Source organism: Rhinolophus sinicus, chromosome 14, assembly GCF_057876585.1.
Source record: "Rhinolophus sinicus isolate RSI-liver-muscle chromosome 14, RSI-T2T, whole genome shotgun sequence".
NCBI lineage: Eukaryota > Metazoa > Chordata > Mammalia > Chiroptera > Rhinolophidae > Rhinolophus > Rhinolophus sinicus.
This window is the reverse complement of record NC_142514.1, coordinates 124,055,173-124,198,964: the sequence shown is the minus strand read 5'-3', so window position 1 is coordinate 124,198,964 and position 143,792 is coordinate 124,055,173. Positions and strand designations below refer to the sequence as shown.

At 38.3% G+C, this 143,792-nt stretch overlaps 4 protein-coding genes, 10 non-coding genes and 1 pseudogene across 30 annotated transcripts; 6 read left to right on the top strand and 9 right to left on the bottom strand.

Moving 5' to 3' along the window:
• Positions 1–35,967: 35,967 nt before the first annotated feature.
• On the top strand, positions 35,968–85,823 carry CEP295 (centrosomal protein 295). Its single transcript, XM_019737512.3, has 29 exons — positions 35,968–36,101; positions 41,637–41,769; positions 45,472–45,672; positions 47,423–47,547; positions 48,260–48,353; positions 50,585–50,680; positions 54,137–54,277; positions 56,565–56,748; positions 56,974–57,129; positions 59,833–60,051; positions 63,588–63,686; positions 63,834–63,937; positions 65,718–65,855; positions 66,503–66,600; positions 66,864–69,882; positions 70,904–71,075; positions 71,212–71,355; positions 74,157–74,321; positions 78,046–78,146; positions 78,652–78,751; positions 80,190–80,329; positions 81,295–81,475; positions 82,299–82,957; positions 83,675–83,812; positions 84,851–84,947; positions 85,108–85,275; positions 85,350–85,443; positions 85,522–85,621; positions 85,706–85,823. Exons 2-29 carry the CDS (start codon positions 41,662–41,664, stop codon positions 85,742–85,744), a joined length of 7,080 nt encoding a protein of 2,359 aa, XP_019593071.3. The 5' UTR covers positions 35,968–36,101; positions 41,637–41,661; the 3' UTR covers positions 85,745–85,823.
• Positions 78,267–78,346, top strand: LOC141572582 (small nucleolar RNA U2-19). Its single transcript, XR_012497905.1, has one exon. It is a non-coding gene; the product is annotated as a small nucleolar RNA U2-19 (small nucleolar RNA).
• LOC141572579 (small nucleolar RNA U2-30) lies at positions 78,495–78,564 on the top strand. Its single transcript, XR_012497903.1, has one exon. It is a non-coding gene; the product is annotated as a small nucleolar RNA U2-30 (small nucleolar RNA).
• Positions 85,479–95,606, bottom strand: TAF1D (TATA-box binding protein associated factor, RNA polymerase I subunit D). 13 transcript variants are annotated; one of them, XM_088791511.1, is made up of 14 exons: positions 95,409–95,606; positions 93,795–93,917; positions 92,683–93,058; positions 91,680–91,855; positions 91,332–91,392; positions 90,789–90,953; positions 89,897–89,937; positions 88,834–88,878; positions 88,610–88,644; positions 87,665–87,715; positions 87,215–87,261; positions 86,592–86,656; positions 86,114–86,161; positions 85,479–85,880 (listed from the first exon to the last, which is right to left on the bottom strand). In XM_088791511.1, exons 2-6 carry the CDS (start codon positions 93,851–93,853, stop codon positions 90,825–90,827), a joined length of 801 nt encoding a protein of 266 aa, XP_088647637.1. In that variant the 5' UTR covers positions 93,854–93,917; positions 95,409–95,606; the 3' UTR covers positions 85,479–85,880; positions 86,114–86,161; positions 86,592–86,656; positions 87,215–87,261; positions 87,665–87,715; positions 88,610–88,644; positions 88,834–88,878; positions 89,897–89,937; positions 90,789–90,824. The 13 variants fall into 13 exon arrangements, with proteins under 13 accessions (XP_088647637.1, XP_088647633.1, XP_088647636.1 ...); XM_088791507.1 differs by having other exon boundaries at positions 90,860–90,953; XM_088791510.1 differs by having other exon boundaries at positions 88,834–89,937.
• Positions 85,955–86,081, bottom strand: LOC141572564 (small nucleolar RNA SNORA25). Its single transcript, XR_012497888.2, has one exon. It is a non-coding gene; the product is annotated as a small nucleolar RNA SNORA25 (small nucleolar RNA).
• LOC141572572 (small nucleolar RNA SNORA32) lies at positions 86,414–86,535 on the bottom strand. The gene has a single exon (XR_012497896.1). It is a non-coding gene; the product is annotated as a small nucleolar RNA SNORA32 (small nucleolar RNA).
• Positions 86,955–87,027, bottom strand: LOC141572560 (small nucleolar RNA Z40). The gene has a single exon (XR_012497884.1). It is a non-coding gene; the product is annotated as a small nucleolar RNA Z40 (small nucleolar RNA).
• On the bottom strand, positions 87,409–87,540 carry LOC141572567 (small nucleolar RNA SNORA1). Its single transcript, XR_012497891.2, has one exon. It is a non-coding gene; the product is annotated as a small nucleolar RNA SNORA1 (small nucleolar RNA).
• LOC141572561 (small nucleolar RNA SNORA8) lies at positions 87,786–87,924 on the bottom strand. The gene has a single exon (XR_012497885.1). It is a non-coding gene; the product is annotated as a small nucleolar RNA SNORA8 (small nucleolar RNA).
• Positions 88,718–88,789, bottom strand: LOC141572596 (small nucleolar RNA SNORD5). Its single transcript, XR_012497917.1, has one exon. It is a non-coding gene; the product is annotated as a small nucleolar RNA SNORD5 (small nucleolar RNA).
• Positions 88,926–89,056, bottom strand: LOC141572574 (small nucleolar RNA SNORA18). The gene has a single exon (XR_012497898.2). It is a non-coding gene; the product is annotated as a small nucleolar RNA SNORA18 (small nucleolar RNA).
• On the bottom strand, positions 90,115–90,241 carry LOC141572585 (small nucleolar RNA SNORA40). Its single transcript, XR_012497908.1, has one exon. It is a non-coding gene; the product is annotated as a small nucleolar RNA SNORA40 (small nucleolar RNA).
• Positions 95,607–95,653: 47 nt separating the features above from the next.
• BKGD (beta-keto-L-gulonate decarboxylase) lies at positions 95,654–113,577 on the top strand. Of its 5 annotated transcripts, none has more exons than XM_019737514.3 (9): positions 95,654–95,786; positions 100,769–100,920; positions 102,879–102,977; positions 105,590–105,663; positions 105,850–105,951; positions 106,920–107,096; positions 109,270–109,419; positions 111,334–111,450; positions 112,380–113,577. In XM_019737514.3, the coding sequence occupies exons 2-9, from the start codon at positions 100,866–100,868 to the stop codon at positions 112,551–112,553; spliced, it is 948 nt and encodes a 315-aa protein (XP_019593073.3). In that variant the 5' UTR covers positions 95,654–95,786; positions 100,769–100,865; the 3' UTR covers positions 112,554–113,577. The 5 variants fall into 5 exon arrangements, with proteins under 5 accessions (XP_019593073.3, XP_019593075.3, XP_019593074.3 ...); XM_019737516.3 differs by having other exon boundaries at positions 95,765–95,786; positions 100,774–100,920; XM_019737515.3 differs by lacking the exon at positions 95,654–95,786 and adding an exon at positions 99,455–100,141 and having other exon boundaries at positions 100,774–100,920.
• A 6,291-nt stretch (positions 113,578–119,868) lies between these two features.
• On the top strand, positions 119,869–138,116 carry MED17 (mediator complex subunit 17). The gene is made up of 12 exons (XM_019737553.3): positions 119,869–120,320; positions 123,068–123,234; positions 124,313–124,532; positions 126,239–126,375; positions 126,465–126,549; positions 126,899–127,051; positions 127,962–128,089; positions 128,954–129,138; positions 131,369–131,506; positions 134,236–134,353; positions 136,109–136,268; positions 137,289–138,116. Exons 1-12 carry the CDS (start codon positions 120,071–120,073, stop codon positions 137,498–137,500), a joined length of 1,953 nt encoding a protein of 650 aa, XP_019593112.3. The 5' UTR covers positions 119,869–120,070; the 3' UTR covers positions 137,501–138,116.
• A 4,268-nt stretch (positions 138,117–142,384) lies between these two features.
• Positions 142,385–143,292, top strand: LOC148755817 (U1 small nuclear ribonucleoprotein C pseudogene; annotated as a pseudogene).
• The last annotated feature ends 500 nt before the right edge of the window (positions 143,293–143,792 follow it).

The following is a 143,792-nucleotide window of genomic DNA, read 5'->3' as shown; positions in this document are numbered from 1 at the left end:
GTGACTCCTGGTTTTGTAACTTTGCTCTGGGCATAGAATATTGAAGTTGAGCTTGAGTCAGTCTCACACTTCAAGGTTCCTGACCAGTGCTGACCAAAAGAATTTTCTGTGATGATGGAAGTATCCTATGTGTGCCCTGACCAATACAGTAGACACTAGCATGTGTGGCTACTGAGCACTTGCAATGTGGCCAGCATGACCGAGAAACTAAATTTTATCTAATATATATTGCTTTAAATTTAAACTTAAATAACCACACATGGCTAGTGGCTGTCATATTTGATAGCACAAGATTCTACACTATGAAATCAGGCAAACTTGAATTCAAATCCCAAATCTGCACGACCTAATTTCTCTGAATACCAGTACTGTAAAATGGGCATAATGAGATCTACTTAACAGAGATAATGGATGTAAAGTGTCCATCCAGGAGAAGGCCTGGCATCTAGTAGGTGGGTTTTTTTGTTTGTTTGCTTGTTTTTTGGTCATAGTTGTAATCTCTTAATCAATGTCTGTAATACCTGCCAGATGATAAACTCCATGAGTGCAAGAACTCTACCTTATTCACATATGAGTCCTTAGCAATTAGCACAGTATACATAGCAGGTACTTAATAAATATTTCTTGAGAGGCATTGAATAAAGGATTGGAAGCTTTCCTTTCCTTTCCTAAGGATTGGAAGGATTGAAGCAAGGCCAACAAAGGGTGATTGGTGCCCACTGTCCCCTTTGCCCCAAAACGCATTTTTTTTTTTCCTGAATTGCACTTGGAGGTAACAGCATCTGCCAACATTGGAAGATATTACAAGAAACAGTAGTACAAATTTGTGTTAGGGGAGATTCAAGATGTTGGAGGATATAAACACCGTGCCTGCTTCCTTCCATGAACAAATTAAAATTACAAATAAATTATAGAACAATCAACCTGGAGAACCATCTGAAGTCCGGCTGAACAGAAGTTTTATAAGTAAGGACGTAAAGAAGCCACGTCGAGACTGGTAGAGGGTGGAGATGCAGAACTGGCTAACCCCAAAACTTCATGTGGTGGTTGAAAATCAGGAGGGATATCTCAGTGCAAAGGTTCCTCACAGAGAAGCAAAGGACCTCAGACTTATATTGGTCTCCCCAGCCCAGCGTACTGGTGCTGGGAAGAGGAGCCCCCACAACATCTGGCTGTGAAAAACAGTGGGGATTCCAACCATCTGGGTGGGACAGAAGGTGGCAGGAAACGCAGGCATCCTCTTAAACGGCCTGCATACAGACTCTTTCACTCCCAGGCACTCACTTTGGGTTCCAGCAGAGGAACAGTAACTTAGGGGGTGTCGGAGACATATAGGGGGCAGACTGAGTTGTGTTGCTTCTGGTTGAGGTCGGGAAGACAGTCAGCATTTTCCCTGGGAGGGGTCCTCTTCCTGTTCAGCCCACCCCCTACACTTATGGCCAAATCTAAATCTGATTCGTCTGGTGAGCTCTGCAGCTCCATCCTGCTGACTCACTGGGACTCCACGCCACCCAATGCAGATCCCAGGCAGGCAGCAACTGGCTTCTATGTGCTTTGAGACTTTTGCTGAGTAGCTCCAGGCTCAGCACTGGCACCAAACCAGAATTTACATTAACCTGGTGACCACAACTTTTCCACTCTGGTGACTCTCTGAGACTCTGCCTCGCCCAATTTGCATTCTACACGAGGCTTTATCAGTAGCTGAACCTTAAGGGAGCTGGCAGCTAGCAGCAAGCCTCAGAGTGCCCTGGCATTTTGCAGAGCTACCCCATGCCTGGTACTGATGGCAGACATCCTCAGTTCACAGCGTGGCCTCTCACATGGGCCTCCAGTGTTAGCACAGGCAACGAACAACTACAGATTGCTTTGTAGTTATGACCAGGTAATCTCTGGCTTATCACAGGCAGTGGCTGATGTGGGCCTATACCAGAGCCCCTCACAAGATGCCCCAGAAACAACATACTTGAAGTTTGGCTTGAGACCACAATAGAACACTGCACAATTAGCCCCACAAGTGGCACACATACAGGGTGGTCTTAACTGGCACCAGAGCCTGCCGGGGCAAATCCCATTCAGTGGGGTAAGCACCCTGTACAGCAACCTGGAAACTGGCAAAACCCCACAGCCCATCAGCCTCAGGGTCAATCTTATACACTGACATGTCAGTATCAACCAAGACTCAACTATTGCAGGAGGGTGCACACAACTCACACAAGGGACACTCCTGGAACAACCAGTGCAGGTGACCAGAGAGACTAGGCCACTGGGCCCCAAAGGGCACCTACTACATAAGGCCACTGGGCCAAGACTGGGGGACGTAGCAGATCTACCTAGTACATAGAAACAAACAGAGAGGCAACCAAAATGAGGAAACAAAGAAATACATCCCAAATGAAAGAACAGGAAAAAACTACAGAAAAAGAACAAAATGGAGGCAAGCAACTTACCAGGTACAGAGTTCAAAACAATGGATATAAGGACACTCAAGGAACTTAGTGAGAATTTCAACAAAGAGATAGCAAACATAAAAAAGGACATAGAAACCATAAAAAAGAACCAGTCAGAAGTGAAGAATACAATAACTGAAATGAAGAATACACTAGAAGGAATCACCAGCAAACTAGATGAGGCAGAGGATCAAATCAGTGATTTGGAAGACAAAGTAGCAGAAAACACCCAATCAGAACAGCAAACAGGAAAAAGAATCCAAAGAAATGAGGATAGTTTAAGAGATTTCTGGGACAACATCAAGTATAACAACATTCTCATCAGAGGGGTACCAGAAAAAGAGAGAAAGCGAGGGATTGAGCACCTATTTGAAGAAATAATGACTGAAAATTTTCCTAACCTGGTGAAGGAAATAGACATACAGTTCCAGGAAACACAGAGTCCCAAACAAGATGAACCCAAACAGGCCCACACCAAGACATATTATAATTAGAATGGCAAAGGTTAAAAAGAGAATTCTAAAAGCACCAAGAGAATGGCAACTAATAACTTATAAAGGAGTTCCCATAAGATTGTCAGCTGATTTCTCAATAGAAATTTTACAGGCCAGAAGGGATTGACACAAAATATTCAATGTAATGAAAAACAACGATCTACAACCAAGATTACTTTACCCAGCAAAGAATTGAAGGACACATAAAGAGCTTCCCAGGCAAGAAAAAGCTAAAGGAGTTCACCATCACCAAACAAATATTACAAGGAATGTTAGAGGAACTTTTTTAAGATGGAAAAAAAAAGATTAAAATTATGAATAATAAAATGGCAATAGCTACAGATCTGTCAACAATTACTTTCAATGTAAATGGATTAAATGTTCCACTCAAAAGACACAGGATGGCTGAATAGATAAGAAAACAAGACCTTTACATATGCTGCCTACAAGAGACTCACTTCAGATCAAAAGAGACACAGAGACTGAAAGTAAAAGGATGGAAAAAAGGTATTTCATGAAAATGGATACAAAAAAATAAAAAGCTGGGGTAGTAATACTTACACCAGACAAAATAGACTTTAAAACAAAGGCTACAAGAGACAAGGAAAGACCCAGTAATCCCCACTTCAGGGTATTTATCTGAAGAAACCCAAATGCTATTTCAAGGGAACATGTGTATCCATATGTTTATTACAGCATTGTTTATAATGGCCAAGGTGTGGAGGCAGCCTGGGTGTCCATCAGTGGATGAGTGGATAAAGAGTACGTAGTACCTATATACAATGGAATGTTGCTCAACCAGGGAAGGGAATGGGCTCTTGCCATCTGCTACAACATGGGTGGACCTGGAGGGTATTGTGCTGAGTGGAGTATGTCAGACAAAGAAATACAGATGCAATGAGATTTTGCTTATATGTGGAATCTAAAGAACAAAATAAAAAAATAAAACAGAAACAAACTCATGGATACAGAGAACATTTTGATGGTTGTCAGATGAGAAGGGAGTTGGGAGGGTAGGTAAAAAAAGGGGAAGGGATTAAGAAGTACAAATTGGTTGTTACACGGTAGTCATGGGGATGTAGGGTATAGCATAAGTAATATAGTCAATAATATTGTAATAACTATGTATGGTGTCGGATGGGTACTGGATTTATTGGGGTGATATATGGGAGGGGCTTGGGGACAGGGTGTAGAAAACGACGGGAATGAGAAGTACAAATTGGTAGTTACAAAATAGTCATGGGGATGTAAAGTAAAGCATAGGGAATATAGTCAATAGTATGGTAACAGCTATGTATAGTGCCAGGGGAGTACTGTACTAGACTAGTCAGGGGGATCAAATCTCTAACCCCTATGCTGAACACCTGAAATTAACACAAAATAGTATTGAACGTCAACTGTAATTGAAAAATTTTAAAACGGGGAAAAAGGTGAAGGGGAAGAAGAGGTCCAAATTTCCAGGTATAAAACAAGTAAGTCATGGGGATTTAATATACAGCATAGAGAACACAGTCAATACTATTGTGACAGCATGGTATGGTGTCAGATGGTTGCTGGACTTATCATGGTGATCACTTCTTTAGGTATATAAATGTTGAATAACTATGGTGTATACCTGAAACTAATGTAAGGTTGTATGTTAGCTGTATTTTAATAAAAATCTTTTTTTAAAAATTTGTGTTAGTGGTGTAAAAATGTAGTTGAAGATGTTGCTCACTAAACAGTGAGATTTTATGAGGGTATTCTGAATACATTTCTGTCTTAGAGTAGAATATAACTACTTGAGTGGTTATGTTGTTTTATCTCATAACACTCTCAACTGTAATAACAATTAATTTTTCATGATCACATTGGCTACCACAGGATGTCTCAAAAGTCTGGAAACGTAGGATAAACTTCTTTTTAAACAGTATGTGAGTTACCTTTTCAGACAATATGCTGACTAATATGGATCTGTGTCCAAAATAAATACACCACAGAATATCAGATTGTTAATATGAAAAAAAGTAAACCCACTATTTTCTCTGTTTCAAAACTGTCTTTCTTGCCACCCTGTTGTATATTGCACTTTTTTCTTAGATTAACGATTGGACCCATTACTTACATTTGAACATGTAACTAACCTAATGTATAAAAATAAGCTTATTCTGCATTTCCAAACTTTGAAGACTTAGAGCCAAATCTGTAGCCCAGCTTTGGTCAGGGATTGTTTTATTGTAAAGAACAGAACCCACTCAAGCTAACTAAATCAAGAAGGGGGGTTTCTGGAAGGATATATCACACTGACACTGAGAACTGTCATTCTCCCAGGAGAGAGAATCTAATTAGCTCTGTCGGCCAATACTGAGCAGAAAATACAGCCGCTCCCCAGCTCCTGGTCCAACCAGCAGTGGCCGCAGGACTGGGCCTACCGCAGATGACCACACAGCAGCAAGAAGAAAGGGAAAAAGTAGCTGGGACTGGCTCAACCTCAAGTAATATCTCCTACATTCTTTATATTTTAGGGGTCCTTGTAAACTATATCAAATACTTTTAGAAAAAACAGGAGAGAGAAGTGGCACAAGGGATAAGAATGTTGGGGAACAAAGAGGCAATTCTCATTTACCTAGCAAACATTTACTGAGTGCCTACAATACAAAACTGTCTGAGAAACTGTTCTGGTAAATCCAGTGAAAATGTAGTCTCGAAGCCGACTTTGGCTCAGTCAAAGGTTGCCAACACCGGCTCCTCAGCTTTCATATTTTCAGGTCAATATGACAAAAGCCAGGGTTCAGAGCAATGACCCAGGCACCCCAAGAGTGTCCATTACCACAGAAAGATGAACTTCTATATTCTTGGAACTGTCTGAGGGCAGGAAAATGGACTTGTTTGTTTGGAACTATTTTCAATAGATCTGGACAAAAAATGCTTCAGAGCTAATTTTAAGTTAACCTTTTAATAAACAGAACACTCCATTCCCCAAATAAGGCTTTACTGTAAAAGATTCATATCAATGAGAGTATATGAGTGAAAAAGAACTTAAAAACACTATGGAAGAATATCATTTGGTGGTAGATGGTAGACACAAACTGATTAATTGCTGCTTCCATGATCTGTGGGTACCTGATATGTCAAAACAGATAAACACAAAACTAAGCCAACTGTTTTTATGCATCTGACTGGAGAACTTTGGGAAAATCTTATAGGATACCACTGCATAGTAATTATAACGATAGCTAACACACCAGGTACCACTGGGCACTTAGTATACAATACCTTAGTTAAATAAGATACATGTACATATGCACATGTACATATAAATAAATATACATACATACATACATATTTGTCTTAGATATAACTCTGAGAAGTAGGGGTTATTATCACCCCCATTTTACAGATGAAGAAACTGAATCTCAAAGAGTGACTAAAACCTTTCGATTAACCAACCCAACCAGTTTTTAATAACTTTTCATGGCCTAGTAATTCAACACCTGAAGAGCAGAATATAAAGTTGGAAGTAAGTTAGGTAATTACTCAGTAGTTGTCCAGAGATCCAGCCCAGATAATTCTGGCCCTGAACTGGATTTTGGAGGGCCTAAATTAGTCATCCATCTCAGTGGGTTTTAATTCTACAATTTAAATCAGCAACAACCTCCACCCCAAATCAGGCAGACAGGTGACCACCACTTATGAAAATCCATAAGGAGTCTAACTCTTGAGCTCAGATGTGGAACTCAGCCAACAGTCTTTTTAACTCAAGTTCACATGTTGGTGGGGTAACATAATGGCATTGAGTCAAGGTCAAATGTGACAACAGGGAGGTCATCTATTAAAGGAAATCATTCAAAGATCACTGTGGAATTGGCTTGTGAAGAGAGATCAAAAACTAACTGTGCTGCAAATATTGATGTTTATTAAAACTTGTATTATTCTCATTTTAAATGGATGGCTGCGCAGACTAGTGAATTGTCTGTTCTGAGGCCCCCCAACTTGTCTCTAATGAGTTGACCTTATAAAATTAGTGAAATCCGACTATGCTGTAAAAGCTGGGTCTGAGCCGCCCTGCGAGGGCTTCTCAGCAAAACTAATAATCAACAAATGCTGTATGATTATTCAACAGGGACAGGGTCATGTGGCACAGCAGAAGGAATGAAGTCATCTTTGGCAAGAATATAAGATTAGGTAGTTTGGGAGCAACAGGAAAGGAAAAAGCACTTACATTTTCAGTTTTGCCGTCATCCATGAGGGGGATACTCTATCCCTGTGTTCTCTCTTACTTTCTAGTTGAACTTTTCCTTCTGGCCCTATAGGCCTGTTCTCCAGGCTCTTAAACAGAAGGATACATCCCTTTTGTCCCTCTGCAACTAATGCCTAAGCATGTTTACTCTTCTCCTAATCAAACGGCATTAGCCTAGTTTAGCATTAACTTTCTTCACTATGGCCTGGACCACAGGGAGGGAGGGGATCCTAGAGCAGAAAGCAAATGAATGGTGCCGGTGGGAGAGCAGGTGGGCAGAGCCATTCTGGTGCGTGAGCGGGGCACTCTGCTGCCCAGCCCCATCTGCACATCTTGTACCGTCCTATCTACTCCCTGGTCTCATGTTGGATGCTCCCCATAGTGCGCTGTACTTGTGAGCAGTTTGTGGGGTGGTAATCGGACCAGCTGTGAGAGCTGTGAAGTTCTCAAAAAAAAAAAGTGTAAAAGGGACTATGTAAAGTTAGTTTTTACTGCAGGCTTAAAGAAGAGTGGGATATTCTGAAAAGGGGTTTCATGGACAAGAACATTTAGAATCTATGTAAATATGTAAGAAACTGTTGTTGTAGTGTTTGCCTCTAGAGCAGGGGTGTCAAAACTGCGGCCCGCGGGCCAACTGCGGTCCGCAATCCATTGTTAATTGGCCCGCAGCAAATTCCAAAACTATATTTAGTTTACTTAAATAAACCAGGTGAGGCAATAATACTTCACCTCGAGTGAGTGGCTGGGCTGTTTGTGTGTTTTACCACATAAGGCCCTTGGTAAAAAACGTTGAAAAAAGTTTGGACACCCCTGATCTAGAGAGAGGAAGTGGAATCTGGGCTGGGATGGGAGGAGGACTTACTTTTCGTACTTAAATCCTCTTATGTATTTTGGATTTGGGATCATGTTTTTTGTTTTTAAATTAGGGTTTAAATGATCTTAGTTCATCTGGTTGAACCTGAGATGGGAAGGCAGAATTAAAACAACAAAGAACAAATAACCATCAGGAATATCCAAGCGGGGCCTGCTGCTCATCCTCTATCACCACATCCATCCCCCCAGCACCCCCCCCACACACACACCCCACTCATAAGAACAAACACACATACTACAGCCCTGACAACTGTGGATTCTACTGTAGAGAATTTTGTTTCTTTTCTTCCTAGGATCTTATGTTTTGGTTTTTTATTTCGTCTTTCCTTAGGAGTATCACTAAAAGACTCACTGAAAAGGAAACTAGAAAGACCTACCTGGTGAGTGTCTGCTGCATGGACAGAAAAAAAAATGCTCCTGTGCAAAGTACAATCCAGAATAGAACAGGCATGGAACTGGGAAACAAAGGCTAACCAGCAAGAGGTTGAAACACGAAAGAGGAGGAGAGCAGGGATCTGGGATTTCAGGAGGACAGAGGAGGAAGGGGACATTTTTATTCTTTGTGCAAAATTCATAAAGCAATCATAGAAATAAGAAAGTTAATCATCTCCCTTCCCTTGCCCCCTGGCTAACCAATGGCTTGAAAATAAATAACTGAATTACTCTCCCCTCAGTCACACCACTAAGTCAGTCCAGTGAAAAAACAATCTACAAGCAGAGCCTGTGTTCTGAGGGGTAAAACAGAATTCATCTTTTGTTTTCAAACTCAGAATTGGTTGTCACAGCCCTACTAAGGGGCGTGCGCACGCGCGTACGTGCACGCGCGCGCTCACACACACACACACACACACACACACACATACACCTTAAATAGGAAAAGTATCTAGATAGGTATATTTGCATCTTTTAAGTTTCCTGCAGCTTGCATCCCAGGCAGAAAAGATATTTCAAGTTTCCACAGGGGACTGGCTTGAAAGAGAAACTGAAGGATTTAAACAGCTTTCTGAATAAGGCCAAAACTCAAACTGTCAAGAAGATTCATATTATTATTCTTTCTTATTTCTCTTCACCCTTCATCTATTTTTCCTTCTGTTTTTCTCCCTTGGTGCACACCTGACCTTTTCCTTTTTTCTACTCTCCCTCTCTTTGTACCTTCTTCACAAACACTGTAAGGCAGAGAAGCCAATAACATCGCTTTAACTGTATCACAGCATTTGGGGAGTTAGGAAGAATAAATGCCACACCTCATTAGAAGACTGTCAGCCCAGAAAAAGAAATCCAAATAAAAGACCTGGGAGCAGAATACCAGGAGCTACCAGGGAACAGCTCATAACCAGGAGATGAGCAGAGCTGCTTCTTTGGGGCTGACTTTACTTAACCATCTGGGTTGATGGCAACTTTCACGGAGGTTGGCACCGTCAGCATAGGGCCGAGCCTGCAGCCATTCTCAATAAACATTATTTCTCCTGGATATTTTGGCAGCGCATGTAAGCTAGGTCTCTAACATAATGCCACTGCTTTGCAATCAAGTGTAACGCTTGTGTCAGAGACAATGGTGGCAAAAATAACCTGGATAATTTTTAGAGATGTCATTTTTTATGGGTTTCAGGAGCCACGTGGAGACCTCAGGGGAACAGTAAAGAACCCTGCATCCACAGTCGGGTAAAGCAAATAACACCTACCGTGCCAAACCTATGTGAGCAAGCTTGCAGTCCCTGCCCTGCAAGCTTCAAAGTCAGCTGGGGAGGTAACATGTGAAAATATATATATAAAGATAAATGCAGCAATAAAGGTAAGAATTTATAGGGAAGAATTTACTCTGCTTTAATGAGTAGAAACAGCTTCCTAACAACTCTACATTCTTCTGCCCTAGTCAGCTGCATTCCCTTCTCACCTCTCCGCTCCCATCTACAGGCATACACCTACCCACATACAGACATTACTGCGAAGACAGCTGCAAAGATTCCTTACCTCTGGGAACTCCTGGTCTCTTCCCACTTCCTAGTTACAAAATGAACTAATCCCACAGAGGAAGTTGGCAAGTATTGTCACTACCTTGAAGAGCTCCAAAGAGTGCTGTAGCCACACCATCTTAATGTTCAAGACATAGGAACAGGATGGATGTATTAACCTCAGCAGCCACCATGTTTCCCCGAAAATAAGACTTAACTGGAAAATAAGCCCTAGCATGATTTTTCAGGCTGACATCCCCTGAACATAAGCCCTAATGCGTCTTTTGGAGCAAAAATTAACATAAGACCCGGTCTTATTTTCGGGGAAACACGGTAGTAGCACCTTGGTCCTTTGTGGTTCCCCAGGCTTCTCACGTCTGGCCTATTTCTGACCAGAACTACCCTTTCACTCCTTGGCCAGTGCGTAGACTTTTGAGACACCTGAGTTCTGTCTGTTCCTATCCACTGATATCCAACTCTCCTGGGCGTTTGGCTCACCTAGTGATCTGGTTAACCCCACCTAGTGATCTGGTTAACCCCACCTAGTGATCTGGTTAACCCCACCTAGTGATCTGGTTAATGCCAAAACCCCAGACATCTCCTACTTTACCCTCCCCTTGGCCTGATGGAGTCCTACCCTATGTCTTTTTGGATAGAAAGTCAAGATCCAGCATTCTTGCTTCAGTTAAGTGAGTTACATTATAATAAAGGAAAAATGGAGAACTGGTAGATTTCCTCTTACTATGATGCATTATCCTTATCCAAACGAAATTACCCAACAGGTCCCTATAAGGTTTGGGCTCCAGAAAGAGGTCTCTGTGATTTTAAGAGATCAAAAAAGGGATTACCATAGGGGAGTGAGCCTCTTCCCCCTCCCTCGTTATAAAATGAACTCACCCCACACAGCAAGTTGGCAAGTATAGTTACCACCTTGAACAGCTCCAAAAAGTGCTGTAGCCAAACTATCTCAATGTGCAGGATGTACCAATGTGCTGGGCTGACAAAGGTCTGGTGCCTTGTGTGGCTCAGGTCAGCATAAGGAAGGAGCGATGCAGAGCTAACAAAGACAGCCCATGCCAGCTGCCTTCCTTCCTTTTCTTCTGAGCTGTGCACCAGATGTGAAAATACTGCTCCTACTTTGCAGGACGGTGCTGAGGAAATACCGTGGGCCTCTCCCACAGTATTAGAAGCTTCAACAATAAAGGCAGCAGCTGAGGCCAATCCCTGGCACACGGTAACAGCTTGATTAATGTTTGATGAACAAATGATTAGGACCCCTTTTTACTCCACTTTGAATCTTCGACTTAAGTATTCCTTCCTTTAATACTTCTTGAATTGAATTCAAATGTCATTAACAGAGGTTAGGGTACCTTTCTGAAATATTGGCTGAGGAGACCCAAAATGTTTAACTAAAGCAATGAATGGTTCTCCACTTAGCCAGCATATGAACTTTGGCCAAAAACAAATTAATTTGGACCCAATACAATTTGGAGCTTAAGGTTTCCTTTCTTAAGGTTGGTGTCACTGAGCTGTGACCCTCAGATAATAGTCTGGTATTTAGAAGTTGGAATCTCAGTTTCAACTAAGGTTGAGAGCAGCCAGTTGAAAGCAATTGACTAGAAATTTTTCATTTGGACAAATTTCAACCATTGATATTAAAATTATATTGTGCTTTCTTCTAACATGGTAGAATACTAATGGACAGATCGCACTCTCTCTCTTATAATTCTGAAGCATTTAATTAGAATCTTGAATAACAATGGTGAGTTAGATCTGGTTTTTGGAACAATGGCAGTGCTTAAAAATCACTTTACCTGAGACTGAAATGCATCGTCCTCATCCATGAACCCCAGACGCTGATATACGTGCACACGGGACCTACTGAAGATTATCGCAGCCAGGACCCAATGCAAGGGGGGGGGGAAATCTGCTATATTTTCCTCAACATATGAATTCATTCTCCCAGAGATATTGCTGGGATCAAAGGTTTTAACAAGATGTTTTCTAAACCTCATAATGATCTTCCGGTCACAAGGCAGTTTCCTTTACAGCTCAGCTTTCTACACCCTCCCCTAATCCCTCTGTGCCACCTCCCTGCCCGGCCACCCTTGAGATGCCCCAGCCCTCAGGCACAAGTTCTCGGGAAAGGCTTGACATGTGGATTTAAATGACTGGATTTCCTATTTGACAAAGTGTTCCCTCCGGAAAGAAGGTCTTTATCCCTCCTAATTTTGGGTGGAAAGATGGGGGAGATGTGGATAGATTGATGTGTGTGTGCATATGTGTTATGTCTACATGCCTAAGGAAGCCCTTCCTCAACACCTTTCAAGTTCAACAAACATGTTCTAAGCACGTTGGAAAGGCAGAACGGTGTGCGGCAGTGACTCAGCCTTGACTACACATTAGGATCACCTGGGAGGCTTTTGAAACATACCAACATCTGGTCCTTACTCCAGTCCAGGTGATCAGACCCACAGCCAGGGGTTAGTACCAGCATCATGACAGAACACACTTGGGCTTTGAGACGAGCAGATGTCGGTTCAAATCCCAGCCCTGATACTTACAAGTGGCACGATTTTGAATGAATTACGAACTAGTTAGTAATTACTAAGTTAGTTACATATACTAACTTTGGCATATGTTAGTGTCTTCACCTATAAAATGAGGTAATGATACCAATCCCACTGAGGTGTAGGCCAGTTAAATGACCAACCGGGCACCTGACCCACAGTAGGGCCTCTATAATTTTGGTTCCTTTGCCCCACTGTGCCGGGCGTTAAGCTAGGTGTGAGAAATCACACATACAAAGAGCCATGGCAATAAACATCTAGCCTTCAATAAGCAGATACTTCCTTTTTGACTGAAAAAAAAATAAAAATAAAAAAATTCCTCTAACAGTTCCCAATACTTCTTCCAGAGCAGTGATTTCTCACTTCTGGGTACACATGAGAAGCACTCTTGAAATTTGTTTTTAATGCAGATGGATATTATTGGCTCCACCCCAAAGATTCTGATTTAATTGATGTGAGATAGGACCTGAGCATCACTATTTTTTAAAAGCTTTTATTGTGAGTCCAGGATTAAAAGATACCGTTCTGTTAGAACAAGGATAGATATATTATTGTGGAAAGAGCAATAAATAAATGGTCAAAAGATGGTTTTGCCTTCCAGCTCTGACACTTTCAGTATGAACTTGGACATATCACATAAATTCCCCAAAATTGATAATGGAAATAATATTTGTTGGCTTAAAGGACAGTCATAGGATCAAATAAGATAATGTAAGTAAAAGTGTTTTTTAAACCATAAAGCACTCTGCAATTTTGCCTCATCATTCTAAAGATGACAAAGCCTTGGGGTGCAAGCAGTGTGGTTGGCCTACAACCCTTCGCTACATTGTCCAGTTCCTGGGGGTGGGATGGAGAATTTGGACATGGAATCCAGAGGGACATGATGTTGACAATAACAAGATTTTGCCCACTGTCCTCAAATGGAAAAAGAGAAAATGTTTCTCTGGGTCAAAAATCCACCAAACTTCAAGGCAAACTGAAATAGCAAATTTCTCACCATCCCAAACAATTTATCTCATATGAAGACAGTTGGTATGACTTCTTATTTTTATAATAAAGGTTCTGCTCTCTGAATTTGGCTTCCTCTTGCCCCCACACTATTCCCCCACTGACAGGTCTTCGAGGTAGATTGGAATAGTTCATTATTCTCATCACACAGGTCCTGGGTATTGAGTTTAATTTAGCTGCCTGTGTGGTAGGCTGCTGGGATATTTTCAAACCTTTAGCCCCTGGAACTGTAAATCAGTTTGAATGTCAGCCAGGGAAAGTGTGGAGATGTGAGTTAGCCTTGTGTCCACAGATAGCACTCATTACTTCTGTAATGTGAACATAACAATAAATGTCGCATTTAAACACTACTTTCTAGCAGGTCTGAAATATCAAGAAAGATGAATTGGGGAAGTTTATAAATGCTGCTCTGATTTCCCATCACTTCAGTATTCGGCACATGATTGCGTCTATAACCACACGCTGTTCCATCATTTTTTTAGACAGTGGTTCTCAACCTTGGTTCCATATTTTGGGAGTTTGATAGAAATCAGAATCTCAGGCCCCATCTCAGACTTAGTGATTCAGAATCTGCGTTTTAACCTGCATTTCCCACAGGTGGTTTCCATGCACATTAAAGTCTGAGAAGCCCTGTCTGACAGAAGCATCTCATCAAGTCCTCACAAACAAATGTGTCCATTGTTATTTCCCCATTTCACAGATGAAGCAATTGAGACTCGGAAAGGAGCAGTTACATGACTAAATCAGGATCATACAAATAGTTATTGACAAACCCAGGTCCATCCCAGATCCACGGATTCCAAGAGCAGAGCACTCTCCCACCTCCTGACATTGACCTTGTAGGATTTGGTTACTTTTAATTGTCATGGAGCACATTGTGTCTATAATTTATTTTGCATCCTCTTCTGCACAAGGCAGTTTCTCAGGGGTTATTCTTAACAGACTATTTGCAAGCAGAAGTGAAAAAAAAGAAAAGCTGTAAGCGATATACCACCCAGAAAATAAAGATGCTGAAAAGTAAGATTTCCACTGATAAGGACCTTTATAAGAAAGCCAGAGAAAAGCTTTAATCTATGGATTTCTGGTAACCCTGGAAACCTGCACCTCTATAGAACAGAGATAAAAATCCTCAAAGGGCTGGGATGAAGATTAGTAATACAATTAGATAAAAGGCAGATGGAACCTTTTGAGAAAGAAATCAATACCCACACAGATGCAGAACACCAATATAGAAAATATCCCCCTACTCCTTACCCCTGCAGCAAAACGCTAGGCATGTCTTAGGTGGGGCCAAATGTCCTTTGACTGATGACCTCACTCCCACCATCCTGCACTTTTGCCCTGCCTGACCCAAACTCTAAGTACCCGCAGTCCAGGCAGAGCCAGAGGCTGAAGGATCAGCACTCCACCAAGAAAAAGCACTAGAACAGGTATGGGAAGATGAACTAACTGTGTGACCTTGGATAAGTCACTTGATGTTTCTGAATCTCAGTTCCCATATCCATAAAATGGGGGATAACAGACCTGCCCTGCCTCCATCGTAGGCTTTTTGAGTATTAACTATGTTAATCCATGTGAAAGTGCTTGGGAGTTCATGATTTTTTTTTATCATGAAGCCTGGTGATAAGTATGGTGTTATAAGTCTAGTGTTTTCTTGGTCATACCGGCACAGACACTTAAAATTCACACTATTGTACTGAAAATGGCCCAGTGCAGAAGTCATCGGTTTCTGGGCTGCCTGAATTGTATGTCAAGCTTGGTGCTAACAAACTGTGGAAGGTGTAATAATACAGGTTGTTTAAAAGGGACAAGGAAAAATCCAGAAAAGACTCGCTAACAAAGGAGTTCCCCCAGCGGCAAGCCGCATTGCCCTATATTCCACTATTACAGCAGTATTTGCTGAGTTGAAGCATTGACCTTGGGAAGCTCTGAAATGCAAATACTCCTAGGAAAGGTTAACTTATTGACTGGTTACCAGTCTCTTACACTTTTTTTTTCTGAATTAGTCTATCCACAGATTCCTTTAATGCTGCTTTTAAACAAACTCCCCAACCAAGGGAATTGAAAGGTAATTTTGATAGTGGAGCAAGGAGAGAATTTTGGAGACTGAGCCGCTGCCTTGAGAGGCAAACTTGGGTAGAGAGCTGCAGTGGGACACAGGAGGGCAGTCGGTGCCCCCAGGGAGGTAAAAATCCAAACTATTGCAACGAACACTAAGCCAAGGAATGGGAAAGAGTACTGAATCAAATAGTTTAGTGGTTGCCAGAGGGTAACGGGGGCGGGGGGTGGGGGGGTGGGAGATGAGGGTAAGGGGGATCGAATATATGGTGATGGAAGGAGAACTGACTCTGGGTGATGAACACACAATGGGATATATAGATGATGTAATACAGAATTGTATACCTGAAATCTATGTAATTTTACTAACAATTGTCACCCCAATAAATTTAATAAAAAAAAAAAAAATTCACTTTATACTTTTTTGCGAGATCTAAAGAGGGAAGAAGAATTGGATCCTGTGTTCTTTTGCCTGGTCTGACTCCCTCTCTGGGCCAATAATTTGCCTTTACCTCTTGGTAGCAGAGTTTTAGCTTGATACTGCTCCAGGTAATGGAAAAACAAACAAAGCTAATTTAACAATCTTGACTATTGCTCATTGTAAATCATTATTTATTCCAGACAAGTAATTATCTGCAAGGCTCTCTTAAGTGTACCATCTTTTAATCAAAAGTCCTTTAAAGTGGGCTGGAAGGCTTTTGTCCAATATAAGTTACCTATTTTAAGAAAAACACATTCAGGGTTCTAAAAAAATATCCTCTAAGGCTGGAGACATGGAAGTGCTCTAGAACCATTCATTGGCGTAACATGCTGTCTCAGTTTCCCCAGGGTGATCAGTATCTGGAGAGCTAAAGATAAAACAATGAAAGCACAGCAAACACAAAATCCAAGCAAACACAAAATGGGTAGCTCACACTTCCCTGATGGACACTGAGTTTTGTTCCCCAAGTCTGCACATTTGTGAACCTTTAAACCAGTCAGTTCATTCATGTTCCAGCCAGTCACCAATCAGTGTACACAAACCACCCAGAGCAATCACCCTTGACCCCCCCCCCCCTTAGTTCCAAATCCCTGTGCTCCTCAAATTCTAGTAGCCTCACTGGTCTTCCCTTTCAATTCTGGTTTTACTGTCATCCATTGCGCTTGACCCCTAAATTTAGATCCAAAATTTGACCCTCAGGACTCTTCACTTATTGTAGTAGATTGGATTTACTCGTCACCAAATATTCTGATTCTTCTCCCTACGAGAGGAGTATGAAAACCTGCCCTGTTGAACTCTGGAGCAGCTGTGGGCTCACTTGGCCAATGAAAAGTGGGCAGAAGTGACCCTAAAAACATGGCTCGACATCATTCTTTTCCCTCTGTCTCATCAATGACAGGAAAGGTTCTAGGGAGAGGCTACTCCATCAGTCTGGTCCCAGCATGGAAATGTGGAATGGAGAGGCAGCTGCCCCATGTTGGACATAGGAGTGATAAAATAAACCTTTGTTACCACAAACATTGAGATTTGGGAGTCTTATTTGTTACTGTAGCATAACTGATTCACATATCCTTGGATTCCTACCCTTCACAGAAACTTTAGACACACACACACAAACTGCCAGATTTGACCCCATCCCCAGCACAACATGGTGATCAGAGAGAAAACACAGACCCGTCGGCCAGGGAAAAGCAACATGCTCATGGATTCTAGGATGATTCAGCACCTGGGAAGTGGTTTGTAATATTCTGAGCCCCTGATTTCACCTGTCTTTCTAGGGTTAAGGTCCCTTCACAAAATCTCATCCCAGAATCTAGCATGCTACACGATACCAGGGTCCCTTTGGGTAAACTAAGCATTATCATCTTAGAAGGCCCTCATGAAATCTCATGACATGGCTTTCCTTCAAGCCTTATAAGAGGAAATGCCCCATCTGGCCTTGTCCAGGCCATCTACTTGTCTAGAAAATTAGCAAACTCTCTCCATTATCACAGAATTGAATTTCTAAAAACCCAGCAATAATCATTAGAGGTGTTACTTTTTATGTCAAATCTTCTTCACATATGGACTTTCCTTTCTTCTCCCTATGCACCTTCTCAACCATGAAAATAAAGTGGCAAATTTAGAAGACCACTGCTCTAAGGCTCTCACAAACATAGGTCCTGATTATACCATGTTTCCCCGGTGTGAGCCTGGGGGTGTTTGTACACTCCTAGGGCTGCCCCTCCTTGCCTGTGTGTCTGGGATAACTACTCAGAACCTGCCGCTTGCTGTGAGGTTGTCTGACACAGAGCACGGAGACTTTCCCTAACCCTGGAGCTGCTCACTGTTGTCACAATTTCCAAGCCCTGGATTTCCTCCTTATTGATAACAGAAAAATTCCAGGGAGATATATTTTGGGGAGGCATTTGCTCCATTCAGTTAATGTGTGAAAATTGTGTATTTCTTTGTTTTTCCTCCTACTGCCTCCCACATCTCCAGGACACAATATTATTTTCAGGGTGGAGGTCGTGATAGACTCAAGTAGCTACCAAATTTCTCAGAGTGTAATAAATGTTCAACACAGGCTGTTCAATGAAATAATGTATGAACGAACTCAAAATGGTGAGTCTTACAAAATAATCTACTACGACTTATTTTTGCCACTTCTTTCCCTTTACCTCTCTCAAAGAAGGAAATGTGAGTGTGAGTGTATCATCACACCCTGAGCTCTTTAGAAGAGTGTGTTGTGTCAAAAAAATATACGTTCAAAAATGTATTCAGTCGAAATAAAATCGGAGAGGAGCGCTTCTGCACCTTTGTGGCTAGTTATTATTCATCGTTCTTTAACTCTGCCATGCCCCAAGGGGCTCAGCAATGAGCAGAATGATTCTGCTGTGCTGGCTAATTTTTACTGTGTTCGGGGTATACACAATTTATTAGAAGGAGTTACAGCCATCCAGTGATTTAAATTATATATGAAATCGTAATAAAAATTTAAAAAGGTAGCCAACATCCTGGCCTATGTTCAATTTTGTGGATTGTGAAAAATAACAAGCTTTGAGTTTTGTTCTTAAATAGATCCTGATCTTTCCCACACCTGTCCTCAGTGCCTGTCTGGTACTCAGCCAAACCCCTGCTTTGGTACATCTGTTCAGCTGTAGTGGGACTGTTCCAGGCTCTCTCCCAAAGCTTAAGATGGGTTCAACAGGCTTCCAGGGTGTCTGGAGCCATCTAGGTGGGAAAAATCAGTCATGCCCTCGTTTTGAAGTGCTCTGGAAATACAGGGTAGTTCTCTTCCCAAAAGCATATGCAGAAAGTATAGTAAAATGCCGTACTTTGCAAATTGTGTTCCGTGACCACCTGCCTCAAAATTCCTGGGATGGCTGGGTTAAAATTCTGATGTCTAAGCCCTGCCCAGGATGGGTTGGAGCAGAATTTCAGGGAAGGAAGCACAGGAATCAATATTTTTAATAAGCTCCCTAGGAAAATCTCCGGCACACAAAATTGAGAGAATCACCCATATATCTGTTAAGAGCATGGGGTCTAGAGGCAGATGAGACCTAGTTTGAATTCCTACGGGCTATGTGACCTTAGGCAAGTTACCTAACTTCCCTAGACCTCAATGTCCACACTCTGAAAAACCAACGACTATGGAAAGATAAAATGAAATGAGATTATGCATATAAAACAGGGCTTCTCAAACTCCACATACATAGGAATCACCTGGGGACCTTGTTAAAATGCAGATTCTGATTCACTGGGGTGGGTTGGAACTTGAGATTCGGACTTTTCCTGCCAAGCTCCTTGGTAAAGCCAATGCTGCTGGTCCCCTGTCCACACTTTGAGTAACTGCCAGATACATAGTAAATTCTGAATAAATGTTAGCTATTCCATTATAGGAATTGAATGGGCAAGGTCAGAAAAATAGAGCGAGCAGTAATGTTTTAAAATCCTCATCATTCATTATAATCACTTGTGGTGCTTTGAAGAAATGCAGATGCCTGGGCCCCTATCTCCAAAGATTCTGATTCAGTGTCTATGGTGGAGGCCAGGAATCTGTTTTTAAAATGTAGCAAGGGAGCCAGGATTGAGAATCACTGGATTTAAAGTAATAAGTATCTTGAACAAAACTTATTTTGCAGTCACTAAAAGATGTCAAAATGTTCCCCTAGTACAGAATGTTTATTCACATTGCTATAGACTCGCTATCTGTGTCTTCCCCAAAATTCACATGTTGAAATCCTAACCCCCAACGTGATGGTATTTGGAAGTGAAGCCGTGGGAAGTGATCGGGTCATAAAGTTGGAACCCTCATGAATGGGATTAATGTTCTTATAAAAGAGACCCCAGAGAGCTCTTTTGCTCCTGCCACCATGTGAGGACACAGCAAGAGGATGCCACTTATGCACCAAGAAGAGGAGCCTCGCCACACACCGAATCTGGACTTCCCAGCCTCCAGAACTGTGACAAATAAGTTTCTGTTGTTTATAAACCACCCAGCTTATGGTATTTTGTTATGGCAGCCCAGACAGACTAAGACGCTACAATGCCAGTCTAAAATGTAATGCCTGAGTCATGACCATCAATAAAGGAAAGAGAAAACTTTGATCTTAGCTCCTAAACTGCTCTAGCAATTCATTATAGAGCCAATCTCGGTTGATTTTCTGTCCCTTACTGTACAAAGGAAGAAAGGATTATTAGAGGCAAACACCATAAGGGGGTCCAACTCCATCACTGAATAGCTGTAGGGTCTTGGACATGGTACAGTAACTCCCTGCTCCTCAAATGCCTCATCTATAAAATGGGGATGACATCTAGCCCACCTACCTCATAAGCTTGTTGTGAAAGTCAAATGAATACTCTATAACCTTGCTACTCAAAGTGTGGTCCACAGACCAGCAGGACCAGCATGGCCTGAGAGCTTGTTTAAAATGCAGACTCAGAGCTACTGAGTAAGAATCTGCATTTTAACAAGACTCTCCCCTCTACCCACCCAGTGATTCCTACACAAACCACTGCTTTATGGTACTAAAAAGTTACAGGGGAAGTGTTATAAGATGAAATAGGCCTTGTCCTTTAGGGTGCTATGGTCTCATTGGAAAGAAGGAAGTCTTATATATTATACATGAACAATTCGAGATGGGTACAAAGCCAACAAAATCAAGGGCTAAGGAGTGTCCATACTTTCCCAGAAACCAGAGCTGTTAAAAAAAACAACAGCAGCAACAACAACATCATTTGACATTCTTTCTAGCTCTGATTATAAGAATCAGAGCTCTCCAGACATTTTCACGATCAAGGAACAAATAACGCTAATATTTACACATCACAGTGGGATTAAAAGATGGGGTTGTTCAAGACCGGAGTCAGTTGTCGTGGGCACAGCTTCTGAAACTTAAATGGACATCTTGTGAAAATGCAGGTTCTGAGATGAGACCTGAAAGTCTGCACTCTAACAAGCTTCCAGAAGATGCCCATGCTCCTAGTCCATGGATAGCGCTTTGAGGAGTAAGGATGGGCCATTCAGGCCATCCAGGCCCAGTACCAGCAGCCCTGAGGGCCAGAGAGGAATCGACATCTCAGTACACCTTACACATCTGTGACACAATGAACTGGAAGCGCTATCCTCACTATGTGAATTTGAGCTAACTCATAATTTATATTGGGACCATAAAGTGTGGTTCCTATACCTGAGGACATCTTTAGGGCCTGATGCACATGGGGTGAGGGTGGATGGGAAGTTAGTTACCTCAGTCCATAAGTGTGGCACCACTTTGTGGTGAGATGTGTGTCGGCCAATAACTGCTGACGGGAAGGGACATAGCAGGTGATGATACGGGTCTGAAAGCTGGGAAACCTGTCAAGGTAAACATTTGTGGTTCTCCAGAACTGTGTAGTTATGTTCATTTGCATGTCTCGCCTTGGAGCAGAACAGTGTGAGTGCACAGCTTCCAGGAGTTACCCGATGTTCTCTCTCTCCGGCACCTGCTTTATGCATAGATGTTTAACAGCTGTGTCAGCTCACCCTTCTGTGAACTCCCCAAGGAATTGGTTTCACGGCATTTGGGTGGGGTATAGCATTTCTACCTTCCAAAATTCCTGGAACTGTATGTTTGGTCAGCCAGGTAGTACTATTACCATCTCCTTCTACCTCACTCATCATATAATACTTTAGCAGGAAATTTATTCACAAGAAAAGAATATACGTAGTAAACATTAGCAAGAAAGCCTGAGCAAGCTAATCAAACATTCATTCACATATCTATATTCTTATTGGAGAAATAAAAGATCACAAGGGAAAAAATGAATAAATTTGACTGCATAATATATTGTTAACTTCTTTTTGGCAAAAATGCCAAAAACAAGGTTGAAAGACAAGTGGAAAACTGGAAAAAATATTGTCAACTTAAACAGAGATTTAATGCACACAGAACAAATCAATAAGGGAAATGATCGTAATAGAAAAGCAGACAAAGAACATAATCTAGGAATTCACACAAATAATGCCTGTACAAATGGTCAATAAATCTATGCATAAACATGAAAATAATCCCAAAATGCAAATGAAAAGAAAATGTTTTGCCTATGAGATTACTAAAAATGAAAAGTATTGACAAAATCCCTTTTGCTGACCATTGAGGCAATGGAAGTATCATGTACTCTGTTGATGGGAATATAAATTGGTCAAATGTGTCAAATATGCCTTCAAAATTCAGAACCTTATAGTCAGAAATCCCACTCCTAGAAATCTACCCTAAGGAGATATTTGCACTAGAAGAAAATGAATATTCATTTACTCAACAGATCTTTTTTGAGCCCTTCTACGAGGTCTGTCAATTAAGTTCACAAATTCAGCCTAGAAAAAGTGCTGTCTACCTCATTGCTGAATATCACTATGCTCACCTTCGAAGTACTCCCCTTGGGAAGCTATGCACTGATGCCAGTGCCTAGTCCACCATTCTGGAATGGCCATCACAGCTGTCATCTGATTATCCTTGATGTCCTGAATGTCATCAAAATGTCTTCCTCTCAATATTTCCTTTATCTTCAGGTAAAGAAAGAAGTCACTGAGGGCCAGATCAGGTGAGTAGGGAGGGTATTCCAATACAGTTATTTGTTTACTGGCTAAAAACTCCCTCACAGACAGTGCCGTGTGAGCTGGTGCATTGTCATGATGCAAGAGCCATGAATTGTTGGCGAAAAGTCCAGGTCATCTAACTTTTTCACGCAGTGTTTTCAGCACTTCGAAACAGTAAATTTGGTTAACTGTTTGTCTACTTGGTACAAATTCCTAAAGAATAATTCCTCTGATATCAAAAAGGTTAGCAATATTGTTGCAACAAGTTAGCAAACTTAATTTTCTGACCTTTGTATGTGCCAGGCATTGGATTAGGAGCTAGTAGTACAGCTGAGAATAAAACAAGCAAAATGCTGCCTTCAAGGAGTATGTATTATAGTCAGGGGAGATAATGACCAAGAGATAAATTGTGCATATGCGCATGCGTGTGTGTGTTATTGTTGGTGATGGTGGTGATATTGTTGAGAAAACTAAAGCAGGGTATGGGCGATAAAAAATGGAATGTGATGCTCCTAACAGGGTGATTAGGAGAGGCCTCTCTGATAAAGAGACATTGAGCAGACACTTGAAGGAAGTAGGGAGGCAGGGCATAGGGATGCCTATGGAAAGATGATTCCAGCAGAGGGAAGAGCAGGTACAAAGGTGGGACCAGTGAGACTGGAGCAGAGTGAGGGAAGTGCAAAGTGGTAGAAGCAGAGGGGGTGGTGCTCTGAGACCACACAGGGCCCTGTCAGCCACGGTCAGGCCATTGGGTTTTACCATTCATGAAACAGGCAGAATTGGAGGGCTTAGAGCAGAGCAATGATGGTCTATGACACAAGCTGGTAAAGACTCTCTGGCTCCTGTGTGGAGAAGAGGCTAGAAGTGGGCAAAGGTGTAAGCAGGAAAGCCACTTAGGATATGATTACAATAATCCAGGTGAGATACGATGGCAGGGGGTGACAGTGAAGACGGTTGAAAGTGGTTGAATTCTAGATACTATGTTTTGAAGGTGGAGCCTTGAGGATCTCCTGACAGAGCAGATGTGAGTTGTGAGAGAAATAAAGGAGTTAAGGACGACTCTGAGAATTTTGGCTGAGAAGTAGATTTATTGAGATGGGGAAGCCTATAGAAAGAGAAGTTGGGTAAGATGAGGTCAGAGAAATTAAGGACTTTCAACTTATCAAGCTTGAGTTGTCAATTAGACATCGAAGTAAAGATGTCAGGTGGGCACTAGGATTAGGAATCTGGAGTTCAGAGAGAGGTCTGAGCCTATGGATAGTATTTAGTCCTGAGACCAGTGAGATCTCCTAAGGAATGAATGGAGATGGAGAAGAGAAGAGGTCTGAGATCTGAACACTGGGATGCCCCAAAACGGGAGGTGAGGAGGACAAGGAGAAATAAGCAAAGGGGACTGCAGGCAGTGAAAAGCAGTGATTAATCAGAGAAAACCCAAGAAAACGCTTTCATGAAAGGCAAAGGAAGAATTCCAAGAAAGAGAGGAATAGTCAATGTGTCAAATGCTGCAAGAAGGATAAAGACAGAGGACCAACCATTGGGTTTGACAACATGGTGGTCACTGATGAACTTCATGAGAACTGTTTGTGGAGGGCTGTGGATGAAAACCTGATGGGAGTGTGTTCAAGAGACAGCAGGAGGATAGAAAGTATAAACGCCTTTTTCAAGCATTTTAGATGTCTAGGGAAACAAAACATATGCTGTAGCTGGAGGTGGAGTGATATCAAGAAAGACTTTTTTTTTTTTAAGGTGGGAGCTATTATTTGATATCTGTTTGCTAAAGACACAGTGTGGCAGAAAGGAAAAGATGACAAAGGAACTAAGGGAGATGAGATGGGACCCAAGTAACAAAAGAAGGGATGCTTGGATAGAAGCAGACACAAAGAATTTCTTACACAATTGTTTATAATTATAAAAAAACTGGACATTAATGAAAAGTTTATCAATAGGAACTGGACAAGTGATTTAAGGGATCTAAGTACAATAGGATAAAACACAATCATTAAAATTGATACTGAAGACTCTTTACCTAAGTGGTAATGTATGCACAATAAAAAACAATTTTTTTTTACAATGACTATATATAATTTGTTTAAAGACGTTTTCTCAAGTCATAGCTGCTGACATAAGACAGACAATGACCCACCTGAAGCCCTCTTAGAGGCTTTGAATGGTGACTTACTTACCCTCTCAAGACTCATCTTCCCCCTCCTTCACACACATCAGTTCAAATTTCCTCTGCTACTAATTAGATTCTTGCTTTTGAGCAATATACTGGGAGTGCCAAAAACATGTATACAAGTGGACACTCTGGTTAATGTTGCTCAAACAGTAGTTTGCTGTAATCAGAAATGTCTGGATGCTGATGGTAACCACTCTGAGCACCTCTTGTAATTGCAGAAGTCAAACGTGACTTGTATGTATGTTTTGTTGTCGGTATATATTGAGTATTACATTTTTAATAGCTTTTCTCTTCTTAACATGTGTATACATTTTTTTGGCACTCTCTGTATTTAATGTTAATAAGCCTGTTTCTTCACCTGTAAAATAGTGATTTAAAAAATTTGCCTCAGAAGGCTGTTGTGGGATCAAAGAAGATAATGTAGGTAAAATGCCTAGCATGTAATTGAGAAAAAGCGCCTAGCATGGTGCCTGTTGGTACTAAGTACTAGGCTGTTACTGCCTGGATGTGTTATCTGTTTACTTCCCTAGGGTATGCTATACACACTTAGAGAAAAAGATAAGTAGGAGAACCTGCTCTTATCCAATAGCAATGGCATTCACTTTGCTTTTTCCTATTTCTGGTGACTCTGGTGTCTTCTCTTGCCCAAGGCACGGGGATTTTTGAAAACAAGAAAAAAAATTCCCACGGTTTAATAGCCAGCAAACATTCCAAAATTTGACGAATCTGCCCTCTAGTGGTAGACAGAATAATTGCCACCACTTTTCCTCCAATTAGAGTTGAAATAGAAAATGCCCATCAAGGGTAGCATCTGAGGTGTTTGCCACACCTCCCGCTACCGGTCCTGCCACTACCATGTAAAGGTGGGAAAGTGCCTAAAACTGGCCCACGGCTCACTCATTACCTTGTGTTGAGGCTTTGAAAGGCTTTCTTAAAATGCAAACCTGTGCCTGTGCCTGTGCCTAGGAGAAGTCGTCTGCCTGTGAATCCTTAAGCTTGAATTCAGACAGCCTGGGACTCAGCAGGAGGAGGATCAGGAAAAGTCCATGGAATGTTAGCCATAAAAACAAGCTTAAGGGGCCCCTGGCTATTCCAAGGGTGACGAGCAGAAGGCAAGAGTTCCCCAAAATGCTTCCTCTTCTCCCTCAAAAATTGCAATTATCTATCTGGGAGTAATACCACAGAACAGTAGTTGATGTAATACAACTGGAAATTAGGTCTTGAAGGAAAAGAATGCAAAACTTCCTAGCCTAAAAGGTGACTCTCTTTAATATATGCATTAGTATGCATTTGTGCTGGCATAAAGAACCTTATATTTTGGGTCAAAAGACCAGGGATTGAGTGCCGATGAACTGGAAATAAGAGACTTAACTCACAGAAATATGACAAGGCTTTTTCTCAATTAAAGCCCAGAGGTATTTTCAAAGCTAGGTCATATTATAATAATCAGAACACAGACCTGAAAGCCGTCTAATGTCTAGTAATTGTGGGTCCATACATTCTTTCGCTTGTTCATCAGATATTTATTGAGGACTATGAGGTTCAAATGCTGTCCTCTACCCAGACCTATAGGAGTGCAAGATAAATTAGACAGGGCAGTTTCCTTCACGGTGTGTACAGTCTACTGGAGGATGTGGCATAGTTATAAAATAATTACAAAACTAAGTAGAAGGTGCCACGGATGCTGAACAGAGATAGTTCATGATACAGTCTGATCACAACTGGCTTGAAGAGAAACACAGAAAGCACAGAGCATTATTCCCACAAGCACTCAGTAAATCTTTATTGAGTGATTGGAGTGGAATAGAAAACAGAGAGTGAACAGAGAGGAATGGGAAGAGTATGGATTTTAGTGTAAGAAACACCTGGGTAAAAACTAAGCTCTGTCACTTGAGCCATGTAACACCAGGCAACGTAAGGGCTCAATAAAATGGGAGATATTATGAATGTTGAAGATTACCTTGGCCTTGAAAAATGAGTATGTTGTATAATAGATGTGCAAAAATAAAGAGAAGGGCATTTGTATCCTACTACTTATCAAGCTTGACACTCTAAGAAATCATCCTTCCAAACCAGAAGCTCCCGTTATAAGCAAGCAACACAGCAGCATGCTAGGAAGTGGAAAGCCACCCTGGGAGACACACAACATTAGGCCCACACTAGTAAGGAGCGAGGAATCTCACACACTTTCCACATCGATGATATTGTGATTTTATGCTGTGAAGTCCTGAGTTGTAAGCATGGGAACAACAGAGTCATTTCGTGTACTTCACAGTCCTTGCACTAACTTCAAGAGGAAGTGTTATGGGTTAAATTGTGCTCCCCACCCCCTTAAGAATCCATGTGTTGCATACCATAGACTGGCTGGCTTATAAACAACAATCATCTATTTCTCACAGTTCTGGAGGCTGGGAAGTCCAAGATCAAGTCAAAAGCAGATTCAGTGTCTTGTGAGCACCTGCTTCCTGGTTCAAAGATGGCTGTCCTTCCGCTGTGTCCTCCCCTGGTAGAAGAGGTGGGGAGCTCTGTGCAGCTTCCTTTATAGGAGCACTAAAACCGTTCATGAGGGCTCTACCCTCATGACCCAAAAGCTCCACCTTCAAACACTATCAGATTGGCAGTTAGGATTTCACGTATGAATTTGGGGTGAGGGACATAAACATTCAATCTATAGACCCTCCCATTGTAATTGTCTGCTTGGTCATCTGGCCATAGATGGGGGAGTGAACATCCTTCCCACCAGCCATGAGCACCTCGAGAGAAGACTCCAATAAACAAATAATAACCTGTGTGACACACACAGGCTCTATGTGTAACATCACCTAGGTAGGAGAAAACGGAAGGAGAAGACTTCAGAGGAAATAGGACATGAACTAGAACTGAAAGACATGTTAGGGTACCAGGAGCACTAGCCACAATGGCACCAGAAGTGACAGCCGCGGCAAACACATATCACACTTACTGCACGCCAGGCCCCATTCTAAGTGCGTCACACCAGTAACTCATTTAATCTTCAGGACAGCCCTATAAGCAAGTACCAGCTATCATCCAGACCACACGCAGTCTGGCCTCAGGGCCTAGGGTCTTCCGCCATCTTGCTGGGGAATGACACCAACTCAGAGATGGCAATGATCACAGCATGATGTAGCCCAGCTGAAGGGCAGCAGAAGGGGTGTCATGAAAGAAGGTGGGATGGCTCAGAGCGCCAGAATAATAATAGTAATATTTGCATAGCACTTGGTAGTTTACAAAGTGCTTTCAGATGCATCATGTTGTTTGACTGCCACACAGTCCTGTGAGTTTGGCATGGTGGATATTATTATTTGTATGTTATAAAGAAAGAAAGTAAGGCTCAAAGCTATGAGTGATAAACTCACACCCTGAGCTCTGCTCTTTTTAGAGCTGTATTATAGAGCATTTGGAAAGATATTAAGAGACATTTGGAGTTGATGTGTTATGCAAAAGAGAACGACTGTAGGTTTTAAGCAGGGCAAGAATGCTTATAGAGGAATGTCTGGCTGCAAGATTTGTCCCATGTCACCACTTTTTGGAATGCTGAATCAAAAAACAAGCCCAAACATACAGACATTGACAGCATAAATTTATTCTGTCAGCCATGCTTGGCAGTGTTCTAGAAGAGCAGAATTCCTTTCAATATGCCTGTTTCACTAAACTACAGTCATTTAAATAAATATTTTAATATTTTACACCATCAACACACAATAATACCATATGCATAAGACATTGCTCCCTTTGAACTTGCTAGACGATCTTAGATCCTCACCTGTCTTCTTCCTGGTGCCAAAGAATTATAGCAGGAATTTCTCCTTTCTGGAAACCATAGAGTATTTACCATATGTGCTGGATCTCTGGTGTAGCAGACCCATCCATTGTGCCCTCAATAGTCATTGTCCCCTTCTTTCTGCTAATCCTAGCCCTCAGTTCATCAGTTATGTGGGAACCCTGTTTTAGGCTTGAACAAGGCCCTGGCTCGGTATACAGGTGTGTAAGGAATGAACAGACTGTTATTGCACTTAGCACTGTCTTGAAAGAGCCCGTTCACAATTCTGCACTGACTTTTTGAGGGCAGGATCATGTCTATCGTGTGCATATTTGTAGTCTCAATATCTGGTCAACCACTGTATTCTCAACCAAAGTACCTGGTACTTAGTAGATGCTCAATGAATATTCAATGAATTAATATAATGCAGCCAAAATGCCTATAAATGGATAATTACCATCTTATTAAGATGCCCAGTACATAGACACATCCCAGGTTTCTGGGTGAGAGCTCCCGTGAAGGGAAATACATGACAAAGATCACACCCATTATATTATTACCCTCCTGGACACACTCCACCAAAGGAGTAGAAAGGAACGATGGGTTCTCAGCTCTGTGCTCAATGCTTCACGTAAATTACATTTTATTTTCCCCATTTTACAGGTGAGAAAATTGAGTATCAGAGTGACTGATTTTCTAAGTGGCAGAGTTAGGATGAGAACTGCAAATCCAGTCTACTCTTTCTATCACACCTCATACCTACAACACCAGTGGCCAAGTTTTACATTAGTAAAAGGAAGCACTATCTCATTTTTGAGGGGGGCGTGGTCTACCTGTTAGTTATTTATATTATGACCCACACACTTACCATTTCCTATTCTATTACCTTGTCCTAAATGTACCTCACGTGGGGTTTTGTGTAGAGCAGCGCTTCTTCTCAAACTTTAATGTGTGTACGAACTGCCTGCAGATCTAGTTCAAATGTACATTCTGGTTCAGCAGACCTGGAGTGGGGCCTGCGAATCTGCATTTCTAATAAGCTCCCAGATGCTTCTTGACCACACTTTGGGTAGCAAGGGTGTCAATTCCTGTTATGTTCACAGTAAATGGAAACAATTTTGGATGAAGAGAACTCTGACAAAATAGGGCTAATTCATGTTGTATAAAGCTGGGTCCGTGAAAGCAGGTCAAAGGGCAGTAACAAAAAAACTGCAGTACAGAAATTACCTTCCCTGCATCTGCACTGGTGGCCAAATTGTGGTATGATCTTTTCTAGTTATTCATGTACTTTTATGTAGGCTATTTACAACTTTTCTGTTCGGTCTTTACAACTACTCTATAAGACAGGACGGGTATTCACATTCCTGGCACATAGAATGCCCAATAAATTTGCGGTATTTTTATCCCCATTTTGTAGATAGGGACTGAGCCTCAGAGAGATTAACTGTCGATAAAGCAGATGTTCAAACCCACATTTTCTGACTGTAGCCCCAAAAAGGCTTCCCCACTCCACCCAATCCTCTTCAACTGCTATGTACTTTTCTGGGTTGTAAATAATCTCCCTGTTCTCCCCTTTTCAGTCAGGTGTCCCTGTCTTTTTAAGTATATAACTCACAGTCACTTATGGCTTAATTAATATTAACAGTATTAATAAGTATCATATTAGCAATGCGTTGAAACGATTTAAAAGATGAAATAAAATCAGTTAATTTCCCCATTCTTTCCTCTCATTTCTCTCTCCTTAAATAAATGGCCCAGTTCCTCCCCACCTGCATACCTACCCACACACCTTTAAAAAAAATATTGACAGCTTTTAAAAGCCTTTCCCAGCCCATCTTTTCTCTCCTGCTGGGCACTCTTAATCTCTCTCCTGGTAGCAGCTGTCAATGATCCTATTGAGATACTATCACTTTTCAAGCTTTTGTGATGTTTATTCCAGAGAGAAAGAGGGCAGTTTGCAGGTGGTCAGATGGAAGTTTGATTACTTCTGTTCTTGCAGAGATTCATTTCTTCTGGATTTTATACAGAATTATCAAGCCTCCCTCCCCTCACTTTAATGTCAGTCTCTCACAGTGGATATGGATAAAGATTAAAGTAAACTCAGAACAGTGAAACTGTTACCATCAAAGAAACATCTTAAACTAATCCAATCCTTAAATAGCCTCAGTTGCATTTTGAGATGAGGCAGCATTTCATGGTAACCAGTCACACAAATGCCATTACCTCCTAGAGGCAATGCTTCCTCTTCCTCAATGTTATTAACACTCCTTCCTACTGGGATAACAACAGGAAAAGCTTAGCATGCATATTTCTTCCTAGGTCTGTAAAGTACAAAAGGACCTGATGAAAAATTAAACCGAAAACACCAATGAACACATTTAAAAGGGATTTTTTTTTTGCCTCCTATAGTCTAAAATTAGTGTATTAAAACCAAAGCCAAAAAAGATAACATTTATTGCACACTTTGTGCCAGGCACTGTCTTAAGAGCTTTAAACCTCACTTTTACTACATCCCTTTTAAAGATGAGAAAACCGACTTTGGAGGAGGGCCGGGAACTAGTCACAGAGTTGCTAAGCCAGAAATTTAAATCCAAGCAGTTGGACTCTAGGTCCAAGATCTTAACTTTTATTCTGTACTATTTCCCAAGACGCCCAGATGTTGTTTGTCTATGAGAATTTAAATACAAATCTACAGCCTTTTTTAATGTGCAAAAAAAAAGAGAAACTCCCATTTGAAGCAGCTTAAGTAAAAGGAGGGTGGGGGGATTTAATGACTTCCTATCAGTAGGTTACACAATGGGCTGACATCAGGGACGTCTGGATCCAGGAACTTGAACACCATCAGGATTCCCTCTGTGTGTTCCTTGCTGAATGTCAGACTCTTTCTTCCATACCAGCTTGTGGGGGTCCACATGGTGGGGAATCTCACTGCAGAAGTTCCAGCTTTATATCCTGACATGAGCCCAGAGAGGAAAACATTTGTCCCTGCTGTCTCAGGTAAGAAAAATTCATGTGAAAGACTCTGACCCAGTTCAGATTACATACCCATCCCTGGGTCAATCCCAGTGACAAGAGAGATAGAGAACTATGATTTTCCCGTCTGAGTCACAAGCCTACCCCTGAGGCCGGGAGGCCTGCGTCTGTACCAGGAGAGGGCAGAAAGGTGCTGGACAGAAAAAATAAAATAGCCGTTAAACTCCCTAACATGTATATCTCTTTAGAGTTTACAGTGCTCTCATAGGATTCATGCCTTTTGAGTCTCACAACCACTCTGTGAAGAGGGCAGGTCAAGTACCGTGTTTCCCCGAAAATAAGACCTAACCGGAAAATAAACCCTAGCATGATTTTTCAGGAAGGAAGCTCCTGAACATAAGCCCTAATGCAACTTTTGGAGAAAAAATTAATATAAGACCCGGTCTTATTTTCGGGGAAACACGGTATTACCAAGGAAACAGTGGTGGATTAAAGATGGCCACAAATTCTGTGTCACTCTCTCCATAGAGAGATGGTGTTCATTTCTCCTTCAGCTGAATCTGGACTGGCCCTAGGATACTTAATCAATAAAATGTGGCAGAACTTACTGTAACTACTTTTCTGCCTGGCCTTTAAAAAGACTTGCAGCTTCCACTTTCTTTCTCTGGGAATGCTGACTCTTAGGACACTCCCTCTTGAAACTCAGCTGTTGAGCAGTCCAAATCACATGGAGAGGCCACAGGAAGGCACTCCATTCAACAGTCCAGCTGAGCTTTCAGCTGACAGCCAGCATCAACGGCCAGCTGTAGTGAGTGAGCCATTTTGGACATTCCCGGGTGGTTTGGTTGGCAACAATAAAGAACCGAAACAGAAACTAAAGCTTTGGCTTAGTTTCCTACAGCTAGAAAGTCTCAAGAGTTGTGATGCTAAACCAGACACTCTGACCCTACTGGGCCTTCTTTGATTCCTCACTGCCTTCTGTTAAAAATAGAGCAAGCTGGGGTGGCCAGATGGCCCAGTTGGTTAGAGCACAAGCTCTCAACAACAATTGCCGGTTCAATTCTCACATGAAATGGTGGGCAACTAAAGATTGCAACTAAAGATTGAAAACAGGACTGGATTTGGAGCTGAGCTGCGCACTCCACAACTGAGATCGAAGGACAACGACTTGGAGATGGCGGACCCTGGAGAAACACACTGTTCCCCAATATTCCCCAATAAAATAAAATAAAATAAAATAGAACAAGCCTCCAGTTGTAGAATTTCTTCCCAGGATGTAGGTTGGGTGTCATGCAGGGTCTCTGGTCCCGCTCCCCACACCAGAACACAGGATATGGTGAGGCCAAAAAGGAACACCAACAGAGCCATAGATAGGGGAGTCATACCACTATAGTCTCACTGGCGGCTGGGTTGGAGACATAGGAAGGAGGAGCCACACAATCCGCAATCTGCCGTCTGCTTCTTTGCCAATCAACCAACCCCTTGCCAGCGTAGCCACATTTATAACAGCAGTAGCCAGTTATATTAGTGGCTAATGGCTAACCGGTAACAGCGGATGGCAAATCAGCCACAGTGGATGGCCATCTGATTACAGCTGATGGCCATCTAATAACCAAGCTAGCACCTTTTCACGTGAGGCCGAGAGCCTGGGAACTGTTCTGCTGGCTCTGTCCCCATGTTGGGGAAGTGGAACATATAATTACTTCTTTCAACAAACATTTGAGAAGCTCTATGTGATGGGCAACTGAATAAAAAGCACTCCCGGTTCTTAAGGAATTCAGGGTCTAATCAATAGAAAACCAGCCCCATAAATAACTCATTTCAATAAGGACAGATAAGTGTCATGATGAGGAATACACCGGGAGCTTTTGGACCACTAGATGTAGCCCAAGGCATGAAATAATGGGCATATTTTTTGTTGGGTGTGGGAGGGTATTTCTGAGTCCGTGTTGAGGATGTTGAAGTACATATTTAGAATGAACAGTTACCCATCCAAAGAATGTTACAGGAAGTGAGGAGGGAGGCAGGGATAAAGAATGCTAGTGTTTGGGATAGGGACATGAATTCTAGCCCTGGTTCCTCCCTTCACTTGGCCAAGTCACTGAACCTCTCTGTAACTCAGCTTCCTTTGTAAAACTGAAGTAGGGGGTCACACTATTTCTCCATGTACTTGACAGTTCCTTTCTCCAACTCCTTTCAGTTTTGGTGTTCCTCAGAGTTGGTCCTAAGCTCATCACTCTTCTCATTCTGCAAATTCTCCCTAAGTGATCCCATCTACTTCTTTTTTTCTTTTTTTTAAATTAAAGTTTATTGGGGTGACAATTGTTAGTAAAGTTACATAGATTTCAGGTGCACAATTCTGTAATACATTAACTATATCTCACATTGTGTGTTCACCATCCAGAGTCACTTCTCTTCCATCACCATAAGTTAGGCGATCTCATCTACTTCTATAGCTTTGGTTACAATTGATATGGAAACGAACCCGAAGTCTATATGCTAGCCCAGTTCTGTGGGCTACTATTGTATTCATCTGCCTACAGCACATCACTGGATGTGAAGTTCAACACAGGCATGTGAAGTTCAACATGTCCAGAACTGAGCTCATCACCTTGCCCACTTCACTGACTCCCACTTCTGATTTCTTTCTTGGTTGGTGGCACCATCACCAACATTGCTCCCCAAGCTAGTAGCCTGTGAGGTTAATTCAACTCTCCCTTTTCTCTCAACTTCACATGCAATTGTTTGTTAGCAGTGCTATCTTGTTTCCTAAATACTTCTGCAATTCATTCCTTCGTCTCGGAATCCCACAAACAGCACAAAGTCAATTATTCAAAGCTTAACTCATGACCCCTTCAAACCTGCTCTTCCTGTGTTCCCTGAGTAGGATGTTGTCCCCGATCCACTCAGTTGCCAAATATGGAACTCTGGCATCACAGTTGATTTCTCCCTCTCCTTTGCCTTATATAACTAGGTAACTACCAATTCCTGATGTTTGGCCTCCTATTTGCCTCTTAACCCTACTGTCATGCAGGGTGTCATGCGGGGTCTCTTGTCCCGTTCCCCACATAAGAACTCAGGATACGGTGAAGCCAAAAAGGAATACCAACAGAGCCATAGATAGGGAAGTCATACCACTATTCTCGCTGGTGGCTGGGTTGGAGACACAGGAAGCAAGAGCCACATTATCCGCAACCTGCCGTCCACTTCTCTCTGCCAACCAACCTCACTTGCTAGCTGCAATCTGCCATGCTAACTGCAATCCGCTCTTGCTAGCTCAGCCACCATCTTCTTGCTAGCCCCCATTTTCTGATAGCGTAGCCACAGCAGTTATATTAGTGGCCAATGGCTCACTGGTTACAGCTGACGATCAACTAACTAGCCACAGCTAATGGCCATCCAATCACACTTCATGGCAATTTACTACCTGAGTGAGCACCTTTCCACTGTGTGGGCGAGAGCCTGGAAACTGCACTCCTGGCTCTGTCCCCACACCTACCCACTTCTCTCCATTCTCAGTGTGATCATCTTTCACTTCCTGCAGTTGTATCCTAATTGGTTTCCCTGCCTTCAGTCTTCAGTCTTAATTCCCTGTGACCTCTGCTTTAAAACCAAGACAGAAATGATCATGTCAGTAACGTCCCTCTCCAACCCCCCCACCCCATTTTCTAATCCTGATTCCTGGTATATTTAACTAGACTACAAAAGCTAGGATAAGGGCCACAATCCATTTACCCTTGTCACCCCTGCACCTAGCCGACTGTACTTCGCACGTAATAGATGCTCAATAAATATGAACCTGTACTCATGCCCTCTCTGATTAGAGGTTATTTACAGCAGATAAATCCTTGACATGTTCTAGGTGTGTCAGACCTCTGGAGGCACAGCGTATCGTGACATGGTTTACTGTTGTACGAGTTGGAAGCCTTTAATGAAAGCAAGCAGAAACTAACTGTAGCATAATCGTACCAAACGAATTGTGTACTCAATACACAAAAAGATGCAAATCCCAAGGCATCTTCATGATTTGTACCTTAAGACTATAGCCACCCTCCTGGCTCTAGACAAATATCTTTCCCTATTTGGAGATCTGTCTCCTGACCTGTGAAATGAACATATTGAGAGAGATGAAGTAAAACTTCAAAGCCGCGGTATGAGAAATAACGGGGCTCTACGTACTTAGAGGCTGGCGCGTGCCCGTGCCCGTGCGCGTGCGCGTGCGCGTGCCCGTGCCCGTGCCCGTGCGCGTGCGCGTGCGCGTGCGCGTGCGCGAGCCGCGGGCTTTTCTGGCGCGATTGTCCCGCTGGCCTCGGGGGAGGCGGGACCTGGCGGATTCCCGCGGTGTGGCCCCGCCATTGGCGGGCGGTTTGAATGACGGAAGTGACGGCGGCTGGGCGATGGCTGCCCCGCAGGCGCACGAACGGCTGTTCGGAAGCCGATCGGCGGCGCCCGCCGGGGCCTTCGCTGTCTGAGCTGCGGTTCCTGGCTCCCGGCTCCCGGTTCTCAGGTGAGTGACGGTTCCCACGACCTCCTGACGCTCGGGAGCTGGGAGTGTGCAGGGAAGGAAGCGGACGTCGGAAAGTTGCGGCGCCGCGAATCCAGCACGGCCCGCGGCTCTCAGGCCTCGGCGGGCGACGGGCCCTGGCTCGGCTTTAAAGAGCTCCGGGGCGTGAGGCACGGCCGGACCCGGACCCGGACCCGCCCGCTGCGTGTGAGAGTCTCCCCGGGGCCTTGACGCGTGTGGCTTTGCGCGCTCTTCCGGGGTCGGGTCGCGCGGGGTCCCGGAGCTTCCAAGGCCGGGGTACCCGGGGCGGCCTCTGCTGTTCCTGTGCTGCTGAAAACTCGAATCGGTGCGTCCTGCCCATCTCCCCCCCCACCCCCCCAAGGTCAGGCGCGGACGTGGCCTGAAACCTGGTAGCCGTTTAAAAGCACCGCGTGGAATCGTTTCATGCGGAGACATTGCTCTTTTTTGGTGTCTGTCACCTTTAATGTTTTGGGCATTAAGTCCTGCCCCAAACTGAGCTTTTAAAACAATGGGGAACGTTTGAGTCTTTATCTAGAAAGCATTTGGCAGTTTCAATTTCAGTAAGGGACATAATCATCAGATCGCGTGGGGTAAGGTATGATTACTCCCAGTGTGTAGTTTAAGAAAAGGCCCAAATGACTTGACCAGTGTCTTCTGCTATAAGTGGCAGTGTTGGGTCTTGAACCCAGTCTTCTAAATCTAGTATTTTTGATTACAATATGCCAGGTGTCATTTAATCAGAACAAAATTTTGCAAGATACATAGTCTTTCTTTTATTGGATAGTAATAATACATAGAATTTAAAAATCTATATTGATATAAATAAGTGAGGGAGCAGGGGAATTCCTTCCTTGCAGTAGAATTCCAATGGATAAATGTAGAAGGAATAGGGAAATAGAAAATGCTTTTTGATAATTGCCACAGTAATTGTTTCAGACAACAATCATCAGTGGATGCTAAACAGTGGGCAAAAGTTTGATGAGCATCGGATTTCTATAGCCTCAAGTATCTCTTCATCAGATATTACAAAGGAAAAGTAATAACTACAGTGGAGAAACCTAGTAGATACTGCCTTAATTAACCACCTGATCAAAATTCCCCACACTAGTAGTAAGACAGGTTACCCACATTTACCTTCTATGTGATGCCCTGAGAAGGGTGCATTATCACTTCTGTGGTGTTTGTGGGGACAGAGCCCCAGAAAGTAGTTTACAGGCTCTCGGCCTCACGAGGAAGGGTGCTGGCTCGGGTAGTGGATGGCCGTTGGCTGAGGCTGGTTGGCCGTCGGCTGTGGCCAGTTGGCCAATTGGCTGCTGATATAACTGCTACGGCTACGGAGGAGAGCCAAGGATTGCCGAGGAGAGCAGAAGAGAGTAGAGGAGCCGAGTAGAGAGTGGAGGAGAGTCGTCGGTCAGTTGGCAGAAAAACGGACAGCAGGTCGCATGTCCAGTGAACCCAGCCTCCAGTGAGACCATAGCGGTATGACTCCCCTAGCTATGGCTCCATGGGTGTTCCTTTTTGGCCTCACCACATCCTGCGTTCTTGTGTGGGGAGCAGGAGCAGAGACCCCGCAGGCCTCTGCGCATGACAAATGGCACAGCGAGCAGGGTCTCCTGCACGACAGTGTTCTTGCCACAAATCCATAACCTCATTTTAACCACAAGAAAAGATTGAACAAATCCAAAATCGAGGGACATTTTACAAAATAACTGGCCAGTATTTTTGAAAAATGTCATGATCTTGAAAAGAAAGACAGGCTGAGGAACTCGCCCAGATTAGAGGAGTTGAAGGAGACATGACAACCGACAACCTCTGCAGCCATGAGAATGTAATTCACAGACTTTCAGCGCCTCATTCTGAAGTTCATATGCATGGATGCTTCCCCTGGGCTGCTCCTAGCCAGTGACAGAGCCTAGCCAATAACTGAGCATAGTAGGCCTGTTCCTGAGAAACAAGGGACTTTAGCTTGAGGACTTCCCAGAGGTCTTGCAGAACCTTCCTTAGACTGCATGGCAGTCTTAAGAGGCATCTACCCAACTTTTCTCCCTCCTTCACTCTGTCAGATTTGCATGAAAGTGCATTGTTTCCAGCTTTTACTAGCTTCCCATTTTTTCTCACACAAGCATTTCCCCGAATAAAATCTTTGTGGATTTAATCTCATCTTGGTACCTGCATAGTACCACGACAATCAAATGCAATATATTGCCCTTGGATTGGGTCCTAGTGCAGAAAATGGACATTAGTGGGATAATTGATGAAATTTGAACTTTTAACTTTCTCTGTAGACGAGTTAAAAGTATTGTGCCAGTGTTAATTTCCTGGTATGATTATTGTACTGTGGTTATGTAAGATGTTAGTTAACATTTAGAGATGCTGGCTGTCATGTGGGGTGTTATGTGGGGTCTCAGCTCCCGCTCCCCACATAAGAACGCAGGATATGGTGAGGCCAAAAAGGAACACCCACAGAGCCATAGATAGGGGAGTCATACCACTATAGTCTTGCTGGCAGCTGGGCTAGAGAAACAGGAAGCAGGAGCCACACAATCCGCAACCCAACGGCCACTTTTCTGCCACCCAACCTCACTTGCCGACTGCAATCCTCCGTTGCTAGCTCAGCCACAGCAGTTGTATCAGTGTCCAATGGCTAACTGGTTACAGCTGATGGCCAACTAGTCATAGCTGATGGCCATCTACTACCCGTGTCTCACCCATGTGAGGTCGAGAGCCTGGAACCTGCTGTCTGGGACTCTGTCCCCACACTGGGAAAAGAGCATATGGGAATTCTAATTCTGAAATTATTTCCAAATAATTTTTTTGATTATGTAAAAGAGAAAACAGTTACTCTATCCCATCCTAGGAGGTGAAAATAACAAATGTGTGTATATTTTCCTATAATCCTCTAGCAAATGAGATGATGAATCCTCAAAACAATCTGAAAAATTCATTTTTTTTTCCTTTTTTATTTAGGTATAATTTAGACAAATCTAATATACCATTTGAGGAATTTGTACATAGTTATACACCTGTATAACTACACAGATCAAAACAGAGAACATTTCCCCCACTCCAGCAAGCCCTTTGTGTCCCCTCCTAGTCGGTAACCTCCAGAAAGATGACCCCCTATTTTTAACCTCTCATCATGGATTAGTCTTGCGTGTTTTTGAACTTCACATAATGGAATTTTATAGAATGTTCTCTCTCTCCCCTCCCTTGATGCTATATCTGAGATTTATCAGGAATTAGTTTTAATAGTCTCAATGTGAGTGAATTTTTGAAGACCTTCAGACAAATTAATAAAGACCCATTGTTAAGACTGAATTTAATCTTGCTGATTTTTTCTTTATTCAGTTCTTTCCTATTCTTCAAGCCCTGCTTGCAAAAAAATACCAGCCTAAACAAAATTTCTCACTTTACATGTTTTAGCATGTCAGAAAGTCAGGAGCCATGTTGAATAAGGAAACCAGATTCTTCCCTTGCCTTTGCCGGTAAATATTGTCACTTAGGTCAAGTGCTTTAACCCAAGAGGCCTTTATTTCTTCATGTATAAAATGGGAAAAACAAGTGGCACTTTACCTGCTATTACCAAAGCCTTGTGAATATCAGCTGAGTGCGATGTATTGGAAAACATTTTCAAACACAAGCAATTATTCCTTTTGGCATCAGAGTCCTGTTGAAAATAGTAACAATGAAGTATACCACTGTAGCACTTTCTGATTATTAACTCGCTGAATGAATCATTTTCTTTAGTCCACACAGTTACCAAAGTACCTAGTATTTATGTTCAAGGCTCTGTTTCTAGTCTGTGGACATAAAACCAGGAAGAAGACGGTTCCTTCCCTCACTGAGCTTGTGTTTTGATGGAGAATTCACTGGGAAAGTATTAGTCCCCATTAGGTAATTCTGAATTCTCCTAGCCACTGTTCTGTTTACACTTTAGTAAAGACAGTATCCATCCACGTAAGTGAAATACTGCCTGATAGTTGTTACATATTAAATTAATATTAAAAGAAAACTATAGGCTCTGTTCTTCAATTGTTGGGAATCTAACTAGAAAGGGCAAACTGTAATTGATGAAAAACTAGAGGAAAGTAATACCAAGACAACATAAGATTAGTCACCATATGAATGTATGATCGGTGAGCAAGTCAGGAATGAGTGGATGGGTGGGTGGAGCAAGAATTACTAGAGAACAGCCTCTTGGAGAAGTGAGGCTTAATTAAGCGAAGCTTCAGAAAGATGTTAGTATCCAATCACCCAGATTGCCTGCCTGGTCATTGTGAGGGGACCTGAGAAATACTGACTTACCTCAGATAAAACCATGGTCATAAACTGATTGTGTCTAATTTTTGGAAATGGCAGTAATGGGAATGAGAAGATACCAGAATCACCTGAGGAGTGTTTTCAAATTATAGAACCTGGAGCCGGCCTGGTGGCTCAGGCAGTTGGAGCTCCATGCTCCTAACGCCTAAGGCTGCCAGTTCGATTCCCACATGGGCCAGTGGGCTCTCAACCACAGGGTTGCTGGCTGGACTCCCGCAAGGGATGGTGGGCTGCACCCCCTGCAACTGACAAGGGCAACTGGACCTGGAGCTGAGCTGCGCCCTCCACAGCTAAGACTGAAAAGTTCAACAACTTGACTTGCAAAAAGTCCTGGAAATACACACTGTTCCCCAATAAAGTTTGTTCCCCTTCCCCAACAAAATCTTAAAAAAAAAAAAAAAAAAAAAAAAATTATAGAACCTTATAGATTCTTACATTCTTTCCATTTCTCCCTAGCAGACTCCCAGATAGGGGCACATTAATCTGGTGAGGAGAGTGTGAATGTATTAAACAGTACAAGTGTAAACAGTACCCCTAGATAAACAGACTGGGGATCTAAATACCTGACTCATCCAAACAACACAATTGTTCCAAGAGGAAGTTTTTAAAATGATTATTCACTTAAAAAATCACACCATTGTAATTAATGAAGAACTGTTTACTGTTCAGGGGTTGATGTGATTCCATATGATATGGTAACACTTGGTGATCAAGTTATATACAATGGGGAGTTGAATCTAGGGACCAGGAGCCCTTGTAATTACAGCAGTCTTGCTGGTTATGAACGGTTATCGAATGTCTAAAGTGTTAAATTGTAATTGTGAAAACATTTATTCTGTGCTAACACATCTTTTTAAGTCTTTGTGCTTTTTTACACGTAAGCCAGGTAAACCCTGGAAATCCCAGTCAGGAATGTCATGTCCCAGATACTCTGTGTAGACAGTGATCTGCTGTAGATGGGGAAAAATTTTTTCAAGTAATTCTGATTCATCCTCCACTTACCCCCTTCCCATCCATCTGAGAACCACTGATTTAAGTGCTGAATTAATAACTGGTATCTGTAATAAGTTGGACTGTGTTTACCCAAATTACTCTATTTGTGTGTATACAGCCCTTATCAAATAAATATATATTTTAAAAATTATTCTCATCTTTGCTGCCCTATTTTAATAGACATTTTTCTCTCTTCAAATTCAGAACCTTTATACATACAGACACAGAAATGAAAAGAAAGGTAATAAATGCTGGCAAACTGAGATTGAGTCCTAATGAGGAAGCCTTCGTTTTAAAAGAGGATTATGAAAGACGACGAAAACTAAGATTACTACAGGTAAAAGTTTATTTGGAACAAAGTTTCAAATTCTTTGTCTTCTCCAAATTATTAGTAATTTTTACATTAGAATGTTCTAAATAAAATGTTTCCTGTAAAAACCTTTTCTGGCTGTACAGGAGCTCTGGTTCTTGCATATTAACTAGTTTTTGGAGCATTTGAAAAAATAGGCTGAAATGGTAAATAGATTGAAGAAGAATTTGAAGATAGGGATTATTTGACTCAATAATTATTGGAAAACAGTTCTTTAACTATTTTTAATTAATTAATTTTTTTATTAGTTTCAGGTGTACAAAGCAATGTATTAATAATAGACATTTAAACCCCTCATAAAGTGATAACCCCCCCCCCCAAGCTACTACCCCTCTGACATCTTATACAGCTGTTACAATACCATTGACTATCTTCCCTATGTTGTACTCCACATCCTGTGACTGTCTATACCTATATATTTAGTTATAGTTGATATTCAATATCATTCTACTTCAGCTCGTCAGGTGTATATCGCATTGGTCAGGCATCTACACCGTCTGTGACATGATCCCCTGATAAGTCCAGTGCCCATCTGGCATCTTACATGATCTTTACAACATCGTTTATTATATTCTCTATACTGTATTAACTACCAATTTGTATTTCTTAATGCCTTCATTTTTTTTTTACCTTGGCCCCAACCCCATTCCCATCTGTCACCCTGATAGATCTAGTACCTATCTGGCAGCATACCTAGTTATTACAGTATTATTGACTATATTCCTTATCCCATGCCCTACATCCCCATGGCTACTGTATAACGCCAATTTGTACTTCTTAATCCCTTCCCCTTTCACCCGTCCTTAACCCCCCCTCCTATCTTAAAGAAGTCCCGCTAAGAGTCCTTGTAATACTGGTTTGGCAGTGATGAAATCCTTCAGCTTTTTCTTGTCTGGGAAGCTCCTTATCTGTCCTTCAGTTCTAAAGGACATCCTTGCTAGGTAGAGCAATCTTGGTTGTATGTGATTGCTTTTCATCACTTGGAATATTTCCTGCCACTCCTTCCTTGCCTGGAAAGTTTCTGTTGAGAAATCAGCTGACAGTCTTATGGGATCTCCCTTGTAGGTAACTAACTACTTTTTTCTTGCTATTTTTAAGATTCTCTCTTTGTATTTAAACTTTGGCATTTTAATTATGATATGTCTTGGTATTGGCCTCTTTGGGTTTATTTTGTTTGGGACTCTCTGCGCTTCCTGGGCTTGTATGTCTCTTTCCTTCACCAGGTTAGGGAAGTTTTCTGTTATTATTTCTTCAAGTAGGTTTTCAATGCCTTGCTCTCTCGCTTCTCCTTCTGGTATCCCTATAATGTGAATGTTGGTATGCTTGATATTGTCCAAGAGCCCCCTTAAACTCTCCTCAATTTTTTGGATTCTTTTTCCTTTTTGCTGTTCTGGTCAGGTGTTTTCTGCTACCTTCTACATCATTGGTTGGATCTTCTGCTTTGTCTACTCTACTGTTGATTCCCTGTAATATGTTCTTCATTTCTGTTATTGTATCCTTTATTTCTGACTGTTTCTTGTTTATGGTTTTCATCTCTCTGTTGAAGTTCACCCTGAGATTATTGAGCATTCTTATAACCAGTGTTTGAAACTCTGCATCTGATAGATTGCTTATCTTCATTTCTCTTAGTTCTTTTTCTGGAGCTTTGTTCTGTTCTTTTATTTGGGAAATGTTTCTTTGTCTCCCCATTTTGCCTGCCTCCGTGTGTTTTTTTCTATGTATTAGGTAGGTCTCCTATGTCTTCTGGTCTTAGTAGAGTGGCCTTATGTAGTAGGTGTGCTGTGGGGTTCAGTGGCACAGTCTTTCTGGTCACCTGAGCCACACACTCCAGGTGTGTCCCTTGTGTGGGTTGTGTCTGCCCTCCTCTTGTAGTTGAGCCTTGGTTGATAATTGCACATCAGTGTGAGGGACTGACCCTTGGGCTCACTGGTTGTGAGGACTGGCATTGACTACAGTGGAAGAGTTGCTGTGCAGGGGCTGATTCTACAGAGCAGGATCTGCCTCAGCAGGACTCTGGTGTCTACCCAGTCTGCCGCTTGGGTGTATTGTACTTGGAGGTGGCTGGGTGATGCTCCAGCTCATTTTGAAGCTGGCCAGTGGGGGTGCCAGCCCCAGGACTCCCTTGGAGAAGATCCGCTGTGGGTCTACTTCAGCCACAGCCTGTGCCCCAGGGCCACCTAGTGGGAGCCAGAAAGAAATCCGCAGATGGCTGCCACCCTTGCCGTGCTTTGGAGCTCCTTCAGAGGCCAAGCTGCTAACCAAGGCTGGCTGCTGCTAGTCCCAGCTTAGGGATACTCAGCCCGAGGTATAGGACATGCTTAAGCCAGATGCTGCTTGTCTGGCTTCTGTGAACTTTTGAGAGACTATAGGAAAGTCTGCAGCTTGAGCCAAAGCAGGTGGTGTGCATGAAAAAGCCACTGAAAGCAGCCTGGGTGTGCCCAAAAGTTGGGCCGGGCCAGGTCTCAAATCCGGCAGAGACTCAGGTATGGCGGCTGCCTATGTTCTCACGCTGAGAGGGGGAGGGCTCAACAAAGAAATAATGGCTTCTACCAGCTCCCCCATCCAGGAGAAAGCCACCTCTCTAGCCCCCATCCCAAGCCAGACAACTCAGTTCCCCACAGTTTGTCCCTGCCGCCTTTCCAGCTGCTGCCCCAGCGCTGAAGCTCAGAGAGAGTGATTCCACTGGTGGTAAGTCTGTGCACAGTCCCTTTAAGAGGAGCACCTGGGAATACAGCTGCACTCAGTCTCACTCAGTCACAATCTCTGCTGGTTTTCACAACCAAAAATTATGGGGACTTCTCTCCCCAGCACTGGAACCCTGGGCTGGGGTGGGGCTGGGATCTCTCGCTCCTTTAAGGGATGAGGGGACCCCCACAGCCGAAACAGCCCTCCCAATCTTTAACGGTCACACGAGGGTGTGGGACTAGCCTGTTTCGCGTCTCTGACCTCCCTACCAGTCTGGAGGTGGTTTCTTCTGCACGTCCTTAGTTGAAGGGCTTCAGTTCAGTATGATTTTAGACGATTGTCAGTAATGGTTGTTTTGTAGCTTAGTTGTAATTTTGATGTAGTTGTGAGAGAAGGTAAACACAACGTTTACCTACTGCACCATCTTGGTTGTCCCCTCTTTAAATATTTTTAAAACTATGTGTAACTGATTTTAGGAAGATTATAGCAGGAAGATTAGAATGACTTTGAAGACAACTTACTGGAAAGATTATTAGCTACAAGACAAATTTATTAAGAAATTGTTTTTTTAGAATAAATTAGTTAAGTCTTCATGCAGCATGTTTTAGGTGCCATTCTGCCTAGAATTGGGGATGATGTACCACAGGTATAGAGTTCTAATCCAGCCTTATCTGTGCTCATCTGGGCTATAAATTTTATTGAATCATGCTTAACCATTTTAGCCTCTTAAGTTATTAGAATGATAATGGCAGTACTGTTAGGATTCAGGGGGCAATAACCAATCAGGAAACTTTAGAAGTTGTCTTGAGATTTTACTTTCTTTTCTATATCACTTGGATTTTTTGCTTGTCTAATATAATATGAATATTTGGGAGAATTGATAGACCTAAAGAGAATTCCTTTGGGTTCCTATTTCTAAATAGCTTTTCAAAAAACTTTAAGTAATCCTCTTGTCATATAATCTGTTAAATATTCATTCTTTAGGTTCGAGAACAAGAAAGGGGCATCGCTTTACAGATAAGAGAGGATATAAAACAGAGGAGAAATCAGCAATTTATTCGTTTGGCAGAGGCACTAAGGACAGAATGGGAAGAATCACAAACTCAGAAAATAAAGAACTTGGAAAAACTCTATTTGGCAAGTTTAAGAAATATGGGAGAGGGACATCAACAAGCCAAAGAAAATGTAAGTGAACACTTATTTGACTACTTCTCTGTGGTAGTAATATTGGTTAGAAGTAAATTGTACTTGTTAAATGCTTTTGTGTGATAAAAATGTTTTCACATAGAATTTCTTTTGAGCAGCCTGAACTTTGTAAATTTAATATAATTCAAGAATGCTGCTAGGTTCATTTCCTAGTAAGAATCATGTTAAGTAAAATCTATTTTCCTGTGTTGTTTAAATTATCATTATTCTTTTCCGTTCCTTAACTAATGTGGGCAAATAAAATAGTAACCTTCTGAATCAGAAGTTGTGGTTTCAAGCATTTTGGAAAGATCCAGTGGGGTGAATTCAAATTTCCCACTTTGTTATTCCTCATACCTGTATAGGTGATGTGTACTTTTCACATCAATAAAATGTGTACTTTTGTAAAACATGTATAGATGAATGTGCACACACTTAGATTTCATTCACACATAGTAAAAATTCTTTGATGACGGGGCTGGCCCGGTGGCTCAGGCGGTTGGAGCTCCATGCTCCTAACTCCAAAGGCTGCTGGTTCGATTCCCACATGGGCCAGTGGGCTCTCAACCACAAGGTTGCCAGTTCAATTCCTCGAGTCCCGCAAGGGATGGTGGGCTTCGCCCCCTGCAACTAAGATTGAACAGGGCACCTTGAGCTGAGCTGCCGCTGGGCTCCCGGATGGCTCAGTTGGTTGGAGCGCATCCTCTCAACCACAAGGTTGCCGGCTCCACTCCTGCAAGGGATGGTGGGCTGCGCCCCCTGCAACTAGCAACAGCAACTGGACCTGGAGCTGAGCTGCATCCTCCACAACTAAGATCGAAAGGACAACAACTTGACTTGGAAAAAAGTCCTGGAAGTACACACTGTTCCCCAATAAAGTCCTGTTCCCCTTCCCCAATAAAATCTTTAAATAAAAAAAAAAGAAAAGAGAAATGAAGTTTTAAAAAAAAATTCTTTGATGACTTTCAGAAAGTCAAAGTACGTAGAACTTAACTCAGTACTTAAGACTGCTTCCCGGCCTTACTATGTTTATTGTGATTTATGGTTGGAAAATACAGGCATGCCTCAGTGATATTGAAGGTTTTGTTCTAGACCACTGCAATAAGGTGAGTCACCTGAATTGTTTGATTTCCCGATGAATACAAATGTGTTTATTCTGTAGTCTATTAAGTGTGCAATCACATTGTATCTAAAAAACAGTGTACATACCTTTATTAAAAAAATGCTTTAATGCTAAAGAATGCTAACCATCATCTAAGCCTGTTGGAAAATGGCTCCAATAGACTTGCTCAATGCAGCGTTACCACAAACCTTCATTTTGTAAAAAACGCACTATTAAGTACAATAAAGCAAAGCACAGTGAAACGAAGTGTGCCTGTACTAGATTGCAGTCCCAGAGGTAGTCACACAAAATAAACAAGCTGGTTCCAAAGAAGGGAGGTATTTGATATCAAAATACTAGCAAGGAAAAGAAATATCTGTAAAGAATGTGGCAATCAAATATGTTCCTTGGATTCCTTGTTTTAGTTTGTGTTTTTAGTAAAAACCTTAAGTTCTGACATTAGATATTTGTAGCTTTATTTATGCCACTGTGAACTTTGTGTGTTAGTTCAATATTTACTAAACTTCAGTCATTAGAATACCACCTTCATGATTTTTGCCCTGATCTGGGGAACCAGCCAGGGGTTGTACTGTGTATTACCTTTTAATCTTATTTAACATAACATTTTAAGTAATATATATATTTTAGGAACCTGACTTGAATGCTCTGGCACAGCGGGCAGCAGAAAGAAAAAGAAAAGCAGAAATGAGGCATAAAGAAGCTCTGAAAGTACAGAAAAATAAAAAAGAAATGTTAATGAAACAGAAAACCTGGTAAAGTAATAATTTTTACCCTATTTTCCACGGAAACTGATATAGCTGGAAGTAGAGGCTGCATTGGATATTGTTTAAGCAGATATTAAATAAAAGTCATCATATATCCATTGTGTTTGTTAACTTGGTTTAAAAATAATGCAGTGAGGGAGTGGTTTGCTGAGGTGAACATAGTCACAAGTGAGCTTTCCTTCTAGTCTGACTGTAGCAACAATTACTAAGTTTCTATAGAAATGTATGGCTAGTTCAGAATGCATGTCAACCAAAATCTCTGCTGCTGGTGTCAAAAAAGAAAAAAAATCAGTGCAATTAAGAACATTAAAAGAGGTTGTAGACTCTTTGGAAGTTATTAGTGAGTATTTTTGCATATTCTAAAAATGAAAGAGGCTGTTACTGATCAGCAGTGGTCATTGTATATACAGTGGCCCATCCTTATCAACATTTCAAGTGTTTTCCTCTAAACTATCCTAAACTAAGGAACATTGGATGTGAGTTGGGTCAGTTCCACTTCACATGTTTAGATACATCTCTTTCACTTGGTAAACATTTTCTTACATGCCCACTGTGTATAGACTCTTTATTAAACAGCATACTGAGCCTGTGGAATCAGACTGGAGGGTTTCTTCAGATCCGATGGTTTTTATATTTTTAACTCCAACAGTTGCTGTAATATTACCTGAGAGATTAATTTATGACATCTCTTGTTTTTAAGGCATATAAAAGCTCGAAAGGAAGCACTGCTTGTGGAAAAAGAGAGATCTGCCAAAATTACAAGTCTGCCACCTCCTCCTCCAACTCTTTTTGAGGTGAATTATTTTGACTGTTAAAAACTAGGTTATACTAATTGTTTACTATTAGAATTCACTGTAGATCAAAATACCATTTGTTAACTTAATTTTAAATTGTATGAGTAACACAAGTATATCTGTAGTATTTAAAAATAATGCTGCAGGGGGTGGCCGGTTAGCTCAATTGATTAGAGCGTGGTGTTCATAACATCATGATTGCCGGTTTGATCCCTGCATGGGCCACTGTGAGCTGCACCCTCCTAAATAAATAAATAAATAAATAAATAAATAAATAAATAAATAAAATAGTGCTATGTATCATTTTACCTGTAAATACTTTCGTATGTATCTCTGATATATAAGGACTTTTTTTTAAGCACAATACTAATGTTATCCCTATTTCATCTAATATCCAGTCTGTGGTTCAGTTTTCCCCAGTTGTCTCAAAAAATCTTTTTGTTGTTTGAAAAAACCTGCAGTGTTTTTGATTTTTTTAAAAACTGAAAGTTTGGCCCTTTAAAAAAAGTCCTTTATATATATATTTTTTAAAAATAAGCCTTGGATTATTTGCCCTATAGACTTTCCCACACTCAGGATTTGGTCATTGTACATAGATATCATTTTATAAATAAAGAAATTAGGTTCAGATAAGTTAATAAATTTACATAAGATTACATAAAATAATGAGAGAGTTCTCTTTATGGGAGTAAAATGTGTACTTTTGTGACTTGGGGCTGATTTTGGAAAAAAGAAATTATTAAGTAAAGTGGAAATTATTTTTCAAAGGTATTGGTTTCCTTGTTCACATTAGCTCATTGTGGTTATTGAGATGGCTATTTGGATGATTATCAGAATTAAACAGTTATTTTTATCTAATAAGTTAAATAGAAAAGAAAATTAAGACCTAAACAAACACAGGAATGTCTAATTTAGTTGTATATACAAGTATATATGTGTGATCAACGTAAGTACTAGATATTTGCCTCTTAAGCCTTTCCTTTTGTCAGCCTTCCTGCTTTTATGTTGAGCCATCTGCCATGTAACATTTGATCCAACAAAATTCAAATGGAGGAGTCAGATTTCAGTCACTCCCTCAATTCCGTGTTAAAAGGCAGGCAGTGTCTTATCCATGATGCCTTTTGATTGCCTTTGTCATAATTCCTAATGTCCCTAACAAGCCAAGGTCAAAAAACTTGACAAAAAGCAAACAAAACAGTGTGTGTAAGTGATTTGGCAAATACGAATTACATGTAAATGTGAGGTTATAGCTTTTTCCCAAAACTTTTTATTACGAAAAGTTTCAAAATTTTCAAAATACAGAGAAGTTAAAAGAAGAGTGCAATGAATAGCTGTTTGCATTGTGTATAGGTTTCAAATAGGTGTTTGTATGTATGTATGTATTTGAAGGTAAATTGTAGAGATCACCTTTTACTCTAAATACTTCACAATGCTTCTTGTAAGAATACTGATATTCTCTTATGCAACTATAGTATCACACTAAGAAAATTATTGTTAACTCCTTAAAACCATTTAATATACAATCTGTAATAAAAATTATCCAATTGTCCCTAAATTGTCTTATTTTACAGCATATTTTCTTTTTTTAATACCAGGATCCAAGTCAAGGTTCACCTGTTGCTTCTGATTATTTTGTCTCTTTGGTCTCTTATAGAACATTTTCTCTCCCAACCTTAGCCAACTTCATTATTTCAGATTTTTTGAAGAGACTAGACTAGTTTCTCATACTATGTATTTGTCTCGTTTAGTTATGGTGGTGATTGCATGATATAGCCATCATAAAGGTATATTTTTCTATTTTTAATTACCAAGTAATGTGGGAGATGATATTTGGTATCAAACAGGTATCTATTATTCTTCTACATGTATTCATTGACCTACTTCTATTTGAAAAAAGAAAAAGAGAACTTGCTCTTATTAGTGGGCATGAACCACCGTAATCAAATGATCAAACTTAGAATCAGTAATAGGGGAGCATCTTACCTTTATGTGCCTATTGATGTGATACATTAAATTATACAGCATCACCTATGTAATATTCGTGACTAAATATAATCTAGCTTTTAAACCTAAATTCAAGTTTAATGGAAATACAGTGCTCATGATCCCATGTGAAAAAAACAAATAAGGATAACTGATGAAAATACAAAATTTTTTTTTTGCATTGGGTCCAGCTTTAAATGAAAATTAATGCGTTTAACCTAATCTATTTTCTGTATTCCGTTTTTCAGAACATCGAAGTAAAGAGGATTTCTAATGTGAAAACAAGTAATTCTACCTACCATCATCTTCATACTTTCGTGAATAGAGAGGTAGACACAAAGCAGGTGATTGACTTACTTTTTGTTCATGACCCTCACTTTGTTATTTCTCATTGAATTGAGTTATAGCTTGGTTCTGTGTGTGTTGTTTCCATATATCAAAATTTGAACAATTCTACCAATGCTATAGAGTAATCATGAAAACATCTTTTAAATATGCTTTTAATTATCATGTCATGTTTAATATGAATGATGGTTTAATATGAATGAAAGGAGTTGGCTATTTAAATGATTATATTTTAAAGTAGCTGATTTAAAAACTTTTATTGTAAAAATAATACATGCTCTTTGTGAAAAATTTGGAATTACCCTGTTTCCCTGAAAATAAAACCTAGCCGGACAATCAGCTCTAATGCGTGTTTTGGAGCAAAAATTAAGACCTGGTCTTATATTATATTATCTTATATTATATTAAGACCGGGTCTTATATTATAGTAAAGTAGGTGCTTAATATTTTTGTAGGTACTTAATATTTCATCAGAGAATTTATTTAACCATTTTTCTGTTATCCCATTTTTTTCTTCTGTAAATAATGCAAACATAATGATCTTACACATTTTTGTCTACAACTCTGTATTCCTAGAAGAGAACTTACTGGTTCCAAACTGTAACATTTAGCAGATACTTGATATGGATCATTAAATTGCCTTTGAAAAGCATTAGCAATATATGAGAATGGCCATATTATCAGACCCTTGTCTGTGTGGAATATTATGGCTTAAAAACTATTTCCAGTTTTAATAATGACAAATGATATCTCCTTGTTGTTATAATTGCTATTTTTTTGTAACAGTGGGTTTTAATTTTTTTTTTCATGTTGGATATATTTGGCTACTAGGAAAATCAACATTTTAAGTATAGCATTCATTTGGAGTTTAGAGTGCCACAAACACATTTCGGTTGACTACTTAATAGCAAGTATTAAAATCAGTATTCAATCAAGACCTAAGATAAATATCATCGTCATAGAATTAACTTGTAAGAATAAATATTGAGATTTGTTTAAAATTATCACAAGTTTAATATTATAATACAGGAATAATAACTTTAGTCTATTGCTAACTTGCTTTTTGTGGTTACTAATACTGCATTTTTGTAGTATTAGATAGATGTTCCCTTTCAACTAAGATTAATAAAGAAAGACTTTTTTTGCCTAGCCCTAATATAGGGTACCATTATTGGTGTTACAGTAAGTTATTAAACCTTCCTCTTTAACAGTAACTAAAAGACCTACCTCCTTCAATTTCTGGACTTGAAGATTGGATCAGTAGCTATAATGCAGTTATATAAAAGCAGTCCCACAAACTAAAGCATTCTAATATTTTCTTTTTACTTCTTCACACCATCACTTAGGAAAAAATCTGTCCTTAAACCTTGGGTTTAAAATATGGCAGTGGAACAATGTGCTTGGTTTGCAAAATAACAAATTTATCTCTGAATTTTAATCTGCATCTAAGCTTATATCACATGCACAATAATTTAGCATCTTTCCTGGAGTGGCATGATAGGCTCTTTAGCAGGTTTCTGTAAAAAAATACTTAAACTTTTGGCATATATCTTTGGTTATTTCTTCAGTAGCTTCCTGCAAATAAAGTATTTTCATTTAGTCAGTCAGCCTTTTTAACATCTGAGAGCTGCTATTATATTTTGTTTGAATATCCTGGTAAAGTACTTCTAAAATCTCTTGTATGCCACAAAATTTGTTGTTAGCTGAAGAATGATGAAAGTGGCCTGCTATATTCCTAGAACCATTCGTTCTCTAAATTATGTTTTGCTGCATTTACTTTCTATACATGCAACTAAACAAAACATCATATGCTTAAAATTCCTAAATTACGGCCTTCATCATGTCTGTTCTTTGACAGTGACAGTTGCATAGCACTTTTTAAAAATGGATTTTTCATTCTAGAAATATTCCTGGGTCTCCAGGAATATCTGCAGACAAGTAAAGCAGACACAGTTAAATTCATCAATTTAAAAAATGTCTGATGTACAAGATATAGAAGTAGCATTATTTAATATCATTTACATTCTGTGCACTGCAGATTATAATCCATGAAAATATTTTCAGAAACATGTTTTCTAAAAAGAATTTTTGCTTGGGATTCACAGTTTTTGCAAATTTCACATACCTTTTGAAATCAACTACTGAAAATGGAATCTAATAATTATTTTAGTCAGATTTTGTTTAAATTTTTAATTGCATTGGCACATAGCCATAAAGGATTGTCTTCCTAAAGCATTCTTGTAAAATCTTGTTTCGAGGTTTGGACAATAACAATAAAATTTGTTTGGGGTACTTAATTTTTCTCTAACTCTTTATTTTCTTCCTACCCTTTATATTCCTCATTGTGTCTGGACTTAAAATGTTAATCATGAATGTTGCATGTTTTAAAGTTTTTCTTCCCTTAAAATTTTGGTTTACCAAAATTCACATTCTGTTTTTAATTTACCCTTAAATGGTGTGAAGAATCCCCTAAATGGAATGAAATATTGTTCCTGAAGGTCATTTGTTTAATGTTACACATGTTAATGCACTAAATAATTTTATGGAGATTATAATTTTGATTTAATTTAACTTTTGTTGTTCTGCCCGGCATATTTCGATTGCATAGTTATAGGCTCAAAAAGTATATAATATTTTTCATAAAGTTGTTTGGCCACTGCATTCTTTCTTAATATATTAACTGTCAGTCTCTTTACCTATTTATCTCCCTATTTGAGAGTTTTAAATAAATTAACATACATACTTAATAGCTTCCATGGTCATCCTTAATGTTTCACCTGACCAATAGATTTCAAAATATAAAATACATAAGATTTTTACTTAAAGTTACATTTTCAGTGTTTACCTATATTTGAAAGTGAATGTTTAGATATAATAGTAAATTCAGGTTATGTGCCTCTCCCCCCTTTTCGTATTACTATTGTTATGTTAACGAGATATGATGATTGACAACAATCTCATAATCATTGGTTATGCACAAGTTCTAGGAAGCCAGAAATTATATTAAAGTAGGTGTATTGGTGATTTGGCCTTCCTAAGGCCGAAGCCAAGCAGCAGATGTTGGCTTAAAAGCAAAGACAAATCTCTGTGCTTCTCTAAATGACTTAAATAACCTTTGATGTTTGTGGTTTCTGAACTACTAGCTTTGTGGGTGTTTGTTTACCTTTCAACATAGTCAATTTTAATAGACTTTCTCTATTAACAAAAAATGATGGAGGAATGCATTTGGATGAGTATAGTGTAATTTGGTTTGAAATGAACTTGTAAAACTAAACCTGCAATTTGATCTTTTTCATAGATACATGCTGATAATAATGGTGGGCACTTAAAAACAGAACTCTCTTTATAGTTTAATTTTAGACAAGTAGAAAAACATTTTAAAGTTGCTTTGTTTTTTAGTTATCGCTTTGTTTCACACTTTTAAATTGTCTAAAATATTACTGATTGACTGCTAGCCAGATCCTCATTTGGCTGCTGAGGAAGAAGCTAAAAGATTGGAAGAAATACAAAAACAAGCAGCGAAAGAGAGAATGGAGCAGAATGAAAAGGCACATGTACGGGGTTTCCAAGCAATGAAAAAAATCCATTTGGCTCAAGTAAGAATTAAATTCTGGCTGTGACCACTACTGATAGATTTACGGATAGCATTGCAGAGCTGATCAGTGAATGTGCTCACATTAGTATGAAGTATGAAGAATGTGAAAATATGGTCTGAGTCATGATTTCAAATTTCCAGACTTTCTTTTACCTCCTGTTTCAAATTCAGCTTGGGCGAATCTGTCTGCTCTCACTTATAGTATATTGCTATTCTAAAACTTTTACTAATGATGAATTTATTAAAAGTTTAATATTTTAATCAGTTCAAAAATAGCATGAGAAGAAATCACTTTTCTAATTACTTGAATTGCATTTGTGATCTGCAAATTTTAGGATTCAATTAATTAAATATTTCTTGAGCAAAAGTGCTTGATGGCTTTGCAGAGAATTGATTCAAAGGTAGCGACATGGTCCTTGCTCAACGAGCTTTGAAAAAGCAACTGTTGCAGAGTTGCAAAATACGTATAATGAACACTGGCTTTATCACATTTGCTTCACTTCTGTCATGCCTACTAGTGAGTGTTTATTCTTGAAACAGCATAAAAATGATTCGTCTTTTTAGGAGTCTGATTTTATATTCTGAATTTGACTAATGCATTTGGGTGTTTTAAATACTCATCCGAGGAATGAGTTTTTAAATACTTTTGAATAGGAATTAAATCCCTGTTTTATTAAACTATCTTGTATAGTTTGAACTGAATTATGACATTCTCCCTTAAATGTTTAGCTTTTATAAACTGTGAGTAAACTATGACTAAAATAACTGAATGGCTGAATTATTACCAGGAATTCTCATCTAAGTTTTAAGCCTATAGGAAAGAAATGTGAAAGCATCATAAACTGATCACGTTCTTGCACAAATCAATAGTATCTAATGGTTAAGAAAGTAGACTCCGCAGTCTGCTTGAATTTTTCTCCCTTCTTCACTGCTTTGCTGTTTGATCTCAAGCAGGTTACCTAACCTCTCTGAACTCTGTTTCATCATCTGTTTTGTGAGGATGAAATGAGCTTAGTAAAGCCCCTAGAATTGTGCCTGGAATTTTATAAGCTCAGTGGTAAAGGTAGTTGTTATTATAAGTAATTCAAGTAGAAAAATATGTAATGATTTTAGAGAATTTAATGAGATGATTTGAATCTTAATGTAAATGAAATTCATTCATAATTTGATTTTCAGGCCATGGCTAAAAAACTTATCTTCAAATGACAAAATATTTAAAACTTAAGAATAAGTAGTGTGTGTATGTTATCACTTGACAAACACCTTGTTATCATACAGGAGGCTGTCCACCTTTTTGTAGACTTGGTGTCTCTTATACAAAATTGGCGTCAAAACTGTGCAATCCCATTACTGTTAGAGCATTTTTCTTCCCCTCTCTGAACCTTTTTGCTGTAGACCCCATTGTGCTTTGGGATCTTATTTCCTGCTAAGGTCTATTGTAACTATTTGGCCTCTACCTGCCTCTTTCACTTTATCTTTTTTGCTTTGCTACCTTTGCCCTCTATGCCCTCTCCCTAATGAACAGCATACTTTGTCTGAACACCCCATGCCTTCATCTCCATACCTTTCTGTTTCAGTTGTTACTTCTCACTCGTACTCCTCCTTCACCCACTTTTGTCTTGCTAAATCCTCATCCCAAGGGATGAGAGCTTTCATGCCCCTGCCCTGTCCTCCATCACCAAAACTCGGTTGGGTAACCTCACTAAAACATTTGTTTAAACTTCCATATTAGCTAGACTCTTTATGCTAAAAGAGATACAGATCCCCTTTAGTCATGTCATGGTGATTCCTAAAAGTGTCAAGTAATAAAAAGTATCCTCTGTTAAGCACAGTCACTGGTTCTTGGTGCCTGCATGAGACTGGTATGTGCTGCTGGCTCTGAGGAGACCTGGCACAAAGTACATTGCAGAAGCCATGGCAACTTACATAGAACGTAACTTCATGACTATCCTGAGAAAGACTGTAAGTGGCAGGTACTTTTGAAGCTTTGTGGCCTAATCAGTACCACCATTTTACAGTACTTGCTAGCAGAATACTAATTACCTGTTTGTTGGTCTGTAGGCTGTAGGTGAGATTATGTCTCTAGCATCTATCATAGTATCTGGCATTCAGTAAATATTTTTTTGAATGAATAAATAAACATATACTTTGTGGGCAGAACAAATGGTAGAGGGAAGGGAACCCCAGGCCTTGTTCCTCAGGATTTCTCCACTTTTCCCTCACTATTAATGTTACTATCCAAAATTTGTGACTCAGCTGTTGTTAATTAATTTTCTTTATTCTTGAAGAATCAAGAAAAACTAATGCAAGAACTCAAACAGCTACAACAAGAGGACCTGGCACGTAGGAGACAGACTGTAGCAAGAATGCCACCACAACTACTTGAACTTCCATACAAACGTAGTGAAATGAAAGAAGATTGGCAGAGAGAGCTAGAATTTGCCTTCGAAGACATGTACAATGCAGACAATAGTAAGATATTTTCAGTTAACTTTCAACAATTATTTTAAATGTTTTGGTGGGAAAATATATTTGTATTGATGAAGCAAGTTTTATTTTGAAATGAATTTTCCATTTGAAGGGGAGGACCTCACATTTTAGACTTAAAAATTATGTATGATGTCCTTTAAATTTTTATGCTCAAGTTCTTTTTAGTCGTTTTGGAATGGAAACATGTCTCTCTATTTCTTTATTGAGAGGTGAAAGGAAACCTGATTTTGAACCTTGAACCAGAGCCTTTGCCCACTGTGACTGATCAGATCCAAGATGAAGAACTGGACCTTTCCATGGAGCAAGAAAATTTAGGCGAAACTGAAAACCTTCCAGTGACAATATGTTCTAGTGAAGCAAATGGTAAAAAACTGAGCTGAATATTACAATATTTCATAGAAAAAATGGTAATCATTTGCCAACAGTTAGGAAAGTTGGGTCTACTTTTAAGTGCAAGCAATGACTAGTACTCATAGGAGTGACAGAAGGAAGAAACAATGTTTTCAGATTTCCATCATTAAAGATCCTTTTCATTACATAGGAGGAAAGTTCTTTTATTCATATGTGTATATATATAGTCTGAAGATTTTTAGGTTATTTCGTTGAGATAGTTAATTCTGAATTCATTTGTAAGGTCAGCAATTTTTTTAGACTTCCATCAAATCACCAGAGATCCTATTGTGTTCGTTACTGCTGGGCCATTCATGTGTAATGATGAATAGCACAAACTTAGATCTCTCTTCTAAACTCTCTCGCTCTTCACATTCTGAAATTTTTCATTGGGCTGTCGCACAGGTACTTAAAATTTATTGTCTAACATAAATTTATCCTCTCTTGCCTACTGACACCTTCCTGTTAGGGTTTCCGGGTGGCCATTCCCGCCCGTTCTTGGGAATTTTTTTCGCTTTCCCGTTCCCAAATCCCAAGAAAAGTTGGTCAGGAAATCAGGAAAATCGGCTCCTTGAACCCAGTAATACCCACAATGGGAAATAAACGTACTACTCACAGTGTTTCTCTTAGACATTTTTCCTATTTATCGCTAGGGTTTCCGGGCGGGAATTTTTCTGGGCAGGAATTCCTTCCCATTCTCGGGAATTTTTTTCACTTTTCCATTTCCGGATCCCAAGAAAAGTTGGTCGGGAAATCGGGAAAATCGGCTCCTTGAAGCCAGGTAGTTGGTAGTATTGGCCGACACTTTGTGGAAACAATTCATCGTGGAGAACAGAAAACAGTTTGTATCTTGGGAGTCGGGAATGGGAAAGCAAAAAAATTCCTGAGAATGGGGGGGAATTCCCGCCCGCCTGGAAACCCTACTTCCTGTCTTCCTTGTCTTAGTGAAGGATACCACAGTCTGCAGTTATCCAAGCCAGACCAGTGAAAGTTACTTCTAACACCACACTCTTTTACTCTACATCTCCTTAAAGACCAAGTCCTTTTCATTTTGACCTCTTTTTACCCCCACAGTACTGGTATTGCCTTTGTTCAGAACCACTCAGGCTTTCTTAATCATTTTCACCCTACACTGTGGATGGGTAGCTTTTTGAGGTTCCAGCTTTATGTGGGTCTCCTATCAGACTGCCTGGGTGAGGGCTCTAGGCTTTATCCCTGCCCCTGTGCCCACAGTCTGTCCAAAGTGTCAGGTTATTGAGGTTTGGCATAAACTTCAGAATATAGTTTCAGGGCTCACTTGCCTTCCAGAATCCCCACTTACACTTCATTTCTGCCCTCTACAGAATCTCTCATTTTCTTGCCAGATCAGCAGTGCGTTTAAGAAGATATTTTACTGTTTCACCCAACCTTTTTAGTTTTTTCATTGGGGATATCATTCAGATCTCTAGTTTGTCAGAATTAGAAGTCCTGCCTTATCTAACGGGACAGTTACTCTTCTGCTCCTGCCTCTTCCATTTGGGATTGCTGGCTTGGTGTTGGTAACTGTCTTGATTGCTCAAAAGAACCTAGGAATCCCATTGTTTTTAAATCCTTATTTTTAAATACTGGCAATTAATTTTATTTCTTAAAAATGAGTGAGTCACAGACTAATGGTGAGTGAAAGAAGCCAGGCAGAAAAGACTACTTAAGTGTAATTCCCTATTTATATGAAGTTAAAGGAAAAAAACATGCAAAACTAATCTGGTCTAGAATAGAGGTTAGAATAGTGGTTATCTTTAGGGGTGCATTGACTGGCAAGGGACACGAAGGAGTTTAGTAGGTGCCGTAAATATCACACATTATGATTTGGATGGTGTTACATGGATATATATGTAAAGTTCATTGAGCTGTGCACTTAGATTTTGTGCAACTTATTCTTTGTAAATTATAACTCAATTAGAAAGTTTAAAGAAAAATGTGGATCAGACAAAACCATAGTCTACCAGTTTTCAACCTCTGTAGATTTTTAAAATAGTATTCCTTGATTAAGGCAGAGAACTATGTGTTCACAACCTAGTTTTGTCCCCTTCAAGAATTGTTAGTATTGTACTGAGTTTTGGCATTGTACTATTTGGAAAAATATTTTGAGGAAACAACTGAAGAATTTTTTTTTAACTGTAGAAGTCTCTTTATCATGATAAGTGGGAATAATTTAGAAGCACTTGATTTGCTTTTAGTTTATAACTAGTATTGTTTTCCTCTAGCATAGTGCCATATTTGGCACAGAGCCATATTTAGGACGCTTCTCTAGCACAGAGTATAGAACCTTATAGCACGTATTTTGAAGGCTAATGTTGCCCACAAATTAATTAAGATGTATGCATTCTGACATCATTCAGCAAACAAAATAAACATGTTCCTGATAAGTTTTTAAGCTGGAAATTTGTGTTGTACGCATATTGTTGGGAAATAGTTGAATTTTGGTGCCTTTATTTAAATTTAAGTTGAAAAATTATTTCTGGTTATAAAATTGTGATTGGGGTTGAATAGCATAGTATATAGTGTTAAATAAAGAGGAAAATAAAGTTGTGCTTTTGTTTTAACTGGTAGTTGTAGTGGTAACTAAGTATAAAGATAGAAAAATTAGCCTGATATATAATAGGTGCTGAACACTTTTTTTTTTCTTTTCCTTTTTAGTTCCCTTGGCAATGAAGACCCACCAGCTCCCTTCAAAAATTCTTTTTAAAAAATTATTAAATAAGATCCGAAGCCAAAAATCTCTCTGGACAATTAAATCCATGTCTGAGGATGACAGTGAAATGATTACGACTGTTAGTGAAACTGAGAGTAAAGCACCAACAGTTGAATCAGAAACAACGACTATCGAAGAGAGAACATTATCTGAGCAGGAGCAAGGTGCTTCTCTCCAATAGTCTCATTTTGTAGTGCATCAACCCTCTCTAAGTTATTCAAAACTATGCTCATTCCTGAAAAGTCTTATAGAGGTCAAAAGCAAGAAAACATTTTAAAGCCCAGAATGCTGCTATTTAAAGACAACATACGTTAGAAATTTTAGTGAATCTCCTTCCAGACCACTATCAGTATAGTAGTGTTATTCATATATATTAATCCCAATGTACTTGATGAAACAAAATTAACCAGTTTCCGGTTGTTAATGAATTTAGGCTGGGTCTAAGTTTTCTTGTTATTTTTTATGCTGCAGTGAGCATTCTTTTAGCAAAGTCTTTGCCCGCATCTTTAATTATATCCTTAAGAACAACTCTTGAAAGAATTACTGAAGGAGATGAACATGTTAACAGCTTTAGAGTGTACTGTGTACTGTGTATTTATTCTTAGAGTTTTATCTTCTGGATTTTTTAAAAAAATGTGACTGGATTTGTATGGAAATGTTTTGCTACCAGGATTCTAAAAGAAATGACTTGTAGTTTGGATTTTAGATTTTATTTTAAGTACAACAGGAAGCCTTCTGGAAACAGTTTCTTCAGTTGACCTCTTGACCCCTCTGGGGGGGGGCGGGGAGGGAGAGTCCTACCACTGGCTCCTCCTTCAGGGTTTCCTCAGCTGCTTATCTTCATCTCTACAACCACTAGTCATTTCCCCCAGAGCTTGTTTCTCAAATCTCTTCTCTTTGTAGCAACATTCCTTAGTTTTGATCTCTAATGTCATGACTTATGATCTGTACACTCATGATTTCCAAGGGTGTCCTTCTGGGCTTGGACTCTCCTTTGAACTCCACTCATTTAAATGTCTATTTGACATCTTCCCTTGTATATCTAATCGCATCTTAGAGTTTTTCAGAACTGAATTTTTGATATCCCCTTCCACCCTACACCTGCTTTTCCAATAACCATGTTTCCCTGAAAATAAGACCTAGCCGGACAATCTAAGATAATATAATATAACTGGGTCTTATATTAATTTTTGTTCCAAAAGACGCATTAGAGCTGATTGTCCGGCTAGGTCTTATTTTGGGGGAAATAGGGAATCTCCCACATTTCAATAAGTGGTAGTAAAATTCTCTTGCTCAAGCCAAAAACCTTGGTATTCTGGTTCCCCTCTTTTATTTTTATTTATTTATTTTAAAGATTTGATTGGGGAAGGGGAACAGGACTTTATTGGGGAACAGTGTGTACTTTCAGGATTTTTTTCCAAGTCAAGTTGCTGTCCTTTCCATCTTAGTTGTGGAGGGTGTAGTCCAGCTCCAGGTCCAGTTGCCGTTGTTAGTTGCAGGGGCAGAGCCCACCATCCCTTGCGGGAGTTAAACCAGCAACCTTGTGGTTGAGAGCCCACTGGCCCATGTGGGAATCGAACCAGCAGCCTTCGGCGTTAGGAGCATAGAGCTCCAACCGCCTGAGCCACCTGGCTGGCCCCTGATTCCCCTCTTTTATATCCTACATCCAAACCATCAGCAAATCCTATTGGTCCTACCCTCAAAATATCCAAAGTCCAACGATTTCTCAGCGCCTGCTCACTTAGTTTAAGCCATGTTCAATCTTTAGTGTAGATTCTTGCATTAGCCTCCTAAATGGTCTTCTGTTTTCAGTTTTTCACCTTCCTGCTGTGGTCTATTCCCAGAGTTATCCTGTTAAAATATACATCAGCTCATGTTGTTCCTCTGGGGGAAGTCCTCCATCAACCACCCATTTCACTCAGTAAAAGCCAAAATGCTTACGGGGGCGTCAGAGACTTACGTGATCTCCACACAACACACACCTCTCCCCCACCGCTTGTCTCATTCTCATTCTCTCTCTGACTTCATTTTCTACCACACCTCGCTTCTCAGCAACTGTACCTTAGGCACTGGCTTCCTTGCTATTCCTCAAACACAGCAGACGTGACTCACATGGTCTTTGCAACTGCTGGACTTTTTGCCTACAGTGCACTTGGCTATTTCTATGGCTCACTCTTTCTTCCTTCAGATATTGGCTCAGATATCGCTTTCTCAATAAGGCCTTCTCGTACCACTATATAAAATGGTAAGCTTCTATCCCTCCCGATACTTGTTCCTCCCTATTCCTTTTACCCTGTTTTTTTCTCCATAGCTCTTACCAACATTTGATGGACCATAAATTTATTTTCTTATTTGCTTCTTCACACCTATCCCTCTCCACCCTGAGTACCCTCCAGTCACAGAATATACACCCCCGAGGGTGGGAACTTGTTTTGTTCATTGCTGTGTCCCCAGAGCCTAAACTAGTGCCTTGTGCATCAAAGGTGCAGTTAATATTTGTTGAATTGATTGAATAGCTTAAAACAAGAAAGGTAAATTTGGAAGTCAAGCAAAATATGATCATTAAAGCCATGGGCATGGAGGAGGTCTTTTAGGGGAAAGAGTTCAGTGAGAAGAAGGCCTATAAGACCATCTGAGGGACTCCAGCATTTGTAACATGGTGAGAAAAGAGGCAAATAGCAAAGGCAGTTAAAAGGAGTAGCCAAAAAAGTAGCAATAAAAGGAGGCTCTTTCATCTTCTGGCCATAACGAGGTTATTTTGAGAAAGGCCTGTAGGACTAGGCTTTCCCTAGTCTCCTCTTGCTGCATTTACCCCCTGGTCTCTCTACACCCATGTGCATTGATCCTCTTTCAGTTCCCTGAGTGAGCCAAGTTTTTATCCTCATAGGGACCTGCTGATCTGTGTGGAAAGGTCTCCTATCCATCCCTGCGTTGTTTACCTGGCTTATTTCTTCCTTACCTTTCAGGTATCTGCTTAAGTGTTATTTTCTAAGAGAAATCTCACCTGAGCCCCTAGTCTAATTCAAATTCCCCTGTAATACTCTGTTGTACAACCCTTTGTTTCTCTTATATAGTACTTATCACAGTCTCTAATTTTATAATTTTTTTCCCTAGTATGATTATGTAATGTTTCTGCCCCCACTCACCCTGTAAAACCCCTTTGAGGCCTTTTCTTATTTACCATGGTGTTCTCAGCATGCAGCGCATAGGTAGGTGCTGAATGAGTAAGTGTGTGAATGAACGAATGAATGAATGAATGCTTGATGCAGAATTAGAGTTTCTGGCTGTCCTGATATGATTGCTTTAACTTTCTTCTCTGCTCTAGTTTCATAAATAATCCTAATTTCTATATATGTCAAAGATACAATTAAATTTTTTTAGCTTCTCTTTTTAAACTTTGGTGCCTTGCTTATTCTACTCTGATGCTTTTCCATTGTTTAAAACTGTCGGTGTGCCTTTTTAATGGGTTCTTGTTCATTTCTTTCCTTTTTGTTCACAATTTTAATCTTCCATCTGTCTTATGTTAGCCTTGAATTTAATGTATAAAATATGTGGTCATCTGGAAAGTGACTGGATTTTAATTAAATAAGACATTCAGGTTGACCAAGATTCAGTTGTTACTCTGAGTGCAGATTTTTGTTACTTTGTTCAGATTTAAGTTTGACAGTGATAATATGTTCATAATAATTTCCTGTTACAGTTGTTACAGTTGAAAGTGATACGCTAACAGTTGACTCTGGACCACTTACTAGTGAAGATAAACCACTTTCTTGTGCTACAGATTCTGAAAAGGAAAAAGGTACTTCTTTTTATGACATCCTCAAATTAAACGGTGACTCTGCAAATCTTTTCCCTAATAAAATTACATGTAATGAATGAATTAAAGGTATCCTGGTGGTGTCAGAATTCTAAATTATTGAAACTAATTTTGGGGGGATTCTTTTAGAAATGAAGGAGACTCAACCTATCACAGCTGTAGCTCAGAGTTCAGTTCTACTTCATCCTCAAGAAGAAGCAGCCAGAATTAGAATGGCAGCAAGGCAGAAACAGGTAATTTGAAATTTTTCTTTTTAAAAGTTTGTTTCTTCCCCTAGGTACTATAATTTTGTTTGACCAGTGAACTTTGTCTTAATGTCTGGCTACTTTTGATACCATTTCTTCTATTTTATTTTACACATTGAACTGATAGAAGGCACCTCACCTTCTCTTATACTACTCTTTTGACCCTTATGACATTCTGCTTTGTATTTTATGCTTTTGTATGTCTCTTATCTTCCTGTAAAGTTCATAAGTTTTTTAAAGGTGGAGACTCTTTTTTTTTTTTAAACAAATTCAAGTCTACATAATTTCTGGTACAATACCTTATACATAGGAAGTGCTCAATAAATATTTGTTGAATAAATGAATCCCTGTCATAATATTGGACATTCAGCTGGGCATTGTAATCCCACAAGTTTTTCTGAAAAACGGTATTTCAGAAGAAAATTTTTAATTCAACCTCAACTATAATTTTTGTCCCATCTACTTTAATAAAAGAACTTTCAAATACAAATTACCTTGAAAGAAGCTAATTATCACTAAGCCAGTTTATAGTTATATTTTTTATAAAAATATGTCTGGGGAGTGCGAATTCTATGAGCTAGTACTCTCAGACAAATGTTATCGAACCATATCCCAAAGCAGTATCGTCCAACAGAACTAGCTGTGCTAATGGAAGTGTTCCGTATCTATGTCGAGTCTGGTGGCCACTAGCTACATGGGCTGTTGGGTATTTGAAATATGACTAGTGCACTTGAGGAACTGCATTTTAAATTGTATTTAAGTTTAATAGTCACATGTAGCTAGTGACTTTTGTATTGATAATGCAGTTCTAGAGCTACTACAAAACAGTAAGCAGTCTAAATTCAGTGGCTCTGATGAGTGAGGGAAAGTAAGATGAAGATAGGAACTCAGCTATAGCCTGATGATACTAACTATTGCCTGATTAGAAATAATTAAAGTATCAGGTTTAGGCATTTTTTATTTTGAAAACAAGGTCATTCTTCATTACCTCTAGTAAAAGCGTTCCTCTTAATGAAATTTCACATATCTTTTTCTACTTATTCAGTAAATATGAATGTGTCACATATGGATCGGGAAGTGTACAAGGTGCTGGATTTAGCAGGCAATAGGCAGACTTGTCCCTGTCCTCATGAAACTTAGTCAGTCTGACATATGTTCTTATTACTTGGCTCTGTGTGTGTGTTGGTATAAGAGAAAAGTTTAGGTGTCATCCCTCTGCCATTTTCTGACCATCTGTTTCTTGCCTGACAGAAAAGATACAGAATGTTGTTCATTGTAGTATTATTTGGCTTCTAGGTAACTGCACCCCTTTATGGGGATGCCTAAGAAATCAATGTGTTTAGGGAGGTTTTGCTATTTAATTTCTTTAGTAGTATTCTTACTGAGAACAATGTAAAACTAAAGACGTGAAAATCAGAATTTGGCTGGGCATCATTTGCTGCCTGTCTGGAAGTGGGTCTTCAGTGATGATCAGGGTTTCCCTATGTTCCCAGAAAACAGAAATATAATAGTTAATGTGTTTATTTTTTCTTTCCTTTTGCCTCTTTTTTAATTCTCTCACTTTTTCTCCTTTTCCCCCCTTTCCCTGCTCTCACTCTCTTCTTCCCTCTGTCAGCGGTGTAACAGAGATTAAACATCACCACTTTGTTCTCTGATAATTGGTACTCTTGGTGATAAGGCCTATTTCTTTTCAATGTAATGCATACTATGAACTTTTCTTTTGTGTGAGTTTGTTGTTCATAGATCGATAGTTTTTTTTGTTACTTAGATAATGGAAATAGAAGAGCAGAAGCAAAAACAGTTGGAATTGCTTGAACAAATTGCACAACAGAAGTTAAGATTGGAAACTGATTGTTTCAGGGTTCAGCTGGAAGAAGCAAAAAGAAAAAACACTCAACAGACTAGGGTAGGATGTGGGAAATCTCATCTCTACATTGATCATCGGGGGATAAAAAAATGTGTATAATCTTAGCACCCGGAAAAGTAAAATGCCTTTTTAATTCTTTGGTAATTTTTTCTTTTTAACAATGTATATATATATAAATAAGTTTATATAAACCTAATGGCTTTCATCTTTCAGCTTCTAGAGGGTGCCAGTGTTCCGTGTTTCCCCAAAAATAAGACCTAGCCGGACAATCTGTTCTAATGCATCTTTTGGAGCAAAAATCAATATAAGACCTGGTCTTATTTTACTATAAGACCAGGTCTAATATAACATAGTATAGTATAGTAAAATAATAATATAATAATATAATACCAGGTCTTATATTAATTTTTGCTCCAAAAGACACATTAGAGCCGATTGTCTGTCCAGCTGGGTCTTATTTTTGGGGAAACAAGACTGATTTGTATACAATGGGTATGTTGAGCTCTTGGACATGGCACCAAAAGAGAATGGTAGATTATTTTGTTTTTTAATAATGGAAGTGCCAGTCTTTTTTATTAAAAAATAAAGCTATATGGAAGTTACAATTATAGAACTTCATTGATATTAAATACTTTAGTACTTGTTTCTGGATTTGTCTTTTAATTAGTAGCTTTGTCTTTTTTTAGGTTGGCACTGCTTCAGCATCATACACCACAAGTACTGATGAAGATGGTCATAGGCGGATGATTCATAACTATCAGTATCACCTTTTACAGCAAAACAGGTATTAGCTTGGGTACAATTCATATGTTCTAGTGTTTGGCTACATCTTCAGAATTTATTACTTTGTGTATATGAAGATCTGATCAAGATTCCCTTAGAATTAGGGCATATAGATTTCTCAAAGGGCAATGTGAACATTGTTCCTTTTCCGCCATGTTTATGGCCAACCCAAATTGCTGTTAAATGTAATGTATAGACCCTTGAGAATATGGAGCATTTTTTTAATCACAGAAGAATATTTGTTTTTGTGTTTGTGTTTGGTAGGTTTCACAGACAGTCTGTTGAAACAGCCAGGAAACGATTACTCGAATATCAGACTATGTTAAGAGGAAAGTACCCATCCACGTCAGCTACATCATTACTACCCAATTCTGTTATATCAGCTCCACCTGAAAGGCCCACCATTATACCAGACCATTGGGATCAAGGTCAGAGACCCAAGTTGAGTCTTAACAAATGTCAACCTATACAGCCCATCCAGATTCCCAAATTACAACAAGATTATTTTCAGCTTCCAAGACAAAATCTCATTCCACGAAGACCGGTTGAAACAACAGAAACAGATGTTTTAGCCAAGCAATGTTCGGAGCCACAAGAACAGCCAAAGCAGTTTTCACAGATTGAAGCACAGCAGAGAGACTGTAAATCAGTCCCTAAAGAATCTCCTATACTTTCCAGGGCTTTGTCAGATGATAGGCCACTAACATTACAGCATTCTGGTGAAATTGCTGAAACATCTAGGGCAACGACTTTTCAAGCTTTAGACTCCCAGCAAATGTCAGAGAACAATGAAAATACATCTTCTAAGCTAGCTGAACCTTCATTCCTACCACTGGTCGCTGAGCGTTCTTTTAGTTCTTCTCTGCCTGCCAAAGTTGAATCTGGAAAAATCCAGGAACGCTTTTCAACCATGAACAAAAGTGCAGTTTCTGTAAGCCATTCTACAATCAGCCAAATGCAGGATAAGTCTTTGCCACCCTCAGAGAATGTCATGGCCCAGCAAGGTCATCTAAAGGCTCTCCAAGAACAGTTAGACCTACAGAAGGAAGTTCTTCAGTCAAGACAGGAAGCTCAGGAACAATTGCTTTTGTGCAAACAGAAAGAATTGGAAAGACAAACTGGCGTCTCTGTATTCCTTCCATCGGTACCTCTGGATTCTTTTGCCTCACTGCCGTCTGCCAAAGCTCAGTCAAGGAGAATCTGGGAATCTTCTCCAGCCAAGAATGATACTGCAGTTTCCTCAGGCCATCCTGGGGTCCCACAACTTCAGGATAGGCTTTCGAGTTTTTCACAGCCTGTCTTATCACAGCAAGATCATTTTAAATTTCTTCAGCAACAGTTAAATATTCAGAGGGACAGCCTTCAGGCCAGGCGAGAAGCCCAGGAAATATTACATGTAAATAAACAGGGTGAACTGGATGGAGAAGTATGGTCTGAACAGACTGAGCCCCCTTCCCTCCCATCTCAGGTCACTCAGCATGCATTTACTTCACTACTTTCTGCTGGTGCTCAATCTGGAAAAATCCAGGAGCAGTATTCATCAAAGAGTGAGGAGGGCCTTCTCTCAAGCCAGCCTGAAATTCCAAAATCTCAGGATGGCTCTTTGAGTTTCCTACAGCAGTTCCTACCTTTACATAATAGTTTGAAGTTGCTCCAAGAGCAGCTCACTGCACAGAAGGATGCTCTTCAGGCTAGACATGAAGCCCAGGTGGAATTGCTTTTACACAGACACAGGGATTTGGCAGATGGCAAGTCTGGCCACATGAGTTCTTCATTCCCACCAATGGTTGCTCAACATTCAGTTGCTTTGCAAGCTTCTGCTAAAACTGAGTCTAGATTTCAAAACCTTTGCTTGTCTAAGAAGGAGAGTACAGTTCCCTCAAGTCACTTGATCATCCCAACATTTCGGGATGACTCTCCCAGTTTTCGACAGCATAGTCTGCCACAGCAAGAACATTTGTCAACACTCCAAGAAGAGTCACACATACAGAGGGTAACGCATGGAGCTAAACAAGAAACTCGGGAATTTGTACACCAACAAAGTGAATTAGAAAGAGTTTCTGGACAGACTGGCACCTCTTTATCCCTACCCCAGGTGGATGAATCTGAAGGATGCCAGGAATTTATGTCCATCAAGAGCGACAGTACAGTTTCCTTAAGCCATTCAAAGATCCCAAGATTTCAGGACAGAGTTCTGAGATTTTCACAACAGGGTAATTTGGGGACACACCAAGAATGGCTAGACACAGAGAAGGAGGCCCTTCATTGTAACAGAATAACCCAAAGAAGTACATCTTCTGAACAAACTGCTTCCTCCTCATTCACACCCCAGTTAGGACCGCTTTCATTTACTTCCTTACCTTCTCCTGAATCTGGTACAACCCAGGAACCTCTTTCAACAGAGAGTGATGGTAAAATTCCTTCAAGTCATTTTCAGATCCCACAATTGCAGGATAGGCTTTTGAGGATATCACAACTTATCCAGCCTCAACAAGATAACTTGAAGGCACTACAAGAACGGTTAGCCACACAGAGGGAAGCCATTGTTCAATCTAGACAGGAAGCTCAGGAAGAATTACTTTTACATAAACAGAGTGAGTGGGAGGAAGGAATATTTCCCGAGCAGGCTGATACCTCTTCCTTCTTACCCCTAAGCGTGCAGCATTCATTTGCTTCCTTACCTTGTACTGAATCTGATAGAATCCAAGAACCTTGCCCCACTAAGAGTGATAATACAGCCCCCTCAAGTCATTCTGAGATATCAGGATTGCCTGATAGGCTTTTGGGTTTATCACAGCTGCCTCAGCAAGATCATTTGACAGCACAATTGCACTTGCAAAGGGAAGTGGTACATTCGAGTGAGAAGACCCAGGAAGAACTGCTTCTAAACCAAAAAAATAAGTTGATTGAAAGTGAATCTTCTGAGCACGCTGTTCCCTTTTTGTTTCCACCCAAAGGAAGAGAGCATTTCCTTATTCCACTTCCTTTTGCTGAAGTTGAATCTAAATACATTTGTGAACTAGATTCATTCAAGAATGAACATATAGTTCCTTCAAGCGATTCTGTGATCCCAAAAGTTCAAGATAGACTTTTGAGTTTTTCACAGCCTATCTTAGCTCAGCAAGATAACTTGGGATTTCAGAAGCAATTGGATCTACAAAAAGAAGCACTGCATTATAGCCAAAAAGCCCAGGAAGAACTACTAGTACAGAGACAAACAGCATTGCAACAGCAGATACAGCAACACCAAGAGACTTTGAAGGATTTCTTTAAAGACAGTCAGGTATGTATTAAACTTGAGTATCTAAATATTAGTAGTTAACCAGACTCAGAAGCTAAATGTTTGTTTTAATCTTAGGCTTAAATAAATTCTTAGTTATTGAGAATAAGTGGTTTTACCTTAACTGCTTTAATTTTCTACCTTAAACAATGTGGAAATTAAAACAAAAAATTGAACTACCTCACATGGTATTTATGAGGTTAATAGTTATTTGAAGCCCAACTAATCAGCCAGTAGTGTGATACAACCAAATGCCAACACTTAAAAATGTAGACTGTCATTTGAAGTTTTGTTTTAAAGGGTTTTTGGCTTACCATAAGAAGATTAAATTGTAAAATAACCGGTTAGCAGCATTTCTTTTATGCAAATAGCAGACCTTGTGCTTTCTATAGCACTTTGCTGACATTTGTTTATGAATCAAAAGCAGTACCATCTTTTTCCTTAAGTGACAACATTAACACCTGTTGTATAATTGGCATGATTTTAGGCTGATGGACAGCTTGACCTGCTGCTTGTTACTGAATTATTGAGAAGACTCTGGCACGGTCACTCAAGACATTCATATATGGGAGACAAGAGTATATTCTCTTAAATATGAATGTGTCCCTTTTACTTTAAAAGGCCATTTCCTAAATTTATTATTTAGCTTAAATAGAATTCTATAAATCCTTGTTGTTCAGAAGCTTGAGTTGAGTTCATGAGAACTTGAGTTCTATGGGTTTACTAGTCAGTTGAAGGAAAAGTAGTGGGAAAAGAAAGGCAGAGGGGTATACTCAAGTAAGACCGCATATTGAAAGGTACAATGGAGGCTAAGTTTTTAGGTTGAAGCCTGTGAATGGTTGGACTTTCTGATGGAAATATATCACCCTTTCAATATTAGAAGTGTTTCTCATTTTTATCTGTGGATAAGGGTTGTGATAGTGTGATTGATGTAACTATTTGGTTGAGGTTCTAATTTAAGAGGGAGATAAAGGCTTTACACGATCCCTCATCCTGTGTCATCCCCACCCTCATCTGTCCACAGTTTCTGACAAGTAAGCCCACACTTGAAAATGATTTAAAAACCCAGATGCTCCGGGATGGGCTTCCTCATCTCCAAGACCAAGCAAGAGATGATCGTGAAAACATTAGGCCTGCAGATAGGAGCAATTCTGATGATAATCAGCTGCTTTCTGAAGATAGTAGTAAGATAAATGGTAAGACAGTCGGATTTTATTGTAATTATTCCACTGATTATTCTTTGCTTTCACTTCCTGCAACTTGCTAGTTGAAGAGAAGTTTGTAGTATGTTAATAGATTTTATCATGCCTGCCTCTATCATTGACTTGATAGGTGAGAATCAGAACAAAGAACTGGGCAGACGCGCCTCAAAGCCACCTGTAGCAAAAGTTAAATGTGGATTGGACTTGAACCAACATGAACTTAGTGCTATACAAGAGGTAGAATCACCGGCAAGTGGCAGACCTTCTGTACTAGGTAAACAGATGGTTTGATAATATATGGTTTTTTAATAGTTTGCCAGTTTCCTACATTTTTTTTAAGATGCTAATTTTTTGTTATCGGTGAAGAAAGTTGTCTTTGAGTACTTAGGAAAAAAATGGTTTACATAAACTGTATATAAAATTGGGACTTAAAGAAATGTGGCATTAGGTAACTAGTTTTTTCTTGTATATGGGGGAGACCGGTGTACGGTAGGCAAAAATTCTTTGCTATCCCATATTCTGACTCTCGCTTCCATCCGCTTCCTTTGATATCTGCCTTTTAAACCTGTCTCTTTAGGATATAACTCAGTTTTTTTCTCTTTTTCCCTTGTTGCTCTTCTACTTCAGTGCCTTCGTTGTTCTTTTCCTGTATCTTTAATAGGGTAAGTATTATGCTTAAAATCCTGGCGTTAGGGACAATTAGGTATATTTCTTCACTGTACTTTTTCCTAGATCCACTTATCTACAAAAATTCCCCCCTGAGATCTTCTCAGTTCTACTTGGTCAGCTCTGGAATCTGTCCACTTCTTTTATTCCCACTACCACTCATTTAATTCAGGCCATCCTTTCTTCCATGATTGACTGCTACATCTCCCAGTGTCTCCCTGGTTCTAGTCTAGCTTTACTCTAGTTCATTTTCCCATGATGTATTTAGAGTAATCTCCCTTTATTTTTCCTTATTTAAAAGTCTTCAGTGGTTTCCCTTTGATTCAAAGAATAAGCCCAAATTAAGGCTAAGTCCCCTTCACCTACCAAGCCTTTTATGATCTTGCTCCTCCCTTTAGGGTTGGCCTAAGTGCCACTTGTCTGGTAAACTTTTCCTGAATTGTCAAGTATCTCCCTCATGTGCTCTTTGGGAGTTTTCATTATAGCCTTTATCATACCATTTGGGGTAATACTTCATTAAAATATTATAGGCAAATAGTTTAAAAAAGCAAATGGTGCTAGAAGGTTATACCATGAAACAACATTTCTTCCTGCCCTCCCCTCCCCCTAACCTCTTATTCCTACTCACAGAGGCAGTCACTTTTCAAGTCTTGAAGAGTTTCTTCTTGTTTTACCTCTATAGCTGGCAATGGATTTTAGCAAAAATTAGGCTAAATGATCATTATACTGATGTATAAATATTTTTCACTGCTGAGACAATTAGTATTCTATAATTATGTTTTCTGTTTGTAAAACATTTTTTTCTATAGTAAATTGCCTCCTTTTTCATTTGCTTAAAGCTTCTTTTGAATGGCTGTCTTCCCACACTAACACTTCTATTAAATATCTCTAATATAATTTGAGATCACATCATTTTCTGTTTGTGGGAAACCTTTTAGTTGAAAGTTGGATGACCTATCTCATGGATTTTTAACAAGAGTGTTGCCCCCAAAGGAGATGAAAATTGGTTCTTGATGAGGTGAAAAAGTCTTAACTCTTTTTATGTACCAAAGCACAGATGTACAAAGAAAGATACACAGTATATCTGTGGTTATTAAAATTTCATGGAGTTAGGAGGCAATTAAAAAAAAAAAACTAAACTTTTTAAAAAGGCTTCTTAGGTAGTTGACGATAAAAGTAATGTTGATCTATATTGATCTTCCAATTTTCTTTTCTACAGTTCATTTCTTTTTCTCTTGGTTTTACTTTCTGAGAGAATTTCCTCGACTTTTTCTTCTAACTTTTCTTATGAACGTTTTTTATTAATCAAATATTAGTTTTTAAAAACTTGCTCTTCTTCCTGATTTTTTTTCCTTTTTCATAGCATCCTGCCATTTTCACGGATGCCAAATATTAGCTGCTTTGAATGTTCATACTTTTCGTTTATTTAGGTTCCTATATTTTCTGTTTGTCTGAGTTTTCTTGTTCCTTTTTTTGTTGTTCCTGTGACATTTTAGAGACTTTCTCTAATAGCTTGCATGTTGGAGTGGAATGCTAAGACTAATTGGGAATTCTGTAGGTGGGCACCTGATGTACGGCAGGACTTCATTGGAAAAGGTGGCTTTTCATGGGGACCCTCAACTTAGTATCTGCAGTTCTTTTCTCTAAGGCAGTTTACAGTTCAGTTTCTTACACATAGCTCCTGCAAGTGTGATACAGTCCTGGCTGCTGCTGTTACGTAGCCAGACGCCAGACCTGAGCGATCTGGGTTGAGGATGCAGACTTGAATACCCCGAGTCTTTTTTAATGGCATTCTGTCTCTTCCTTCAACCCATGAACCTTGCAGTGCCTGACCCCCCTGCATTCAGTGTGTATCAGACTAATTTTCTCCAGAGAATAAACCTTTAGTCTACTCTAGGGATGACCCTGGATGGGAGGCATTTGTCCCAAGTAATCAAAGTGTAATATTCACCACCCTGGTCAAGAAGTGGAATGCGAGAGAACTCCATAAACCCTTCCTGTACCCTCCCAGTAACCATCTGCTCCTCCCCAGGGTGAATCCCTCTTGATTTCTTATGCCACAGATTGGCTCTGGGTATTTTTGACCTTTATATTAATATTATGAATGCATATTACGTCTTCTAATAGTATTAACGGTTAGTAAATTCTCTAGGCATTTTTCCTGTGATTAGTCAATTCTGAAGCATTATCTGGCTTAAGAAGTAGGTGTTTCATTAAAAACTTAGTAAAATAACTTAAAGGCCTTGTGAAAGATAGTTATTTTCTTGCTACATAGGTCAAGTCTTTAAGAGTTTAGAATTTTGCCCCATAATCTAAATTGCCATTTTAGTTTTGTCTAGTGCTAGAAATGAATCTTGCATGTGCCTGATCTAAGTGGAAATCTAATCAGTCAGTTTTTTTCCCTATCAGGTAAACCAGACTTTTATCAAGACAGAGACCCCCTGAGGGTCTCTATAAGTCGAGAACACAGTTTCCTTGGGACCCCACTGGACCATGATCCATTTGGTTGTCCCTTCCCAATTGCCCAGGAGAACGTCTGTGGTGATGTCTGTGGTGCTGACTCCGACGAAGCAGGTGAGAGATAAAGGCATTGAAAGTGGAATTGCTGTGAGCAAGAAAGGGTATGTGGAGAAAGGATATTTACTGGAGTGTTATTTGTAATGAAAAAATGTTAAATACCTTCCATGACTGTTGGGAATAGAATCATGGTGCAGCATCCTGTGCAGTGCTGGGTAGTGTTAAATGAGGGTGTGGGGAATCTGTTCATGCTTTGAAAATTGTCTGGATGATAATCACCAAAGCACTGGGACAGGTTTACCTTTGTTGGAGACTGGGTTTCACTTTCTATTCTGTATGTTCACGTATTATGGATTTTTTTTTTTTTTTTTTTTTATACAAGAAGCATGTATTATTTCTGTACAGAAAAAGTTGAATGAGGGAAGTGAAGTTTATTTAAAGGATAATTAACTTTGCTTTTCAATTGTTTCACTAAATAAATGCTAGTAGGAAGTATGTGAAGGTAGGTTTTTACAGTTGACAATCTCTATAAATTCTGTGTTTAAGCCTATTCATAACAATTCACATTTAATTAAATACTATTAAATGTTATAAATATTATCTTTAAAAAATTCTATATGTGGCTTTCTAAATGAGCTATTTTATGTTTAAATATTTGGAAAATAAAGTTATAAGGAAAAAACTTTAAATCTCTTTAATTCTGCCACCCAAAGCCCACCAATGTTAATTTTCTCACTTTTGAATTTATGCATGTATATAACAAGCTGTTTTACAAGTATAATATGCTTACGCTACAAAAGATACTTCTGCTTTACGAGTTCTAAAGACCTTTTAAAATGAGATGAGAGACACCTATTCTCTTTTTTGAGAGTTTATAGAAAAATTGACTTTAGCATCTTTCCTTTTTTTAATTGGAGATTGAAATAATTGCAAAGCATATAATTTCCAGTTAATTATAATTTTTGATATTTTAAAGTGAAAGTTACATCATTCTTTTAGATTTAGCCAATTGGATAGTTGTATTTTCTTTTTATTCTGCCATTGATATTCTCTAGCCAAAGACTACCAGGAACACACCTGTAATTGAACAAAGTTAGGTGTTTTGACTCGTTGCAGTGAGGTAGAATGCCACCACCCAGAACCGTGAGGTGTCTCAATAAGAGGGTCTTAGAAAGGATCTACCTGTAAGGTTTTCCTTGTATTAGGTGATTTGGGGGAGGATTCAAGTGAATGGGGCTTTGCTTATTAGTATTGGATGTTATCAGGGAGCAGGGTAATTCTATTTGGGGGTACCTAAAAAATTCTTATTTAGGAGGTAGGAATAAGGGAGTGAGGCTTATTAAAGCTGGGATTAAAGCTGTAACTAAGCAGTCACTCACATTAGCCAGGATAAGGAGATGCTCCGTCATTTCTGTGGTCTGGATAATAGTCATGATTTTGTCTATATTCAGAGATGAGTACAGGTGGTCTGATTTTTGTCTTGATCCACAGAGTGGACTTTTGTGATATTACTGTTCTGTGAAATTGTTAATGTTTAACAGGAGAACACCAAGGCCACTTGTATTTTTATCTTAGAACGGAGGGTCTTAGTTTTGTTACTTCTCCATTTCCCTTCCCACCACTTTATTCAGGTCCTCCACCTCACCTTTATTTCTTAAAAGCTTTTAGTGGTACCCCTTGCGTAGGAAAGCAGGAAATGTTGCCTTCCTGCATAGCATGGGATTACTCTATGTAAGGCATTACTTTCCTGATGTTATTTCTCCTTTTGAGGAACCGCCTAATGGGTCCCTACTGTTAGTGAACCGTGTTCCAAACCAGTGACAGTAATTTCTCTTCCAACTACTTTCAGGGACCTATTCGTTGAATTCTTCAATGTCTTAAATAACTCTGACTTGACTCTTTTCTCCAATTGTTATTTTTCACTTTTTACCACTACTGAAATGCTACCCTGTTCACTCATCTCTCCTCTGGGGGAAATCTTGCCATGTTATAGAGAATAGTATATAATTGTGAGTACAAATTTAAAAACCTCAGATAAACTTCTAATGTCCCAACTGGCTCTTGAAATGAGATGCTTAAAAAAAAATAACTCCCTATAAAATTTCACCATCTCTTATTTTCTTTACTTAAAATTTTAGTGTGTATAGAAGCAAGTAACAGTTTAATGGTTAAATGAATTATGTCACAGTAATATATTTTTAAATGAACTAGACTAGGAGACAGTAAAAAATTATATTAAAAATAAATTGTATTTTACTATAATATTTGGTATTAGCTTTATCTTATTTCATTATGCATAATATAGACATTATTTTACAAATATATATATGTATACATATATATATACACACAGAACATGCCGAAAAACTGTATACACATTTCAAGAAAGGAAAACTATTAAAATTGTAATACTCAATATATACCAATAACAAAAGATGAATACAAGTCACGTTTGACTTCTGCAATTACAAGAGGTGCTCAAAGTGGTTACTATCAGCGTCCAGACACTTTTAATTACGATGAACTACTGCTTGAGCAACGTTGACCAAAGTGTCCACTTGTATACAATTTTTTGGCACTCCTGGTATATAAACACACATATACAGATATGTGTGTGGGTGTGGGTGTGTCTATGTCTGTGTTCTCTTTTAGAAAACATTTCCTACACACTTAAGAAACATACTTTTAATGTACATGATCTCTTTTAATAATATGGTGGTAATGAGAAAAATTTTTAGTTTGTACTTGGTGGAGCAGTTTTAATTTTAATCTATTTTATTTTCTTTATAAATTTTTATTGGGGAACAGTGTTTGTCTCCGGGCCCATCAGCTCCAAGTTGTTGTCCTTCAATCTAGTTGTGGAGGGTGTAGCTCAGCTCCAAGTTCAGTTACCGTTTTCCATCTTAGTTACAGGGGGCGCAACCCACCATCCCATGCAGGCATTGACCCAGCAACCTTGTTGAGAGCTCGTGCTCTAACAAACTGATCCATCTGGCTGCCCCTCTGGAAGCTCAGTGGCAGCTCGTTGTCTTCAATCTAGTTGTGGAGGGCACAGCTCACTGGCCCATGTGGGAATCGAACTGGTAACCCTGTTGTTCAGAGCTCGCACTCGAACCACCTGAGCCATCTGGCTGCCCAATTTTAATCTATTTTAAAACCACAACCACATGCCTTGACTGGCTTTTTCACCAACATTGACTGTTGGGAATAAGAGAAAAATTAACTCAGAATTCTTGAATTATTAATAGTGAGACAAAACATATAATTTTACATGTATTTCAAAGATAATTAGAAATGATAATTCATAAAAAAAGCAATGCATGCTCATTGTGATTTTTTTAAAGCACTACCAAGACATAAAAGTCCTGCTTGCCCTACTGTTCATAAGCAGCCACTGGTTGTATTATGTTTTTCTTTCTGTCTTTGTTATATGCATTTTTCTCAACTTTGAGATCATACTGTATTTATGATCGAATATTCTTGCTTCTGCACTTAAAATGATGACAAAAATATTTCCCAACACATTGGCTCTTTTCAAAAGGGTTTTATTCATAGAATAACAATGATAATTGCAGTTTTCCACAAAAAAAGTATATTGTGCTGACTAGTAAATATTTGAATAATAAAATGAATGATATTTTGTTTGTATTTTTCTTTTTGGTCTAAGATAAGGCAACTGTACAAGCAAAATATGAAAGAAAATTGTTGGAAAACAGGAAATGATGTCCTCTGGTGACAAGAATTAAGTATGTCATAATCCAACCCTTTTTTCCCGTTTCAGTCAAGGTCAAGGAGGCTGTGGTTGAGAATCATGCAGTATTAAGTTATGCTGTAGAGGAAGAACATACATATTTGAGTCCAGCTGTGAAGCCAGATACTAAGGTTAGTCATGTCTTAATGTGCACTACATTGTTAGAGCTATTTGGCTTTGTATTTTTTTAGTTCACAGACGCTGTGAAATATTCAAGTGTGTGTTCTCTGAGATCTGCTGTTACTTAAGTGGATCAGTGATGAAAATAGCCAAATCTGAGCATCAGAAGACCTTCCAGTCTACCTGATGCATGATCTCTATAGTTCTGAGAAGCAAAAGTATAAACAATAAGGGTGTGTGTGTGTGTGTGTGTGTGTGTGTGTGTGTATTTAGGTGGCGGCAGGTAACTGAGGACTTGCTGATGGATGAATGAGAATCGGGGGTGGGAGATACGTGTGTATGAAAGTCTAATCAGTTCTGAGCAATGATGAAAAGGTTTTACTACTGACCTTTATAACTATGAAGGTTTCTACACTTGATCTGAGCTCAGAATTTGTAACTGCTGATATTGGTGATTTGGGTTTTTTCTAGATATTACTTTGTACATTGTGGTCAAATGTTCCCCTTAATTTTTAGGCTGAAATGCAAGAGATTTATCATGAGCCATTATCTTCAATAACTATTTCTACTGGGAGCTTAAGTTACGAAAACACGGATTTGAGCTTTACAGATCCAGGTAATAATGTCAAAATATTTGTAAATAAATTGAAAGACCAGCACCAGTTCAGTTATAATACAATGGTGAGAGCAAACACTGCTTTTGACATTGTGCTGAGACGGCGGTTTTTCTTTAAATCTCAAAAGTTTTATGCCTGATAGAATATTGGACACTATGATATTTTAAACACGGTGGCAGTCACATGCCTGCAGACCCTTGAGGATGCTGTGTGGCTCCTCAATGACACTTTGAGAAGCATCCACTAACGTCACACTTCCCCTTTCAGTGGGAAGCTATCTGAACAAATTTCTTGGTTTCACTGATCCCTTATCAATAGATACTGCTATGCCTGGCTTCCAAAATTTGCCTCGAAGGAAGTACCCAGCCATTAAAATGTTCACTCAACTCAATTTTCATAGTCATTTTCAGAACAGGTGGACCATAGGGAACAAGAATCTACCCCTGGCAAAGAAGAGGAACAATTATTTTAAGTTCTATAGTTCTTCCATCACAAGTTATTTATCAAAGGCAGGACTCTTGGGATATTCATAAACCTCTGTTGCCAACAGTGGAAAAATTTACATCTGGTCGAGCGCATATTCAGCACGACAGACAAGTACATAAATGAAGCAAATTTGATGACTGAAAAAACAGACTTGTGGGGTAAAATTATTTTGAAGAAATACATTCATATGAACTGTTTTTAACTTTTAATTTTTCATCCTTTTTAGTTTTAAGTAGTGATTGAGCTCCATGTTTTTATGGCCTGCTACAGAAGTTATGCCATGGAAAACATTGAGCGCATTTAGCGAGAGGGGATTTGGAACCAATTAACTGACAGAAGAACACATTGAAGAGTTTAGCAGATCTTCCTTTACTGTTGAAAAGTTGGCTACAACAGCTTGAGGCAGTCGTACACCCAACATTGAGAACAAGAGCTCAGAAATCACAGACTTGTATTTGACTCCTACTTTGACCGTTTTACTAGCTGTGAGACCATGGGCAAGTTACTTTTTCATCTTCTAAAAGAGGGATCTTGATAATTAAATGAGATAATACACATAAAGTACAATGTCTGGCCCATAGTAACACTCAGTACAGTGGGCTTTTTTTTTCTTCTTTTTTTAAATTATTGACCTGAAGTGAGCTAAGTGAGAATAACAAAACTTACAGCAAAGCAGTGATCGTATTGGCCTCTTACTCCTAAATAACCTCGTAAGACTTTGGGTCTGGTAGAAATGGAGACATGTTTGTCGAAGGTTTGGTCATTGAGAGTATCCCCATTTTGTGTACATGATAGGACTTAATTTGAAAACATCTCATAATGAAAAAAGTGGAAGTAATTTTGTTGAATTAGATTTACCTAAAAGTAAGCTTTTAGGAATATTTCTTAGTACTATTTTTCTGGGCTTTATTTTAAAAATAAATTTATCCTTTTTTCTCAAAATTCCAACAGTTGACCTTGACTTTCCAGAATTGGAACACAGTTTTCCAAACTTTCATCATCAGCTGTTTAAACCCTTAGAACCACAGCCAGATTTTGATTTCTCATCATTTTCCTCTGGGATTTCTCAGGAGAGCAGAGACTTTTACCAGGTATATTAAAGTAGATGCTTCATTGCAATGAATTTCCAAGAAGTCTGTCAAATTGTATTGTTAGAACACAATTGTTAACCTTAGCTGCCAATTAGAATTGTGTGGAAAGCTTTTAAAAATCTGTGCCCAGACTGCACCTCAGACCAATTAAATCAGAATCTCTAGGAGTGCTCAGATATCAGGATTTATTTTTATAGTTCCCCAAGTGATGCTAATGTGGAACCAAGATTGAAAACAGCTGCATTAGAATTTGTCGTATCAGCCTTATGTCCCGCTAGTGAGTGTGACCTATAAAAGGCTTGAGAATATTTTTGTTTGCTTTTATATTTTTGTCTGTTTTATTTTAATGGAATTCAGCCTTAAACCGTTCAGATAAATGTAACTTTGCAAAATTTAAAGTCTCTTCGTATCTAGTAAAGGTGCTAAGATTCCAGCCTGGGTCTTTCTACTCCACATCCCAACATCCCTGGCTTCTGTACATACTAGTTCCTGCTTATCACAAAATCTCATCATGTCCTAAACTCAGTCTGGTTAATTCAGTTTGTTTTCTAAATCATCTTTTTATAAAATCTCATATTGACTGAAATGGAAGAATTGGGTTTGAATAAGCAAGTTACAGTAGTACCTCAGTTTTCGAATGTCTCTGTTGACGAGCATTTCAGTTTATGAATGCCATAAACCCAGAAGTATAATGCTTTGGTTTTCGAACACGCTTCGAAAGTCGAACAGGTCACGCAGCTTCTGCTGAGTGCAAGATCCTGAGGCCTAGCTGTCGGCATTTTTCAAACATTTCAGAACTCGAACAGTCTATCGGAACGGATTACGTTTGAAAACCGAGGTACCACTGTATTAGTGTGGTAATAGAGTGGCAATTAAGGAAGAGTAGTTTCAAAGGAACATAATGCTTATTGACTCAACTTGCAATGCATAATCAGTTTCAGCATTTCCCTGTTGTTTTCCATCAGAGCTCAGACTCTTCATGTGAAAGCCACCATGCAACTGTATCATACAAAAGTACAGCTGCTTTTACAGCACTGAGGAGCAGCAGCCTGCGTTCTCCTCTTAACACAAGCCTCAATCAGCAACCTGACCCTAATGTGGCTCAAACTGCAGCTCAGAGTTTTGCCACAGGAAGTATTGGTGAGGGTATGTATGATTAAGTTAGAAAAAGTGAAACCGAATACCTTTTTTCTTAGTTGTTTACATCCATTTTTCTTGGAAATTGTGCCTGGCAGCAGTGGTCTCCATTTGGCTACAACACAACAGCTGCTGCTCCCTTTAGATAGGATCCAGCCTCTGGTTCTGCACAGCCCCGTTACCCTGCACTTGTATTATCTCTTAGCTCTGTGAGCATTTGGGTTTGTAACCCCTGCAGAAGATATTTTCAGTTATCCCATTATTTCACCCAAACCTAAGTCCTCCATTCCTGTCCTCACCCCGTCCCAGTGTTACAAGTTCTATGTATGTATTTGTTTAAATAACAGAGGTAATGTATGCTCAGTTTGCATTTTCACAGTAGTGAACTTAATTAAAAAAACCAAGTGCTGCCTTTTGCTCAACTTCCCTACCTCAACCTTTAACAGTTAACAATTTAAGCACCCTTCTAAATCCTTTTGTATAAATTTTATACACACACACACACATGCATGATACACATGCACGTTTTAACCTAAATCCTTGTTATTACAACAAAATCAGTATTTTTCTCTTATGGTGGAAAATGTCCTGATTGTGTCTAACAGCCATAGTTTCTAAAATTACTGTCAGGTGGAAATACATGGTGTGAGCGGCAGTTATTTGAACATTACTGCGACCATCCCTTAACTTTCCATTCATGTTTACATATATCAGCTTTCCTAAAATTGTAGGAAGTAACCTTTGCAATTTACTCACACTGTTAGGGACTATATCTGTATCCAAGTTTGGTGACATATGATGATTAACTGATTTCTTAACCTTCTTAATGCAGGATCTGAACAATCTTTTCAACAACTTCTGCCAGAATTTTCTTCTCAGGAGGGGAGCCAGCATGCTGATCTACCAAGTATTTTTAGCATTGAAGCAAGAGATTCTTCCCAAGGCATAGAAAATCAGAACTACTACTCTGAACAGACTGAAATATTACAAAATAAGAAAAAAAGTGTTCATTTCCAGCCCTCTGTAGGAACTTTGCAAAGTTCAGTCTTCATCTCATCTCATGAGGCTAATGTATTTCATCAGTTAAATCTACAGCATAGCACTCCGTGTGGTTCCACCTCTAGTGAATGCTCGGTGAAAGACCAACCAGAAGGCAGGAAAGAAAGACTGGCCTTTGAAGAACTATCAGAAAGGGAGGCTGATACAGTGTTACAAAGTCAAGGCCTCCTTGAAGATGATAAAAATGAAATCTGTGGGGTTTTAAATGTAAATGCACACACAGAGGAAACTGATTCACAATTACATGTAGGAACAGAGGAGATGGGAACTTCAACTCAGACACTATGTTCATTAACTCTCCAGAATGAAAAATATGAGAACTCAACTAAAACAGAAACTCCAAAAATCATACGAAATCTACCTCAGCTATCACAGTCAGAGCTGTTTTCAAGTTCTGGATCATTTTCACTACAGAGCTCTATTCCGGTCTGGGTGAGTGAATCTGTTTGTATAAATAGCATTTAAATTTATTTTCTGGTAATACTTTTGAAACAAAATTCAAGAGAAACAAAGCTTCTTGTTAGTTAATATACCTGAGATAGTCAATCTCGTAATCATTGGAAATCTCTTGATATCTGAGTTTTACAGAAGATATTTCCTCCCAATTCACCTACCCCTGCTCCAGCCTCCCTGAGGAATGGTGGCCGGCCTATGCCTCAGCACTTTGTGTTGAACCTCATTGCACTACATTGAACTAATCTGTTTGGTTTCAACTCCAGTCACCTGAATATTGTCCTTCCACAAATAAGCATGTTATAATAGATTGAAAATAAAGGCTGTATCTGGACCACAGATGTGATTTGGCTGCTTTTGGATATTTTTGCAAATTCTTATTGTTTAATAAAAGATGGTATTTCCCTTAAAAAGTTATTCTGGCAGCAGTGGCCTCCATTTGGCTGCAATCCAACAGTTACTGCTCCCGTTAGATAGGGTCTACTCTACACCCCAATCATTAATCTGAACTTACATCTCTAATGCTGTGAGCATTTGCGTTTGTAATCCATGCAGGAGATATTTTCAATTATTTCACCCATCCCCAAGCCCTCCCTATTTCTGAAAGTGGGGTTGTATTACCCTTCCTCCATAATATACATTTTCACATTTTGAATGTTTAAGGCTATTGGTTTCCTTTTTAATTTTACTGCACAGGAGACAGAGTCTGGCCATGGTATAATGGAAGAACCAGAACTCACATTAGTGAGCACCAGTGATATCAGTATGGCTGAAATGGATTTTGCAAACTTAACCCTTGAAGAAAAGGAAGAGAATCAGGCAAAAAGTTTTCAGGTAAATTTCATAGCTTAGTATTAATACACCTCATTTATATTAATACACCTCATTTATAAGCCACCTGTAGCTGAGAATTGGGGAATAAAAAAGGACAGTTTTCGTTTCTTTCCACATGGCTTTTTCTCCCATTAGTTATTTGCAAACTAATTTCCTTCCCCATTAGTTTGCCAGCTGACAGAAAAAGCCTCTCAAACTCCCAGTAACATTGTCTTAAATACATGGAACTCATGCTTTCCATTTCCCAATGAAAGATCTTTGTTCCAAAGCTGTGAGGCAGCAGAGGCAGAAGATAGGTAAGGAAATCCAGACTGAGGTTGTTTTATTGCTTTGGAAGTTTCACTTTTCCCTCCTAAAGTGAAAAAATGTATTTCAAATTCTGTTGACTGCCTGTTTCCTATACTTTTTCCCACTATAATGAAACCATTTGATATTTGCCTGGCTCGTTTCAATTCTTTTAAGGTAGTAATGTCATTCTAACTTAGTAAGGACTCCAAGATGTCTTTAATTTTTGTAGCCTGATGCCAAATTATAGAATTCACCTCTAGTAATTGTTTTTGTGATTACTGACAAGGGTAGTTTAAAGGCAATGGACAAGTAGTGAAGATACAGTAGGGGTGGTTTGGAAGGTTAGGTAATTAAAAAGACTTGACAAGATGAGGAAAAGCTATTGGCTAGAGTAGGATGGAAAAGTAGACTAATTGTTCTCTAGTATTGATGGTCAAAGCATTTTAATATGAGTAAAACCATTCCTTTCCCTTCTCAGAAATTCAGTCTTAAAGCTATTGAGACAAATGTGAGGGCAGCACAAAGCAGTGAACCAATGAGCATGGGAGCCAAGTCAATTGAAAATATAGTCCGACGTCGCAGCTGAGAATTGAGCAGTCATTCAACCCACCCACCAGCACCCCCCTCCCCTAAGAGCACACCTTTTTGTCCACCAAGGGGACCCAAGGTTTAGAGAACTTGGTAATGATTATAGCCTTTGCTGTACAAGGTAAAAAGTGGTAAATTCACCTATGACTTTCTTGTAATTAGGTGAGTGAATTTATGCCTCTTGTACCAGAAACAGAAACCTCAGATTATCCAGCTGTATCAGAGCATTCTGTGGAGAAGCCAACTACATTATCTACAGGTATGCCCTGAGCATCTGAAATTGTTCAGTGAACCCAGGGGCCACTGCGAATTCCCTACTCGTCATTCTCTAGTGGCAGTTTCTACATTTGAGTAGGAACCCCACAATCTTGCCTAAAAAGTTCAATGAAGTGAAAACAGCTTCATTTTTGTCTTAACAGAAATGCTTCCCAAGTTTACACCTGTACCAGGGAGCTTACAAGAAGCATTTGTAAAGAGAAAAAAATCATTTATAGAGAGATCCTCCCAGAGACAGAAAGAAATAAGGAGTAAAATACGCGTGTCTGAAAATTCTCAAAGCAAAATAATTAAGGGGAAATCTTCTCCAGGTATGTACTCAAAAACACTTGTATCCATTTCAGAAGGAGAATCTGGCATATCAAATTACTTCTTCTTTACTTAGGTTCATCTGTAAGTCCCCTAAAAGGTATGAACAGAGTGTCCCTTCCTGAAGACAGAAAGACTGCACAAGCTCTCAGGCACCAAAAGGCACTAAGGTATGAGTGTATATACGTATGAATAGTAAGACACATTTCTGAAACATCCGTCTTTAATTCCATTTAAATCTCTTACAGGTTTTATAATCAGTTAGCTGAAGTAAAACAGCAAAGGGAAGAGAAGGCAAAGCAAGCAGCTTATGCCCAAAACAGAGCAAGGGCAAAAGAATTTCACAAGGTGAGCAGGATTCCCTACAATTTTCCTTATCAAAGGCACAATACAACTATTAACTGGTAAATCCTGTTTTTATTCCCTCCACAGAAAACACTAGAGAAACTTCGAGCCAAAAATACATGCTGACTTTGTAGAAAATGTCTGTTTTTTAAATTATGTGTAACATACGCACAATTATTTAAATAAATTTTTATTTAAGAAATTTCCCATGTTGTGATTCCTTCCACTCACTGCCTTAGTTCCTGAGTTTGAGTCTTAATCCCTAAAAAAGAAGAGTAGGCAGTGGTTAAACTTGGGAGACATTTATTTACTTTCCCATATCACCATTCATTGATCTTATATATCTCCTCAGGAAAACATAGCACTACTGAGTGACTACTGTATCCTATGGAGAACTTCAATCTTTGGTCACAGCGTTAAGAGCTCCTGGTTTATATCCCATAAGCTCTCTTTGAAATGACCTACAATTTTCTCAATTTTTGAATGTATACATACCTTTTAATACAATTTTTGCTCAATCCATAGTTGTCATGTCTCTTAGTCCTATTTAACAGGAATAGAAATGGTCATGTGATCACATCAAACTATCTGGTCACTAGCACCCAAAAGAATTATAGACACAAAGGACGTCTGCATGACTCCACAGATCTAGGCACTCACTATTTAATATAACAGCCACTAACTATGGTTATGGAAAATCTTGCTGCTTACCAATGGCTATTACAAAATCACATACACCTTGTATTTATACTGGACAGTCTGCTCTAGGAAATGTAAATAAAACAAGGGATAATAAAATGTTCCCAATAGGATGAATGCTAGCAATGTAGCAGAAAGAAAACCTAGTGGGAAAAATGTTTTGTGGTCATGTCCACGGCAAATGAGAAACAGCATTCTAAAAGCCTTGGTAATGACCATTACATTATACTTGGACAAATAATTTGGTATGGTAAGATAAAGACAAATAACTTGCCATAATTCTTTTAGTTGGGCTTCTTTGATCTCCACTTGTACGGACATACTTCAAAAATCCCCCACCTATGGAAAAAGATTGTAAAATTCATATTGGACTAAATTTTTCAAAATGAGACGTTGACTATCAGGTTCTAAAGTATCCTGAAACCCAGTTCCCCCAACCAGCGTGTACTGAAAATTCCAAGCTTAAAACTGCAAACAGTTGGAATAAGCATCTTTTCAATCCAGTTCATTTAAAATAAATTTTGACTGATATGAAATGCTCTCCAATCATTAACTGCAAAGGCAGCTTTTTGAAATATGCATGTTTCAGGGCTTAGAGCTTTCATGTTTTAAAACGTAGCGCATGTTTAATGTAGATGGATGTTCAGAAAGGCTATTCTCATTCAGCCCATTCAGAGCAGTTGAACATTTTGCCCATCATCATAACATCATGCTGATAAACATACAAACACACGGTGGCCTGGTTAACATCTAATCTTTTGTGGCGATTAAACTACCAGGATGGGCTGCTGGAAAAATTAGATAAATACATGCAAGGACATGAATGCTGAAGTTTTATAAAGTTTAAGTCTCTCTATCAACTAGGAAGGAATTTGAGGGAATAAACGAAAATCTTACCTATAATCATTGGGACCGAATTTCTTCAAGCAGTTTACTTTAAGGCCCTAGAAATTAAAGTACATTGCTGTTTTTGCAAATGATCTAAAACATATTATTCCTTAATTGTTTCTACTATTAAGTCTCCCCCCCACCCCACCCCCGCCAATATTGAGTATTATTACATCCAGATTTTACTCACTGAGCCTAGCAAAAAATGTTACAGGTCTCATTGTCACCACTGCAAGAAACTTACTGTGATGGAAGCATAACCTGTGTCTCAATGTAGCCACATTAACTTCTGGACACCATGAACAACAGTGCCCATTTTCATCTAGAATGAGGCTTTAGTTAAGTTTTTCTCAAGCTTCTCTGTACACCATGCAAAAGAGTTCTATATACAAGTTTCTGCTGCTTACATGCTATCAATAAAGAAATAAGCTCCTAGAAGCAATAAATAGAAAGCCTTACACGGTTCGGGTCAGAGTAGATGGATCTGTCTGGTTCTTAATTTCAGACACCCTAGAAACAGAGAAACATTAGTTCATACTAAAGATTATGTCACACGGAACAGAATGAGAAACTATAGGAAAACTGTATCAATAAAAATACCAGGTTTCACATGCACGAAGACAAGAAAACCAACGATGCCACATACTGAATTTATATTGCACTGTCCTTTGAACACCCAGCAGGAAGAAACTGCTGAATGCAGATACCATACAAGTGCAATCGTGCCTGAACTGTAAACGCCTACTTCAAGTTTGCCAAATAAACTTATTTTATTCTCACAAAAATCTCTAAAATTAAGTTCATACAACAGGTAAAACAATTTGACCTTTAGTCCTTAATTGTCTCAATGAGGCAACCACATGAATTGCATTATAAACCCAGTCATCATTATTTCTCCTGTCTTTCTCTGCACTAGAAATAAAGATGACAGTCGCTCAAATTGTTATTAGGTGGAATTCCTTTCCTGTTTTACTATTAATATATCCAAGTACACGTTATTAGGATCAACCATATGGAATTGTCAGTTTAACAAGTGCAAAAAGAGGGCATTTTCATTTGGTAGCCTAGACATGAAGTCTTTTTATTTTTTATACCAATTCTGTATATAAATGCAAATATTAGGCAAAATACATTTGCCAAGATTTTGACAATTGTTTTATACGTCAAATAACATCCTTTTGTTCAATCCTTCCTGGTAACGTTGATGAGATGACATAAGAACTTAATCTTTTGTTTATTATCAATTAGCCTTGATAATAAATGTTAAAAAGGTTCCCTCATACACCATTATTTCAGTGAAAGTCACAGAACCTTTCGATGACATTGAGGACTTATTGTACTCAAAATTAACTTTTTTTCCAGAACTATAAATCCTTAATAAATTTCAATCAATATTCCACTCACCTCTAAACATCATTAAGTTCAATTCATATTCATTCCTACAGAGAAAATACCAAATAAAAGATTGACAAGTGTGTGATTAAAAACTAAAACCTATAGAGCTATATTTGGTTCTGTCAGAATTAAGTTTTAGTTCATGTCTGGATCATTCAGCAGTTGAACAGTTAAATTCATCATCTGAACTGCAATGGCAACCCAAAATTATACTGTCACCAATTAAAACTTACCTAAGCTATCACACCCCAGAATAGATCGCTGGGCTATACCAATACCTAAGATAAAAAAAAATTCACTATTAGGTCTTTATCATAGTTTTAGCAGCTGTCTTGCCGTTCCTTCCCACAGATCTAACACATAGTTCTGTGAGTAAAAGAAAGCATGTATTTACTCTATGAGGCGTTTCCAACGATGAAGGTCTACAGAAAAAGCCCCATCGGGATAGACCTCAACCATTATTTACACTTTTAAAAAGATATAAACACTCCACAAAAAGACAATTACTAGAACTGTGATATGCTGCAGCCTCTTCAATGAGTTGAAAATTGTGCAAACAGTAAAACATTCGCCCATTTAAAATGAACTTGAATCATCCCATAAATTAATCATAATTTTAACAATGCTGCTTATGAGAGTATACTCCTATACTGACAATAAAAACATGTAAACTGCCAAATAACTAGATAATCCAAAGGAAAAGATTTCCATGTATAAATTGACGTCTTGACTTTTATGTTATGAACTTCGATACTGCAGTATTTTACCTATGAAATTCCCAGAGTACAGAAAAATTTTAACTGAAATTTTTGCCTCAGAATTTAAAAATTATATAAAATATTTTCTCCTTACTTGAAAGCAAGTATAAAAATACAGAAAATTTTACTATGGCTGTATTTATGTCCTCACTATTTGGGAAACACTGGAACACAAATCAGGTATTTTAAACTTTACATCATTCAAATTTTGAAATCTTATATCCTGTGTCATCATTTCTAACATTACAGTATTAAATCTACCTCAATTTATTTGCATTAGGCATTAATTAAAAATTTTACATGTACTTAAAGTGGGCATATTCAAGATTCTGATTATTGCTATAGCCTTGGTTTTGAGACCCTTTCCTGCAAGTGAAGTGAAGCTGTCACAGTATCAATATAAAACATGTGACTCCTAAGAATAATTTTCTGAAATCATATCATAAACAGAAATTAAATTTAGCAAAAATGAAACATGCAGAGGTTTAGATTATCTGACAATGTGCTACATTTAAACAAACCGGATCCAAAAACTCACCTATGTCCTTAAGTCCAGACATTGTGTTCTCAAGATAAAACCTTAATAAAAAAGAAGCCATCGCTGTTTCATGTCAACATTAAAACTGGAATACTAAATCAATACAGTTGAGACTCCCTGCCCTTATAGCTTATGCTTTTCAATGATCCGTTCTACAGTCCTGGAAGCAACTTTCATGTTTATCAAATGCTCCCATCTCTTTAATCTGTTTTAGGTATCATGTTCCTTCTTATATGTATCAAAACTCATATTGAACGATGAGTCCTGGGTTGCAAAAGAGGATTTATTTTTGCACCTGTCTGTAAGTCTTTGTCTACAAATTAAACAAAAACAAATACAAGTGCCATTATAAAATACAATGAATATATAGTGGCATAATCAATATACAGTGGTGACAAAAAGTGACAATTGAAATATTAGTTAAGAAGGGAAATTTGTGTTCATTACAGTAGTAAACATTTCACAATAAAGGTCACTTGTCTAAATAAAACTGGGATAAAAATACAGTAGGGATTTCAGATATCCTAACGAGAGTGGTTGGTAGTGATTTTTTTAACCAAAATTTTCTTTTTAGGATGACAATCTATACTTCTTTGATTCAATGCTTAAATGACACGTTTACGTTTTCTTACCCTGAAATAAACAAGTATAGGCAAAAATAATAGGACCCTATTTATTATTAATCAAGTGATTATTTCTGCTGTAAAAGCTTCAATTTTTTTACACATAATTTCATTGTTTTAAGCTGATTTTCCTAAGACTTAACTCTAGCAGTTTCTTTCACAAATTTGTTCAGATGTTCTTTTTTTCTTAGATTTTTAATCACTGTGCTGGCATATATATTCACATTATCTTTACTTTCCTTCTGTCAAGTTTCTTTCTCTCTCTTTACCTTGTTTGACATGCAAATTCCCATATTCCTTTCAGGTCATTCTGTCTTCTGTCCAATGCTTTTTGACTTACTCTTTTTAAACACAGCAGCCTCTTCACTGTGTTCTTGGTCTAAATATACATTCATCTTTGGGAATTCAGAACTTACTATAAAATAATTATCCGCCTGCATAAAAAAATACCAATATTAAGCAACAACTAAAATTTTATTGCCTTAGTAATTACACATAACTGAGCTCCAGGTTATTTCAAATAACCTGGAGACTACATCTACAAGTTACAAATCCAGGTTAACTTCTGCTTTTATTTACTCATTTGACATCCTAGTAGCAATACCACATATTAAAACTTAAAACAGAATTGAGAAGTCCACATTTCACCAACTATCCAAAAAATTCATATTCTTATCCCTGTATTCCCTGCACCAAATGCATTGAGCTTTTCAAAAATTAAAGACTATAAGACAACAACTACTGGATAAAATTCTTCCTATACCAACTGCTGCTGCCCTTCCAAAATGAAATGGGATAAAAATATCACTTACCACCAATTTAATATCACATTCGTCATCATGTTCAAGATTCGTTGCAACCTCATCCTCTCCTCTGTAATATTAAATATACCATCACTCAGATAACAAATTCTTCTGTAACCCAATTAAATAGTATACTGTATGACTACAGCTGAAGTAGCAATACTAGTCAAGGGGAAAAACTGTCATGTGTAACACCCCAAAATGAATGCCATGTGCCAAGCTCCTTGATTCCATGCTCACATCACTATTAAAGTATAAACAAATTGATAACATAATATGGAGCAATTCACATTAAAATTTAAACACATTTATTTGGTAAAATCTATGACCAAAATCATTTCACATGATTAAACTTACGCTGACTCTTCAATAGGAGAGAGAGATCCATCGTCATCCAAGTATTTATATCTACGACTATCAAGATCTTCTTTTTCTAAATCTTCACCAACATTCATCTGTTTCAAGGATTCCTTCAGGTGGTATTCATACTTCAGTTTTTCAAGGTAGTTGAAAAATCCTCTTGCCACTGCTTGCTGTGTATCAAAACCACCATATTTTTCAGTCATGGCCTTACAAAATAAGTTTTTCCTCAATCACTCTCAGCAGATACCTTTGTTCCAAAATAGCAAGGATCCTCTACCAAGAGCTCAATGACCTTGATTTACTACTCTGCCATATATATGAGCAGTTCACATGTAATATCTAAGGCTGGTAAAAAGAATTCAGCGCTACCTATCAAGTGAGCAATCTTACCTAAGCTGGTATCAAGAAAAACTGAAGCACAAGTCTTGCATTTTTTGGGAATTACTAAACACTTTTACATGCAGAGAGAAATTTCTAATGTTTATTATAATCACCATAAAACATAAAAGGTTAAGGAGTTATTAATCTCTTCAAATAAATCAGATACTAGATCGAGGGATCATAAGTTAACTACACAAACATTAACTCAAATATTTGAGTATTCTGCTATTAAGGGTATTTATCAGGCAATTCTGTCAGAAACTGAATACTCAGCATCTGTAAGAAAATGAAATTTACTCAAGTTACTGAACATGAAAATGAAAGGTGGGTGTGGATTTGACCTAGGTTACAATTGAGAATTATCTGAGTGTTGGGGTTGTTAAAAACCTGAAAGGATAAGATCAAGGGATTTTACATAACCAGCGTTGGAGCACGTCATGTACAGGTTGTCACTGAATATACCAGGGAAGATTCCACCCAGAAGCCCATGTGAAGTTTGAGCTGAAGGACAGGGTGGTTTCTAAGTGCCAGTAAGTACATCAAAATCTAAGTGACCAACAAACCATTTCAAGCACTTCTGCTATAGTATATCCACATATATAAAATACTGACTCACCTCAAAGCTTAAAATTTTCCTCCAAGGTAGTGATTTTCTCCCATTCTCTGATTCTAAAAATGGGAACCCAGGTCCTTTATCTTTAAATTGTTTACTTATTTGTGACCTTCTAGTGTTTTTCCTTCCTTCTGGTCTTCCCCTTGGTCTTCCCGTTGGCTTATATTTCCTCTTTTTGTACTTCTTTTTTTTCAGTCTTTCAAAAATAGCTTTTAAAGTCAATGGTCTTGGTTCAAAAGATGAGTCACTAGATGAATCTCTTGCTTCAACACTTTCAGGTGAATGAACAAACTTTCTAATTGTGTTTCTTTGCCTCCGTTTAGGTGAGTGAGGAACACACTGAGTTTTAAATAAGCTGCTTCCAGAGGAAGAGTTATCACTAGAAAAAAAGGGGGAAACTTAATTGCATCCTTTTTATATAACAGAATGCTTATTACCAGTAAAGCACTTTTCTTTCACCAAAGCAGGAAAACATGCTCAAGATAATTTTTAAAGATGGGCTCATTACTAGCCAAGCACTTAGTTCTGATCGCTCTACTTTAAAATGGCCCCAAATGCCAAAGCACTCATCAAATAAACTTCCAAGAGAAATACAAGTTCTACACAGGCAGTCTTGTTCACTGCTGGAGGCTCCTTTAAATAACACAAGAGTTGCCTAGTAGATATACTAGAAATACTGATTTGATTACCCGTTGAAAACAACGAATGAAGTAAGGAGATACCACCATCAAAGACATAAGCCAAGCATAATTGTGCAATAAGTTGTTTTTTTTCATTTTCCAAAGTTGATTTTTAAGCAAGATTGCCCACTGATGTCCATTTTCTTGTTATAAAATTGGATTTACTCAGGAAGAGATAGATACTAAGTTGGCCCAGAGAATATACTGTTTTCCTGAATTAAGAAAGTGTTCGACTATGTAAGTACATAAACTTGGAAGGTCTATGTAAACCAGGTTTTTCTTTTCTTTCCTAATTCTTGAAAATTACCTTCACCACTCATTATCTACAACGATTGATGCTTTCCTGGTAATTCAAGTACAGTAAATATTATCATCAAATCTAGTGTTTTCCAGTAAAAAACTGGTGGTTAACACACACAAAAAATATGCACTTACCTTTGATTGTCAATTTCCATAGCTGAATCAGATGCTGTTACATAGTCAAGAGAATCCATTCTTGGTATGTATAGTCTCCAAGTCAAAACTATTTGTCACTTGTTCTTTGCTTTAACCAAATTTCTGACAATATAAAAAACAAATATGTAGTTTCCTTGAACAAATAAATGCCAGCACAAACAGCTAATATCCAAAAGTGCAAAATCTGATGTAGTTAGATTATGCCATTATATGTAAATCATGGCAAAAATCATTTACAGGCCTTTAATATTTTAATTTAGGAAGCAACCTTTTCAGATCAAATTCTGAAATCTAGAAGTTTTATTCACAAGTTCTTTCGTTTATCTCCAAAGCTATCCAATGGAACAAGATTCTAGAAAAGTACTGTCATTCCCAAGAAAAATATCAAACATCTTCCCATAACAGTAAAAAATATAATTTCATCACTAGCCATATAGTAATGTGGAATTACGAGTATTAACATTCAATTAGTGGCCCAAAATCCATTTTCCAAGAGCAGATAGGAACTTCTAGGAAAAACTTACATACAAAGCAAGAAGGCAAATCGTGGCCTCAATATACCAGGAAATATAATCATCACAATTTACTATCTCAATCCAATACACCACACTTTAAACTCCTGGCCTGGAATTTTCATTTATGGCCTCTTTCCATTCATAATACAATTCATCAAAATCACTGAAACCTCTTTCCTGACATATTATCTCTTTGCCATTATGGGTATTAATTTAAAAGTTTTGAATTCTCAAACGTTTCAATGAAAGATTAAGACTACAGCGGTGCCCTTTGTCTTCCTTTTAAAAAATCTCGGAAGATTTTACAGTAGCTTGGGCAAAATAATTTTTAAAAAAGATAATATCTAAATACTGCATCTCTCTTATAGAAGATGCTATCATTCTGCCATTTTTGCATAGCTGGGAACGACAAATAAAAATGAAAGGAATCTTAGGATAAAATAGCAAAATATTTCAAATAAAGGAAATCAATAGTCACAAAGATCTCAGATTTACAAATTATCCAAGACTCAAGTGGTAATTTCATGGTCTCATTGTAGGTTTTTTAATGCAACTTCTAATTAAGTCACGAAATAAATGCACAAAAACGAATTCAACAAAATTTGGACCAAAGGCACTGCTGGTATTCTTGAGGTTAAAGTGGAGTTAACTCAAAAGCCACTTTTTCGGAAACTGGTTTAGAAAGCATTCCTACTTACGCGTCGCTTCCTATTCCAAGATTCTGCGATGAGAGGCCACGTGGCCAGAGAGTGCACTTGACCAGCGCTAACTATACATTTCAACCACTAACCATGTGTGACCTTGGGGCGAGTGTTTCCAGGAAGGACCTAACCTCAAGCTTGGAAAATGGCGTTGTTACTTCGCACTAATTAACTCAGAAAACCTGTATTTGTCTATAATACTTTATAATACAACCCAGACACAGTGGATCACGCCCAAAACAACCGCGAGCCCTCCACCCTCAAGGCCTGACTTCTACGGCTCGATATCCCCTAGCAACGTGGGGGTCCCGGGAAAAGGTAGAAAAGCAACCCCTCCCTGACCCACCAGACCCGTGCGGCCATGTTCTCTTCCTTACCCATCCAGGTCTGCAGTCAGCTTGCACCAAAAGGGAGCGGCTCACTACGGAAGTCAGCAGCGTGCTCGCAGCCCGTAGCCCAGGCCTCAGGGGTCTGCACCCAGCAACCTTCCCGGCTCAGCACTGCAATGCGCCGACATCCACCAACCTCTTCAATGGACCGAAAGAAAAGGCTGAGCTAACTGCGCGATCCAGTTAATAGTGGGGCCAAAATCTCGCGATAACAATTTACTTCCGGAAAGAAAATGAGAGGCGGGAGACGCCATTTTGGTCTCCGCGAAAAGACGAGCGATTGAAAGTGGGCGGAGCCTTAGGGAACTCAGAGGAGGCGGGGTTGAAAGAGGCAGGATTCTGGTGCAGGTTTCCCTAACGCATTAGGTAAGTGGGACAGCCAAGAACATTTCAGCAAATGACAAGAAGAAATTGTAGGCTCAAATGAACGGAATGGATGCAAACTGAGAGGAAACAGCCACTCAGCCTGATTTGTTTGCGGTGGTCTCGCCTTTGCTTAGCTGTGGTCCAGGGTGTGTGGGGGTGTGTGTGTGAGTGGGGTGTCTGTGTGCGGTGCCCAGTGTGTTTTGTCATATTATGGATAGTTTTGTCTTCAAAAAAAAATGTTCTCTGTTAAATTGTGAAAGGATCATGCCTTGACCATTATTCAAAATACGTAACCTTTGTACGAGAAGCCAGTGTTACTCTATAGCACACCCAATTCCTCTCTCCACCTTTGGACTTGTTAACTCTCTCTTTCACTTCAAACTGAGGGGTCAGCTTCCCAGGAGTTGATTAACATATCACAAGAGAAAACAACTTTTTTTGTGTGTTTTTTCCCCTTAGTTCCCTAAACGGTTACTGAGTGTTAAAACAGTTTGAACTAGCTAAATTTTGGTGGGGTTTCTTTCCCAAAGTAGTTTCAAAAAGGAACTAGCTGGTTTGATTTGTCCACTTTCATACCTCTTTTATCATATGACAAACCAGTAAAGCTGTCTAGTGTTAGTTTATAGTTAGTGTCATCTCAGGATGGGACAGATGTGGAAGGTAATCTGGTCTCTTCACTCAGTTTTCCTCCAGATATTGAACAATTCCAGGCATAAAGTCTAATCCTTTAGGCATTTCCAGTCTATGAAATACTGTAAGTTCCAGGGCAAGTATCACATATCTTACAGCCATATTCAGGAGCAGGCCTGGCCATGCAATCTGTGAAGCTCAGTACAAAATGAAAATGCAAGGTCCCTTGTTCAAAAATCAGGGGGAAAAAGTTTATTATTGATAGGATTATTGTGATATTAATTATGCTATTATTAATTACTAGCATCAATTTGCTATTCACTCAAGAAAAATTTTAAATTTAAATTATTAGCATGAATTTTACCATTCTTTATATTGTGCGATGCCAGTTTTAAATACACATAGAACATTTAACTCGTATGGAGAATCACTGAAATTTCACAATTCATGTTTCATAACTCATATAAACATCTACTGTTCTTACTAGAACAGTGGGAAATGCACAAAACTAACTCCCCTGTATTTATTTTACTTTTTGATGTACACGCTATCAGTACTATGGAATCTGAGGACTTTGAGTCTTCCGAAATCCCCATGTATCATGAGTCCACCAGAATTCTATGCTTACCCAGCTTCACAAATGCTTTATGTGAATGGGGGTAATTTGGAATGATGGTGGGCGTGCACATCGTGCCTCTCTCCTCTCCTCCCAAGCATGCTCCTTTGTCCTATCAGTCTTAAACAAAAGTTCAAATATAACATTAAGCATCTCAAGATGGTGACAACAGAGCATTAAATCAAGAGCCATTCTGAGCATATTGCCTTGTGTAACTACCCTAGTTGCACACCCATGAAGCCAGCTCTGTCCCAGGGCCTTGAGTCTGGTACATTGTTAATGTTCAATAAATAATTAGGCTGAACTGGTGCCCAGTTTGCTACACACTTGGAAGTGCTAGAAAAAGAAACAAGGCAAAATGGGATCACTTTTGCTAAGCACATTCACCAAACCAAAACCTAATAACTAATCTAATTGCAATTTTAGCCTTTCCCAGGAGTAGAATTTTTAAGTAATCAGTATAGAATATCTTGATCAAAACTAGTGAGGTAATCTGCTTGATAAAACCCTTGGCATTCCCTTTACCCCAAAAGATAACCTGGCCTAAAAATAATCCTTTCTATTCTTTTGCTAGTAACTTCCCCACCACACCCTTCTGCTTATAAAAACCTTCTATTTTGTACAACCCCTGGGAGCGCCCTTCTACTTGCTGGATGGGATGCTGCCTGATCCATGAATCGTTTAATAAAGCTAATTAGATCCTCAAATTTACTCAGTTGAATTTTCTTCTTGAACAGAAGACAGATAAGAGAAACACAGTTCTACCTTCAGGGATCACAGCCTGGGGGAAAAAACAGGCAACAGATGGTCACAGGTATACTCCTGTTACCCAACTTGTGGGTTGGGTTTTCAGTTCTCCCTGGATGGAAATCGCAAGAGAAACAATGAAATAACCAGTTGTCAGTAAAGGAGAAAAGAATTTTTATTAAAGGACGATGGGATGGCTTGATGCATCAAGAGAGCTCACAACTAATGCTGGAGTGGCTCCTCATCTGGCTTTGAGTCCACCTTTTACACGTTTCTCAGTCCTTTGTTCTTGTTTGCTCTGGGAAAACTGCTGGCTTCCGCCTGCTGGTTCCTCATGACTTTTTTGCACAGGCATAGTGGCCGTACATATTCTAACATACTGCTTCATGCATAGCGTGCTTAATTAGCATATGAAATCTCCCAGGGGTGTGTTTTGTACTATGCTAATAAACTAAGGTCAAGAAAAGGACAGATTCTAGACTTATAGTGCCTGCATCTATCTAAGTCAGAACTTCCCGGGCCTGTCAGTTTTCTCTGTGGTCTTCCAGCCCTCATAGTGTTGGGACGGTTTTTCCTGCAGGCCCCCCCTAAGAGCTCAACCCCCCTCCTCCTCCCTCCTTATCAGAGCTATCTCCCGCAGGCACCATAGTTAGAGGCCTCCCTGTCAAAACAAAGTTGAGGGATCACAGCTGCTAGGGACGGATCTCCCTGGCACCCCGGCCAGATTCCCCCCCTCCAACCTGGAGGCCTAAACATATAAAACAAAGCGCCTGACCCCAGTCAGTGCTCAGTTCTTTGGGAACAATCCCACTGGGCCCACTAGTGTAATAAAGCAGTGTTCTCCTTGCCCTCTGGGAGCCGCTTGGGTTTCTCGGTCCTTGCCGCTTTTCCGCAACATGGCTTTGCAGTGGGCTGGACTTAGTGTGAATTCTGTTTCGACCAGTTAATAGCTGAGTGATCTCAAGTCAATGTAGTGTTTTTAACTGACTTTATCTTTTATGAAATGAGAAGGATAACATACATGGTTGTGAGAGGTTTTGAGAGAATGTAAAGTGCCTAACAGTGTGTCTAGTACATAATACGCAGTTAATAAACAGTTATAGCTTGGTTGCCATAGTTGGTTTACCCCTTTTGGGCCTTGTTTCTGCAGCTCCACTTACCCAACTGCCTATTTCTATTCTTCCCTTCTCTAGACCTTACTTCTGGGCCACTGACTCCCAGCAATGGAATCTGAAGAATAAATATTGTGTGCCTCCCTGTGGCTCAAAGCTGTCCCCCTGGGGCCACTCTGACTTTGTATTAGAACCTTTATAATTCCTTTCTCTCATCACCCCAACTCCAACCTCCTCTTCCCTCTCACACTATACACACACTACCACACTGCCTTCCAGGACATTGGCGGGGCTGAAGTTCTACGAAGTTCTATGTTTCTAAACCAATTATTCAGGGAGTCGCCTCCCAGGGTTGGACTTTGTTTCTATTTTGGTGGGTTTGGGGAAAACAAAAAGCAAAAAAAAAACAACTGATCATCTTTTAAAGGGTGTAAAATCAGGTTTGAATTTAAACTCGAGTCTATTATTTCTACTATAATTAGAAATATCTAGTGCTTTTATTATCCTCATAATAAATGTATTTATTCATTGAGCAGATTTTGACATGTTCTTAATTAGTACTTGCTGGTTTCTATAAAGAAAATGTGGTAAGATGTTAACACTTGGGAAATATAGGTGAAGAGTATACAGAATCATTTGTATGTAATTTTCTGCCCATCTGACATTATTTCAAAAGTTAAAATGGCTAATTCCTGAACAGTTATAGATTATTCAATTCAAAAATATGTTTGAGAAAATTGAATTATGATTATATAGGACTTGGGGCCCATTATCAACTGTTTATATTTTATTTGAGACCAGTTTATGCCTATTAAGTAATTAAAGGATAATAAAAATATTAAAGTAAATGTCAAGTCCTAAATGCATGCAATAGCATGTTTGTAGGGGATGTGTTTGGAATTATCATCAAAACTAAAAACCCAATTTCTAAGAAACCTGTGAATCTTTGGAAAAGTTAAAAATAAATTTTTGAAAGAATTTTTCAGGGATGCTGAAGGTCAGCTTTCACTTACTAAGTAAGCATGGACCAGACTATTCAGATTAATGAGGTTTTCCATTAACAATTTTAATGAGAACTCCAACAGTGCTCTTAGAGATACTCTCCAGTTTTGCCTTTATACCTTGTTGCAACTAGCCTCCAGTGGGATTTCCCACCCCCCTTATTACGTTTGTTTGGGTTTATATTTTTCTTTTGCCTTCATTTTATTTATCTCCCTCTGCTTGCACACCTCATCACCTGAACATTTGAGGTAAGATACTAATTTCTATGTATATAGCCTACTTACTGTAAAATATACTTACCATATATTTTTAAAATATCATTGTAATTGGTTAGGTTATCAAAATAATTGAACATTAAAGCTGCTTACCAAGAAATGAAAGTAATTTGAATTTCAAAAGCTAATCTTTGTATAAGTTTCCATTTCTCTTAGTAATCTAAATTTCTTTTGTAAAAGTGATAATCTAAGAAACTTAATTTTTAACCTAAATGTCAAATATGGAAAACACAAATGATCTATTGCAGAAGTACTTAAGAATCCTGTACTGTTATCTGCAACCATTTTACACATATTCATAAACCTCAGTAACTACCTTTTGCTTCAGGACCTATATTCCTTACTCCAACAATTAGAAAACTCCATGTTCAACCCAGATATGTAACTAAAGAAAATGAACTTTGTGCCCTCTTGGTTTGCGTTTCCTATTGTCTTTTGACTTTAAATGTCAACTGTTTAACGTATCAGTTTTAAAAGAGGTTACTTGGACATTTCTTACCCGGAATTAAATATTAGCTGTGGTTGCCTTTCTGTGAGGACAGAAACCTAAACACCCTTTTGCCCTCTTTATATAACTGAACTCTTAATGTTCATTTCCAGAGCAGCCGCTGTTCCTGTTGGGTACACCGTTAATGCCTGTGATAATTAGCCTACAGTAGCTGTATTTGTACATTCTTACACCTAAAGAAGAAAGAAAATGGCTTGTGCTGAGTATTCCTTTCATGTGCCAAGTCTAGAGGAGCTTGCTGGAGGTAAATACAATACTAACTATGAGTTTTTTAAATTATTCTAAGGAAAAAAATTAAAAACCAAAAAATATTCTAAGAAATGATTTGTGCAATAGTACTTTCAATACAGAGCTCATTTTCCTTTTCAGTATCTGTTCTGTACTATTTTAATTGAGAAAGTCCAAAATTTTGCCCCTTCAAAAAAACCTAAACTCGCCATTTGAAGATTCTTGTTAAGATATCAACTTTACAGAATGAAAGTAAATATAATAATCCAAGATTTAAGTATGTGTGATGCCCAGAGTTGCACAATTTTGCTTTATTAACTTTTTACCAGTTACAATATTCTGTATATAATCTGTGGTGTTTTAATCATATTCCCAATATACTTTTTCCCCCTCTCCTGATATGATAGGTTGCCAATGAACTTGCTTATATCTCTCTGTCTGCATATATTCTATGTATCTCGCCTTGTTCAAACAAAAATTTAAAGCAGTTTCACAAGATTAATTAGAAGGAAGATAGATAAGAAAATGAAAATAAAAATAGAAATGTAAAACAAAGCCAGTAGTTCTAATCCAAAACTGTATAGCCCTGAATGCTAACATTTGACAACCTTTTGGTTGTATTCCAATGGTAACTATAAAACCTACCCTTATTTCTCAACGTGTGTCTTTCCTGGTAGTTCATATCTCAGATTGAAGTCAAGAAGTGTACTCAACGTTTTGCTTGGTTGCGGCTCTCCTCTTATAACCTTATTTTTTCCTAAACTCAATGGCAGCTAGTAAACAATCTGGATTGCTAGTATTCTTAGCGTGTGTTTTTGTATCAGTCTTTCTGTCTTCCCTGATAGGACAGCTAGGAATCTTTTCTTTGAATACCTTTCTTCTCTTGAGTACTTACGTTTTTATTTTCCTTCTACATATAAAACATACATTCAGTACAAAACAGAAATGGAATCTATGTTTTTTGGGTTAAATTTTCAGTTTTTATAGAATATCTTATAGCAAGAACTTGTTCCCTTTGTAATTGGTGAAAAATAGATTTTAATATATTTCCACACACTGAGTCTTAATTCTTATTTATAAGTCTACAGTCATTAGTCTAGGTAGAGGAATTTTCCAGTTGATTTGGTTTCTTTTCTCATATAGACAACAGATCTGGTATAGAATATCTATCAGGCTAGATTTAGGATGACTTCATGTTTTTAGAAAGTCTGATTCTACAAAACCTGAACTATGGAGTGACACTACTGTCAGAGACATTTTCATAAGAACTTTTCATCCTTAAAAGTACATTGCTCTTAAATTTATAAATTTGAGACATCTGTTTGCTCTTTTATATTTTTATTGAGTTATAACATGTCTGTAGTAAAGTGCACTAATCTGAAGTATATAGCTTGATGAATTTTAACACATTTACACCCACGTCACTACCATCCAGATCAAGACATACAATACTCCCAGCATTCCAAAAAGCTCCTTCACTTTCTCCATTAATATTTATACCCCAAGAGATAACCACTATTCTGACTTCTGTCAACTTAGTTGCCTGTTTTTGAAATACGTATAAGTAAAATCATATAGTGTGTACTCTTTTGCATCTTGCTTCTTTTGCTCAACGTTTGGTCTGTAAGGTTGAAGGAAACTGCTGCATGTAATTAATTACACTCTAAGTTTAAATATTTACATTTCAATAGGTCTTTGGAATTCTCCCCAAAAGAAGTCCTCACCTATGTGCAGTGTTTATCTTCAGTGGTTTATAATCACTATGATTTACACTTGTATTTGTGTCTTAGTCTACATTATATCTTGTGATTGATTATGTGTCTAACATCAAATTATATTCATTAATAAGACCATTTCCCTTTTTAAATTATGTAAGTTTAGGTCGAATGTGTGACACAAAAAAGTTGAGGGAAGATTTGATGTGGCGACTATTTTTACCAAATGTGAAATAACCCTTTTGCTTGCCTTTCGTAGTTCTGCAGAGGGGGCTAAAGGATAACTTTGCTGAGGTCCAGGTCTCTGTAGTTGATTGCCCTGATTTGACTAAGGAGCCATTTACCTTTCCTGTAAAAGGTAAGCAATTTTTGCAATTAGCTTTTGTGTTTCAGTCCTAATCTTTTTCTGAAACCAGAATTATGTTTAAAGATTATCTAAAATTATCTGTGCATAAAGGACATTGTCCTAACTTTTAAATTAAATCGTGCTTAATTTCTGTACTGTTTTTTTATATTGGTCAAGTTTCAGTTTGTACCCTTGTGGAAAAGTATTGTGTTTTATGTACTTTCATAATTTTCACAAGTTACATAATATTCAATAGGCTAGAATCCTTGATGTCACATGAGAATTTTGTTTTTAATTGCGTAAGTGACTGTTGTGGAAACTTTCTTTGATTTTTATGTTTTTATTTATTCATTCAAGACCAGAAGGGATCTTGTATCTGAATCATCTACTAAATACTTATATCCCTTCAACAAATTTGCCAAATGATCATCCAATATTTAAAGTGAGAAGGAAAGGAAATGAATACTGGTTGAGTAAATATAATTTGTCAGTATGATATCTGTATTTGCTGCCTTAATTTTTACAATAATACTGCAAGGTGATACTAGCCCTAATTTATAGAAGAGAAAACTGAAGCTCAGAGAGGCTTAGGAAGCTCTGTGTGAAGCATATCAGGGTTCAAATCCAGGTCAGTCTGCTTCCAAAGTTCAACATTACACCCTACTGTGATGAGGAATTTGGAACTAAACACACTCACTCATTCTTTTATTAAGTAATTGACATCTTTGTTAAATAGTAGTTTTAGATAGAAGTCCTGGACTCTAGTTCTTTCTCTGCCACATTTCAGTTTTCATTTACCTGGGTAATGAAACACCAGTTAATGTATTTGGGCTGCAGATTGGGGTTAAATGTTATTTTGGCGTCTTTCCAGTTTAAGCAACCTTTGATTTTTAAGTACACATGTAAATTCGAGAAGGTTTGTGTACCAGATAGCAATTTCTCTTCATACATTAAAAGCATTTAGCATGATTTTTTTATAGCCAAGTTTCTTCTAATTATAAGAGTAATACATTCTCTCCTAAAGAATAAATAAATAAATAAGTAAAAAAATTTAGAAAACACAGAAAGGTACAAGGAAAAGGAAAAAAAAAAGTTTAATCTTAATTCTGTCACCCAAAGGATTATACTTTGAAGAAGAGTTTTCTGGTCAATAATTTCCGAGTCTTTAAATTACAATACTAAGGAAGCCAGATATGTATGTAATATATACTTATGATTTTTCTACATGAGCTGGTCTTGCTGAAGGACCTTAGTATGTTTACTAGTATTATCTGATCTCTCTACATATTTCATACTGTTTGGCCATGGCTGCCTGACATTCTCTCTAACTTTGGTTCTCCTCTGTCTTTGGTTCTTTTGCCTCTTCTTCATTGGTGCTATTCCTACCTCCATGTTCTTTCTTCATCATTTTTCCTGGTTCCTTTCTTTCTGGCAGGCGCCTAAATTTTAATTCTTTCCTGAATTCTTTCCTCAGTCTCTTCTTATTCTGTACAGTCTCTCTGGGCTTTTCTTTCTATTCCTGTGGTTTTAATTACCATTTGGATACAACTTTGAAATCTGTACATCTCACCTAGGTCTCTTTTTGTCTTAGCTGTAGATCAGTAATTCCAGCTATCTACAGGACATCTCCACCTACTCGTATATACACGTATGTTAAAGACAACTTGAGGTCAATATGTCTAAATTTAACTCATTACTTCACCATAGTTGCCTATTCTTTGTTCTTTTTCTTAATTTCCTCTTCCCTGTCTTTACAAGTTGCCATTTTTAGTTCATTACTTGTTATTTCTCTGGATTACTAAAATAGTCTTCTGATGGTTTCTCTAAACTTCAACGTTACTGTCACCTATGAGAAAAAGTTTTATCCATGAGTAATTTCTGCTGATCCCATAGAAAACATTTCCAAAATTCCTAATTATAATGGGACCTAAAAGGATTTTATATGTCTACCCTGTGCATAGCTGAAGAAATAGAGCAGTTATCTCTACTGTGTACTGGTGTTAGTATGAAACTGATGAGACTACTGTTTCTCAGACAAAAGGTAATTATTTTCCACCCTACATTAAAAAATAAAATGTCTTCTCCCAAATTGTGTCTAGCTGTACCTGTGATGTTAATTAAAAATGTTACGTAGAACGTTCCTAACCTATGAAGTTACGTCTAATTACTTGTCATTTTTATAAACCTTGGGAATAAACAACTTTGACAAGAAGATTTCCAAATACGGATTTATGAAAGAACTAATATTATATTCTACCACAGCAAAATATTTTAAACTACAATTTTATATAAATCCCTGCCCCACAAACCCAGATTTTTAAAGGAATAAGTAATTGTATACTAATTCTAGAAACCTCATCCAATCCAGGCTTTGGCCCCAATTCTAGCCCTTGCCCTATTTCTATTACCTTTGTGCTACCAACTGTATGAAATCATGCTTGGAATGACAATATTGGCGTCACAGGTAGTTAGAATAGGACGTAAGTCCTAGTTGCTTACATCTCCCAACCCGTTATTTATAAAACTATGAAAATGGAAAAGTTATATACTCTTAGTGTCTCCTGACATTTTATAATACTTGAATTAGATGTTTGCCTATTTTTAAGATGGCTTACTTTTTTTAGGCATCTGTGGGAAAACGAGAATTGCAGAAATAGGAGGTGTGCCTTACTTAGTGCCTCTTGTAAATAAAAAAAAAGTAAGTGTACTTTTTTACTCTTCACATTCACATAAAAATTGTAGAAGTTGAGTTGATTCCTCTTTTTAGTAATAGAAGATCCATTGGCCAATGTGGCAAGGAAGTGTTAATGGACTCAGTAATAAAAAGTAAACCAGATATTTGTAGAAATTGTGATTTAAATAACATTTTTTTCCGCTTGTATAGGTTTATGATCTAAATAAGATTGCAAAAGAAATCAAGCTACCTGGAGCTTTTATTCTTGGAGCAGGGGCAGGCCCATTTCAGACTCTTGGGTTCAATTCTGAGGTCAGCATATATATAATTATTTTATTGATTTATATGTGTATATTTTATTGATTTGACATTTTGTTTGCCATTTTCCTTTTACTGCCCTATCAGAAATCCTGCTTTCTGAATGAATTGTAAGTGGCTGATGTCATATCTCTCTACAAGTTTGATACTGTTTGATACAGACTTGGACTATAGCACATGCTCCAGTTGTTCCTACTGTAATGGAGCACTAACTTGTAGTGCTCAGATTTTCTTAGGGTATACACAGTCTTAGATGAGTCCAAGGTCCTACTCTGGTCTGCTGAGGACCCTGAATTGTGAACAATTTTAATCCTTATACATCAGAGGATTCCTAGCTTCTCTGTGAATCTTTGCTTTTGGTATGCTTCTTCAATAAGAAGATGAATGGAATATTTAATGATCTAGTCAACTCCCCCTTTCAGACCAAATAGTAGGAACCTACTCCAGTGGTATGATGATTATTTACAAAAGGAAATATCTGTTACTGTGAACGTCAATATAACAACATAAAAAAAAATCAGTTTCTTCACATCTCACGAATAGAAGAGTGAATGGCTGCTTCAGTCTGCCCATTCTCTCACAACCTTTACAGATGTGCTTATTAGTCAATAATCATACTAGTTCTTTTGCAGAATCATTAATATAATTTGCCTAGTGTGCAAGATAGAAAAAAAATATAAAATTAAGACATTTTAAAGCAAATGTTACGTTATGGGAACACTGTAAGAAATACTATAAACATTTTATAAAATGTTTTTTCAGTTTTTTGATATTTATAAAGCTTTCAATATTTTGTTCTGAACCTAAAATTAAATAGTTCATATTTCATGTTTTCTTGTTAGGTCTTGAAACAAAATATCTTAAAGTCTAGTATAAAGTTGTGTCACATTATTCAAGATATTCTGTTTTCAAAGACATACGAGGATTGACTAATTTTACCTTATTTACTTTTCTTTTTTCAGTTTATGCCAGTCATTCAAACAGAAAGTGAACAGAAACCTCCTGTAAATGGAAGTTACTTTGCACGTGTTAACCCTGAAGATGGAGGGTGCCTACTAGAGAAATATAGTGAGAAATATCATGATTTTGGGTGTGCATTACTGGCTAATCTTTTTGCCAGTGAGGGCCAACCTGGAAAGGTGATTTTGTTCATAAGAATGTTGTTCTTTAAAAGTTCTCAGCTAAAAATTTGAACTTTTTTTGCCACAAATATGGTTTTCTAAAGAAACTCCAAAGTACCTAAGTCAGAGCTTTTTAAATAACCCCGTTATGAAAGACAGAGAGTACTACAGGCAGAGTGAAAAAGTCTCATTTAAAACTGAGGTTAAGAATAATATCTAGTAAGCAATACTCTTTTTTTCCTGAGGAACAAAAATGTAACAGGATATTCATGTGGGGAGTGAGTTAGTCAATTAGATGAACCAAGTAGCTGTTATACATAATATCTACTTATAGTTGGTTTATATATAATTCATTTATTCCTGACTGTTGATTGAACTAGATAGAAATGATGGTAGCAAAAAATTATAGCAGGAAGGAGGTAAAGAAAATTAGTGTCTCACTTCAAATTTACTTCCTATTAGTACATAAAAAGTTGATTTCAGTTTTAGCATTTGTGAAAACTCTGATTTTTGTAGGCACAGATAGCTACTTCAGCTACTTTGAGAAATGAGGTAGTGAACTAAAAATTTCTGATAAAGTAGAGGTAATATAAGTCCAGAATTTTAAAGGAAGTGAGAAAATGTAATCATTTTCTCCTCCCCTGCAATTAAATAATCTCAGTAATGAAAGATTCAGAGAGTACTTCAGGCAGAGTGAAAGTCTCATTTAAAACTTAGGTTAAAAAAATTTAGGTTAAGAATAATATTAAGTAAGCAATGCCTTTTAAGCCAGGGAATTCTTAATCTATGACCACACTGACATATGATGAAAAGAATCTCTAAAGTCCAGTGTAGGATTTAGCTATCACTCTTTCTCAGTCCAAGAAAGCATGAATAAAACTTATTATTAGAGTAAATTAATGTAAATTATATATATATATGTCCTAGTTGCATATATATATATATACACACACACAGAGGGTGCCAAAAAAAGGCATATACATTTTAAGAAAAGAAAACTGTATTAAAATTGTGATACTCAATATATACCGATAACAAAAGAGGAATATAAGACACATTTTTTTTTTGTTTTTAAGCTTTTATTGGGGAAGGGGAACAGGACTTTATTGGGGAACAGTGTGTACTTCCAGGCCTTTTTCCAAGTCAAGTTGTTGTCCTTTCAGTCTTAGTTGTGGAGGGCGCAGCTCAGCTCCAGGTCCAGTTGCCGTTGCCGTTGCCGTTGCTAGTTGCAGGGGGCACAGCCCACCATCCCTTGCAACCTTGTGGTTGAGAGGACATGCTCCAACCAACTGAGCCATCCGGGAGGCAGCTCGGCTCAAGGTGCCCTGTTCAATCTTAGTTGCAGGGGGCGGAGCCCACCATTCCTTGCGGGACTCGAGGAATTGAACTGGCAACCTTGTGGTTGAGTCCACTGGCCCATGTGGGAATCGAACCGGCAGCCTTTGGAGTTAGGAGCATGGAGCTCTAACCGCCTGAGCCACCGGGCCAGCCCCCTATAAGTCACATTTGACTTCTGCAATTACAAGAGGTGCTCAAAGTGGTTACCATTAGCGTCTAGACACTTCTGATTACGGCAAACTACTGCTTGAGCAACGTTGACCAAAGTGTCCACTGGTATACATTTTTTTGGCATATATATATATATATATATATATATACATATATATATATATGTATATATATATATATGCCAAATAATTCATTTATTCCTGACTATTGATTGAACTAGATAGAAATGATGGTAGTAAAAAATTGTAGCAGGAAGGAGGTAAAGAAAATTAATGCCTCATGAATAGATAACATTAAGACATGTTGTTTATGTATTACTTTTTGAAGTTGAATTACGTAGCAATTTATGGTGACATTCACTCAAAAGATGGCGTTTATCTAATGAATGCTAGCATCATTCATTGTATTACAATTTTAATACAGTTTTTTTCCTTTTTTAAAATGTGTATACATTTTTTGAGGACCGTGTGTGTGTGTGTGTGTGTGTGTGTGTGTGTGTGTGTGTAAAATTGATGAAGACTTGACACAGAATTGAGATACCTCAACTCATATTTGGGTACTCTAAGCACACAATTGAATATTTGCTTGTTGGCATTAGATTATATAATATTTCACTCTGGTAGTTATTTACATAAAATTTTGCACCTTAGAACAATGCTATGCATATTTATGTCCTCTCTAGGTCATTGAGGTGAAAGCCCAAAGAAGAACTGGAAAACTTAACTTTGTGACTTGTATGAGACAGACTCTTGAAAACCATTATGGAGATAAGCCTGTAGGGATGGGAGGCACTTTTGTAATTCAAAAGGGAAAAGTGAAGACTCACATTATGGTAAGGGACTATGGGTGCATGAATGCATGCATGTGTGGTATGTATGTATGCACATGCTGATGATCGTAAGGATTTTTTAAATATACATATAATATACATTGACAATTCTACCTTTAAATACACCCTGAACAAATCCTTTTACTAGATTGCATTACTTTAAAATTTAAATGACAAACAAAACTGTGAATCATGTTGTGTGATAATGTCTAGCTAGAGTCCTTTTTTCATGTCAATACATTAGAACTTTCTTTTCAATGTGTTTGCTTTTAAGATCGAGATAGATGTGAGTGGAAGCCTGAGAAATTGCTTATTATTTTTATTGACAGAATCCCAAACTCTGTAGATAGACTTTGCTATTAGGATGGTTGTGGTTTTGGGGCAAGAACTCATGAAAATTACAATGTTACAGGCTAAATACAATAAGTTTACAAGACATTAAGCATAGAATACTATATGCATACAGACCCAGGGCATTCAGGACTTATAAAATGATTTTTGGTAGGTGAATGAATGAATAAATGAATGAATGAAGTGTAAAAGTGATTACAACTTAATTTCCTTTTTGTTTTATCAGTAAAGCCATTAGAAAACATTTTGTTTTAGTGGGTTTTTTTATCCTGATAATTTTAAATGGCAAGCCAGCTTATCCTGCAAGGAAAGATACAACATTTGTGAAACTACTTACTTTTCCAAATTATTTACAAGAAAATTACGGACAAATCTATTTGTAAATACCACATTATTATACAGTTGTACAGCCATTATGGAAAACAGTATGGCGGTACTTCAAAACATTTTTTAAAATAGAACTACCATATGACCCAGCAATTTTACTTCTGGGTATATAGCCAAAGGAAATGAAGACAGTATCTTGAAGAGATTATCTGCACTCCTGTGTTCACTGCAGCATTATTCACAAGTTATGGAAACAACCTAACTGTCTGTCAATGGATGAATGGATAAAGAAATTGTGATCATCTATCTATCTACAGTGTTTCCCCAAAAATAAGACCTAGCCGGACAATCAACTCTAATGCATCTTTTGGAGCAAAAATTCATATAAGACCCGGTCTTATTTTACTATAAGACCAGGTCTTTATAATATAATGTAATGTAATATACAGAGTCTCATATTAATTTTTGCTCCAAAAGACGCATTAGAGCTGATTGTCTGGCTAGGTCTTATTTTCAGGGAAACACGGTATCTATCTATCTATCTATCTATCTATCTATCTATCTATCTATCTATCTATCTATCTAATCTATCTATCTAATCTATTTCTATCTATCTATCCAGCCATCCAATTGTGATATATATATGGAAAATGATTCAGGCTTAAAAAAGAAGGAAATCCTGCCTTTTGCAATAATGTAGATGAGCTTGGAGGACATTATATACTAAGTGAAATAAGAACAGAAAGACAAATATTGCATGATATCACTTATATGTGAAATGTGAAAAAGTCTAAATTAGAGAAACAGAGTAGAATGGTGGTTGTCAGAGGCTTGGGAGTGATAGTGGGGGGAAATGGGGAAATTTCGCCAAAGAGTACAAACTTTCAGTTATAAGATGAATAAGTTCTAGAAATCTAATGTACGTTGTGGTAATTATAGTTAATAATAAAATATTGTGTACTTGAATAAGTACAGGATGACATTTAAGATTAGGATGAGGATATATTCACAGGAAAACTGAAGCAATGAACAATAAAAATATAATAGACTCATTCCTTCATTTATTCATTTATATGTTTTAGTGTGTACACATTGATCCCTTTGAAAACTAGGGTGTGTAACTTCTTTTGATGGCAAAGATAGTCAATAGAATACATAAGAAGTCTTAAAGTTTTTAACTTAATATAAAATTTTAATTCTCAACATTATGTTTACTTGTTTAATGATCTTTTATTGTAGCCTGCAGAATTTTCTTCCTGCCCATTGAACTCTGATGAAGAGGTGAATAAATGGTTGCATTTTTATGAGATGAAGGCTCCTTTGGTTTGTCTCCCAGTTTTTGTCTCCAGAGACCCAGTAAGTCTACATCTGTCTTTTACATTGCAGCACCTACAGTGATAATGCTCAATTTTTAGGATATTCTTCTAGAATTAAGCACTTTTTATGTTGTTCGTTTAAGAAGTAGGAGAGTTTCTAGAATTATCTTCAAAGATAAAGGAACAGGTAGCTAACAACCCTGTAAGTTGGCAGGGCAGATTTCAACTTTGAGAAAATGAACGCATAGGCAACACCCAAGTCATGTTATTAAATACTAGACTCATGATTGGATTCAGGTCTCCTATTATTTTATTTGTTGTTCATTATACTCTTTGTTATATTCTAATACTATACACTAGGAAGAAACATTATAGTATAGATTCAAAGCAAATATCTACCAAAATACTAGCTAGTGATGTATTTTATTACATATCTAGGAATACTAAGTATTTTCATAAGATGTAAAATGATGAGTTAAAAGGTTATTCATGACAGCATTGCCATAATAGCAGAAGAATTGAAAATAATCTAAACATCAGTTGGAAAGTGGTATGTACCTACAATAGAATACCGTATAGGTGTAAAACAATAAGGAAGCTCTTTCACGATCTGATATACAACGATCTCAAAGCTATATTGTTAAATGAAGAAAAGCAATATACAGCACAGTATGTACAGAGTGCTACCATTTGAGTAAAAAAATAATAAACCTTTCTAGAAGGATATAGGAGAAACTGCTTACATTGGTTGCCTACAAGGAAAGAGAGTGGCGAGGTCAGGAGATGGAAAGATTTTTTTTACTGAATATATCCTTTTGCAGCCTTTGAATTTTGAATCATGTGAATGTATTACCTACTTAAAAATAAAATAAAAACTACTGTAAAAAATAAAAAAGGTCTCCCTCCCCCTTAAATAAATTCTATGCAAAATAATGTCAGTATTAACAGAGAGCTTGTCTGTCATCCTAGGGGTTTGATTTGCGATTGGAGCACACTCACTGTTTTAGCCATCATGGAGAAGGTGGACACTACCATTATGACACTACCCCAGATACAGTGGAGTATCTTGGCTACTTCTTACCTGCAGAGTTTCTCTATCGCGTTGATCAACCAAAAGAGACCCATTCATTTGGGCGAGATTAAATCAACTGATATTTAGAAAAAGAAATGATTAACTAAGGCTAATTAATTGATACAAATATAAAATCCAACAAAAATGATCTCACTATTTACACCCTAATTTTCTGGCCTAGGAAATGAAAAGTATGTTGACATTGCTCTGTGTTATTTCATAGATCTATCTGAAAAGTTTATTGGGAACAAAGATACATGATGGAGATATTCTTCGTTATTTTTTTATTCTAAAAATCAGTCCTATATTTATACCTTAAATAGAAACATGATCTGGAATTATGTGATTGGTTATTTTTACTATTTAAGAGTAATAACTTACATTTGTTTAACATTATTAAATTTTTCAAATTAGTCTCACAACTGCTAATTGGATATTTCTGAGTATTAGGAAAATCAGTATTGGAAGTTTGATAGTTGTTGACTCTGTATTGAATTTTAAAAATCTATTTTAGAAGTTAAAGTATACTTTTTTCATGGAATAAGGTGGTCAGAGTGAGCAACTTTACCCCTTTTGGTGCCTGTTGAACCAAACTCAGTTTTCAATTTGCCTTTCACAAACGTTAGTAACTAGGTTAGCAAATATTAGTCGTGATTCCTCCTTTGTTTGGATTGCTGACTGGAAGCAATTTGTGCCTGGTTGGTTATTTGCAAGAAGAGAAGGGAAAAAAAAACAGCATCAAAATACAACATTGTAGTGAGTATACTTTAATTTATAAATAAGGCTATTGCTAAACATGACCACTGTCCATGAAATATAAAATTATACTCTTATTAATTATGGTTCAAATTTTCTTCAGTGTTCTTCTATAATAATTATTAGCCAAAAATCAACTCTCTAATTTTACTAATACCAACACTGTGCAGATTTAGGAGCTCTTCAGTACTAAGCACATAATAAATCTTCAAAAAATGTTTTTTGATTGTCTTCTTTGGATGTTAGCTATTACATGTCCTTTGAGTCTAAATTACTAAATATTTAAAAATAAGCACTAGTTTGTAGCAAAAAAATAAAAATTTTATATTCATAATGTGATACTGTGTTTCTTTTTAATATTCTTCCTCCTGACAAAAATATCAGTGCTCATATTCATTCATTTAACAAATAGTACTGAACACCTACCCAGTGCTCTGGAATGGAAGCTCTATGAGGGCAAGGGTGTTGGTCACCACTATAGCACTAGTGCCTTACCAGTGCCTGGCCAAAGTAGGCACTCAGTAAATATTGGTTGAATGAATGAATGGGTGGATGATTTTGCCAGATACTTCACTAGATGCTGGGATCGATCATTCAATCATTTATATAGTAGGGAAGACAAATTAATAAGCAGATAAGCAAATAATAATGTCAGGTGGTATCAAGTGCAATGAAGAAAAGTAAAGCATTGGATGGACTATAAAGGTGGATGCTATTTGGTTGCCTCTGGGGAAAGTAGGGCAGCTCCCAAGCAAGTCCAAAAATGGCTTGAGCGAACATGGAAAGGAGACTGGCTTGGGGTTTTTATGGTGGTTAGAGGGCAGGTTCATGGTTCCGCATGCAGTCTGAGTTTCTCACAGGTGTGGAAGGAAGGAGCAGCCAGGCTTGCTTATCAGCTTTCCCAAAAGTGGGACAGAAGGGGAAGAAAACAGCTGTCAGCAGTCAAACATCAAAAATGGAAGCAGACTCTATTAAATGTTTTATATAGGGAGATCAAGGAAAGCCTCTGATTTGACATTTGAGCAAAGACCAGAGAGAAATGAATGAGAGTGAACCATGAAGGTATTTGGAAAAACATCCTGGATTCAAAGGCCGAGAGGCAAAAGAAAATTTGGTATGTTAAAGAAACAGCAAGGAGGCCACTATGAAAATAATAGGATTCTCTGAGAAGCAATTTAAAAATTATACACTCACAAAATTATATGTTAATGCCATATTCACTCTAAAATTAGGAATGTGACAAGGATGCCCAATATCATTAACTATTGGAGTTTCAACCAGGAAAACAGATAGGTAAGAAAGAATAAGTGTAACTACTGAGAAGGAAGAAAGGAAGTAAGCTTTTTAGCAGAAAACATGATTGACTTCTTAGAAAACCACAGAATCTACAGTGAAATTATTAGACTGAGTTCAAAAAGGCTCCTAAATGGGGGTGGCCGGTTAGCTCAGTTGGTTAGAGTGTGGTGCTGGTAGCAACAAGGTTGCTGGTTCGCTTCCCGCATGGGCCACTGTGAGTTGTGCTCTCTTTAAAAAAAAAAAAAAAAGAGAGAAAAAGCAAGAAGGCTCCTAAATATAAACTCAATACACCAATGGGTTGTATTTCTGCATACCAACAAGAAACAAAAATGTAAATATGAAAAAGCTATCAAGTACAATGGTATCAAAAGTACACAGTATGTAATATTTTTATTTAACAAAAATTAAATGTGGGCCGGCTCGGTGGCTCAGGCGGTTAGAGCTCCATGCTCCTAACTCCGAAGGCTGTTGATTCGATTCCCACATGGGCCAGTGGGCTCTCAACCACAAGGTTGCCGGTTCAACTCCTCGAGTCCTGCAAGGGATGGTGGGCTCCGCCCCCTGCTAAGATTGAACACAGCACCTTGAGCACTGCTGCTGAGATTGAACACTGCCGCTGAGCTCCGGGATGGCTCACTTGGTTGGAGCGCATCCTCTCAACTACAAGGTTGCCAGTTCAATTCGAGTCCTACAAGGGATGGTGGGCTGTGCCCCCTGCAACTAGAAAACGGCAACTGGACCTGGAGCTGAGCTGCGCCCTCCACAACTAAGACTGAAAGGACAACAACTTGACGTGGAAAAAAAGGCCTGGAAGTACACACTGTTCCCCAATAAAGTCCTGTTCCCCTTCCCCAATAAAATCTTTAAAAAAAAAATTAAATGTAACCTTTATGGAGAAAGTTATAAAACTGTTGAAAATTTAAATAAGTACCAAAAAATAGTTATAAATAGGAAGATGCAATCTCATAAAAGTATCAATTCTTTGCAAAGCTATAAATTCAATTCAATGCCCGTCTAATCCCAGTAGGGTTTTTCACAGAACCTTACCAGTTGATCCTAAAATATATGAAATAGCAAAGGGCCAACATAAGCAAAGACAATTGTCAAGACGGGTATTTGATTAAGTAGGTATCAAAATGTATAAACTCATTAAAAGTAAGATTGTGGTTTTGGCAGTGATGGACAATCAAACCAACAGAACAGAAAACCATGGCCAGAAACAAGATCCATGTGACGGGCCAGTCGCCACGAGTCGATCAGTACCTGAATGGGGGAGTGGGAATGAAATAAAAGACACACACAAATGCTAATGCGGCCGGTGTTCAGTCATGCTGAAGCCCTGAGTTTATTATCTCTAACCAATATATACAATTTGAGTACGTGCAGTTAATCGAAGAAGATATGCATTATCTCAGCGAAAGTAAATCTTTCCAGCCTCAACCTTACTTTGACATAGAAGATACAAGGTCACTGAAACTCACAAAAGTAAATATCTCAAGGAGACAGAACCTACCAATTGTCCAGAAAGCCCTTAGTTTTCTGTGTCTGGGAACTGGCCGTTTTCACCACATTCCTCAGCAGACGTTAGGCGCCTCTCAGATAAGGCAGAGGCAATGTTATGGGGGCAGAAACCGAGCCAGTCTGCATGGTTCAGGGTTGCAAGAAACCATGGCTCCCCACAGATCCACACATACGTAAATACTTGATTTGTTTTGACAGGTGGCCTCATAGATCAATAAGGAAAGGACAATGTACTCAAATAGTGCTGCCACAACCAGTTATTAATATGGAAAAATAAAATTGGCCTGGATTCAACACTAGAGGAACTAAAGACTTACATGTGAATATTAAAATTTTTAGTTTTAGAAGGAAGTATAAGAGGATATCTTTATGACCCAGAAGTATGGAAGGATTTCCTAAGGAACAGAAGGCACAAACTATAAAAGATAGATAAATCTGATCTGACAACATTACAATGTAAAACTGTCCTTTTTTAAACTATAGCTCAAAAATGAAGACTGCAAACCACAGTCTGGGAAAACATATTTTCAAAACAGCTGATGAAATTCATATTGAGATTGCATTAAGAACATATCCAAGTCAATAAGGAAAAGACAAATACCCGATAGAAAAATAGGCAGAAATTGTGAACTGGCATTTGGCAGAAAAGGAAAAAAAAACAATGGTTGGTGTTAAATGTTAAGATTTCTATTTCCAGTAATAATGGATTAGATAATTCAGACAAATCCTCTCACTAAAAACAATTTTAAAAGCTGGAAAAACATAAAAGTACCTCCTTGAAGGTAGTAAAGAGTTAACAAGATAGCGACAAACTACTCGGCCAGTCAGTATCTGGGAGAGAATGGAAGCCCAGCTTAGGTCAGCCAACCCCTAGGACCCATAGATGCTTCAAGTATGAATGATTTCTGTTTCAAACCTGTGACTTTTAGGGTGCTCTATTTCAGGGCCCATCAGCTCCAAGTCAAGCAATAGGTAACTGATTTAAAATTAAACACATGGAAATAATAAGTTGTGGTAATTTCTAGAAGGGAGGGAGATGGGAACTAGGAAGAGTACAAAGGAACTTCAACTATATCAGTAATGTTTTATTTCTAATAAAATGGTGTGAATACAGAGACGTTTGTTGTTACCTTCTTTTTAATTCTTAAAGGACATAGCACCTTGAATCTTTTTGGAAGTATGTTCTTTGGTACTTAATTTTTCATATATTTTCTTAAAATAACTTTAAGTTTATACTAAAGAATTATGGTGATTTAGTAATTAATGTTCAATTATTTTTAAATTAATTATTTCCCTTCTGTTCTCTTGACTTGGTTAAAATTATTTTCTGATATATTGACATCCCAATCCTATAATACCATTTTTTCCTAAGGAATTATCTTTTGTTTATTCGGTGACCTCCACTTATGATAATGGGGAAAGTGGTGGACAGTAACGGGGAGGGATGACCATGTTGGGTGAGGATATCTTATTTGCCTGTGGGGAGCATGGGAAAGTGTCAATGACAATATACTATGTGATGTTTTTCTATGAAATGTATTGGAATATCTATCAAGATTGGATCATCACATACCAACTTCTTTGTCTTGGATACTAGCGAATTCTTATGAGGCATGTTATGAATGAAAGAAAAATCAACACAAGTGTAGGTAAAGGGTTAAGAGGCCTTGGCTCTGAAAAGACTATTAACAGGAAGAGGGTTCTGTATTATACGAGAGAGAAGTGAAGGTAGAACTGCAGAGTGAGCTAAGAACCTGTTACAAATAGGAAGCCTCTCCAAATAAGAAGCCAGGAGATGGGCTGAGTTACTAAGGATCACAAGCCCTTGGGGAAGTGAGCTGTCCTCCTGCAGAGTTCACACCTGAGGTCTCTAGAAGTTGCCTTAAGGACCTAAGCTGAGAACTTTTGCTCTATTAAAAAACTTCTTGAGTGAATTGGCTTGGGTCCCACTCAAAGGCTGTTTCCCATCTGATTTCAAATATGGGGGTTAGAGGAAGGTGTGTCCTCTGAGAAACTCCAGGGCCTCTTCCCCTGACTAGGAAGTGGGAATACTGCCTTTACCCTTCCATCAGTGTTCTCCAAAGTGGGGTGCATGAATCATAGCAAGTGCACCGGACATTCCAAGGGTTGAAGGAATATTAGAACGTCTATTTACATATTTTATTTCATCCTTTTAAATTTCATTGTTGCGTATATTTCTTAAACTACATTATATTAAGGATGTCAGCTGGATTTTTTTTTTTGCTGACAGAAGTTCAAAAAGCTTGGAGATTTGATGTACTTATATCATCTTTCCAAACCTATAACGAGAACACAATCTGACAGATACAAGGGCAATTATGTGACTAATCAAGTCTTAAAAACTGTTATCTACAGAAAATCTAGTAAATTCATTGGTCAAATCTACGGTTACTGTTTCTGGAACTCCCATCTTTGGCCTTATTTCTCTGATACATCGTGTTTTTCTGAAACGTTCTCTTTTTCTGAAATGTATTAACTACAGCAAAGACTGACTTCCTTAAGTTTAGAATAAAGCTTGGGATTTAGTTCCATTAGCATACCTAATGTTTGCCACTACAGTGGATATCTAAAAGTAGACCCCATTTGCTTTTGGTTTAACTCCAGCTTCCATCTGTGAAGCCTCTGTATGGCCTGTTGTATCATTCACCACCAATTTACTGGGCATCATCAATGTGCCAGGCACTGTGAATATACAAAGATGTATAAGACATGGTCCCTGCCCCAGCCAAACTGCAGAGGTTATGAGCACCTTATAAAGATTAAATGAAAAATACATTTAAAATACTTCGCACAAGTGACTAGCACAAAGAGAGCCCATGATAAGTATTAAATTTAAAATAAAGTATTAAAACTCTTTACAAATGTATTCATAAAGAGTACAGTAGTTCTCAAACTGATTTTGCAGCAGAATCAATGATGAGCTTGCCAAAAATAGGTTGCTATGGAAAACTGACATGCCCCAGCACACTCTGCCACATGTATTGTTTTGGTAGCTAGAGACTGACACCAAGGTAGTTTACGAAAACCTTATTTTCCTAAACGCCTTTGGAAAGTGGTTCAAAAACTTAATTTTGGTCAGAACAAAACATGGAAAGATTCATAGGTGATACACATAATTCCTTAAATTAAGCAGAATTTTGTAATAGAAAGTAATCCATCTTCCCTTGTGGAATTACTACCAATGAAATACTTTCCTGGGGACTCAGAGACTGCAGTTATACCACTGCTTCTTAATCTTATAAATATTACTTATTCTCAGTTACTTAGGCATGAAATAAACAAATATTATTAAGTGCATATACGTACAAGCATCTTGGAGATAGTCACCGTCATGCAGTTTACAACTAACGGGAAAACAGATACACTAATTATGTAATATAATTTAAAGTAGTAATAAGCACAACTGTTTTCCTCAAACTACGCCCTTATTTTATAACTCTTCAGACATGTATCTACTCCAGGTGTAAGCCCTCAAATCTCAGTATTGCTAGAGGAACTCTCATTGCTAAGATCCAGGGACCCATTCATTTCTTTTTCCCCACTTCTTTTCGGCCTTCTTCAGCTTTTCCTTCCTATTTCAAACAAGTAACACTTAAAATGCTGACGGACACCAGGGACCAGCCTCTCCACGTTCTCTGCACCCGGATCCCTACCTCCCGCCGCGGTCCAGTTCTTCTGCAGGAGAGGGTACGTTTTCCCGGACCCAGCGCTGGGACTCACCGGAAGTCCTCGCCCGGAAGTCGCGAGCGCCCGCGCCTGCCGCTAGTTTCTTTCCGGGAGATTCCGAGCGGGGAGTGGGTCCTGCAGTGCATCCTGGGAAAGTCGCTGAGCCTTGGGCTTTGTTTCCGGCAGAGGAGTTACGTTCGCTTTCCCCAGGACCCGCAGAGGCACTGCAGTTCCTGGGTTCCGGGCTCCCCGCGGAGGCGCCGCTGCTTCCTCCTCTCTCGGTGTTTGCTTGTGGGGGCTGCTCCCGCCGCTCGCCCTCGCCGCCAGCATGTCTGGGGTGCGCGCTGTGCGGATCAGCATCGAATCGGCCTGCGAGAAGCAGGTCCAGGAGGTGGGCCTGGATGGCACTGAGACGTACCTGCAGCCGCTGTCCATGTCGCAGAACCTGGCGCGTCTGGCCCAGCGGATCGACTTCAGCCAGGGTTCGGGCTCCGAAGAGGAGGAGGTGGCGGGGGCCGAGGGCGATGCGCAGGACTGGGCAGGTGCCGGGTCCAGCGCCGACCAGGACGACGAAGAAGGTAAGGTCCGTGTCAGCTGCTCGAGTTGACTGAGCGGGTCCGGGGATCCCAGGTAATGACACTCTCCCTCTTCTGCGCCAGGTGAGCTGCTGTGCGTCTTTTAAAAAGTAACACGTCTGTTTGAAAGGAACACCCGCGCGGAACTGTGATTGTGCTGCTCGTCTTTTTCAAAAATAATGTGTCAGTTTAGGGCACTGCTTGACTCTTATTACTCCTTATCCTTCTGCAGGTTTCCTTGACTTGGAGCATTTGAGACACTGTCACTGGTGACGTGCTTAAATACGTTTTTAATAGAGCTTTTGTACTAACGTGGCACACTCTGGTTAAGATCCCTGTAGTTCGTAGCGTGGCTCTGCATCTTTCTACCTGTGTGAGCTTGAACTTTGTTTCCTTGTGCAGTGTTAAAACTGGTAATAACACCTACCGGAATGAGGTCTGTAGTCACTGAAGTGTGAGATAATGTTTAAGAGGTAAGCAGGGGCCAAAGCGTGTAGGGCCAGTACGCCAAGATAAGCAGGATGCTATGTCGTAAATGGAAAATAAAACTGGAAGGAGGGAGGCTAGTTAGAGAATTGTAGAAAAAGTATGATTATCATTATTGTCAAGGATTAAAAAGATTCACAATTCTTGATTTAGTTATATGCAACAGACCCTATGTACATGGGAATTTAAGGATGGAATTTCAAGCTAGTGATCTTGGGAAAATTGAGGGTCCATTTGGGAATCAAAGGTAAATTCCACCTTGTACCTCACAAAAAATTATTTCCACAAGGATTGAAATTCAGATGAAGAGAATAAAACAAAATATTGGAAGGAAGTTATAATCATATAACTTTGGGAATAAGAGACCTTCTTAAGCAAGATAGGAAATACAAGTTAAAAAGGAAAAGATAGAGATGTTAATTACATAAAACTTTAAAATATTAATGGAAAAAGATTCTGTAAATAAAGTAAAAAGATAAGTGACAGACTGGGAAAAGTGTTTGCAACATACATGACACACAAGAGGTTGATATCCCTGATATTCAGAGGCCCTTCAACCTGCAAAGAAAAAGACAGACCAAAGGAAAAATAGACCAAAGATATAAACAGTCAGCTCACAGAGGAAAGACTTCAGATTTCACTAGTAGGAAGAAACAAACTAAAACATCCTTAAGATACTATTTTCATGCGTAAGATTAGCAGAAGTTTAAAAGATTGTTAATATCCAGGGTTGGGAATGCGTACTGATAGAGCCTTTTTGGAAGACAGTTGGGCAGTTCAGTATATGTCAAAATCTTAAATGTGTATCACTTTTAACCCACTAATATCACGCCTAAAATTTAACCTACACAAAATGCACATGTACACAAATGTTTGTTCAAGATGTTTACTGCAATTCAAATTTTCAGTTATGAAATAAATAAGTCATGGGGATGTAATGTACAGCATAGGGAATATAGAAAAAAATATTGTGATAACATTGTACGCTGTCAGATTGTTACTAAATTTATCATGGGGATCACTTCTTTAGGTGTATAAATGTTGAATAACTATGCTGTACACCTGAAATTAATACCGTATGTTAGCTATACTTAAATTTAAAAATTTTAAAAGAAAAAAAAGATTAATGAAGGCATATATAGATGCTTAGTCCAAACAAATAAATCTGGTAATAAATGTAAATGGGTCCAAAAATAAAAGATGTTTACTGCTCCTAACATTGTTGGAACCAATCTACATGTCCAACAAATAGGAATGGTTAAATTTATTGTATATCCATATCCATGCTCCAGAATATCATACTGTATTAAAAGAATGGAGTAGATCTATATGTGCTGACATGAAAGTGTCACTAAAACATATAAAGTAGGGGAAAAAGCAAGTAATAGAAAGATGGGAGTATACGTATGTAAATACACAGAAAAACACTTGGACAGCTACACCCCAACTATTAGTAGTGATTACCTTTCAGGAGTGGGGGGAATTAGGAGTGAGGAATAAAGGAAAACTTTCACTTTTTTACTCTGTAACTCTGTTGTTTGAACTCTGTACAGTAAGCATGTGTTCATGAAATTTAATTTTAAAAATGTTTAAGAAGTTGGAAGATATGTTATTGGTATTTAATAGCTGAGTGCTGCCATTATAAGTCATTTTTATTTTTGTACTTTTCTGTATTTTGGAAATTCTCTGTGATTACTATTCATGTTTTAAAAGCTGGAAGAAAAAAGGTTATTAAAAAGGCCTGTACAGGGGCGGCCAGATGGCTCAGTTGGTTAGAGCGCGAGCTCTAAACAACAGGGTTGCCGGTTCGATTCCCTCATGGGCCAGTGAGCTGCATTCCCCACAACTAAGACTGAAGGACAACAATTTGACTTGGAACTGATGGGTCCTGGGAAAAACACTGTTCCCCGATAAAATACGTACACATTGTTCCCTTCCCCCAGTAAAATCTTAAAAAAAAAAAATCTTAAAAAAAAAAGCCTACATAAATTTGAAAAGATATTTGAATGCCTCATGTTGTAATGTTAGATTTAATCTATGGAAATTAGGTATCATATTTGTTTCGCCATGTAGGAATTGCTTACTTAAATGGTAACAAAGATTCAAGAAAGGGTGGAGAGATCAGACAGAAGAGGAAACAATTTGAAATAAAATTCATTATTTCTTCTGTTAGTACTTCTAAATCTCTAAATGAGTTTTGTATCTTATATTCAATGTAACTAAAACCTATGTATTTCTTTTTTTTTTTTCTTTTCTCTTTTTAGGGTTGGTAAAATTTCAACCTTCCCTTTGGCCTTGGGACTCAGTGAGGAACAATTTGAGAGGTGCCCTGACAGAAATGTGCGTTCTCTATGATGTTCTCAGTATTGTTAGGGATAAAAAATTTATGACTCTTGATCCCGTCTCTCAGGATGCACTTCCTCCAAAACAGGTATTTGTGGGCTTTCGTTGAACAATGGTACCATTTTATTAAGTCCCAGGATCAGTTTTTAGGCTTTGTTCCCTTTCTTTTCATGCAAAATTAAATCAAGCTGAAGATTTAAAGACTAACTGGTTCAAAAAAAGGCATAAAACGACATCTTCTTTATTATTTTATTAATATACCTGTGACCCTCAGAAGAGTGAAGTCTCAATAATATAATACTTTAAAAGTTTCCCAAATCTTAAATTCTTACAGCCTAGATCCTTGGTCTGTACTGTATTATACAAAAATGTGATGTTAAAATGACTTTGGAGTCAAATCTGTGTTCAAATCTTTCCTCTGCCCTCACTGGCCTTGTAACTTTGGACAAATTCTTTTCTAAGTCTCAATTTTCCCATCTAACACCCTAGCCCCTGGTTAGAAAAATGAGAAAGGCCAAATTATGGAAGATACTAAAAGTAAGGTAGAATTACTGAGATTTGATGGCGAGTATATTTAATTTTTGAGCATTAGAAGATAAAAGGGAGGCAGCAGAAGGATGAATTGGTGAACACAGAATCTGAAATCAGGGAGGCCACTTAGGTCCTTAAGGAAAACAGCATCAGGACCATGACCAAGTTAGGATATAGAGAGGAAGCGATGGTTGTAAGAACTCATTTGTAAATCAAATTAATTGAATATAATTACTCATGTGATAATAGTTTCAGAGTCTAGAAACATTGCACTGGAAGACTTTGTAGAGATAATTAACTCTGCTTCTTTCACTTTATAGAGAAAAAAACTAAGGCCCAGATCTGTGAAGATTTCATAAAGCCAGTGGTTAGAAAGCCACGCCTACACCTCCAATACCTGACTCATAGCCCATTGCTTTTTCTACCATTCTGTGCTTTTCTCAGAAAAGAGTCTCCAGAAGTTTCTTGAGCTCTCTAAGAACTTAGAATTAGGTCCTAATATGAACAATAGATTATTGTGATATTTTAATGAAACTGGTCTTGAGTGTGTATTTTATTATTGAGAAAATATATAATTTTAAAATCATTTAAAAACAATACATTGAAAAACTATACTTTTGGATTGTTTTTGATAGAATCCTCAGACATTGCAGTTGATATCTAAAAAGAAGTCACTTGCTGGAGCAGCACAAATCCTATTGAAGGGAGCAGAAAGACTGACTAAATCAGTTACTGAAAACCAAGAAAATAAGCTACAAAGAGACTTCAACTCTGAGCTTTTGAGATTAAGGCAACATTGGAAACTTCGAAAAGTTGGAGATAAAATTCTTGGAGACCTCAGCTACAGAAGTGCAGGTATAGACTTGTTAAAAACGATGCTTTTAAACAGTTGTTTGTCAAAAAAAACTGTACAGAGTTGATTGTAATGTTACATGTTCTATAATATATTGTTTCTCAGTTACATTTTGAAGTTTTAATTTCTATACACACAAGCCTGAAAGAAGCTAAAATTATTCTTCTCATACCCTTATGTAAATATATATAAATAGTTTAGATGCACTTTGAAAACCTTTTAGCTACATGAAACTGAAAGTTAAGAGATAGGGCTTATGTGCTAACACACCCTGAAGTATAATTGACATTTTAGTCAGAAGTAAGGAGGTAGGACTGGACTCCCCAATCAGGGGCTCACCTGTAACCCTCAGAAACTGGGCATAAAAGGAGAAAAGAAACATTTCTTCATTGTTCTTATTTTTCTCCCTCCCTTTAGTCTGCTAAGCTGTTGTCACATGCTGGGTGAAGGCAGGGTATGGTGAAAACACTTAGCGTTCCTTTTCCCATTCAACCAGGGCTGTGGCACTAACTTAAGAAGTATATTTTGTTGGAGTATACCAAAGTTTGCTGATCCTGAATTCACATCTTTTGGTATAAATTCTTTGTTGTTACGCTATAATGCCACGTTTCTCAAGGTAATGATGGTAATGTCTTCAAGCTGCTGAAGTGTATTCAGGGGAACTGAAGTGTATTCAGGGGAACTATACAGGAAAAGTTTGTAAGAGTCACAGCTCAGTGGGGTAAAGATTCTGAATGCAAAGGGATAAAGCAACCCTGGCTGTAATCGGTGAGATAACAGTAGTGGAGTACTATTTTAAAAGGATTCATTTGCCAGAGCAAGCCATCCTTATCCTAAAATTGAAGTGGTTAAGTTCAACACTGGAGGACCTTCATGCCTCAGCATTGATGTGAATTGGGAAATTGTGAATTCTGAAGGTAAAGTCCCATCACAAAGATAAATTCAAGATGACAGAGACATTTTTGCATTGCATAAGGTGGTCTGTAGAAGCAGTACTTTCTGGCTCTGGACATTGTAAGTTCTTCCCAACAAATAGTTACGTGCAAGTACTTTACCTAATTTTTCTCTTTGGAATAGTCACCCATGATTATAAAAGGATTTGTTACATTCTGTTTTTAATTGCAAGAAAATCTTAAAACAATGTTATAACAATTCCTTCTTATAAAATAGCAGTTATATTTAACCACCCACTCCTCACATAATGTAGCAACCAGAACAACTTACCCACACTTTGGCACTGAACAAAAAGACATCACATATAAATCTAGGAACTGATTGAAAAAAACAGTGGTCTGTGCCCTGTCCTTTTGTCCTTCTCTTGGTGGATCGGAACACTTCAGTTGCAGCATTATTACAGAGGCTGAGCTCCAGAAATATCTAATCTCCACAGTTTAAATCTGAGAAGTATTTTCTAGAAGTACATTGATTTTATCAAAACTTCATTGGAATAAAACAATTTGTATGGCTCATGGAGTTTGTATGATAATGATACCATTAGACTGAGGAGTGTTACTTTTCTAAGGTACATAATTCTTTTCTCCTGCTTCCCTTCTTCCCTTTGCTTACCGCTCCTTCCCTTTTCCTCCCGAAATACACGTTTTGGTGGAAACTTAATTTAGGATTCAGTGATGTGGATGTGAAATATTACTTAATAATGTATGTTAAATATGGTAACTTTTTAATTTTCCTATTTTTAATACCCTATTAGGATCTCTCTTTCCCCATCATGGTACCTTTGAAGTAATAAAGAATACAGATATTGATCTGGATAAGAAGATACCTGAAGATTACTGTCCTCTTGATGTTCAAATTCCTAGTGATTTAGAGGGATCTGCATATATCAAGGTATTTGTCAGAGTATTTTTCAGTTAATTTTTTTATTTATAGCTGAGAAGCTAATTTGCTAACATTTTTGTGTTTTTATTGTGACATAGGTTTCAATTCAAAAACAGGCTCCAGACATAGGTGATCTCGGCACAGTTAACCTCTTCAAACGACCTCTGCCCAAATCCAAACCAGGTGCAGTTATGTTCTGTCCTCTAACTTCTAGTTGATCTGAGCTTACGTGTACAAATAAACTGAAGATAAATAGGAATAATAGGTATTTTGGAGTAAGAACAATTGAAAATGTACTACTTATAATTTGTTAATTAACCATTAGTGAATAGCTGTGCAATCTTTTTTTTTTAAAAGACTGAACTTATTTACCAGTTTTCTTTGTATAAATGAAATAATTTTTATATTTTGGAAAGGATATGCTGTAACATAATGTTTTCTGAACTTCTATTGTATGCGTTCAGATCACCATTTAAGCTAGTTAATGCATCATGTAGTTTGATAATATATGCATATGTCTCCTGTCTTTTAGGTTCTCCACATTGGCAGACGAAATTAGAAGCAGCACAAAATGTCCTCTTGTGTAAAGAAATTTTTGCACAGCTCTCTCGGGAAGCTGTTCAAATTAAATCACAGATCCCTCACATTGTGGTGAAAAACCAGATTATCTCTCAGCCCTTTCCAAGTAAGAGCAGCCAACCCTTTTGAGACTTATAAATAGGACTTTGTGGTTTAGGGAACAGGACAAAGTGAGTGGTTATTAGGGTGTATTGAAAGAACAGTAAGATCAAAGGGGTAGTGACAGCTGGTAAATCATGCAACACAAACTGCACTGCTAACGATTCTGTGCCCTAAATACTGTAACTCCTGGATTCTAAACAGTACGTATTAAAAATTTGCACTAGCAGGGCCATTATTCAACAACAGTAGCTTTGAGTGTCTATACTAACATCTTTTGTGGAAGATTTTTTAGGGATCCTGCCTTATTGTCTAAATGAGACGTCAATCAGAATAGGCTTAATTCATTAAGTACCCATAATGTTCCTAAGTTGGTGGAAATTTGTTTCAATTATATTATTTAAAAGCAGTTAGACTGGAGATCAGTTTGTAGTTAGCTGTGCATTTGTTTTTTACATACATTCTGAGGAGTATCTTAGATCTTGTGGAGGTAATCGGTTTTGGGGATAAAAAGTTTCATCCTGGTTCACCTGGGAGCAGGGAAGGGTATCAGCTAGTTAGACCAAATACCAACTTCGTGTTTTTTCTTTTCTTTTTTTTTTTTTAAGGGCATTTTAAAAAATTTATTTAAAGGCAAAAAGAAACAAATTAATTCATAGATAGCTTCCATTCCTGTCTTTAGCCACAGCTCAAAGTCAGCAGCCATATTGTAGATCAACAGAGTTTGAATTGTTAAAATACATAGTAGTTCATTGCCTTCATGAATAGCGTTTTGGTGTAAAAATGTTACTCAGGAAGCCTCCTCTTCAAGTTTAGAATGCGTCTTTTGAAAATCGGCTGTGATTTTATATAAAGACAGGTTGTGCCTTTTTATACTTTCAGTTACTTATATCTGTTCTACTTCTTTTTATAAATAGGCTTGCAGTTATCTATTTCTTTGTGCCATTCCTCAAATGATAAGAAATCTCAAAAATCTACTGAGAAGCAAAGTCCGGAGGACCACCTTTATGTCTTAGAGCATAATTTGCATCTACTGATTAGAGAGGTAAGGAAATGAATATTTTTGTTTGCTCTGTGGTAAGCATATCCAGGGCAGTGACTATACCTGTGCAAGCTCCCCTCTGCTGAGTACTGTTATTCACATTGCAGCTACCTTCACTGTCTGTGATGTGAAAGATCCTTGCTATCTGCTCAGGGAATACAGAGATGATCGAAATACAGCTTCTAGTGGTAGAAACACACTGTAAGTTTTAGAGAGAGATATAAGAAATATATGCCAAAAGGCACAGAGGGAAGTGGTTCTGATTGGGTTATCAGGGAAAATGTTTGGCTACAGCCTGTGAACAGGATAGTTGAGCTTTTCGGGACATAATCTACTTTCAGGTCATCTAGAACTGTGTTTCCTGAGTGCTGGTTGATAGTTTAGGCTAATTTCAAAAGAATTCCTCCCGAGAAACTTTGAATCGGAGTATGTATTGTAGCCTCGCCTGCCTCACCCCAAAATGTGGTCAGGTGTTTGTGATGGTGAAAGAATCAGTATTCTTTTAAAATTCCTTGGGTGGTTCTGCTAGGCAGCCAGATTTGGGAACCTTTAACCTAGGGTATAGTGGAATAGCTGTATACTGATTGCATGTGTTTTGTCAATGAGATTTACTGAAGAGTTGTGTTTGTTTCTGTATTTTAAAACTTGTTTTAAAAAAAAATGGCAGCTGAGAGGGACCCTTCTCTTTACAAACTCACATTACACAAGGTCCAGTAGATGATAAGGTTTATCTGTTTTCCAAGACTGCCTTTATATGTGGTTCAGATCCATGGCTTTCATGTTTCCAAACTGTAAGCTGTGCTTTGAGCATTGTGTAGTATGTAATGTGTGGGTGTTGGGCGTTTATAATGGCTGTTCTTGTTACAGTTCCATAAACAGACCTTGAGTTCCATCACGATGCCTCATCCAGCAAGTGCACCTTTTGGCCACAAGAGAATAAGACTTTCAGGTCCTCAAGCTTTTGATAAAAATGAAATTAATTCATTACAGTCCAGTGAAGGGCTTCTGGAAAAAATAATTAAACAAGCAAAGCATATTTTTCTGAGGAGTAGGTAAGGATGAACAAAGTTACTCTTTTTCTTTGCAACTGCAGTTCTTTTTCGTTTACTAGTTATCTCCTATACATTATTTTTGGAATGCTTTAACCTTTTTTCCTGAGAGAGGAAGGTGACGGCAGTGTAAGAATTTATGGTTGTAGACGGTCCTGTCAAATTTGGGGAAACCTCAGATCTATGGCCCATGTAACTTAATCTGCTGTTTCTAACATGGCACTAAACTTTTCAAAGATGACTGACTAGGAATGTGCCTTAGAACACCATACTTTCTGCGGCAACCTATCCTTAATATACTCATTCCTGAACTGATTTAAATTTTTTTTTTTTTTTTAAGATTTCTGTATTTTTTGGTTGTCACACATTTTAGGACTTTGGAAAGTACTTTCCTGTATGTTGACTTATTTAATCCCTGTTCTTTGAGGTAGATAGTGTTAACCCATTTTTGCTGATGAGAAGATTAAGGCCTAGAGAAACTATGTAACTTGCTCAAGATTACACAGCTAAAAAGTAGCAAAGTCACTTCCATACACATTGTTTACAAAGGAACTTGACATGATTGGACCTAAATGTATCTTTTTCAAATGTTAAAGTATGCTCTTCTATTTTGTTATTGGTACTGAGTGAAACAGTCTATTTGCTAAGTAACCACTTGCTAAGTAACTTTGGGCAAGTTACTTAATAATATCTATGGCCCTCAGTCTATTCCTCTGGGGATATAGGAGTCTGGTCTTAGGATCAAATTAAATAATGTTTGTAAGAAGTTCCTTACAAATGAAATATTATATGGTAGGTTCCTGTTACTTTTCATTTGTGCATTTCAATGATAAAAGCTGTTAATTTAAGTATATTGTTAATCTTTCAAATTGCTGACTGACTATCAAGTTAAATATTCCCTGAAATAAATGAGGGCCATGGAAATAGCTATCTGTAGAACCATTATAAATTTCAGAGTAGTAGTAATAGTCTTAGAAGCAGCAAAGCTTTAAAAATGTTCCCTTTTTTCCCTAAGTATAGAAGTAGTCTTCCAGTATATCAACCCCCACCTGTAAACCATACACAGCAAGATCTTCTATTCACATGCTCGTATACTTTGATATATATGTGTCAAGGCTTGTGTATCTTTTTTGAAAAACTAATCTGGGATCATAAAATTTCACACCCTGCCTTCAAAGATATTTTAATATATTCCATTAAGTGAATATTCCATGATTTCTTTTACCGTGTCTCAGTTGCTAGATATTTTATATTTCCAGTTTGTTGATACACGTAATGTTGAGATGAACACTCTCACATACATATTTATTGTGAGAGAGCAAACCCCTGTTTATGTAAAACCCCTTGTCCTCAATGGCTGTTATCATTTCCTCCTGCCCTTTTCTACTCTTTTCAATCAAGTACTAGAATCAGATCATTAGAAACTGAGGACCTCCAGTAGTTTGTTACCTTCATGATTTATGCTTTGGCTCTAGGCAGTGGCCGTTGATTAGTGTGTATAAGATACAAAGGAAAGATTACTCACTTTGGAGTTAGACTCCCAGTTTTGTACTATGGCTCACAGCTCTGTAACTGTGGGCAAATTACTTAATGTTGCTACACTGCTTTTTTCTTTTCTGAAAAATGGAGCTAATAATAGTACCTACTTCACAGGCTTGCTTGTAATGTTATATAATTCATGAAAGCACATATTGTAATATTTAGTACATAATTAGCACTTGATGAATCTTAGCTCTCATTTATACTTATATTTATCTTTCTTGGAGTTAAGGTTTGAATTGTGCGAAAAACCTCTCTAGCTTCTTTTGGAAATAATTGTAATTCCATTACAGTAATAGGTCTCAGGTGTGGGTGTGTCCCAAGTCATTTGTTATCAGGGACCAAGTATTGATATTCACAAATGATTTTCTTTAGAGCTGAGGTTACCCTGGGAGTATCCTTCTCACTGTGTTCTGGTAAGAGTTCCTGAGTGGGAGAAAGCAAATGGAGGTAAAGGAAATCAGCCTGTGCGTGCGAGAGTGTTGTAATGTGAAGCTGAGAACCAGCACGTCAGAGCAATGTGAAGGAAGGCCTCAGCTACAACTGACCTTGCTTTAAAATCTTGCTTTTCAATTGGTGCTATTTTCAAAAAGTAGTCGTCTGCTTTTCAAATCGCCATACAATTGATAAGTGATTTATAATCTTATTACTTTCGGTTGACTTTTGATCAATTTTAACTTTTTTTCTTTAAAAGAACTGCTGCAACTATTGACAGCCTAGCCAGTCGCATTGAGGATCCTCAGATCCAGGCTCATTGGTCAAATATTAATGATGTTTATGAATCTAGTGTGAAAGTTTTAATCACATCACAAGGTTATGAACAAATATGCAAGTAAGTGCAAAAATGAGTTGTTCCTTTAGTATGTTTGTGTTGTTATTTAGTATATTATGTGTTGATGTTTGCTGAGTGATTATATCAAGATTTTGGTTTTTATTTGCTAGGGTGACATAACATTCTATTAAATTATATCAACTATAGAGTGTTTATTACAGTGAGAAGTAAGAATAATATAGTCTCTATGAGGTAAATGTCACATATTTGAGCTGTGGTAAGAAATGAACCTCGGCATTGAGCAGAAAGCTACCAAACCTCCTTAGACCTAACTGGCCATAGTGGTCTCTCCAGTGAGCAAAGCAGCATACCTTGAAAGAAAGTCACCACCCTCAGGAGTAGGGTAATATAACATATTTATTTATAATGCTATATTTTATTATGAAGGTTATAATTTACTATTTTAAAAAAATAAAAACTAGTAGATGAGCATGATTTAAAAGATCAACTATAGAAGATAAAAGAATACACAATGGAAAGGAAATCAGTCTTGAAACTTCTAGGAAAGGATGGTGGAGTGAAGCTGGGTCATTGTTCCCTTAAACCTAAGGAAATCATGAAATAATTGGGGTGACTTGGGGGTGGGTGGAAGCGCAGGTGTTGAATACAATGAAACGAGTTTGGTGTGCGTTTTTAACTGTCAAGGCTGCGTGATGGAGCCATTAGCTTTCGTTAAATTGTACTATGTTTTTATTTGTGTTCAACATTTTCCATAATGAAAAGAGACAGAGTGAGCACAAAGGAGAGGGGAAAAAATTATTAGCATTGCACTGTTTAAATCTAGAAATGAAAAAAAAAAAATCTAGAACTAAGACCAAATAGCGGTGGGATTGTGGTGACAGGACCCAGTGTAAACATTGTAAACATCTGTAAGACAGGCTAGTGATAATGCAGCCTTGACAAACTCAGGAGCGGGGAGAGGAAGTAGAAGGAAGTAGTAGAATGCCTTTCCCTCACCTTTTATAGCTGGGGTCATCTTATGCTATTTCAAGTTGGAAGTAATTCTCTGTCTTAGAACTCCTCAGAAGCAACTATTCAGATTAGTTTCTTAGATATCCTCTAGGAAAGTCTACGCATTTACAAGCATATATAGCCTACCTATACCCTGCCTCTTTCACACAATATCATATGCTTTTTAAACATTAAGAGATATTTCATGTAACATAAAATTCACCATTTTAAAGTGTACCATTCAGTGGTTTTAAGTATATTCTCTATATAACTGTCGCCACTATCTAATTCCAGAACATTTCCATCACCCCCAAAAGAAACCCTGTACCTATTAGTAGTCATTCTCATTTAGTTTGCCTTTTTTATTCGGTAGTAGTGTATTGGTGAATAAGTATTCTTCATCAGCACATACAGACCTACTTCATTCTTCTCGACAGCTTTATTGTGTTCTATTGTATGTACCAAGACTTTTAATTAGTCATTTATTGATGAATATTTCAGTTGGATGCCAGCAAAATAACTTGTCCATGCGCAAGCATGTCCATGGGAAAAGTCTACAAGTGTAATTGCTGGGTCAAAAGATGAGGACATTTAAAAGTTTGATTAATGTTACCAAATTGCTTTTTAAAGTGGTAATGCTCCTACCAATAATGATAAGAATTCCTCTTCTCTGACACCTTTGTTTAAAAAAAAAAAAAAAAAAGAATTTAAAGAATTTGGTTAGATTTATAAGTTTTTTTTTAAGCCTTCTGAAGTTTGTGTTTTTCTTTAAAAGAAATACATAAACTTTAATTAATCAGAATTACAATTTTATGTAAACAATTGCTAAAGTGTTTTATTTTTAAATATTCACTGTAAAATGAAGTTTTATAAAGAGGTAATATCAAATGTGGACAGATATAAGTGCTATTTTTTGTGCATTTGTTCATCTAGATTATTTGATTTGGGGAACCTAGTGCTTCTTATATATGTCATATGGTAAAAATTTGTACATTGGTTTGTAAGTGTCGTGTTTTGCATGTTATTCATTGACTATTTTATGAGTTTCTTTGTTTGACCTAAGGCAAGTTAATAGGGTGTCCATAATGTGACTTGTTTGCTGATTATTTCAGGAGAAGTTGAAGAGTTAACTAAACCCTTTCCCTTTCTGTATGAGAACGTGACCTTTGGTGAATTCTCTAGCTCTTGTCCTCTAGTAACCTGATAAGAAAAGATGCCATCTGTGTTACTAGGCAACGTTGCTTATGGCACAAATGATCCCAAACTAGTAAAATGGATCTGGATCGGGAGGAATTGTAAATACCTGATGGGGATGCCTTTGGATTTCCATGGATGGGGTGACTTCTCAAACTGGGCAGTGTCTCTTGTGGGGACCCTGGAAACCAGGCCTGTGGAGTTGTTACAAGAGCATGTGGCTCATGTGGGAATGAGGTGTGCAAGTCAGGGCAGGTCTCACTCACACCTAGGGTGGATCTCATCTCATTGCTGTGCTGACAGCTGCGTGTCCTGCTGCTTGGACTGCCAGACAGGAGCAGCTGCTGCTGGCCTCTGGTGAGCTGCTCCTCCCCTGTATCCGTCTGTACACTGGGGCTCACTGTGACCTGTGTGGTCTGGCCTGAGTCTGCTGGTGCAGTGGCACCTGAGAAAACCCCCGCCCCATGGGTGTTGGTGTAGGTTATCAAAGTTATCTGTTATGTTCTTTTTCTTTGATGTTAAGGTTTAATATTTGTGGCTTTGTATAAGGTAATTTCTGATTTTTAGTATCTGTATCTATAAAGGTCCATTCAGCTGCAATTGAATATTGGAGTTGAGCAGATCCGAGTGGTACACAGAGATGGAAGAGTAATTACACTGTCTTATCAGGAGCAGGAGCTACAGGATTTCCTTCTGTCTCAGGTAACAGTTGCAGACTACGAGTCTTGAGCCCCTTCCTCTCATAACCATTTACAGACCAAAGTGGGTAAGGAGCAAATTATAAAAAGAAAACCATTTTTTCCTGCCATCTTACTTAATGTCTAGTGCACATTTTACAACCCATTTGTTAGTTGAAAGTGTTGATAAACTATCCTAGATTTGTTTTCACTTAGTTCATGTTTAGAGTGAAGGACCAATTGTGAGACTAGCAAACTTTTTACTTCCCATGTTTGCCAAGGTTTACAACCGCTCCAGGACCACAAGATAGCGGAGAAGTATTAACCCAAGAAAACCAGAGAAAGTGGGATTAGGTGCAAAACTATAGTGGTGACCATTATCCGCAATGTTAAACGGAATATTTTAATGTTAAGCCCTATGAAAGAATTCCTCATATTAAGGGGCAGTAAGGAAAGTGCTGGGTTCTGATGCTAGCCCCACCACAAACTTGCTCTGTGACACTGGGTAAATTTCTGGACTTTTCTTTCGTCAACTGGAAAGTAACAACAGTATTTTTCCTTCTCTCTTCCTGGAGTTGTAATGATCCAGTGAAATGTTAACTTAGGGGAGAAAGGGTAGGTTTTGAGATACTAATGTAAGATACTATGTTTTCACATAAAACACAAAATATACTGACACTCTCCATCCTAGAAGCAACAATCTTTTACACTGACTTGCTTCTTTGGTGCCAAGTAAATGCACTTGTGAGGTATAGCAGCTTGGCTGATTGCATCTAAAATGGCTTTGGCCAACTGAAGCACACATACACAGAAATTTATTGGAAGGCTGCTGGGTAGCTCCTGGAATCAATGGATTAAGTCCAGAGAACCAGGCTTGCAAATGGATAGGGACCCAGGGACACTGGATGGTGAGAACCACAGCCGGGGATGCCACTGTTGCCATCCTGACCCCACTGCCTTCACCATTGGTGGCAGAATGTACTCTACGTTGCCCCTGTGTCCCAGTCAGGGTCTCAACAGGAAACAGGTGGCACACTTTGTAGGGTCTGTTTCCAAAAGTGCGGGTGTAGGAGAACCACCAGGAAAAGTGTGGTAACCTGCTGCTGTAGTAACCGTATAAGCTGGCCCATGGGGCTTGGTAGTCACCAGTCTTAAGCCAGAAGGATAGAGGAGGAGCAGGGAAGGAGCCCTAAAGGGGACAGTCAGGTAGAACAGACCACCTTGAGAAGACCAGCAGCCTTTTTTCACTGGACACAACCAGCCTGGACACCCTCACAGGGAAGGTACCAGGACGATAAATGCGCTGACCACACTCTCTTTCTTGCCATTCCACTGGCTCCCATTGTCTAAACCCAGCCTGAAACCAGAGGACGTGGAAAGCTGTTAATGTAACCATGCCGGTCAGACTCCTCGGGCAGAGGAGGGTGGAGAGCAGATTTGAAGGGGTAAATGGAAGATACTCAGCCTGCTACTCTCAATGTTGCTCCACATTTAGGACCCAGGTAGGAGTCTCCAGTGGCCACGTTTAGGTCACGTGCCTGTGTTCAGGCTGCCGGCAGACAGAGAAAGCGACTATCAGGCTATTTTAGCTTCTGCAGGAGAAGTTGGGGTCCTACTCTCTCCCCTCAGTGGTCACACAGAGGGAGGACTCCTCGTACATAGGACAGGGGTCCGTGCTAGGCAGTGAAAACCCACCACAAGCTGACAGTCACAATGTCAGGTCACTACAAAGTGAATATCTGTGCTGATTGTCAATAAAGTTTCCTTTTTCATTTCGCAGATGTCACAGCATCAGGTGCATGCAGTTCAGCAGCTAGCCAAGGTCATGGGCTGGCAAGTACTGAGCTTCAGTAATCACGTGGGACTTGGGCCCGTAGAGAGCATTGGCAATGCCTCTGCTATAACAGTGGCCGCCCCCAGTGGTGACTATGCTATTTCAGGTACTTTTGCTTCTTTGGCCTTAACATTAGCTGTAATGGTTACATATCCTGAAGAGGAATTGATCTGCAATGAGTGAGTGCATGTAGTGGGTGTGCTGAGCGTGTATCTGACCACACTATTCAGAGCAACAGATTATTACTTCTCTCTCTGGTAGCTGTGAAAAATGTTTTGTTGGCAACACATTTTCCAAGGAGAGCATCTGAAAACTGCCATCAGCATTGTTACTCCTGTAGTTCAAAATCTTTAATGGAGAAAAACTTTTTAAAAATGTACTGCTGCAAATATGGGAAGAATGATATCTGATTCTAAAGATGGTAAAGGAAGGGATCAGAGAGGAGAGAGGTGTTTTATTAAGCACCTGCTATGAGCTGGCACTTTAATAGGCACTTACACAAATTACCTAGTTGAAAATTATATTTGAAGTAGTTATGGTTTTAGAATGATCTTTTCTAATACCTGTCCTAAATATTTGAAAGAGTGGGTAATCAGAAATTTTTTTCCCACAGCTTGTAAACCTGCAAGCTTGGTATTGCTAGATCTTTATTGATACAAATTTTAAAATATCCTGTTCTTCTTCCCTGAGTAATAGTTAAAGCCTCATTAAAACCTGAAGTTCTAATTCAGAAAAATATTTCCTTTATCCTTTGCTGTCCTGATTCTGAACATTGGAGTTTCATTATATGTTGTATATTAACCAACTTACTAGATGTGTGGATTATTAAATAAAGTTTTAGAAAAAATAAATAGAGGATTTTCTGAAATACATAGGACATTTGACTTTCCTAAGCCATAATTCTATCTTGCCCCATTTTTACAGTACAAATAGTAATTCATGAATATTTATACCAGCCTACTACATATGAATTTATAAATAATTTTCTAGCATATTGAAGCTGTAAAGCACTTATAAACAGAGCTTTCAAGTTAGTAAACAGACAAGGTTTTTGTACTCATGGAAGAATGAAGTTGTTTACTAGTTTGGAAAATGAGTGTGTTGATGTTTTGGTTTTGCTCCACAGTTCGTAACGGCCCTGAAAGTGGCAGCAAGATTATGGTTCAGTTTCCGCGTAACCAGTGTAAAGACCTTGCAAAAAGTGATGTTTTACAAGATAGCAAATGGAATCATCTTCGTGGACCATTTAAAGAAGTTCAGTGGAATAAAATGGAAGGTCGAAACTTTGTTTACAAAATGGAGCTACTTATGTCTGCACTTAGCCCTTGTCTGTTATGATTTTTTTCCAGAAGAGTTTCCAGATTTTTTTTTTCCCTGGGGAAGTTTCCAGAAACTTTGACTTGAGGTATTTGCAGATCAATTATAAGCAAAAGGAAAAGAAATCTTCCAAAGCAGTGTTATTTTTTAAAAAGTGTTAATTAGCAAACATTTACCTAACATTTTGGAACCTTCACTTTATAAGTGACAAGTGTTTTGAAATGTAGCAATTTATGTACAGTTACAGGGTTTACAGTGTGGGGAAATGTAAAATAATACTTTTTTTATGCAGCTAACTTATGGGTTTGAACTTGCTTTTTAAAATATCCCTTTGATGTTACCATCAAGTAAAACATATGGTTAAAAATTCCAGATACTTTCTGAATTCTTAACCTATATGAATTGTGTCTTTAATCAACTTGTCTCGAGTCCACAATTTGTTTAAAAAGATTGCTTAAGAATATTTAAACATTTTTATGACCCAGCGTTCATACAGGACTTCACTCATACTGAGAGAAGCAGACCCTTTCCCTGAAGTGTAACAAAGTACATGCCCACCACAGGAACCTATCCTCCCTTCCCTACCAAAGCTGTTAAAATGCCCTCTTGTCTTCTGAATAAAATACCTCTTCCTCCAGTTGTCTTGATGCATGCTTGGATCTAATCTAAACAGGTACTTGGAAAACTTCCATAGAAAGCACCGGCTGAAGGCACAGAGGGAGGAGGCAGATTGAGGAGGCAGGGCTTCTTGGGTCCCTTTTTGGTTTGTCCTCCCACCTGAATGACCAACCTCACTCCCCTGTGACACTCAATGCATGCGCCTGCCTCTGGCATTCTCCAGCCTCCACCCAGTGAGCCTGGATTGCTTCTTCCAATTAAAGTCTTCTGTCTCATTCTATCAGCTCTCTGCTTTTTCACAGGGAAAATACTAATGGATTAATGGATTACATTTTGCAAATAACATTTCTTGGAATTAGTGCCCCAACCCAAAAATGCCTGAGGAACTTCCCTTAAGAAGAGATTTAAGTTTAAGAAGAGAAGGCTTATGGGCCTTTCAGTACCATTATAAATAATGTATAGGTGATGTTTTCCTATGAGTAATGCTTTCAATTTTTAAAAGATACTCTCAAGAATTTATAACATGACTGTGAAGTAATGATTTCAAAGTCCCTTATATTTCTCCACCTTTTTTCTTTAAAAAGTAAAACGGAGTTTATAATACCATAACGCCTTTGTGGTTTTGCTTACTTTTTTCCCTTTCTGATCAAAATACTGTATCATTCTATCCATGGAAATTGAAAGAATTGGGATGAATCTGCAATTAATTATTTTAAAAATCCTACTGTACTGCATCATAAGTTGTGGTGGCCCACCAAAGCTGCCTTAGCTAATTTTACTAAGCTAATCTGTACAGTTTCTACTCACATAAGGAGTCTTAAGTGATTTTGAAAAGCTCACACTGTAGTACAGTGAATCTCAAACTTCCACCAAAGGACCAGCTTTTAAAAAAAATTTCCATCCATTGCAAATCGGTACTTTGGTAAAAGATAATAAAAATGTATTACTAGACAACTTTTTAAAGATACAAAATAAAAGCCACCCCTTTTATTATACGAGACATAAAATAGCTATCAAATATAAAACTTTCAGAATGCTTTATTTTCTGTTTCTATGATCATCTCTTCGTGAACAAGTAACCAGACCACATTTTGAGTAGAACTCATGAGAATACAGGCACAGATATTACCACCTGTTCTTCTAAGCTTCATCTGAGTGCAATAACTTAAGAGTGACGTGATCACATGCCTTCCTTTCTGCATTATTTGGTCACTGTTCAGTGACTAGCCATAACCTACCTAAAGAGTAGTGGAAATTATAAGCAAATGTGGCAGGCAGCTCAGTTGCTGTGCCAGCAACTTGTGTGCCTTGTAATTACACTTTCCAGCCTAATGTTTCAACCCAAATTACCTAGAGTAAGAAGGATGTACTTTGGAACTTGGGAGACTGGTTGGAGGAAGCCAATTAGTCCTTCACCAAGTACTGAACAGGTTGGCTAAAGAGCTGTGTTGGGATATTGGCTCTATTACTACTTAGCTGTATCGGCTTGACAAGGTTACCCTCTGCACCTGTTTATGCATAAAATGGGGAAAAAGGTGCTTCTGCTAACCTCATGGGTAGTTCAAAGGTTTCAGTATGGTTGACAATGGATGCTAAATTTTAAAGCGCTATGCCACTAAAAGCATTAAACAACTGTTATCTAAAAGTCAACTAGAAGTTAGAAAAACATAAAATGCCAGCTTTATTATTATTTATCATTAAGAGAAAGTATTTCAGAATGTTCCATGTTGTTTAGATTTATAGATGTTACACACTTGAGGCTTGAGTAAGGTCTCTTTGAATCTCACTGTAGGATGGGAACTGTTTCTCAAGCCTTATTGATGTAATAAGCAGTTTACAATTGAGAAACCCTGTCTCTCTGACATAGCACCGTAATACAAGTGCTGCTCAAAAGTCAGAGTTTAGACTTGATTCTAAAGTTTGCTGTTCCCTATCTGCTAGGCCACTTCCAGAAATGAATCCTACACACATATCTCACAAAGCACAGATTCACCAAGGTAAGTGTGTAAGGATTACTGAGGAGGTCTGTAAAAGTGAAAAATTGAGTCCAATCTAAATGCCCTTCATTAAAAAAAAGAAAACTACAGGCCAATATCCCTAATGAACATAGCTGCAAAAATCGTCAACAAAATATTAGTGAACAGAATTCAGCAATACATTAAAAAGATCATACACCATGACCAAGTGAGATTCATTCCTGGTATGCAAGGGTGGTTCAACATCCACAAATCGATGTGAAACATCACATTAACAAAATGAAAAATAAAAATCATATCAATAGTTGCAGAAAAAGCATTTGACAAAATCCAGCAGCCATTTATGATACAAAACTCTTAAGAAAGTGGGAATAGAGGGACCATATCTCAACTAATGAAGTCCATATATGATAAACGCACAGCTAACATACTCAATGGGGAAAAGCTAAAACCATTCTCCTTAAGATCAGGAACAAGGCAAGGTTGCCCACTTTCTCCACTTCTATTCAACATAATTCTGGAAGTTCTAGCCACAGCAATCAGACAAGAAAAATAAAAGGCATCCAAATCAGTAAGGAGGAAGTAAAGTTGTCATTATATGCGGATCACATGACTCTATATATAGAGAACCCTACAGACTCCACCAAAAAACTATTCGAACTGATAAATGAATTTAGTAAAGCAGCAGGATACAAAATTAATATTCAGAAATCAGTTGCATTTGTATATACCAATAATAAAATACCAGAAGGAGAAATTAAGAAAACAGTCCCATTTACAATTGATTCACAGACAATAAAATACCTATGAATAAATTTAACCAAAGAAGTAAAAGATCTGTACTCAGAAAATTATAAGACACTGAAGAGAGAAATGAAAGAAGATACAAATAGATGGAAACACATACCATGTTCGTGGATAGGAAGATTTAATATGTTAAAATGTCCATACTGCCTAAGGTAATATACAGATTGAACGCAATTCCTATCAAACTACCAAAGACATTTTTCACAGAAATAAAACATACAATCCTGACATTTATATGGAACCATAAAAGACCCCAGATAGGCTCGGCAATCTTGAGAAATATGAACAAGGTGGGTGGTATAACGATACCTGACATCAAATTATACTACAAGGCTACAGTAATCAAAACATCATGGTGCTGGCATAAAAACAGACACATAGATCAATGGAACAGAATAGAGAGCCCAGAAAAAAAATCCATACCTATATGGTCATTTAATCTACGACAATAGAAGCAAGAATTTGTGGTGGGGTAAAGACAGTCTATTCAATAAATGGTGCTGGGAAACCTGGACAGGCACATGCAAAAAAATGAAGCTGGACCATCTCCTTACACCATATACAAGATTAAATTCAAAATGGATTAAAACTTAAATGTAAGACCTAAAACCATAAAACTAGAAGAAAATATATGAAGACCATTTACAGACATTACCCGGAGTAAGATTTTTACTGAGCTATCTCCTCAGGCAAGGGAAGTAAGAGAAAAAATAGACATGTGGGATTACATCAAACTGAAAAGTTTTTTTCACAGCAAAGAAAACCATCAATAAAACAAAAAGGGATCCTACTGAATGGGAGTAGATATTTGCCAATTACATATATGATAAGGGGTTAATATCCAAAATTTATTTTTAAAATTCCAAGAAAACAACCCAATTAAAAAATAAGCAGAGGACATGAAGAGACATTTTTCTAAAGAGGACATACAGATGGCAAACCAACATGAAAAAATGCTCAATCTCACTAATCATTAGAGAAATGCAAATAAAAACCACAAACATCCATGTTATACTGTATTTGTTTCCCTATTTACTGATCATGAAACGTTTGTTGTAAAACAGACTATTACTTGAAACTTGATGGATGAGGGAGAAGTTTGAGATATAAAAATAATGTACAATCTCGAAAAATTCCTTATAATTTACTGAGTATATCAAGGAGATGAGGCCAGTGGCAGAATCTTCTTTCACCCAAATCTATTCATGGCTCCTCTTTTTGTTTACAAGTATTCTTAATCCAAGCCCCTTGGGATCCAAAGACGCAGTACTAAAGATCTGTAATCTATGTTTGGTATTTGAAAAAGCCGAATGGAAATCAGGTTTACCGTCTAAAACTTCACCATCAGATTTCTTCGCCAGAACACCATCAAATCAAAGTGATACCCCTGATCATTTCAGGTTGACCAGGAATTCTAATTGGCACTCATGCATTGTTGATGAATAAAAACAGGAAACTGAATTATTTAATGAGTTTATTTAGTAAGGAAACATCCTTTCAAACCATGAGGTACCTGAGGGAATGATGTTTCTAGCATTAGGGACAGAACGGCCTGAACAACCACTGGTCTGTTGCATTAAATGAGTTTAACCTACCTGTGTATGCACTTTATAAGGTCAAATCTAAAGCTAAAACTTCAGACTTATTTTACATTAGCAATGTTCTTTCTCCCTCCCCCAAACATTCAGTCTCTGATAAACTTTACATATATCACACCAATATTATAAAGCATTGACTCTGAATTCCCTGAAAGAGGAAAAGATTCATAGGAGATAGAAATGGAACACATTAGTTAATAAGATGAAGCCATCTTGGTTGAAGCAACAAGTCTGATGTAAATAGAAAGATTGCCCAAGATATTTATTTCTGCTGTATCACTTGAAATAAAAAGTAATTTTTTAGTGAACAAACTGTTGTAAAGTATCCATGCTATGGATTGCACTGTGCAGGCAATAAAAAGAACGTTGAAGGATAGGTAGAGACGAGAGTTGCCAACGGCCTGCAGAGCAACGTGTCCAAGCTTTATTGACTATTGCGATACGTACCTCTCCCAGGACTCCATCTGTGAGAAAGACACACTGCAGGGGTAGGAAACACAAAGAGAATGTGAAAGACTGCTATCAGGGATAGATGGAAGAGCAGGCTCGGAGCCTGATGGACAAAATGGCATTTCAACAAGGAAAGATAATTCCTACTCCATTCTCTGCTCCTCCTGCAGGGGCAATGGTCCCACCTCCTCCTATTCTCCTGGGTCCTCCTCACGCTGGCATGATGCCTGTGGGACGTGCTCCTGGAATGAGACCACCTATGAGAGGCCACAGGCCAATGATGCCGAGGCCTCCGATGATGGAACCTCCAGCTCATCCCATGATGGTACCCACTTGGCCAGGAATGACTCCCCCAGACAGCTAAGGAGAGAAGGGAGCCTCTTTCTATTAATATCGGTTTTATATTCCTTGTTCTACTTCACCGGGAGATCATGAGGCCGTGATTCCGGGTGTTTTCTAACAGCATCACAAGGAAGACTTGCTCCCCTTTCCTATCAAAGAGAGAAGAGTTTGGGAGGGTGCAATGGGATTCCCCCAAAGGCAGTTTCCATTTGTATTGTGAAATGTGAAAATAAAACTCTCAACTCTTTTAGTTAAAAAAAAAAAAGAAAAAAGAAACAAACACAAAATAATGCCCGAGAAACATTAGAGAAAACAAGGAAGTTGTAGGGTAATATGTATAGTAGAATCTCACGTGCCTAAAGAGAAAGTAGATCAATTATGTACATTGTAGGGGTGGCTGGTTAGCTCAGTTGGTTAGAGCATCGTGCTAATAACACCAAGGTTGCTGGTTCAATCCCTGCGTGGGCCCTTTGAGCTGTGCCCTCTTTAAAAATAATAAAATAAAAAATAAATATGTACATT

What these genes read in the sequence shown, in the direction of transcription:
- TAF1D (XM_074335600.2), bottom strand. Translation starts at nt 93,853, where the DNA reads ATGGATTCTCTTGACTATGTAACAGCATCTGATTCAGCTATGGAAATT. An exon ending in GGAAAATTTTAAGCTTTGAG is followed by an intron (nt 91,856 to 92,682) that starts GTGAGTCAGTAT and finishes TTTGATACACAG; the next exon opens with CAAGCAGTGGCAAGAGGATT. An exon ending in TCTCCTATTGAAGAGTCAGC is followed by an intron (nt 91,393 to 91,679) that starts GTAAGTTTAATC and finishes TTAATATTACAG; the next exon opens with AGGAGAGGATGAGGTTGCAA.
- MED17 (XM_019737553.3), top strand. Translation starts at nt 120,071, where the DNA reads ATGTCTGGGGTGCGCGCTGTGCGGATCAGCATCGAATCGGCCTGCGAG. An exon ending in TCTGCCCAAATCCAAACCAG is followed by an intron (nt 126,550 to 126,898) that starts GTGCAGTTATGT and finishes CCTGTCTTTTAG; the next exon opens with GTTCTCCACATTGGCAGACG. An exon ending in AGGATTTCCTTCTGTCTCAG is followed by an intron (nt 134,354 to 136,108) that starts GTAACAGTTGCA and finishes TTCATTTCGCAG; the next exon opens with ATGTCACAGCATCAGGTGCA.
- BKGD (XM_019737514.3), top strand. Translation starts at nt 100,866, where the DNA reads ATGGCTTGTGCTGAGTATTCCTTTCATGTGCCAAGTCTAGAGGAGCTT. An exon ending in CTCTTGGGTTCAATTCTGAG is followed by an intron (nt 105,952 to 106,919) that starts GTCAGCATATAT and finishes TTCTTTTTTCAG; the next exon opens with TTTATGCCAGTCATTCAAAC. An exon ending in GTGAGGGCCAACCTGGAAAG is followed by an intron (nt 107,097 to 109,269) that starts GTGATTTTGTTC and finishes TGTCCTCTCTAG; the next exon opens with GTCATTGAGGTGAAAGCCCA.
- CEP295 (XM_019737512.3), top strand. Translation starts at nt 41,662, where the DNA reads ATGAAAAGAAAGGTAATAAATGCTGGCAAACTGAGATTGAGTCCTAAT. An exon ending in GAAAACTAAGATTACTACAG is followed by an intron (nt 41,770 to 45,471) that starts GTAAAAGTTTAT and finishes TTCATTCTTTAG; the next exon opens with GTTCGAGAACAAGAAAGGGG. An exon ending in CATGTACAATGCAGACAATA is followed by an intron (nt 56,749 to 56,973) that starts GTAAGATATTTT and finishes TTCTTTATTGAG; the next exon opens with AGGTGAAAGGAAACCTGATT.